The following is a 121,301-nucleotide window of genomic DNA, read 5'->3' as shown; positions in this document are numbered from 1 at the left end:
TCTTGAAAAGCTTGAGGAAATCCTTTGCTATTGTGTTAACTTCAGTTCATTACCCTTCTTTCAACATTTCAATTGTAGAGCTTTACTTAGAATAAGTTAATGTAGCTTTAAAACAATACATAAGTGATATTCAGCATCCTTTATAAGATTATTTGAGTCAAAAGAGAAACAGCTGATGAGTGTTGCACATGATGAGTGAATGGCTGAGATACAGTGGCATTTAGCCAGGGGCTTGCTACCACAGAGAGGAGACTGTTATTACAATAGTAGGGATCTCAAATCTGTTTGGATAAGAGAGGTTTCAAATAATCGGTGTCACTGTTAATGTACTTCAGTAGATGTTGGAGGATGTGATTCAGACTTCGGGGGAGAAAAGGGAATTTGGAACAGCTGATGCTCAGATAACTGAGACTGTACCGGAATACAGGATCCTGAGGTTTTCAGCTGCTTCATCCCAGATCATTAATCTTGTCCACTTTATGCTTGTGTTGCATCCCACAAAACTTCAGAATTTCCAGAAGATCTTGAGTGTGGGTGGCTTTTTCCTTTTTTTTTTTTTCTTTTTTTTTTTTTTCTTCTCTTGTGTATGGTGTGGAGAAGTCTTTTCTTTCCCAAACTGGCAGAAAGGCTTAATATCTGAAGTAGTTATTTGCTAACTTTTAATGAAAGGAATACTGAGTTTTAAACAGTAGGTAATAGTAATACTTTGTGTGTGCTAGGTGTGCTTACTCGTAGTAAATGCGGTATTGGAGATGCTACTGTTCTGAACATGAAGTCCTCTTGTGCATTTTGCCTGTTGATGTGCCTCCAAAAAGGGGTGGGGAGGGAGAACTCAGTGCAAGCATGGGTAATGTTTACTGGTAATGTTTACAAAGGAAGCTTTATGGAGATTAAAAATGCTAAGTAAACAGACAGCTTTATTTTGTATCTGCATTCTGTAATAAACTCTCTTTAGAGGGAAAAAGCTTGGAAAATGAGCGTGATATTCTAGAAATACTCATGACATGCTAGCCAGCACAGTTCGGTGTTACAGACTGCCTGTAAATTCAGCCTACAAGGTATTAGAACCTTAACTGCTATGTTATATTCTGAATCTGCAAAAAAATAAAAAACTGAAGGGAGGGGAAGGTGGCAAGGCAGCAGTGATAACATCTTTCCTGTCAGGATTGTTAAATCTTTCCTAAAGCAGTTCTGAGATGGAAGCAGCTCTCTGTCCTTCCTCAGCCTTCCTATTCCACCCCCTTACTGCTACTTAAGGAAAAAGTTACATGAAGGTTTTCAGGAATTCTCTCTCATCTGGAGAGGAATTAAAAATATGCTCATATCTCTGTATTGTACTGGTAAACCTGTAAATCCATGACAGAAGAGCAGAGAATACCTACACCAATAATTTACCAAAGTATCTGGTATGTGTCTAACTACAGTGAAAAATTGGATATAGCTAGCACCCTTTTAGAGCCATGCTACTTTTTTTTTTTTTTTAAATAGAATTTTTACAAGTATTTAATTTAGAGCTGTTAAGATATCAAGTGCTGCCTTACAAATATTGCAGCATTATTTTTATCTTGCTTTTCAGTGTAGATTCAAAAAAACATTAACTGTGATTCCCAGCTGTCATGCTGGTTCTTTTTTTTTTTAAATACAAATGGTTGCCTGCAAAAACAGGCCTTGTTTGCTTCTACTGAATAGTAATTTCTGGACTTCACCTTGGCAACGAATGTTAGGGAGATATCTTTTAAGCCACTGGATTTGAGGTTAGGACATTCATTTCAGTGTCAGCTGACAGCCTAGGCTGGATCATAAATGAAAAGCAGGGGTGTTCGATTGCACTGTATAACAATAAAGCAGGAAACATTAATTACCAGACTACCGGCAACTGAAAGTAGAATTTACAGTAATGCTAACCAAGCAGATCCAACTGATACAACACTGCAAATACCCATGGTTTCTTAAATGAAATAGAGGGGGGCTGATTTTTAGAAACCTACTGTGCACCAAGGCATAGAAGAGGCACAGTCAGCCACAACAGTGCAAACAGTTCTAGCTATCTACTCTCTTCAGTTCCTCCTCTGAAAGTATTTATGACTGTTCTGACCTGCAACTTCACTGCATGGATTAGAATATTTCCTATGTCTTAATCTTTATTAAAATAAAAGAAAAAAGTGTGTGCGTATATATATTAAACAAGTCATTACACAGTTAGTATTATCTGCTGCATACTGAAAGGGCAACTTCATCTACAAATACTCTCTCTCCCTTTCTTTATGAATGAAATTTGTACAAAATCTCTTGAAAATTGAACAGTTAAGTCTAAATTTAGTACTTGAACTCTGTTCTGGAAGACCACAGTGCTGCACAGTCGTGAATATCTGATCTGTGTTCTTGGAAAAACTCAGATGAAATCCTCTGGGTGGAATAGTGATGAGAATATAGTAATGCTGGAGTAGCGTCTGTGCTACCATTAATGAAGCATCAATTCATGGTAGTCTTGTGTAGCATGTATAATATCTTAATTGATGAAGTGTTTGATGAAGCTTGCTTGAAACAGCCAACATCACTTCCAGAGACCCCCTACTTTCTCCGTTTTTGTCTGTTGTTATTCTTTCCTCAAGTCTCTCTCTGATTAGATGGTAAATTTTAAACATCTCATTTAGCTTTATTCTTCAGGTATGAGCAAAGATAGCAAAAGGCATGTGTAAAACCGCTATCGACAAATAGATCTTTAGATACATGCATGGTTAAAGCCTATCAGCGACATAGCTAGATGTGGAATTGCTTATTTTTGTTACATGCGTATTTGTCTGACCCACTAACTGTAATATAGAGCATGCTAAACTCTTTCTGGAGTGGGGATGTAGAAAAAATAATAGAAGCTATTAAATGAGAAATTTTGCACTGTGCAGGATAGTCACTTGAGTTTAAACAAGCGTGTCAGCAGAGGCTCATCTTTGTGTAGCACGTGACACTTTCTCTTCGTTATCCATTACCATTGCAGCGTGAAACAGTAACACAGATGAAAAATGATGTCTGCAGCTATTGCAGGGGAAGCTACTGGTTTGCCTGTCCTTCACAAAGCTGCCTTCTGCAAGATGAACCAAAGTAATTCCTATCAACTTTAATAATACTGGTCGTAAGAGTATCGTTACGCTATAAGGAAGTATGGTGACAATAAAGCAAGTCACATTCAAGTTTCAGGAAGATCTAAATTCAAACAGCTGTATCTATCATTTACTGGGGCAATGTGCACGCAGCCTTGGCGGGGGCCAACGACGGGAGTATCAAAGAACAGAATGAGCCAAGGAGCTTCTTCAAAGACTTTACGTGGTACTCGCTCGTGCTCTGACACTGTGACCAGTCCTAGCGGTCTTCTAACTTTTAACTGTCAGGTCTAAAACAAAAATATAACTCAGTCTTGTTTAAAAATATGTTTTATTGAAAGGTCTTGCTTTCTGCTGTAGAACTTGTTCTGTCCCACAAGAGACACTCCCCAGTGCAATGCTCTGACAAATAAGCTCCACTGAAACGATCTTTGTTCATCCCGTGTAAGCTGTCCTTCTTTCACACAGCTTTATTAAGTGAATGGAAGACTGAGCTTGCTTAAACTATAATTAAAAAGTAATGTCCTAGGGAATGGATATCTTAAACACGACATTCAACAGCCAGCTTGTAATTACTTTCCTGAAATTCAGATTCATTTCAGGAAACTAGATGCAGATTAAATGGTGTATGTTCTATTCCTAGTGCTGATAAACATCTAATACATACTCCAACGATCAAAGCTCTTGCTTACATCGCAGCTGGTGATGTCCCTTTCTTTGACTGAAAGGAAAGACTTTACCTATGTGCAGACTAACAGCAAATACTTTACTGCTCTGCCCTGAGAGCAGTACTGCATTCAATTGTAGAAAATATTCATGAAGAAAACATTATTGCTTATCCTTGATATAATACCTTACATTTTTATCTAACATTGGCTATTTTATGTTTCTAATTTGCATAATACATTGTAAAGCAAAGGAAAATGGTGACTTTTTAAAGCTTCAATGTTTTTGAAATGTATGACCGAATAGTAGTCTGCCAGGCTTTAACAAAGTACAGCACTGAAGTGGCAGAAGTGACGTGAGAGCGCTGTCATTGCAGTCCTTGTGCATTTGTGTTCGTTCCCAGTGCTGCCGTTGGTGAGAGCAGAAGTTCCTTTAAAGCAGAGAGGAAAGCTGTGTCAGATCAGCAGCTTGTATCTGCACGCTGCTGTAACGCCCTATCCCCCTAAGCTGACTGCTGGTTTCAGATGCGATCAATACAGGGAAAGACAGCATAAACAGATGATTTGAGGGGGAATTTGAGGGGGAAGTACCGTGCAGATAATGCGTTTGAGCTACCATTACGGTATCTAGCACAGGTCTGTAGCCTTCATTTCCATCGTGAAGATGGAGGACATGCAGTCTTTAAAGAGAGATGTTGATGGTACAAGGTGTTTCTGCTATTTGCAAAGGACTTAAGTGTGGGGCAAACAGCTGTTAACTGGGTTGTGCCAGTTGGTGCTGAACCAAGCAGAGCTCTGTGTGCCCTGCGGCTCAGACACTCCTCCACGTAAGCGACCTATTTTCTCTATTGTCCCAAGAAAAAAAGGTTGCTTCGTGGATGCAGTCTGTGATACCACGATGGCTAAGGCACGCTGTTAAGCTTACTTGGGGCTGAAAGAAGGAAAAGATGGTCTCACAGGACTAAGCTAGGTTCGTTTATGCGCTGTGGCCCCTTGCACAGATGCAAGAGTATCTTTGGCTTTATAAACATGATTTGTAAACATCTCTGAATTGGTCTGTGTGCTGTTTGCATAGGTCAGTCTTTTGTTTCAAGCCACTACCTGGCTGTCATTGTTATGACAGTTTTCTTGCACTAAAAACAGGTGTGTATAGATTTGTGTGAGAACCACCTCAGAAGTTACCTTTGTGATTTTGACTTACTGTCCAAGAAATTTGTTTGTCCCCTGAAATCATTAATGTTTTGTAACACGCTACAGAGTGGCATAACCTTATTAAAATGGCTAGTGTGAAAGTTAAAAGCTATCTGCTTTATTGGCTGAAAGTAGATCAGCCTGTTTAGATTTCTTCTGGCATAACATAGAAATAATCTCTTAAGCTGTTTTTATCAAGCGTCAGTTCTCTTCCCATATCATTACTTTATTGCAGCCCAACTGGCGCTCCTCGTTTATTTTCCCTTCCTTCTTTTAAATAAAATTAACCAGCTTTTATTGTATATGCACTATGTGTTTTCCCTTAGAAGACAACCAGGTCAAAAGTGAAACAACTCTGAATATTTAATGCTTGTCAACTATTGCATATCTTGATAAAACAATCTGATAACTAAAACTCATTTTAAATTTGGCTTCCAGGCTAGGACTAAATGAAGGAATTTTTGGATGCCTTCTCTTCTCTTTTGAATCTTTGCCAGTTTTGATGATGGTATTTCAATAAAGTAATATTTATTTTCTTTGAAAAAAAGCACATATTTATTCCTTGTTTTTCTTTAAATCCATAAGATACTGTTTTCCTCTTTTGGACATGGAGAAAGAAGAGGTAATATATGACAGAGGCTTGGAGTGAAATTTATACAACACAAACTTGTTTGCTTCAATGTTAATATTTAAGGGAAAGAATGAGACACAGCAAAACGCGAGAAGCTAAACAGAAGGAATCTAGTCAGTGAGCTCTAAGTCTTTGGAGTAGATTGTCAGGATACTTTTTTGCGTTTCACTGCTGGGAGAAGGAAGAATGTAATTTTCCTTCAGAACAATGACAGTTTGGCTGTACCCACCTACTACAAACAAAAGATAAGAGCTAGTCAATAATAAAACGATAGTTGACTTCGGCTCCACTGCTTTTGGAGAGAACTAGCAGTTACTTGAGATAATCTTTTCAAGGAAAAGTCAGTCTGGTTGATAACAAAACTTCCTTGAACAGCGTTTAAGCCAGGAACTCCTTTCTGTACTCTGTATGGTTACAAATGCAGTCTTCTTGCTGAAGGCTTTGGTCAAAGTCAGCCTGTGATCCTTCATTGCTGAGCTCTCCTAAGCAGTTCTAGCTGCTTTAACTTTACACACTGCTGTCATTTCTAACCCAAGTTTTCGCTTACTAAGACTGATTATAAACTGCTGAAATGTAAATTTCCTTAACTCAAGTTGATGCCTGAGCCAGTAAGCAGTAAGGAAAACAGCTTCAAATACAAGGAAGTGGGGTATTGTCCCACTCTCTTATGGGCTCACACCCAAACTGATCATCCAGATTAAAAACCAGTTTGCATTCACTGCTTCGCCTCAGTTTGGTCAATCTGGGAAATTTCGTGAAGCACATGCTTCTCGGCGAACACAGGCAGAGATTCTTTTGGCCTTGCTCCCAAAGGTTGGGAGGGAAGTAAAGGGGAAAAAAGTCTTCCCAAGACCTTGAAGATGAAACTCTTCCACATCGGAAGACCTGGAGCAGCTTGGTTTTTCAGAGCAGTCTCTTGAAAAGAAATCAACTGCTACTTTCAGAGCACTTATATGTGGGGTTACAAGTCTAAACAGGCAAGTGATTTCCTTCAGCAGCAGTGGTTACTACGCAGGTGATAGATGGAAGAACATTCTTGGGACTCTCTGGTGTTCAGAGCCAAACTCGTAAAGTTTATGAACCCGTAGTTTGAAAGCACACCAAACCCCTAAATCCAGCCCTGGGCAGGGCCAGAAGGGGCAACAGAGCAGCCAGAGATGCTTTCACAAAGGTATAAATCCACAGCAGGGTGAAGGATGGGATATGTTCTGCTTTGCTCTGAACAGAAGCAGCACGTGAACTCCGTGCTGTCGGAGCCTTGCCTGTGTTTATGTGCTGGGCGGCCTGGGAGGTGGCCGTGCTGCCGGGCCAGCAAGCGATTCAGGCACGGATGCGGTGCATGAATGGGAGCATTCATTGCCTTTCTCTTCTCCTGCTTCTCTGAGCCTCAGGGTGTGATCCTGTGCTGCTGCCCCTAGCCAGGCGCGGAGGAAGAGGCTGCCTCTGTCCTCCTTCCCCTCTACTCCAGTTTCCTTCTAAAACTAAAAGCAAGGTTCAGCTCAGAGAGCACCGATCTAAAATAACGTGCCATTAGCCATAATAAAGTCCAGCCTATCTCCAATTTACTGAACTATCTGCAACTATGTAGAAAGTCCTGATAAGATAGTCCTCACACCAGTTGGAGGGAGGAAAAAAAAAAAAGAAAAAAAAAAAAGAAGATGTTAAGCAGATCAGAACTGCTTTACTCAGGCCATTTTCAAGGACCCGAGTATATTTTGTACAGATCCCTTCCCACGTATTCTTAACCTATTAGCTGCTCTTTAATGTCAGGCACAATCTGGGGTGAAAACCACAAAAAGTGTCTGTTCCAAACTCACATGTGACCACATCAAGGGACTCTAATTGTGTCTCTCCCACAGCTCAGGATTATTAAGCCTGTTGGACAGGTTATAACGGCTGGTTTCCCCACAGGGCCTCGCAGCAGCATGACAGTCATTTTCTACCTAATGTTTTACGAAAAGCAAAATACTCCTCTAACTCCTGTTTCCTAACAGCAGGACCCACAGTTTGTGTTCAGCTGAATGCCATCCCCCGTTTCCTACCTGAATAACTGCTGCAGCTTTTTTGACATCTGATGCTGAGGAAAAGGCTTTAGAGTGCGAGTCTCCTTCCGTGGCAGCACGAGGAGCTGCTGTTGGCTTCACCACAATGTCTGTAAAGTATTTCTACTTTTCTTTGAGCTTTTTGCTTTGTATATGTTTCTGTAGCCAGACACATAGCTCTGTGTGCGCGCAGATGACAGATGTGTTTATATTGCTTCGGAGGTGGAACAGTGTGTAGAGTTACATTTTGCCAGATGAATGTGAAATATTAAAGTAGGCTTCACATACTTAGCTCCAACAAAATAGATTTCAAAAGTGGTTCCTATGGATAGCATACTGTTTCCCACGACAAAATCTTAAGTGCGTATCATAATGCTGAAAGTAAGGTGCTCAAAATGAGAAGGTAGGATATACTGAAACTCAGTCCCTGTATTGGGAAAAGAGAAGGGAATCTCTGTTCCTTCCCCTACAACACATAGTAAGGCTTTTTTTCCCCCTCTATATATTAAAGCGTGAACCAGTTCAATTCTTCCGACTGACAGTTTGCTCTCTGTGATGTAACCCTGATGAGGGTAAGCATGTGAGCTTTGAAGGAAGTACTACTTGTGTCTATAAATACTGTGCCTGTGCATGACACTTGTCACCTTTTTATTTATCTGAAGAACTGAACAAAAAATTTCAAAACATGTACTACAGACTATAAGGACGGCGTTGACAAGCCCAGAGGAAAAATGATACTGCTTTAATGCTTTGGGGGGTTTGGAAGACTGCAGAGTACAAACTGTCATGAAGCCAACTTAATATAACTGTTTCTTTTATACTCTAAGGATTCACAAGGGACTTCACTGCTAGCATACAGGAAATAAAGTCTGTTGTGCTAGAACAAGACTTTGTTTCTTACAATTTAGAAAACTACACAAAGTTTCCTTACAGGAAATGTTACAATTCATACAAATTCCCATATTTATTTGTAGACAAAAATTGCTATTCACATAGCAGGAAAAGTAGATGAAAACAGATGGCATAGACTTAAGGCCATTATGGGTATTGGTGAACAGACCTAGATGATGCCAATAAATACAACTACACAAAAATGTACTTTAATGTAGAGAGATCTTTATTATTGTCTGCTTTTCCAGTAATGGCCGATTCTTTTTCTAACAGGAATCCTTGAAAATAAATTGTTACATGAATGAATTTCTTCAGTGAGGAACTTTCAGAGTTTATTTTAGGTGAAGCCTGTCTTCTCTTGTTACACTATTCGACCAAGATAGACTGACTTGGGATATTTTTCCTTTAGAGCAGGCCACTGAACAATGAAGTAATCTGAAAAGTAGTAAAGAATCTTTCCAGACAGGGATAAAGTTTCCACGCGGCAGATGCTTTCTACATACACAATGATTGCTCTTTTTATTCCTAGAAGCCCAAGAAGAAGAGCAGATATACAGACAGGAACACATGTTCCTGGTCCATTGCACAGTATCTAAAAGAGAAACATTTGATAGAAGTAAACCGTGAGTTTTTTTCATATAGTAAAGAATTAAAAATGCACATATTCTAGTAACATTAAATGTTACACACACACACACACACAAAAAAAGATTACAAAGATATTTTAAACAGAAGAGGCAATTGAATATGTAAAAAAAATATGGGGTGGGAAACCCAAGACATTATTTCAAAGTAGCTGCCAAAGGAGATCATCACTTCATTCTTCAAGGGGAAGAAGAGCTCTGAAATGGTACAGTCTGCCTAAGAAGGAAGCAGAAAGAACTCCCGGGCTCTTGGATTTATAACTAAAACAGCTTCCATTCTCAATCACAGCTTTGTGTTGTATCACTCATGAGATTTATGCACAGATTAAGCATAATAAGGCCAAAGAAGTTTAATTAGGATTACTAAACCTTGGATTCAGTTATAAACCTCTTGAACTTTGGCTTAAGTCAGCAAAACACTTGCCAGTTCAGCAAAAATGTGCTGATGAATTAGGACTTTCATCAAAACCTACTAGCTGATCTGCATGACCAGAGATCTTTTTTTATTTTAGTAAACACTAGTATTTAGCAAAATGCCTTCCTTAGGTAGGCTTATTTCTATGTATGTGTTGCATACGTGTAGTAGAGAGTCTCAAATTCACATGTAAATGTTAACAGCAAAAGAAAGTGGTCTTTCAAACTTAGACACTGATAAACTGACAAACAGCTTGCTTAAAACTAAAAGCTTTAAAGCAGGGTACGTATCAGGCGTACTACCTGAGTATCAAAATTGGTTTCGGGCAAGGAATTTCTTACTAAATTTAACTGCTACCATGTAATCAGCCCTTTTCTGCACAGCTGGGGGTCATGTGGAAATAAAGAGTTCTTTTACAAAACTGTGGTCCTGTATCCTATGAACTTACATTTTTGTTCCAAGTTCAACAGCTTGTGAAAAACGTTATATTGGTGGGGTGGAGAAAAAAAAGTTTCTGTTTCAGGGCTGTAACAAACATTTCAGAAAGCTTCCTTCCCTGCTTCTTGGCGAGATCCCACTGATAAGCTGGATGACAGCACCTTGCCTCGGTTAAAAGTAGACACTTTTGATGTTACTGACCTGCTCACATATATTGTCCTTTGCCTCTAAAATGGACCCAAAAATCTAGTTTGGGGATGTGAAGACCGTAATGTAATACTTTCTTATCAGAATCCACAGATCTTGATATTGTATGTAAAGTTATTCTGATTTTACTGTTTATCTTAATTTATCCAAAACTTGCTGGTGTTTTCTGGCAGACCCTTTGAACCAACATACCGTATACTGTTTGTGTCTCGAAATACTTGTATAAGAAAACTGCAAGAGCGTAATTCTTTTGTTAACAATTACATAGCAAAAAAGTGATCAAGCTGAACACGTCCACTTTGCATATGATGTTTCTGAAAGCAGTCATATTCTCCGGTTTCAAACCTCCTGTAGAACTTGCTTTCAAGTAAATCCGTGTTGAGGCTTAAAAACCTACTCTACAATCTGATGAGAATGAAAATCCATTTTTTTATATATTTGGCTTGGCAAACAAGGATGTAAACCAACCACACTTGGCCTTTTAGCATTTCAAAGAAACTTCCATACCTGTTAACTAAACCATGTGTTTTACCCTATTTCCTGACAAGCTTGATTAATTTGCACTGGTGGTGATCCTGCTATTGGTATATGGCTCCTGACACCTAAATTAAACCATGGTTGTGTATCTCTGTTTAGTAATAGCATTTGTTACTGTAGTCTAAACATAGGTGTATGAATCAACCTGGAGTGTTTTTCTGAGTTTTCAGGGGAAAAAACAAAACAAAACAAAACAAAAACAAAACAAAACAAAACAAAAAAAACATAACCAGGAAATCTGCTGCAGAACCTGCTGTGTTTCAGACAAACATATAAGAAGCACCAAAACAGTCCAATTATTTACTGTTTTTTCTTGTTAGTTGAATATTCAGACTACTGCTTTCAGCTTCAAAATTCAACTCTAACCAGACAGATAAAAATGTGTGCTGCCTAGATAGAAACGCTACTTATCCTTTCCTTGAGTAGAGCTACCTGGAGTACAAGTACTGCCTGTCTTGTCTTCATTGCTCTCCAGGATCTTTTTCTGTTTCATTCGAGTCCCATCCCCTCCCTTGTCCTTTCCTCATTGTCTTCCATTTCAGTGTTTCTCTGCACTCTGCTAGCCCTCTGAGATGTCTCCACCCATCCTCTCCTTCCTCATCTTTGTGGTCTCAGTACTCTCCTCTTTCTGCTACCCTATTCCCAGGCATACTTCCACCTCTCTTCCTTCTGGACTCGCGCTGGCTCTGCATTCTTCTTGCCTCCAGCCCCTGTGAAAGCTCAGCCCAGCTGGCTAAAGCAAGGGAAGAGTTTCACATCCTTCCCTTCCCTTCTACAGTCTGACACAAAAAATAACAATCACTGATGAGATCTATGTCGCATACAAATCCTAACAGTCTCCTCATCCCAGAAGCTGAGGATGATACAGTAGGTTTTATAAAAAGCTGAATTAACAATAAACATGATGTTTATCAAGCCACTGTGCCATATACTGTGTTCTGCTTCCCCCATTAAACTTGGCTAAAGCTCTAGTCTTTCCAGTACTTTGACTGGGTGCAACACACAGCTAGAATGAATTCCAAACTAAATGTACTCCCAAAAGTTCCTGTAATGAAATAATATTAAATTGATCTGTTTGTGAATATATACATAGACCTAAAGGCCACACTGACTTGGTGTTACTACTTTGCTGAGCTACAAGCCAGAAAAGCAATAATCAAAAATAAAATCCTAATAAAACATCTTTACTATATACAGATTTAGTTGTGACATACTCAATTTATACCTTCTACTAGCTGTTTATAACTTGTGATCTGCTTCTTAGATGCTCTTGGATTCATGGAAAACTCCTTGCATGGGGAAAAAGGATCAGGAAAATTATGGAATAAGCATCTCTAAAAAAAATTATCTGATCATAACTCATGCCCTTTCACACATACCCCTTCAAACTAGAGACAGCAGATGTGACTCCGCAGGATCTCTGTATTCAAAACGGCCATTAGGTACTCTGGCTATAGATGTTCATATTCTAAAATCCTCTGTTTTAGGAATTCTGCCCTGAAAAAGACTCTGGTATGAACTTACTGAACCCAACAGGCAAATAGATCCCTATCTGAATTTGGGGTTGTGATCTTCAAGTCAGAACTATTAATCAACCTTTCTGATAATTAAAAATTAACCTTCAGTTAACCTTCAGGACGTGTCAGGAGACATGTCATACCTGGAACTATTAGGGCAATTCCCCTACAAAAATCTTGTCTGACCAGCCCTACTTACTCCCTCTCCCGCTGTCACCAGGAAGAGACAGCAGTGCTCCCGCTGCGTGGAATGCAACACCAGACACTCATCAAGAGACACAAAGGAAACTTCTGAGGAAAGGAGAACGCATGCTCTAAGGACGAGGACCTGGTGCAGACCTGTCAGCTAGAAATGCTGCCATTCGCTTCTTCCCAGCCAGCAAACCTTTCGTGAAGATGGAAAGGAGCTGCATGGTCTGCAGCCTTCCCAGAGCTTGTAAGAGAAGATAAGCTCTCCTTCTAGGGAATTTCAAAACACTGTCCCAAAGCAACTTTTGGAGAATGAGTGATGTCTTCCATCTTGCAAAGATCAAGGCTTTTGTTTCCCCCCCCAGCAGAATCTGTTGGGGAATCTTGTGGGAATTATTAGTGCCCCATGCAGCAGACGCAGCCATCTATTGGGCAAGAAAGGACTAGGGCCTCTACAAGGTCCATCAGGCTATTTAGGGTAAGTGTTTCCCAATGTCTATTTACTTTAGCTACAAGGCTGCTTGTAGCATATTTGCCTTGCATGAGATATTTTTCTGATGATTTCTGGTTTATTTGCTCCAGCCTTCCTCAAAGAAGCAGCAGAAAGGGCGAAAAAAAAGTGTCAAAGACAATTTTTGTGTTGTTGCCTTCGTGACCTCTGCTGCAACTGCCCACGGACTTTCTTGGTCACTGGTCCATCTCACTTTGTTGCCAGCAAGCTGTAAGGGAGCATTCCAGAAGCCAGCACAGCAGGGCTCTTTACACCATTTGTGTTCAGCTTTAATGCAAAGAAATTTCCACAGAACTCTTAAAACTAGCTGCCTGTCTTCACAGCGAGGCCTGTAAGCTCAATCCTACATACTGAAATCCTCTAGCAAGTCAACAGAAGCTGTCTTTTAAAAAGTAAACTAATCAATCTGCTTATTGATGGAGGTTTGAAAGTAAAGCATCAGTATAAAACATTTGTGCTTAGTGATTCTGCAAATCTAATTTCATAACAATCACTTTCCCATAAAAATGGAATAGTTCCTGCCTTTGTGTTTCAGATATTTCCTACAGCTGTTGAAAGAAAACAAGCTAAGCCAGCAGTCTGGCACACAGGGAACTCTGGCACATGGCACCATTGCTGATAAAAACTGCTTCAGAGTTGGTGAATGCAGCACTGTAGCAGAGTGACATTTACCAGCTCAAACACTGAAACCATAGCTCGCAGATTCACTGGGACTAAATGTCAAGCCACTGGTTAGAACAAAAAGTGAGAAAAGCAGAAAACTTGTAGATTTTCCTATAAATATGTAAACATCTATTTGCTGTAAATCTTTAATGAACAAGTATTTGAGTACTGATTACATTTCTAAAATACAATAATCAAGTGAGGGCAACATCAGTCCCTCTAAACCTAGTCAGAAAGTAAACAAAAAATAAAAAAAATAAAATAAAATAAAAATTGTGAGACTTGATTTGCATAAGAAACTGTTACACCAGCTGTTTGTAATGATTGCCACAGAGATTGGCCTTTACCACCTGGACAAGAGTAGAGCAACTCCTCAAAGCCTGGGGCTGGGCAGCTCATAGTGTGGAAATGCTGGCTGTGTGGTGATGCACGCACCTGAGCTGAGCACCACACAGCTCAGCAGCCCTGCTGCTAGCTCCTGGCATGGGGTCAGGGCGCTGCTCGTGCCTCCCTGCTGCCCTGGTAGTGCCCCTTCCCCATGGGGCTAAACAGCCAAGGACATGAGTAAGGGAGAGGACGGTGGAGGCAGAGAACTGCTAAAAGAGGTCAAGGAAAACAGGATGATACAAAATTGGGTTTGACCCAAACTGGGTTAATTGTGTGACCTTTGTTTATCTATGCCAGTAAACAATGCTTTAAAAAATAAAAATAAGAAGCGATTAGGTATTTTCTGCTTCCTAGCCTAAAATGCTTGCTTATAAATCTTATTTTCTTCATATTTCTGCTGGACTGCTAAAACTCAGCTTTTGTTGATAAATACTTCATTTCAATGGCTAATTAACATTTGGGAACAAAAAAGGAACTGTTCGGCTTATGAAAGCCCACAAGATATCTCTGAGGCTTGTCAGGAAGGCCAAGGAAATCTGAATAGCTGTTTCTGATATTTTAAGGAAGGCAAAGGAAAAGGAGAGGACATTTAAAAATGACAGACCCAAATGTGCTGCTCTTGGTGGCTGGACTTGCATAACAACAACAAAAAAGAAATGCCTTAGCAAGTTATAATGTATGAAACATTACAAAAATAGCTTTAGAAAACTCTAGAAAAAAGGCAGGCAAAAAAAGTAAGCCTTGCACAAAAGCAGTCAAAATAACAGTAAACAAACACAATTCAATGACACGTAAACAAGAAACTAACAGGGAGCAGAACGCACTGCCTTGATACAAAGGAACCTCACTCCTGAAACCACAAAGCTGAGCACTGAATAACCTGAAGATCTTTCCGAAACAAGGGAAATGGAACCAAGAATGGTTACGGTGACAGGGAAACCAAACAGCTAGATTTAGTGAAAGCTCTGCAGAAGTCCTTGGACATGGAGAGGACAATTAAAAGAAAAAACATAATAACATACTCATTTTTACGCATGGGCTGGTTTTGGACTTCTGCTTTTGTTAAGTAAGAGCTAGGGTTTTTAATGTTTCAGGAGTTTATTGCCTTTTGTGATTTCAGTCCAATAATGAATTTGTGTGTTTTGTGGGTATTTTGCTGGGGGTGTTATTTCTTTCTGTGGCATGAGAAGTAAGAGAGAATCTGCAATGAATTCATTTGTATTCCACCATGCAAGTTACAGCGTCTCATGAGCTCATCTCCACTTGCTTGTTTTTAATATTATCTTACTCTATGAAAATTTCACATTAGTGCATTGTAAAGTGAAGCATTCAGTTGAACATTTGTTTTTTTTAACCAAAAAAGTACTGAGTGGCTACAAAGGTAGGTGTAATGGGCTTCTTGGTCTCAGCTGTTACCATGTCTTTTCCCACACTTCTCAGGGACCTGCTTCAGCTCAGGGGATCCTAAGCAGCACCTGCAGTCTGTGAGAAACACAACTGTGAACATTACAGCCCTGTAGTTGTGGTACCAGCTCTCTCAATATGGGAGGTTCTTCTAATGAAAAATTAAACAAACAAAGAAGTATTGATGAACAAATATCTCAAACTTGAATTGTAAATTTGTTTATATTATGAGCTCATGATCAAGATGCAAGTATGGAAAGCCAAGAAACCCAGGCTGTATTCATGACTCTGCTGTGATCTCAGCATGGGATTTGGGACCTGGTACTTACTTTTTCTCATATCAATATTTTCTACTTTAACACCAGGAAAACAGTAATTTACTGCTCAGAAGAGATGCATCAAGATTCCTGTATATCCTTCTCAGTGAAGATCTCCAGGTATGATGAGTATTGCTTTTATTAGCATGCATTTGCATTGATGGCAAACACAGAAAATTTGTGACTTTTTTCATAGCAACTAAATCTGAAAGGCTTCAAAAGGTAAATTGTTGGTGTACGTGGAGGTACTGCAGTTATGACAGATATCAGGAATTCTAGGGAATACATTACTACCATTTGGTAATAAGGAGAAAAAAGAGAACTGCCTTAATATTTTTGGTATTTTTCAAGGTTTAAAATAAGCAGGATCCTCCTCCAACAATTCCCTGTTATTGGTGGGGAGGAAGAAGAAAGTCAGGTTGAACAACATAAAGGTCACTAAACTACCTATTGGCCAATTCCTTTTGAAAAACTAAGTTCTCACCCAGTTCATTTCCCTCTAAAACTTGTGTGAAAGCAGCTAAAACTTCACACTATTTCCTGCAGGCTAGGACGAAACATCTAGCTATGTAGTCTGATGTAAATCAGGTAATTAAGGTAGAATTGAATCATACCTAGATACCCTTTTATCTTCTACTCTCCAAGCCCCAGAATGACCATGAGTACAAAACAAAAGTTCCAGTGTTCTGTAGCAGGAGCTTGTGTTCAAGCTAGTCACCAGTTACAGCTTGTAGAATTGCCATGAAACATTTGAGTCCACTCCTGGGCATTTTATTGCTACAGTTCCATTGTTATTATCACACAATACCCACAGTGGGTGAGGTGCTCTTCAAAACAAGCAGAGACTTGTGTGGTTTTAAGGCAGATTACCCAACAAGGGTAAATAAGAACAGTAAACGCCAGACTGGAAGAGAGATGTGGGAGAGCAATGACTTAAATTAGAAAACTGTGCAGTTGGCTTCCTAATGTGCACTGCTTTCTTCTGCTTTCGACAGGAGTATTATTTTCATTAAAGAATAAAAATGTATTAGGAAGCATCATCCAATCCCTCATTTTCCCATCTGTTAAAAAAAAAAAAAAAAAAAAAAGCTGGAGAGAGGGAGACAAAAATCCTACCTGGTGAGTTTTTCTAGAGGTGAAAAACCCTAGTTCCACAAAATTCTAGGGACCAGATACAACCGGATTTAATCATAACAGCAACAAGCATTGTCACTTCTGCCTCCTAGGCACTTAGTTGCCTGGCCCTGAGTTACTAGCCAACTGTCCTCAGAGGTAAGAGATAAGGCAAGGAGCAGCACTGACGTGCCATGCATCAGTCTCCATGAGCAAAGCAGTAGTAGAGAGACTCCCAGTTTCTGGACCTCAGCAGAGTTCAGGAATGTGGCTACTTGATGCTGTCAAGCCATAAACAGCTCAGGTCTGTTTCTGGGTATGCCTAAGGGCTTATATGTTGAAAGGAAGGATAACTGGGGTCATGAAAAGTCTCATGAGTTAGGCAACAGCATAGGAAGGTAAGTTTGAAAATCTAGATTTGGATGCATGCAGAAATGTGCAAGTTTGACTTTTTTTTGGGTTAAACTAACCTTAGTTACCCTACTTAACTGCCCCTGTAATCAGGCAAAAGGTGGCAGGTCTGTGACTGGAAAGAAAAGGTCTTCTTTGGAGTGATAGTTTCCATCCCCATACACGATGCCGCAGATACATGGAAGCAGAAGGGGATGTGAGCACAGCATTCTCCCCAGCCTAGCTACCAAACATAAAATGAGAATCATAGAACCAATCAGCCAAAAACAATGATGAAGGACAGGCAAGAAAGTTGTACTAATTCTCAAGTCTGGTGGAAGGTTGGTGCTGGTTATTAAAGCTTTAAATTAACACCCAGACTGTCAATGAGACCAGCCAAGCATCATCATCTCTGCCAGACGTCTGTGTGAGGAAATAGTGGCATGAGTGAGTTGTGTAAGAAACTGGAAGATGGATAAAAAGTTGCTTAAAAAAGAACAAGATCACCACGGCAGATGAAGGCTGGAGAATAAATACCTACCTACATTACCATGGAGTACCAACAGCCTGTTCTTTATTGCTGCTACTTCTAAATTTGTGGGAAGTAAAAGAAATTTGGCTTTGTGTAGATGAAAAAGTTGGTTAAAATGCAATTCAGCAAAGGGCCTGTGCCAAACACATGGAATGGCAGTTACCAAACCACACCTGCAGCTACAAACACTAGGTGCTGGATGTCTTTCAGCAAGCTGTTATTGCACTTACTGTCACCTTGCCTGAGTGTCAGCCTGACAATGGGCTTGGTCAGAGAGACACAAGAAATACTATCAAACCTTCTAGAGCCTGTTTAACTGTAAGAGAGCATCTCATCTTCTATGTCAAAAAGAAATGCTTATTATAGCCTGCTTTTACTTGGAAGGAAAGGAGAAATGAAATCCAAAGATTAAATTAAATCATACATACTAACAGTGACCTGAAATGAGCCTTTAATTGCAAATCTCAACGTGTCTCTCATTACTCAAGCATTCATTTAAGTAGAACTTTGAATAGGTACTTCAGGTTAGCTACAATTTATATTTTGTAGTACTACACTAACTGTAGTTGCTATAACAAGAATCTGCATCAAATACCTGCCTGAAACTTCTTCACAACACAAAACCCAGAGGTGTGAGCAGTCTGTGCTGGGTGGCAGGGCCTGGTTCAGCTGTCAGGTTTGGCAAGACTGCTCGCTTGAAACAGGGCTGTGTGATGTATGTGGAAGTAGCATGACCAGGATCTGCATTAGGTTCATGACAGAGCTAATGAGTTAAGACTGATCAACCTTTAGTTTAAATTGGACTTAAATCTAAGCTAAGATCTCAGTTAATCTTTACTGCTATTGCGATCCTCCTTCTGAAATATGCTATCTACAGGCATGGCTGACTGGTGGTAGCAGAAGACACAGCTACCAAGCTAGCTGTAAAGCAGCTAACCTGAATGGCTTGAGATGTTTATCTCTGCTCAGCAGAGGGTAATTCGACACAGTGGCTGCAGGGTAGCTGTGTGCAGCACACACAATACAAAGTAGAGGAGGGGCAAATGTGACTCATTTTCATTAACACTAGTAAGTTACAACACAAATTTGGATGTCTTCACTTTGTTTTCTTTTTAGACTATACAACTTAAATCACTGGTCTTAACCTGATGTTCTCACTCATCTCTTTTGACTGTTTTGATCTTAGAAGAACAACAGTTGATCAGACATTGTAAAATCAATTTGATCCAAAAGAATTATAAGCAGGGGAGAAGGATTCAGTAAACAAAAAAAAAAAGAACCAGCTAGTCTTAATACTGTATTATACAAAGTTCACTTGTTATGAAGTGAATAGAGGAAAAAATGTCACCACCCAGATTTTGTAGTTTTCCACCAAGTTCTAATAAGAACCGTGATATACGGGACAATAGCTTATTATTCATCACAGCCATTTATCATAAGTGCTATGAACTTCAGACATTTTAGGCAGGGTACAAAGAATGGAAAATCTTAGCTAAATGAAATAATGATTTCCTTTCATATAGTTTGCTGCAAATACTTCTGTAACAACTCCAGAAGCTTGCTGTAGTGAATTGAAGCAGCCTGGGGACCAGCGTGTGTAATGGGATGTGCAGGCCTGAGATGAATCATACAAGAATTGGTAGGCTGCTAGAAGCATAATCAGCTGTGCAGATTTCGGGCTTCTATAAAAGTTTGCAAAGGAGAGTCCTGTTCAGCTGACAGCTGGTGGGGAGGGAGGCAGCGCGGCTTGTTGTACTTGCTGTGCAAATGTAAACTTCTTACTGGAGACTTCCCACGGGAAGGAGGCTCGAAAGTGGAAGGACTGCCTTCTTTGCCTGATTTAACCCCGGCTTTTCCAAGCAGCAGTGGCCTGAAAACATCTGCTTATCTCAGGCTCTGTAGAGCACTGAAGCCTCAGACACTGCTGAGGAGTGTCCCCAGAGTTTAGGATGCACGATGCAGTAATGACTGGAGCTGCGGAGCTTTGAAGGAGAGTCCAGCACTGACCCAATTACACATCCCATCTGTGGCTGAAAATGAGGGCTGGATGCAATCTCTGTACGCTTTTCTATTGTGTGGTGCATGTGTATCCTTTGTTTTCAGCTTGACTTTGTGGTATGCCAGAATGCCTGGAGTAATTGTGATTCAGCCAAAGGGCTAGATCACCTGAAGACCTGGTTTCAGGGTTGGCAGATGGGCCCAGAGACTACGAAGACAACAGCTCCGTGAGGAGCAAGAAAACTGAGGACTAGGATCCTCTGAACTTGTAGCTACTGACTGTAAGCATGTTGTAGAAAGGCTGTAGCATTATGCCTCCTTGGACAACAAATAGTCTATAAAAGATTCAATAACTTTTCCCTATCTTTGGGAAAATCTCTGTGCAGCTCATCTATTTTTCTGTATCTGTCTAAGAAGGATTTGCATCTTTCCCTAGATAGCAGATCTTCTATCACCTTATTTTGCGTTTAAGTTTCTTCTCAACTTTTCTCTCAATGAAGGCAATAAAAATCTCTTTTCTCTGACCAGCTGCCTGTTTTCATAGTAGGATTTTGCAGTCTTTGAGGCTATAAGTGCATATTAAATCTGGCTGCAGCTGATGGTGTTAAACTTTCTTTTTTTTTTTTTTTTTTGGGGGGGGGGGTAGAAGGAAGGTGTAGACAGAGCATGCTGGCACGAGCCTTGCTTTCCTGGAATTTTAGGTCTCGGCATAGGAAGCCCAAATAAGGTTGACATGTTGTAAAAACTACCCAGCATAGATGTGCCTGCAAAACATTTTTGGTACCTATATTTCTAGAATTCTGTATTTGGCTATAAGAACACAAGACAATCATCACTTCTGACGTCTTAATTCTGTTACTTGGTTTAATACCTCTAAAGGGATTTAACTTTGCAGAGTGCAGATGCTCATAACTCAGAAATGGGCCTCTTGAATATGATCTCAAACTGAACAACTCAACTAACTTTTACATTTCTTAAACCCTCTGGGGGCCCATTTTAAGTGTGGGTCAAGTCCTGCAAGACCATAAAGGTCTCCTGGAAGTTGTTCAGTTCTTTCTGAACTCACTGTCTTGAAGAAGGGTTAGATGAAACTGCCTTCTCATGTAAAATAAGAAGCTTTGCCAGAAGATCGGTGTGAGATGTAAAAGGGACACAGTGCTCATGTAAATAAGTACATATAAATTAACTCCTGTGCTGCTAGGTTTGTTGCTTTCCCCCTCGTAGCTATTTTGGCTCAATAGTTTTGCTAGGTATGCCAGCCTAAGCCTATCTGCTCCAAACTTGCCTTTGTGCACCTAATGGTTTCTGTCTCCCTTTGCGCTACTTCTCTTGTCCCGTATTCCTTAAACTGAAACTACAACAAATCTGCTTTTCTCTAGCTTTTGGGTGTCTGGAAAAGACTTCAAAGGATAGAGCTAGTATTCCTTCAAACAACAAGTTTATGACAAGCCTAAAAGTAAGTGTAAAGATTTGAGGATCACATGTGTGTATAAATGACTTAGAAGCAATTCAAATGTGTGTTTCCTTCTTGCAGTTCAACAAAAACAATTGCCTAGACTGAAACTGTACTCTGCCCTTAAGCTCTACTGTTCAAAAATATGAAACTCTCAGCATGATGTAATAGTGTGCTTGCTTCTATATTCGGGTGTCCGTTTCCATGCCAAAAGTTATAGATTAATCCTGTAAACTCCAGCACTTTTTCCACCCTTTCTGGGTCCTTAAACTACTGATCATTTACGTTCTGCCAAGAATAGGGCAAGTTGCAATTCACTGAGAACATTTTCCTCTAAAGGCAATTAAATATGACCAGTTGCTTCATGTATCGCACAGGATCTTTTCACTGGCAATGCGACGCATTTTAATCCCCATATCGCTTTACTTTGATAAGTGCTTTAAAATCTTTACAGCTCTCTGACTTACTGTGTTTTGAAGAATTCCTAAGCTATGAGATACATATATACATGACTAGTAGTGTAGTATGCAAAGCTTCTTTGAAGTGGTATAAGATTTGGCATAAAGTCAGAAATATTCCTGCCAGTGGCAGTACCTGCTGCTGTTGTGGCCAGTGATAGTACCTGGCAAAAAACATTTGGGAACTCCCTCCCCTCAAGCCCTTTTCTAATCATGGATAAGGAATCTTTGGATGGAATTTTGAACTAGTGTTTCCCTTAAACTCTGCAAAGGTCTTACAGGCCTTGCTAAAATGTATTCCTAATTTTATGAGGACAAGTGTTTTTCAAAAGCATTAAGCTTTAGATATCTTATCAACTCCAACCACGTTTCTGGTAATTCTACATGTAAATCCCACTGTCACTTTAAATTTCTCTTGTAAACAGAGGAACCATGGAACTAGTAACTTCCTGCTCTTCTCCTAGGATGTGTCCTATTGACACTTTGTGTAATATATTAATCTACACAGTGGGTTTTGCAGTCAGTTTCTTTTGCAATATTTAGTTTAAAAATATATATACATTAAATGAAATCAGTGGTGTAGCAAGGTGATTCCTAAGTATCTGATACCTTTTCTGTAAGGTATCTGCTTCATGTAAACTACCCATTAATATTTCCCCCCCAAATGAAAATCACTGTAGAAAGAAAAGTATCCCCTCCCCCATCCCAACTTTATAGGCTTGAAAAAAAAAGGACTGAAAAGAAACTGTGTGTTGTTCTGCTCATTAAACTGTTCTGAAAACTTCAGCAAGCAAATAGCTTTTGATCTAATAGGAACTGAAAAGTACTACTGAAGCCCGTGAGATCATACAGTTCACAGCAGCTTCTCTCAATGTTCAAAATAACACAGTTATATTTGAGCCTCTTTGGAACGAGCCATACAGTTCACAGCGAGAGCTAAAAAAAAGTCCATTTACAAACATCCTCTGTGGGTATATATACATCGTTACTAAATTATGAAAAATAACTTGCAACTGCACAAGTTTATACAGGTCTCATTTAAATATTAAAAGTAATAATAATATGAAATTCTGCTAAAATGTCTTTTAAATCCCAAGTTTGGATATCTGATACCTTAATATGACAACTCTAGCAAAAGGTCAGATTTTATCAATTTTTTTCTTAAGGAATGGTAGGACTCAAACCATGGAGTCCAATGCACTACCTTCTGAGTCCTGCATTAACAAAAATCTTTATCGATCAGATATGTCTTACTATTTTGTTTATTTCTATAACCTGACAACCCTGAATGCTTCTGACTCTATAAAGTGTGTAGAATATTTTAAAATGTATGTTGTAATTAGCATGGGATTGCGGTTTTGTGAACAGCTAGAAAAAGCTACCAGAAGTGAGAGGCTCTAGTTGATGTTTTGGCAGGGATGCTTTTTGTCATCAATAATTGTTAGTCTGCCATAGACTAAATACCTATGTATCTAGCTGAAAAGCTAGACTTTATCCCCTTCTACAGTACGTAACAGGTTTGATTGGGCAGGTCCAGCTCGGTTGGTAGATCCCCTAGTATTGACTAACCAGGTGGCCTTTGCCAAGTAAGCACGAGAACTGAATTTGTATACATTTCTGCTGGTCTGAACCTGTCTGTTCCAGACTGGTCATACCATTTCTGGAGCAAGACCAGCCAACAGGATAACCGGGCTTTCAGGCATAGTTTGTGCTGTCGCAATCCTGAAGAGATATTATCAAGAACCTGCAAACCTGTTTGTGGTAGCTCTACTGGCATTCGCTCCCTAATGTTACCTGAAAACTTTGAGAAAGGATACTAGTTTTGCTGGACTAATTCATTTGCATGAAACCATTCTGTTTCTTGGTGTATTGCTACAATATCTCTTTCAGCTTTTAGTGTTCAAAAATGTATGTCCTGTGAACTGTAGAACTAAGCACACACATGTGATACAGTCTGCAATGTCTCGATATTCCAAATGCTTCTACAATGAAGATTAGCAAATTCTCAATACTTAAAAATTTACCTACCAAATCTGGTTTCAGTTTGTAGGTCAAAGGAAAGGAATAAAGTATGGAGTACAGGGTTGTTACCACGGAAGAGATCCAAGATTGTCTAACCTCGCGGCTTCTGGGAATGCGATCAAGGGTGAACTGTAAGAGAGCATGATAAAGCTGAATTGTTATTTTTTCTAAGAATGTTGTTGTTCCTTCTATAGAGTTATTAGACCTCTCTGTGCCAACATTTTTTTTTAATTTTTAAATCTAGGTTGGAAATATTTGGGTATGAAATCCTTTCTTAGATGCCTTATTCACTATCATGCTTAGCACTCTTTGGAATGAGGTTAAACAAAATACTAGAACTATATATCTATTTTTAAAATCGTTTCCTATGTTACTTTAAAACATTCCTAAATTTAAAAACAACTCAGCTGGAGCAACTTCGTCTGCTGTATGTTAACTTATTGCCCCTCCTAGTGGTCACCGAGACACATTTCCAGGTTTCATAAACTAGTCCAAACAAGGTGACTCTCTTTTTATTTCCTGCTTAAACTCATCGTGGATTTACATTGCAGAAAATGTAACAACTTTTCCCAATTAATGTCCAGTGCAGGCTACTAAAAATGTAATAGCAAATATCACTCTCCTTTAAGTGAGTACTCAAATATTCAGAAGAATATGCAAGACATAGTCAAAATGTAAAATATTTGCATTTTAAAACAGGAAAGAACATAAACTAATATTAAGTTTAAGAAATACTATTCATTGTTTTTTACTTAGGCAAAATTAGAGATCATCCCATGTGTGTAAAAGGTATCGAATTAACAAAATACGGATGTTTTCTGTTTGTCTCAGAACGCTGTATGCAGCCAATGGTATTCAGGCTTCATGCACTCTCCCCCGATGTCTTTGACATAGAGGAACTGTACCTAAGAATTATTGCTACAGCTGGGGGTAGTCCTGATGCCCATTCAATTTGTCATTGTTGAGATGAAAAACAAATACATTAAATACACTGTACTGCCCAGTGATGCTGACATATTGTTTAGATCTGGACAGCGGTCACTAACTTCACATGGGACACCAGATCACTAACGTTAGGAGTGAGGGACTCTAAATATCATTACACATATTGAAAACTCCCCATTTACTTCAATGACGCCATATCTGACTGATACAATTTAGCCCTGCTGACTTGTGACTAGGAAAGGTGATGTTACCAATAGTTGCACATTAAATACAAACTACAAATCCGTTTTGAATAGCTATAACTCAGGTCTTTTTTATGTGAAGTGGAAAGAAAATAAAGAAAGAACCCTTACAAATGCAGAATATTAAGTTAATTTTCTTGACTGAAATTATCTTGTTTCATTGCAATAAGGTTCTTTAATTGTTGTAATACTGGAAGGCGTTAACAGATGTTACAAACTGGCTGTTTTATATTTTATTTGAAGGTGTTGTAACTGATTGTATTAGTCTGATAAAATATGGAAAAACAAACGTGCCCTCTGTTCCCCATTTAACAGAATTCTGGTTATCACTATTTCTCAAAGCTTTGTAAGAGATCAGGTGATAAAAAGAAATGCTGTTAAGTGAAGTTTAGACTCTTTCACAGTATGCTGTCCTGTAAGAAATATGTATTGACAAGGTAGTTTTAGGCAGATCAAGTTTTAGTAGAAGCATTTGGATGTTCCCTTCACTGCAAGAATGGTATTAAATAATAAAGTTTTTGCCAAAGAACTGTATGTAATTTTCTCCATCATAAAAAAAAAAAAATCACCAAAATTTGGCAGGGACCCTAAATGGTATAGAAGTAGAAATTTAGTTGCAGAATTGGAGTAAAGATCAGACTGGTTTTATCTATATTCTTCACAATACATGCTTGAAACTTTGCACACTGACGTCTGTATTGCATATTAGAACTTCAGCCCATGCATCAATCGACTCTTGAATATTTAGCTGGGGAACAAAATAGAATTCTGTTTAAAAGCCACTGCCAGGTGTTTCTCCAGTGTCTCATCTAATGGAGTACTGCTAGTATTCTGGACAAAGGCACCTCCTGAATCTTTTGTTGGAAAACTGCATAATATGTCTGATATCAGAAACAAAAAAACTCTTCCCTAAGTTCTGTGGTCTCATACTGTTGCATTTATTTTTCTTACTGCTGTAGCAGAATCAGAAACCTTTTCATTATTTGCAGACAAATGTTCCAAACTGGCAATTCAATGATATTGACAGGGTATTGCAATTTTAAAACCAGCGATGTAGTCCTTACCTATTTAATAGCACAGTTTTGCAAGCATGCAGGGAAAAGTTGCATGCATGCATCATGGAAAACTGTCATTGCTGTGAATTGTTAAAATATCCTCAACTGAATATACTGCAATTTTTCCACAGAAACTGGGTTTATGTAGTCCTTTTTCATGCTGATGAACAGGATTTCCTAGCATGATAACTTTCATGAAACATAATGGAAAAGATCGTGGTCAAATAAGCATTATGTAAAGGCAAATTAATCTGGCTTGTCCTCTTACCCATGGTGAACAGGGGTACAAGATCCCTTGAAGAATGTGTGTTATTCAGTAAACATATGTAAATTGTCTTTCTTCTGCTAGACTAAGTCAGCAGGAGCTGAAGCAGGTTCTCTGTGCTGAGTGCAGAAGATAACCTGGCTATCAGCTGTGGGGGCAGCCAAGTAGAATTACTGTGGTTACAGGTTGGGAGCCAGAGAAAATAAAGTGATAGCAGGACCAGGGACTTCTCTTAGGAGGCTCTTTGGATTTTATTTTCCAGAAGACTTAGTGGGTAGGTGTGCAGCATTTCGTTTCTTGTTAGCAAGATGTTGCTTTTAGCTTCTTTTCCTTCTGCCTGAATACTGCTGCTTTTATATCTGGGCTAAACCACGTATCAGAAAGAAAAATTGGTTATATTTGTGGCTTTTACATAGTAATTTGCTACAGAAGTACACTGATTTTCTCTTAGATCATTATTCTAATCTGTCTTCTGTCCAGTCTTTAGTTCTGGTAAAATATACTTCCTTGATGAGAAGAGGAAGGGAATGATTGTGGATTGAAGCTTTCAGAGTTTTCCCCTTCATTTATTCAAAGCTGCAAGAAGCCACTAATGTGATTTTTAAATGGGTATGTACTCTAGCACCCTCAGTGCCAAAGCACACATTAGTTGAAAGCATACTCTGAAAGTTGGCAAATACATGCTATAGGCACGTGACCTACACTTTCCAAAATGTATCTTCTATTTCACTCTGAATATTTTTGCTCAGTGGAAAAAGAATGGCCAAAGTAAAGCGAGCATCTGTTATCCAGACAGCAAACTCAGATGCAGCCAAGTACGTTCCTCTGGCTTTCAGTGCTCAAGGAAAATATAACTACACGATGCGTTAGCAGTTGGCTGGGGGTAGGAAAGGGAAGTTGCTTAGCTAAGTGAACTAGTGAAAAATACATTATTTTTTTAATACTTGAAATATGTATTTTTTTAAGAAACTTAATAACTTAGGGTTGGACACTTTTCAGATAAATGAATATGGCTCTTGATGCAAATGGCCAATTACCAAACAAGATTTCTCTGAATTATGAAATACCTCCTGCCACTTAACTAAACTCATCCATGGTACACAACAAGAGAAGAGACAGCCACACTGAATTTTAAATGAAGCCATCCCCACTCGATACAGCCATCTGTGGAATGTAAGGAACCTTCACCTTTAGAGTTGAAAGTGGAGTAGACAAACCTATAAACTTCATTCCTGAGTGAGCTTGTTGCTCACCTTAGCAGCAGTTGCTTTACAAGGAAAGGGTCTGTTCTGAAAATCACTAGTACTGAGTTCTAGTTTTCAGTCCTATCAGTGTTGCTGAAAACAACAGAAATACTGTAAGTGCACCATTAGAAATCAATGCCGCATAAATAAGTTATTTATGACATGTGCAGCTTGCTCAAAAGGAATAAGATTTTTGTAATTGAAACATTAACTTCCATTGTACTTTTTCCATTTTCTAAATAAAAACGTAATCTTTCTACTAATTCTGCTGGACATCAGATTGTACTTTACATCAGCAGGGAGTCATACTGCTGGTCTGTTAATGATACAGTCAACTGGCTCAAAACAAGCAAACATTTGATAAAAAGATATTCAGAATATTTTCATGACTTTTCATTATTTTTAGGAATTCAGTGTTTGCTCAGGTCATCAATCAGGAAACTACTGACATTAAGATGCCTTAAATACTTTTAAGCACTTGTGTAAGTGATGCTCAGTTTTAAAAACAAAGTAAAACAGTCTAGAAACACAAAAGGAATACAACTTTAATCAAGGCTTTCTTAGATAAAACCTTAGATAATACTTCTTTCAAAAATATACTTATGTCACTGACGGAAATGCCAAAATAAAAAATAAAGTAACACCACCAAAAACAAACAAACAAAAAAAACAAACCATATTTCTATACAAAGATTTTTATAGCTACAAGTAATGCTTCTGTGACTAACTAGTTTACTGAAATAAGGGAGTTGTTCTTTTTTTTCCCAGTGTGCTTTTCATGAGCACTAGATAGCCTTCTTTCTACAGCAGTTACTTTCACTACACTTATGTTCCCCCATTGCTTTAAATGGATTAGCATGTTAACCAGTGGTAAAGACCATTTAAAAAGAAAGTAAGGAAGGTAGGAGTGAAAATTGGAAGCGACAATGGCATTTGCTATTTTTAAGTACTTTGCATTTTCAGGGTCTCTAGTACAACATCAATCAATTTAATTTATTTAGCTCACCTTTAGCAACATAAAATCCAGTATGTACAGAATGGCACTTTAGCTGAACTTTAGTGAAAGTGATTATCAATAGCTAGAAAATCAAAAACACAAGCTGATCTTAAAAATAACCTTTTAAAGAATCACTTCTAAATTGCCTTGAATTAGAATGTCATGTTGAGATCAATTTATCTTACAAGAGCATATTTAACAAGTTACCTGGGAATTGGAGAACCTTTGAGCCCTTTTTTGTTCAAAAGAACGTATTTTAGCTTCACTCATCTTATCTGAGTCTGCAAAAATATAATGTCTAGGCGAGTATGACTCTGACAAACAACTAAGTAACCTCAGGATTTCTGTTGTGTGCCCTCCTGTAAGAACAAAATAAACTGCTGTTAGTACATGAAATATTCTGTAACTTTCCATTTCTTCAGTTGGATTAGTTGCTTTTCCTTTTACAATTTTTTGGTACTAATAGTATCAGTCACAATCTTCTGAAAGGAGAAGATTTCGATTAAAGGATGATTGAGACTGTTTAAGTAACACGAGGACAACTCAGGTCCCACTGAAGCTATACGGATGGAAGTTTTTCAGTTAAATGAGATTGAAACAGGATCACGCAGAAGTGAGACATTTGTGTTTAACGTCCTGTACATCATGCAAAAATAACTGGGTAGAGTTACACTGCAGTCCCTATTCAGAGACCGTACCCAAGCCCAGCTGTCAAAATAAAACCAAATGGGAGCCCACCAGGAGCTGCACCTTGGACGTGTGAGCTGCCTGAGTGTTCAGCCTATGGCCTGGGAGACCAGAGCTGGGGACTGCGCTGTCCCAGCCTGTAATGCTGGAGGCGAGCAGGCAGCAAGGTCAGCGCAGCAGCTGAATGCCACGCAGCGGCCAGCCCAGCGCCAGCCAAATGCCTCACCTACTGCCCTCGCAGGGCTGCCCAGCTTTTAGCTGCAAGGTCACTTTGCTCGGGGCGCCGATCTGGCAGCGGGCTGCAGAGAAGGCAGAAGGTGTGGTGCTCTGGTTTTTTGGTCAGTTTAGCTTCCAGAGCCGGGGCTGGGTGCATCCCGGTGAGGCGGGGAGCGGGCAGGCGGCGTGGCTGCGTGGAGTCTGCCCGCGTGGGGCCGGAGCAGCCTAGCAGCAGGGTGCTGTGCCCCCAGGGACGCACAGACGCGTTGCAGCCCTGAGCTGATCCGTTATTTCACCCGGGAAAGCTTTTCACGTATTTATTTTTAATGCGCACACCAGATCTGGCGGGACCGAAGCCCACCCGGCCGCCAGGCAGCCCCGCGCTGCCGGTACCCTCTCGCCACTCAGCGCATCAGGCGCCCGGGGACACGGCTCCGCCGCGACTACAACTCCCGGCACGCACCGCGGCGCCCCGGGGAACCCCACCCTCGCACTCGCCGCGCGCTGCATGCCGGGAGCTGTAGTTCCCGCTGCCCTCCGCGGGCTCCGCGCCGCGCGCCGACCCCTACTCACCGGAGCCGGCCACCACCAGCAGGCTGAGGGGAGGCGCCCGCCGCCCGCGCCGCCTCCTCGCCAGGAGCGCCACCGGGACGAGCAGGAGGGGGAGGAGCAGCAGGACGGCGGCGGCGCCGCTCAGCGGGGGAAGCGGCGGCTCCATGGCGCCGCGGCGGGCGGTGCCTCCCGGCCTACGGCAGCCGGCGCGGCTCAAAACTCCGCGCTGGGCGGGCGCGGGCCCCGGCACGGCCCCCAACGGCCGGGCGAGGCCCCCGTCGTTAAATTACACCTTAAGTTACACCTTAAGTTACACGTTAAGAAACACCCGTGCTATTCCCATCCATCTCTTGCAGTTCTACACGTTACCCTTAGTCCTTTTCCTTCTGAAGTTAGTGAAGTATGTAAATTGGCAGTTGTCTGAGGCAGCGACTATTAGAGCGTTGCCACAGTAAGGTCTCCCACCCCAGTGAGTAACCTGCTTGTGGACAGCCTGACAGAAAATACCTCGCTACTAAATCATTACTGACATTTGGAAGCAGCAAGGCTTTTAATTAATAGTTATGTTGATGATGCATGAATCTCAAAAATTAGTTTTGCTTTCCACTTAATTAGCTACATAAAAGTAATGATTAGGGACAATAGAGATACATGCCCCTGAATTGCAGAAGAGGAAGAAAGCTCCACAGTCCTTTTTCAGAAAATAAACTACTGTGTTAAAAACAAGTTAGTAAGCTCTGTAGGCAATGTAAATACTGATTTTGTCTGCTTCTGCTGATTTTGTCCCTCTTAAACGTTCTTCAGTGAAGTACCTGTGCCTTGGACCACAACACTGACAATCTGACCCAACAAAGGCCCCGACTTCGAAGGCGTCTAGAAAGCTGTCCAGTGAGTTTGCCTCATAATCTCCTAGAACAAGTGCAGGAAGTCCTAATCATTGGGAATTTTGCTTGAATAAGGAATATAGCTTCCAAGGAGTATCCACAGCCAATTGCAAGGCGGGAGGAAAGAGTCAGAGGTTGGTGAGGCTGGTTAAAGGAATTTCTTAAAGACTGAAGTGACAATATGCAACCTGCAAACCTAAAGCTTTGCAGGTGTTTTCATTATTTCTTTTTGTTTTAAAGGTTGAGTAGAGTTAGTCCACAAAGATGTCGTGTGCTGCCAGTGAATGCAGAACCAACTTGTTTGAGAGGAAGCAGTACACTTGCCCTCAGAGTCACTTGACAGAAAGTGATGTCAGTGCAGTAATTACCAGGGCTGTCCCTGGTACCTCTGCTGCTCAGGCAGGAGGAACCTTTGAACTGCTTCACTGAAGGAGAAATAAACCACCCTCATTCCAAGCAACTGGTCACTGTTGTTCAAAAGAAAACTTTTAAACTATTGAATAGGTAAATATATAGTTTGTTTGTTTGTTTTTTTTTAATATAAAATGCTATAGTATTTTTTCCATTTACCATTTGTAAACAACACTCTGAAGAAAAACCTGCTGCTGTCCTTTTTATATGTGACTATTCTCCGTGGAAGCAAACTGGTACATCTGGTGCATGTCTCCTTTGAAAGTTACACTGGTGAGTATTAAACTGAATTGAAGAAAACTCTATCTAGTTTCATTTTTTTTTTTGTCTTCAGTAGGAAAGGCTGCAAATAGACTGTAAACAAAAGTATTTTTTTCTTGAAAAAAAAAAAATGTAGACAGCTTTGACTATCCAATAGTCACTAACTTTCTGACATTCAATTTTTAAGTGACCTAATTTTAACTGTTAAAAAAGAAACGCTTTCCATGTAACTAAACTATACCTTATATTCACAATTTCTTAACTGGAACTTCGAATAATTACTTTTTTCTTCTAATTATGAATTCTACAAGTAGACATAAAGCTATTGATATGAAAGTTTAAAAAACAATAGGAAAATTAAGTACTTGTGCTGTTCAATAATGTTTTGCTTTTGTTGGCTTTCCGGATGATAATCAATTTTTAAATTCTAGATCCATTGGATGAGGTTTGTTCATGTTTGTCAGTCTAGGATTTTTACTCCAAAATAACTTAAGGTTTAAGTTTACGTAAAGCTATCTATTCTGGACGAAGCCTCCATGCGAGCATTCTTAGAGTTTAATTACATTACATTACAAATTCTCAGACTAGAGAGCTTGTTTAAGAGATTCCTGCTAACCCCAAGACACTTGCACCCCATACCTTTTTAACTTGTTATTTTCTTAAGTGAGGTCATTTTGTGCAAATCCAAACAAGGCAAACAGCTGCATCAGCACAACCGTGGGGTGAACTACCAAAATGATAGGAGAAGGGGCGAGGAAAAGGGTAGGAACCTCTTAGCCAGTCTTTGCTTCTGGAAAAATTGTACTGTGGAACTGTTTACAATGTTAAACCGCCAGTTATATATTAAATGCATTTAACTATTTTTCTTAGCTTCTGCAAGACATTTTTATAAGAGAAGTGATTTGAAAAACAAAATGTTACATAAGTACATGTGATTTCTGCAGAAAACACTTTTTATGTGCTTCCAATTGTTCTTCAAAACATAAAGAGAAGTGATATTGTGTTCTCTGATTAGAGGAAACCTCTAATTAGAAGGCTTCTGACTGGGCTTCTAATGCTTATTCTTTAATAATAGAAATTCAAGTTGCATCTGGAAGACTTTAGAACAATAACATCATCACAGATATTGTAAAAAGCTCTGCTGTTGGAAAAGGGCTTTTAAATGGAAGCAGTGGACTAGAGCATTGAGGACCAGCTGGGGACAAGATGGAGCAGGCAGCTGATCAGCGTACTGGCTGTTGGCTGATCTCAATTGATGGCAGAATTGGGATATGTCAGAGCCAGTCTCTGGCAAAATTTGTCCTTTTTAGCAGCAGTTACTTTCAATTGTTTTGTTTGGGCTAAGTGCAGTTTTACTTCTTCATGAGTCAGGAACTTACAAAAGATGCTGTCACTGCAATTACAGAAATGCAGTCTTAGAAGCCCTGATTTGTATCTGTAATCAATAGCATCTGTAATATTTATGTTAACATTACAGTTAGTGCCATGTTTCCTAGCATAACGGCACTTCTCATATATATTTAAGATGGCTCTTGTTTGTTTAAACACAAAGATACAACATTTGCAAACACTTGAACAGTGCTTGTCCTAAATAACTGTAAAGCTGGAACCAATTCCCCAAATAATGGGATTTGTTCTCTGTTAAGATTGTATTAATTCTCCTAATTACACTTGCTATTCTTTCCACGTTAATTTTCACTGGTGTGCTTTGGTGTCTAACTCTGCCCTAAGTGACAGAGAGCAAAGTGGTCGTTAGTTTACACCAACCAAAGAAATAAGGTAGCCTTCCCTCCAACTGCCTGAAGATTTCTGTCTTTCTGGCTGTGATAAATTCTCTGTATTGAGTCTGAGGAAGTGGGGGAGGAGGGAAGAGGTTGTTTTTAGAAATCCATCTTGGTCTAAGTGCAGTGTATGAATTTACAATCAGTAGCGATTTGTAGGGAAGACACTTTTCTCTCATAGGCATGAGCTACACTGAGCAGATGTTGATTCAACCTGCTACATCAGAGCGCCAGCCTCCTTGCACTGATGACACAACGCTTGGTAACAGTTTGGACGCATTCTGATTGCAATTTTATGAAGCAAGAACATTTATAGTAGGCAACACCAAAATTACATGTTGCAATTTGCTCTAATTACCAGGTAGTATGCTTGGGGAGCAGTCCCTGTAACATAATGTAAACTCATGTTCTTTTGTCTATTCCAAAAGCCAGGAGAAGGAGACTTGTTTCATAACTTAAAAGTAGTGAGCAACCCGGAGGTCACCGGGTGCCTCTGGCTACTCAGCCTGTAAAAATACGGCCCTTCTTTTTAGCTTTGGAGTCTGATATTATCTACCTGAAAATGTATCTTCAAATCTGCTTATAGTGCAAGATGAAATTTTGTGTTCTGTACACATTCACTGCTTCACTAAGACGGGGCTTTCCTGAGCTTTCCCTGGATCTGGAAGGAGACTGTGGCGACATGCAGCATTTGCTTGGCCTTCCCTGATCCATGCTGCCGGGAGAAGACTGGCCAGTGCAAATGCTCCCTGTGAAGGGAGGTAGCCTTGTCTCATCTATCAGCACATTACTACTCCCTCAGACTGGAAATCAGGCACTTGGGGTGATGCTGCTGGCATCACAGGTCTTTTTCTAGGTTTCAGTACTCCACCCTTAGCGTTTTTAGGCTTAAGAAAAATGCCTCACCCTTTTTTGCTCTCTCCATTTCCTCCTTGTGAGGATACAACGTGTGATATCTTCTCCAGTAAAGATGGGCTCCTGAGTTGGAAGTGAGGACAGTTTCCTGAGGTGTTCAGGTTTCTGAAGGTCTAGCACTGAGTTAGTGAAATGCTGGAGTTGATGATATACTCTGGTTTTGCTCTACACTGTCTTTCTTTTACTTTTCCCTTCCTCCCTTTTTCCTTGTGTCTTTTGCAGTAATATTTTAAAATGCCATTTATTGACTATTGTTTTGGGGATACTGCCAGGTCTGGGGATTTATCCAAATCCTATTAAAGGCAGCTGAATATTACAGCTCCACTAACTCTCAATGGAGACAAATTGAATCATCTGTAGAGTTTGCAAGGACTGGTCAAGTTATGGCAGTATTTTAATTTGTGTAAATTTGCGCATAACCCTTGCAAGACAATACATTAAAAAACTGAAATCTGACATTCCTTCTATTGCTTTTATCTGGTTTGTTACAAATATGTGTAATGTGAAATGCAGCAAACTGGTAATAAAAAGGTCTCCCAGCTAACAGTCCAGATAGAACACGATGGCTCACCTTCTGCACTACATTTTAAAAGTCCTCAATTGCATGATCACGTACAATTTAAAGGCAGATACCCCCTCACTTGCCTTTTTTTCATCAGCTTCATGTAATGTGCAACACTGTTCTCTCTCTGATAAAATGAACATTAGGAAAAAATACATGATTTGCATTAGCTGGTGTGAGTTTAATGCATTGTTAAATGATATCATTGCTCTCTACAGATACCTTAAAGGAGGCTGTAGCGAGGTGGGGGTTGGCCTGTTCTCCCACGTGCCTGGTGACAGGACGAGGGGGAATGGGCTAAAGTTGTGCCAGGGGAGTTTTAGGTTAGATGTTAGGAAGAACTTCTTTACTGAAAGGGTTGTGAGGCATTGGAACAGGCTGCCCAGGGAAGTGGTGGAGTCACCATCCCTGGAAGTCTTCAAAAGACGTTTAGATGTAGAGCTTAGGGATATGGTTTAGTGGGGACTGTTAGCGTTAGGTAGAGGTTGGACTCGATGATCTTGAGGTCTCTTCCAACCTAGAAATTCTGTGATTCTGTTAAGGTGTCATGAGGAGTGGGTCAGTCCCTGTTGTGAATTAAACGATGATGAGATAATTACTTAGAGTTAAGTTATGGTATAAATATTTTTCTGACTGATGATGGATGTATTACTGAAAAGAATAAAAATTTATGAATGTGAAAACATGAGATTTCATGGTAGCTTCTGATTTACTAATGCTGGACCAAAGACAAATAAGAAATAGAATTTCCAAATAGAGATCTTAAAAGTGATTTCCTGTTTTTTTTTTTTTTTTCTTTGTTTTGTTTTGTTTTTAGAATACTTTGAAGACATGTTCTCTTTTTGACTGGACCTTTGTATCAGGAGGGCTGGTATGATTGTAGGTACAAGCAGTTTTTAAGCAGGAAATAGTCACACCAAGAGTGCATATATGTGCATATAAAGAAAAAATAGTTTGTTCAAAATGACACAAAAAGTTACTGGCCCTGTTTCCTTCTCCCTGTGTTGTTTATTTTGGTAGTTAAGAATCAGATCATGAGAAGCTTGTATTCCTGCAGTTTCCCCAGTGCTTACAAGGGATGAAGTACTGTGTTCTTCTCTGGGTTGTTTTTTATCATTATGGGACGCGGGAATCCTTTGGAACAGGCACAACATAAAAGAAAGGTGAAAAGACTGTCCCATTTTAAGGGGATGTATTTTTTTTTTTTTAGATTAATTATGCAAGGTGCAGAACATTGCCTGCCCTGGAACCTGGTTTCGTGTGTTTACCCTAGGATAACCTGACAAGTAATTTTGTTCAGCACCCAGAAGGCCTGTATACGTGAGCATTGAATTTGCTGAATTGTGAAACTTGTGGACTTGCTGCATGGTAAGTCTGGCACATCCAGTGAGTCAGAGATGTCCAGCCCAACACTCCGTGCACGCACGTGGAGCACGGTATGGCCGGAACGTTCCTAACTTGTGCATAGCAGAGCACAGTACACGGACCACAGGACTGGGTCTGCCCCAAATACCTTGAATCTGAAGGTTCCTGCTTTCAGTGGGGAAGCTCTTGTTTCTGCTGAGGTGTAATTTCCACTTAGAAAAAGAGGACATCTCCACAGGAACTCCAGATGTGTAATATCCATAATTCAGCAAATGAACAAATGCTGAATTTCTTTGAGAAGTGCTTTAAGAAGTTCCAATAGAATTATTATAGCAAAATGTGCATGAACAACAAAATAAACATGCAATGCTGGAAAGAAATCAAGCTGTTGTAATTAGTGAATATCCAATTCCAGAAAAAAATGCATTTATACGGTGTATTTGTTGCAATTCACAAAGAGACTTTTCAAACTCATTTATAATGTTTGCATGATATATTTTTATGGTGAAACTTCCACCTTCACATATATTAGATAGACTATTAGATTTATTTTTGCATTTTTTTTCTGAACTTATTTTTAATTATCTGTGGGTTTTATATTTTTTCCCTAATATTTGTAGACATTTGAGTAAGTCGATCAGAGCAAGTGTTGCATGTCTGTAAAAATATATCTGGTGTTGACTAGTGTTGGTGTGAAAAAGATACCTAAAAAAATTCTCCACGTGATCTGAAAGACAAGCTTTGGTTCTGTGTTTTAGCCCCAATGGATGTAAAAATAGTTTTTCTTCTCTTTTAAATCTTTCTTACCAGGACTGCTGTTTAGATAATAGGTTTGCAAGTTGCAGGGCAGAATGTGATCTCCTTCAAATGACTAGAATTGTGTGGAGGCTTGCATGAAATAATGTGCAGATCAAGGCTTTAGAGAGGGGCAAAATCACTAGACCTGCTGATATCAACAGAAACTAAGAATTAAACTCTAGGTAAGAAGTTAGTAATTGGTAAGAGTGCCAATAAAAAAAAAAATTAAATAAATTACAGTATTAACAATTAGCACTTCTAAAAGCAGGGTCTTTATTTTACTGATAATATCTTTTAGCAAGGGAGAATAGTTCATTCTGAGGCTCCTGAGCAGACAAATTATACTACTTTAATATCTACTCCAAAATATGAAATTTTGAAGTTTTGGTATTTAAGAGAGAACAATGTAAAAATCATGTTGTGCTCTGAAAAATAGGTAGTTGTTGCAAATATTAATGAGTACTGTATTTGGGAACTGTGTGGGAAACGATTTTATTTTCTTACTCAAGATTTTTCAAATGGCTTTCAACAGTATTTAGACATATATGATGTGAGTGTGCAGGAGGTTTCATTGTTTCTTTGTGCCACTAAGTAATTTTCCTTCCTTGTTTCCTCAAGACTTTCACAGAGCAGCAAAGGAGGGAAAAATCACTAAAAGTGATAGATAATTTTTTGTAAAATCTTGAAAATTGACAGAGACATTCATAGCAAACTATATTGTCTGAGGAAACTACATAACCTTTGCAAATTAACATATCTGACATTAAAATATCTTAATAAACCATTCTTTCTGCACCGTGGTGCATTCTGAAGGAGGCATAGTTGAATGCTGTGCAGCTGCTGTGGTGTGTGCCAAAGTTTAGACTGATCTAAGCAAGGCTTGGAAGCTGTCTGTAGCATACAGATGAGTGATACACTCCCGAGTGTGCATTCTGTCGTGTTACCTGATGTGCTGCTTCTGAAAATCTGATACTGACGCGTAAACCAAAAAAAAACTAGAGTCAACGTACGCTATTTTGTTCACTATTTAAATTATGCTAATTTTTAATTGACAGTCTGAATAAAAAGACATTGCTTTCTGGCCCTTCACACAGTGAATATTTGGGAAATTTGTTTGGTTTTAGTACAGTTTGGCACCAATATAATGCTTTTCAATTGTATGCCTTTACAAAGGACATCTTTCATTTTCTGCTGCTCTGACATTCCCAAATTCTAGTCACTACCCAATTCTACAGGGCGCTTGCTGCTAAGAGTCTCAACTGCCACAATGCAAAAGGAAATATGTGCATGTGAATAAAAAAGTCTTGTATTATTCCAAGCTTCCTCCTGCTGTTTTTGGTGTGCTCCATCTCATGCATTAGGGAACTGAGAAGACGTGTTACTCTTGGAGCTGTCTGGTTTAAGCCTTTGGGAATGGAATGGTTGCTAGACCCTCAGTTTACAGACCCCAAGGATGCGCCCAGGTGCAGCACCATTTATGAAAGAGCAAAGGACACATTTAACAAAGCTGCAGTACTGCCTTTATTACAACCCTTTGTATGGGCGCATCAGAGGAAAGAAAATGCATGCAGGAGTGTGAGGTGGCCGGTGAAGGAAGCTGGGAAGGATGACTGTGAGGAGGAAGAAAATGTGACATAAAAGGGAAAGGTGCTAAGAAAATAGAGAATAAAGTAGGAAAGGCAAAAAGAGGCAAAAAAAAGAGTGACCTGGAAAAGGAAAACAAACAAACAAAAAGAAATGGTGTTCTTGAAAGTTCTGTGGATCACATTCAGCACATTTGTCTTAATGCAGTTTGATGTTTTGTCATAATGCTGACAAAGTGCATCAGTGCAACGGTTTGTAATGCAGAATAATAAACTCACAATGTGCTGTTTTACGGGTCCTCAATAGCTTCTGGATGGTTATAATCAGGACAGTAACACCAATAGAGAGGGTAATGCTGCAGGTGAGGTGTAACTAGATGAAAGAGCATGTGATGAGAGAGAAATGGAGAAGAGAGGACAGAAAAGCTGGAAGAAAACTGAAGAAGGGAGGCTGAGATATGGGAAGAGGTTAGTGACCAGACAGCTTTCCAGAACAAGCCTTTGTTTGATCACTGAGAGTAAGTACTGCTGTCAGAAATGTTGTTTCAGATGGGGAGGTGACAGGAGCTGAGAAAGCTCAACTGACTGATCTGACATGAAAAAAAGGGGGTATGTTTGGAGGAAGTAAACTAACACAGGGAGAAATTAAGATATTTAGTGCACTGTTACCTGAAAATGTGACAAGGTATGATATAGTGACCTGTGCTGAAAAGGTAAGATTCACATTCTATAGCACTCAGTCTGAGTGGGTATAACAAAGTATGTACCAACATACAAAACGTGGGAAAGTGAGGATTACACTTCCTTCAGGCAAGCATACAACTCAACAGCTATTAACTGTGAGCATGCAGAGTGTTAAAAAACAAAACAAAACAAAAAAACATACAAACAAAAAGCATGCAGAAACACTCAGTTTTTCTATGCTTTTTTTTTTTTTTTTGTGGGGGAAGGGATTTTTTTTAAATGCAGTGTTTTTTGTTGTTGTTGTTTGTTTTGTTTTTTGTTTTTGTTTTTTTTTTCATCTTTTTTTTTTTTTTCCATTCAGTACTTCCCTACAATTTTCCAGCTATTTTGGCTAACACCAAATTCAGATCCTTTCTTTTCAGTGTCTTTTCAGTCATGGGTTGTCTGAATTAAATGCTGTAATATTAGCTGCCTACAGTTCCTGTGATTGGACTCCAGGGGTGGCATGAGCAATTTTCAGACAATGGAGCTGGCTCTTTTCTCACTCACACCAGTGTAACTGTTGGCTTCAGTGGAGTTGCTCTTGATTCACAATGTTGTGAAAGGAGAATTGTGCTTTCTCTTTCATACATTCCTTCCTCTCCATGATATTTTTGCCTACATTTATAATTGATTTTCTGGGAATATCTCCTGCTGCTGACAGGTAGACATAGGAACTTTCTAAGGTGGAAATAAATTTGAGCACTTTTTAGGTCACTGAGTTCAGTCCACTGCTGCTGCAGCACAATGTTATATAATTTGTGTCATAAACTGATCAGGTTGTTCTTTAAACATTAGGATTCTGTTCTTTCTACAGTTGGTAAATTCAGACAGAAAGGTTAGTTATGTTTTAAGTTCAAAGCTGCAACCAAAATATTTTTGACTGCTCTAGAAGTATTTTGCTTTCTCACATATGCCTCACTTTTCAGTACAGCAACCATCATAAAAGCTTGATTCTTGGCAGAGGTAAGTTCAGTTCTGAGAAAGCACAGTTCTGAAATAACAGGCATACTTAGAAAAGGGTGCCATGTAGTTTTCTATTCGTGGTCACCTCTCTCACAGATTTTAGTAGGAGTTACAAGCAGTCATCTGACAAGAAATTTTTACCATGTCTGAAATGCTACCCTGAAAGTCAGTTACAGAAGGAGAAGGATATTGAACAGGTGTGTACAACTTGGCTGAGGATGGGTTACTACAGACTTTAACTTATGTTGGACTGCCTTCTCTTTACCACCCCATCTTAGCAGACCCACTCCATTTCAGCCAGCTTTGTTCCTCATTTATGGAATATTTGGGCCTACTTGGCATGAAGCTTAAAATTCTCAATATAGCCAAGAAGTTTCGTTGTAATTAAAGTGTAGATGAAAGGCAGAGCCCAGCTTTCTTTGACATGATGTAAATAAGATGATCCAACTGAAGCCACCAGAATTATGCTGTTATCTGCAAATGTACTGTAGTACCTCTATGTCCCCCCTGTGTGCTCTCAGTGTATCTGCCCTTTTATCAGCATGGAATATATATAGATAAATATATTTCCCCTGTGTTCCTGTGTCTTTGTTTTACACCTCACACCATAGCAACCCTATTGCCCTTACTTCCCTTCTGAAGCTTGTCTCCAGAAGCTGTATTTATTACTGGAGAACTTCTTGACAGTTACCATTTATTGGTGGCAACCCTTCTTTACAACGGCTTGAGAATGGTGGCTGCACATCACAAGGGAGTGAGGAAAAGGTGCATAAGCTGTGAAAGATGAACCGTGGTTGATGTATAGCAACCCACTGGCTGTGTTGCTACTCTGGTTATTGCTTACCCCACCCTTGGGCTACTGTATTTTCAATGCAAAAGTTAGGTGCACAAGACACATCAATAAGCCTCATACTTTTAGGACTTACTGTAAATGCTGAACGTAATTGTATGGTAAGTTCATAAATGACTTGGATGCAGGGCTCAATGGTACACTAAGAAGTAAGTTTGTGGGTGATGCTGAATTGTGAGGAGCTGTTGACTCCCTTAATGGTAGAGAGGCCTTGCAGAGAAATCTTGCCAAGTTAGAGGACTGGGTAATCACCAGCTGCATGAATTTCAACAAGAAAAAGTGCCAGATTCCATACCTAGGACAGGGCAACGCTGACTATATGTACAGAGGCTGTAGGGCAGCCCTGTGGAAAGGGAGGCGGGGGCTCTGTTTGATGGCAAGTAAAATATGAGTAACAGTGTGCCCCAGCAGCCAAAAAAAGCCCAATACCCTGGGGTGCATCACGCACGGCATTGCTAGCTGGCTGAGGGAAGGGATTGTCCCATTCTGCACAGTGCTAGCATGCTACCTCAAGTACTGCGTGCAGCCTTGGGTACCACCAGTATGAAAATGACATAAAACTATTAGGGAGCCTTGAAAGGAGGGCCACAAAGGTGATGAAGGGTATGGAGGGGATTTATGAGGAGCAGCTGAGGTCCCTTGGTTTGTTCAGCCCAGAGCACAACAGGCCGAGGGGAGGCCTCATGGCGGCCTGCAGCTCCCTCACAAGGGGAGCGGAGGGGCAGGCGCTGAGCTCTGCTTTCTGGGGACAGCAACAGGACCCGAGGGGACAGCATGGAGCTGGGACAGGGGAGCGTCAGGCTGGGGGTTAGGGAAAGGTTCTTCATCGAGGGGGTGGTCAGGCACTAGAACAGACTCCCCCGGGAAGTGATCACAGCACCGGGCCTGCCGGAGTCCAAGAGGCATTGGGACAACACTGAGAGATGTGGTTTGATTTTGGGATGGTCCTGTGTGGAGCCAGGAATTGGACTTGGTGATCCTTCTGGGTCCCTTCCAACTCAGGATATTCTGTGATTCATGCAACACCATATAAGAGTATGAGAACACTCTTGATTTCATTGGAATTTCTTTGGCCATGCAACATTGGCATAGTGTGTTTGAGACTTCTTTGGCTTTGCTGGACATAAGACATCCGAGTTGAAGCTGCTGCACATACACAGTACCATCCAGCCTGGTAGGATTACTAGATACAAACAATCCCAGATATACAGGCAGTGCTCAAAATCTTGCTGGAGAACATTTCTGGCTGGAAGAGAGGACAGACAAACAAAGATAATGTGGGCTTAAGGTAGCTGTATTTAAACATGTCCACAGCCTTCTGCTGTAATGCCTTTGTACTTGCTTAGCCAGTTCTCTTTTATCTGCAAGTTCTTCCTTTATCAAAAAGCTGAGAGAGACCCCCACTATATGCACATGGAGAGCAGCTACCAGCCAGGAATTCTCAGCACATCACCATCTCTCAGCTTTCCTTAGCTTTGCTCAACTGAGCACATGTTGTTGGGCTGTTGAGAGACAGTATTGCCTCTGGTCATCATCTGCTGCGTGTTCGACAACGTGCTTATCAAGGGCCAAGTTGAGAGTAGTGAGGCAGGTCAAACTAGTTTCTCTCACCCACGCAGCACGCTGGGCCAGAGGAATTATTTGGTAAGAAGCATGCTATGCTGGCCTGATGCAGAGGTGTGGGGAGAATCTGTTTTGTCCTCTGGATGCTTCCTAGCCTTGTAACTGCATAATGGTGATGGGTTATCCTGAGGCTTAGAGCTCTGACAGTTATCTGTTCAGTTTAAGACATTACCACTCTTAGCTGCCTGTTTTATCGTGCTGCTAGGTACAACCATGCTTTTAAGGTAGAAGCTCCAGGTCATAAATAGGCGTATTAAAAAATTGCCTACTTAATTGTGCTCTGCTGGAACGATCATGACCTCAGGCAGCTGGGAGAAAGAACATCCTAAAACAAGGTTGCTGAATGTGCCAGAGCTTGTTGGTCAGAGCCTCTGGCTCTGAACTGTGAGCAGAAAGTCATTGCCGGTCCTTGCTGGTGCCTGCCTGTCCCGGTGTACCCGCAGGACTGAGAACAGCCATTGCAGCCTTCCCTGGCACTACAGGCCCTCTGTCATCCGCAGGGGCTCCTGCTTGTTCACATGGAATATGGTTCTTACAGTTACTACGGCTTGAGAGAGCAAGAAGTACGTACAAAGACATTTTAAATTTGGTGATATTAGACTAAACAAAAAGTGAGGCCTGCTCTTTGGATAGTGAATTGCTGAAGAAAACACTCTCTTAAAACATTCTAGTTTGTCATCTTGTAAGTGGTTTATGATTCCACCATGCTGTTCTTAGCTTGTAATGACCGTTCTGTTTTGCTAGAAACTGCAGACATGTATGAAAGAAAGTAGGTTGAAATCTTTCATTATATGAAGAGTGACATGATAGGACATCAGAGTAAAAGCCGAGGATTTTATCCTAATTTCATTAAGAAGTTGTGTTTATATTCTATTGCTGTCTTTATCCATCTGTTTCTGGAATGGAAGAATTTGGGAGCAGGATCAGGATCTCAGCTTTACTCAGCTGAGCATGCCTTGTAGTTCAGAAAAGTCAGTCGGCCATAAGACACAAGTCCATTGGAAGTCAAACTTCAGTAGTTCTCATCTTTACACAAATATGTTTCTGGCAGATGATTTATAAGTTTAGCAACGGATTAAGCTGAAGTAGCCTGAAACAATGGCAGATGCTGGTGGTGTGCCCTGCCCACCTCCTACAGGTTGCCGTTTCCAGAGGGATGACTCAATGGCCCAATATCCATACCTGCATTCTGGCTGGCGGCGGTAAGGCAACGTGGGATTTAAGCCCTTGCATTCCTGCCGTGGGGGACATCTTGCAAGAGGGATCAGTGTATGCAGTTGGGGCAGATGGTTTCTGGGGCGTGTGCAGCTTATTTCATCGCAAGGTGTATCTGAATGCCTTTAATGTTAATCGTTTTAGAGAAGAGAACTTGGCCATTCTTGATCTTGAAGATCAGGCATCCTTAACGGCAAAGGGAAGCTTGAAGTGGTTTGGGAGGCATATGAAAATAAAAGTATACAGAAAGAAATGGAATGATGAGCGTTACGCTTTCCAGTCCATAACATTTGCCATTTCCTGGGAAAAGTTAAATAAGCCCGTTGATCATCACGGTATCTCCTTGCGTTAGCAGGATTTGGCTTGGTTTTCTCCATACGTGACAATTCAAAGATGCGAAACAAAAACTAATTGGCCAAAACCATCCCAGCCTTTGGGTTCAGCAATAGCTGGTGTCAGCAGCGCCGGAGGAGAAGCACCCCCCCCCCCGCCCCCCACTCCCTGAGACCTTACCGGGAGCCGCTGCCGGCGGCGTTTGGGGCCGGGGGGCAGGTTTGGGGCGCCGGGCGGGGAGCGGGCTCCCGGGGGGCAGCGGCAGCCGCTGGCGGCGGCGGCTCGGCCGCTTTAAGGCCCCGCCTGCCGTAACCCGAGCCCCGCCGCCGCCGGCGGAGCATCCAGCGGGGAGGCACGGCGGGGGCGGCCCCGGCGGCCCCCGCCTCTCCTCTGCCCTCCTCTCCCCTCCCCTCCCTCGGCCCGGCCCCGGTGCCCCGGTGCGCGGAGCTGTGCGGCGGCCCCAGCCCGCGGGGCTGCCCCGGGAGCAGGTAACGGGCCCGGCCCCTCCGCGCCCCACGGGACCCACCCGGCCTCTCCGGGGGCCGGCGGCAGCGCCTCGGGGCTGGGGATCCCGCGGGGCTCGGGGCGCCGGTGTCGCTGCGGAGGAGGGGAGGGGATGGCGCAGGCTGTGTCGCCCGTGCCGTGCCGCGGTGCCCCCGCGGTGCTGCCGCAGCGAGCCCGGAGCCGTCCCGCAGGGCAGCAGCGACGTGGCAGCGCTGGAGCAGCGCAGGTGGTGCGGGGTGAGGCTGGCTATAAAGCGAGCCCGCAGCCTCTAGTAGCAACTTATCGTGGCGGGTTTTTCTATGAGGATTGGGTTTAGCTTTCGGTTTTCAGCAGGTCAGGGGAACTTAGGGCTGGGTGGGTGTCCTGGGACCGGTAGCGGCTTCGCCACCTGATCTCGGCTGGGCATTGGGCACTCTAGTCCTAAAGGCAGCGGGCTGTGGGCCATGCACCTTGCTCTGCACCTCCACACTATGGCTTGTGGTTATGCGATAGCATGTCTTATGTTTGTGTTGTGGAAGATTGGTATCAGCAGGGAAAGCATAAACACCAAATGCCATTGATGGTAGAAGCGCTTGGTAACTCTTCTGCTCCTTTGTACTCTCACCAAGTGCTGACTTGCTCCTGTTAGGAGTTTGTAATGGTTTCACATTGGGGTGAATGAATTTTGAGTTGTCATATATGTATGTGTAATTCTAGTGCTCTTATTTATCCTAAAGGAGAAACAGAATCACAGGAAAACCACAGAATGTTAATACCGGATGAAAAGATTGCATTTTCATTGCTTTCTGAATGCTATTGAAAAGCTCTGTTATTAGCTTCTTCAAAATTAGTGGGGTCAACACAGCAATCTGATACTGTGCTAGACACATGTAACTAATACCTTGCTGGAATTTATTAGTTTCAAGCTTTTGATGACATTTATTTACATGAAGACTATGTTGAGAAGATGCAAGAGCGAAGTTTGGACCACCTGTACTTACTGTCTAGCTGAATGGTTAAGACAGCAAATTTTGGGTTAACAAGGGAAAGACTGCTGTTAAATACCTCATGGTGAAGAACCAACCCTGGTACATTACTTGTTTGCTGAATTACAAAGTAGTTACACTAACACCCGCTGCCCCACCTTCCAGTAGCTCAAAAACTGTATCTGCTGACTGAATGGTAATCAATGACTATGCAGTTTGTGGGATAATGTGTCAGCTCATATATAATCCATGAAGTGCTGTATCTAGACTGGACTTTGCTGGACAGCCATGAGAAGATAGTGGGGCAGAAAAAAATAGCATAGTTGAAACCCACTTTTGACTTACATTAGTGATTTTTTTTTCCTCAGGACAAAGAAATCATGTAATCGGAAGCGTATTATGGTACTTTTAAATGATAAAGTTTAGTTCAACAAAGAGAATGATTTTGCTTATTTAAAGTGAAATCTGGTAAGCAGCGGTTAATTTAATTTAATTAAACAGGATATAGCTGAAAACAACTTAGAAGATGTTTGTAGCTGAACTGTTCTTCCATTTCATATAAAACATTGTGTCCTAAAACCTGGTTCTTGAATTGGATTAAAATCTAGTACTCTTAATTTGCCAAAGTAAAATATGAAATTATTCCTGGACTTTGGCACTTTATGTGCATGAACAGTGTGTTGATAAAGCACGTATGAAATCGCCTTCTGAAATCAGTATTGCAAAACTCTTCCTAGTACCTGTCAGACCAACCGTAGGGGCCGGGTGACTACTTTCTTTGCTGCCATGATACCTTCCTCCCTTGCTGGCATTGTGGTTCTTTCTGTGCTTGCTACTAAAAGTGCTGAGAGGTGAACGCACATAATACTTCTGAAAGCCAGATCATGTACTTCCCACACAAGTGCTTTTTCTTAAAACAAAATCCACGTACAATCTCCATAGAAGAAAAAGCAACTCCTTTAGTTCATTTCTTGCAAGGGATAGTTGGGAGTGTTTGTTGTTGTTTTTTTTTTGGTGTAACTCCCTAATCTCCTGTACTGAAATGAGCATCTGCCATGCACTGAAATATTACGTACTTAACAAAATCTTCTGGTGCTAAGGGAACAAAAGAAAACATGGATTTCTTCTGTCCAAGAAATTGTTAGTGTCTTTCAAAGTCAGGGGTACTAGTGTAGTCATGGCAGATGAATAAAATTGGTGGCATGAGAATTGTTAATATTCTGGTCAAAAGGATAAGGTAGGTGTGTTTTGTGTTCACTGCCTTTGATATTTTTCTGAGGAAATTTAGCTTCAACATGCATTTTGGCTTCTTTCACACACATTGGAAATCAGGCAGACTGACTTTTTCTTTAAGTGGTCCAGGAGAGGACTTTATTACTACAAATTAAAGATGTAATAACAAAGTTCTGGCCCCGGGCGCAGCGTCTGGAATGGGCACCATGCGATGTTTTTCAATGGGCTTAAATTGGAGGTTATAAAACTTCACTGATGGTTTTATTCCTTCAAATTGAAAAGTTTTTTAGAAAATGAGACTTTGAACCCATTGTCTCCAGTACTAAAAACTGCATTGCAGTGTACTTTGTGTCCTCTTGGCCAGTGGAGGCAAATGGAGAAGTATGGGGAGAACTCCATAAACATAATTGCGAGAATGCAGAACTTCCAGGATAGTATTTGAAATATATTTGAATACTTTCAGATAGTAGTATTTGAAATTGAAAGTTTCAGGTAGACTAGCGTTAAAAAGTACAAAAGGCTGGTATGCTGCTGAGCTAGAACGGGACATCAGATAAACAACTGGAATGAACCAAACTTCGTTGCAGTGCATTGCAGCGTGTGTACTTTCAAATCTTAACGTGGAGTAAAAGTGCACTTCACAAACCGCATCTTTGCATCGTGCCCACTTACTGCCTTTTGGTTTGTGTTGCATAGTAGTCCCGGAGCTTGTAGGCAGGTGTCCTTCTGCATTGCTCTAAGCAGGGAGATGCACCCAGAGAGCACCTCAAATGCAATCTAACAAGTGTGGGGTCCCTAGGACTGGATTAAAGCTGGGCTGAGGTACGCTCTTGAAATCCATATGATATGGGTGTGGGTTTCATTCGAGAGATCTACTTGTGTCTGAGCTGCACTCTGCTCACACACCTGTAGCTTTTATGGTAGGTGTTGCTCTGAGAATGTTTTAGGTAATTCACTTTTTTTTTTTTTTTTTTAAAAAAAAAAAGAAAAAGAAAAGGGGGGGGAGATTTTGAGACAATTCAACCTTCTGCTTCTAAAACTTTGAAGACAAAAGTGCATTCTTCCTTATTGTTTAGCTCCTATTTATAGATAGCACACATTTGTTAAAGTTTTCAGTTTAAATGCAAAGCATTTCCATACGCTCACTCACCAGCTACCCCGCATGCCTACACTATTGCACTTCATTTTTTTTGGAAGCTATTATTGTAAATAATGGACTTTTATTTCTTTTTGTCTCTCCCTGAAGCTCAAGTTTCTTTCTATCTGCAATGCAGATACAGTTTTAAAACTCTAATACACATTCCCTCATTGTATAATGCATGTGAACTGAATGTGGACATAAGTGTACTATATTATTATATCAGTTTTTGCTATCACTAGTTGTTGTAATAACATCAAATTATGCTAGCCTCTAAGTCTGCATTTTACTTTTAGATGTTTTCTTCAGAAAAAAAAAATCAAAGGAGTGACAGTAGTTATACTGTTACTTAATTAAAAATATTATTTTTGAGCAAGCCATTTGTTTGTGGCTTTCTTCCACTTTTCTGTTCAACTTAATAGAAATTGACTTTTTATGAGTTTGTGACCTTTGTCAGTCACGGAATATAAAACACTTCTCCACACCATCAAACCAGAGATATATGTCAGAAGTTTGTGACTTCTGGGAAAATACCGTTTTGCCTTGCAAAGTACTGGAGGCTTCTGAGAAATGACTTCAAGTATTTACAGACTGTTATTTGTGTTTGGAATTGTTCAGCTATTGATTTAGGCCTCATAAAGTAGCTAAACAACACAGTGTCTGAAAAATGCATTAGCCCTGATGATAGGAAGTTTTTCAGTGTGCTCAGAAATTGCACAAAGTTTAGCTTTCCATGTAAAGAAAAAAGCTCAAATCTCATAGCTTGCATGGTATGGCAAGGAGGAGCCCTCAGCTGTGAACAGAAGTGTGGACTGAGAGCTCCTGTCCCTATGAAGTACAAAAACAAAGCTGCAGTGAGGTTAGTACTTCCTGAAGCCTTCTCAGCTGACCTGGAAATCTCTCTATATGCTTACGTGATTTTGCTGTTGCTTTCAAAATCCTGTTGGTAGCCGTCAATCTGTTAAGGGTGAGATGGGTTTTAACTTCGGAGCTTCTTGGGACAGGAGCAGAGGCTACTGAGCCAGCACTTCCATTGTTCAGGGCAGGGGGGATCCAGTAGCAGAAACTGGGAAGCTCAAGTTGGATGCATACCATGCAAAGATAAACAAAAATCCACAACACTACAACTTTACAGTAAAAAAAAAAAAAAAAAAAAGTTTGGGGATACTTTTTATATTCTTATTGAATAGTATTTCTGTTGATAAGTTAGCTGTCAATAACACACTGTGCCTGATTAAAACAGTTAAACGGATGATGGACTGAAATTACCTGATGCTTCTCTTTGCAGGCTGAAGAACAATGGCTTCCTTCAGCAACCTGACTATTGGTATTGCTCTTGCCAGTTTTACCACGTTTCAGCTCCTGTTCCATGTTTTAAGTTCTTGGTTATCAACACGGATAACACCTGGTTTTAACAATCTCAGCCAGAAAAGGAAGATCGAATGGAATTCAAGGTAAAGTGTTGAAAACAAACTACAGCTAATGAACTATCTGCTCTTTTCAACACTTGAACCACCTGCATGTGTATATGTCTAAAACTGCTCATAACATCATTTAGTTAAACGCGCTCGGTGATCAGCAGGACAGTTCTGCTGGTAAAATGCTGAGGCCCCTGCGTAGGCACGGAGCATTAACACTTGTATGATAAACACTTCTTTAGACAGTGATATGCAAATGACAAGGTAAGTTTAAAAAAGAAAACAGTGACCGCTGACAGGGACTAAGCTCATGTGGATTAATTTTAAATGGTTTCTCTCTGATGCTTCTAGTTGGAGAAGTACAGAATTCCTTTTCCCCAAACATAAATGAAAATTATCTATGTTCCAATTTATTCTGTGATCTAAATGCAAGTTGCTCTCTTCTCCCATTCTACTGCTACAACCTGCTTTGGGTAAGTTTGGGTTTTCAAAGAAATTTGCTGAATCATCAGTGTAGCACTGCGGTGAGGCAGCGTTATGCTATAGTTACAGGACAGCTACGTGGGTATTTTGGTGGGGAAGGGGACTGCAAGAAGAGGAGGAGGACATTACGAGACACCAGGTAAGTGTTTGGAAAGGAGTTGTCGAAACTTGCTCTAAAACCCTTCCCCATTCCCTTTGTGTTTCTTCAGTCCTGTCGCTGGGATATATCCAGGTGTATTACACTTGTCCTTCAGGCAGAGCGCTGGTAGCAGCTTGTTCAGTCCAGGGAGTCTTTTCGGGATGAATGCTTTCCTCACTTTTAAGCCACAGAGGAAGTATAGGGTAGTAATTGCAAACAGGTCACCGAGGTTTTGTTTGCAATACAATACTCTGAAAGGTTATACATATACAGTACACAAGTTTCTACAGTTGAAAGGAATTGATATAGTACAACTTCATGCTTGAGTAGCCTATTATAATGTTCAGATGTTTTTCAGGTGTTTCTCAAATCCTGAGTTCAAAATTTTGTATTGCACTGCTGTAACTGCATTCCGAATGCATTAGTCTTATACTTTTCCTCCCCTGTGCCATTCAGAGGCATTATCAGGTAGATACTTTTAAAGTTATTTCCACTGATCTATGAAGCATTAGTAACTCAAATAGTCTTGTCCTTCCATTTGGCAAATGTCCACTTGCAGTGCTTTTAGAGGCACCATCTTAATTTCGGTTCGATCTTTGAATAATTGTTTATCTGCTAGAACATCTCTTTAGGTTGCCGGTTCATCATATCAGTGTAAGCTGAGGTTTATCTCTGTGTTCAAAATCAATAATAAAGGTTGACAAGGAAACTAAACTAAACTTTTATCATGTTGGAGCTGAACCTTTGTCTCAAAGCCACATCAAGTGACCCTTGAATTGCATAATAGGGTTTCTGAGGACATATCCCATGCCCGGTAGCACGATGCTAAGTTGCAGTGCTTTGCATAACAACATACAAATTGTTTCACAGATCACAAGTCTGCTGGAAATAAGCTGTTCTGTAATCTCTGGGCTACTTTGCAGTAAGGTGTTTAACTACTCAAGTTGGTAAAGCACCTTGGGTGTACCCTTTTTTACTTCTTTCTGCAATTTTGCTTGGAGTTTTTAGCAGGATGTAGATGTTAGCACGGAGATGAGTCATGGTCCAGTGCGATGCTGAGTTCTGGAGTTAGAAGGCATGAAACTCAGGGCATGGTTCATCAGCAGCTTGTTGATTTTATACCTGAGGAGGGTATGAAGTGAAAGAACAGCTGGCTAATGGTGCTTGTGTTTCTATAAGAGATGGACTGTTAACTCTGCTAACCAAATGCGGTGTTTTGTCAAACTGCTACATCACTCCAGTGTTTCACTTAAATCAGAAGATGCCCCTAGGGGTATTCTGTGCATTCACAGAATATAGATGGATGTGTATGTATTCTGCATATAGCTATGCAGGTGGAGAAAGTTACTATTGCCTGTTAAAATCAGTTTGGTTAGCATAAGTGATTTAAAAGTAGGTGTTTGCTCTTTTGTCTTACACTGAACTGATGTAGGGAGTGCTCACACAAATGGTTCTGTTGGCAGTCCTGAAGGAAACTGGCACAGAGGATGGTTCTGCATTTTTATCAGCTCAGCTGGGTCTGGAGCAGGGCATCTGTCTGAAATGAGCTGTAGCATTGAAAGTATATTGTTAGTTTGGAGGGTTTTTTGAATTAAGCATTTGAACTGCAGCTCTGGTTTGTGTTTTCCATGCTGTGGATTTGTTCATTCTGCTCTTCCAAGAATAAAGAGCCAATAAGTAACTGAGTGTGGGATCTTAACTATGCAGATTCTCAAACTGAGTTAGAAGCTATACTTTGACACGGATGTAGTATAACTTTCTTGTTTGTTGGGCATAAATTCCTGTCACTCCTTCTACAATACTTATTTGTATTGCTATTATGCAGTTGTAAAAATATGTATATTAGGTAGTAAAGGAATAAGCATGCAACTTACCAGGGCAACTTTTTTTTTTTTTTTTTCTTTTCAGTTTAATGAGGAGTTAAAGGATGCAAGCTTTGACAGTAATTTCAAGGAAACGTACTGAGCTTGATAGCTTGACCTAGATTCCATGTTAAAATGGAGTGTTGCACTGTTTCCCTTCTGTCTCCTCTTCTGTGGAGAAACTTCAAAGTGCAAAGTTAAGGAGGAAGTCTGCTTTCTTCTTTCTTCCTGCCTTCCTTTCTTTCTTTCTTTCTTTCTTTATTCCTCTCTCTCTCTCTCTCTTTTTTTTTTTTTTTCCCTCTTTAAATGCTGTGTTTGTGTATAGGTTGTAAGCTTATCCAAACTAAGGTTTGAATAAGCAGCCACTCCTAAGACAAACTGCAACTGCAAACTAATGAACTATATGCTAGGGCAAATTTCACTTCTTCCAGCATTTCCTCTCCTAAAGTTCAAAAACCTTGGGTATTTCTTAAATGCTAATCTTATATGCCATGCTTTGTTAAAGCAAAGAATATGTTAAGCAAGGACACAAAGTTCCTAGCCTTCTGTAATTCTGTGTTGAAAGAGTTGATGCTTTAATTAAACAATTAATTATCATTAAGGTTCTGACAACATAATTTTCTTTCTTTGGGGGAAAAGAAAAGAAAAAACCCCGTGCTATAATGGTTAGTACATGTTTTTATCCAGCATGCTACACGTGAATATTCATATTGTATTAATCTCCATTCAGTTTTTGGAACACTTCTGAAAAAGCTGCTGAAAATAGCATCATACACTTTTTAAGCAAATTGTAAATGCAGACTTCCTTCATGAAAAGTGATAGAACCTTCTAATGCCAGGAGAAGATAATACATCCCCTGGAAATAGACTAAGGGTTATAAACCCTTCTTACTTTGGAAAGTATTCTACAGGAATTAAGGTGTTTTTTATATCTTGCGTGGTAGAGTCGAGACTCTGGAGAGTGATATGTGCACATTTAAACTATGAATAACTTCAAAATACATTTATTCAATACGTACAAAGACAAGACTAGTAACTAACAGCAGCTGTACGCTTGTGTGTAAGTATTGCTGTGGATGTGGTGCGAAGGAGTTTCTGATCGCTCAGCCCTAACTCAGAGTTCTCATCTTTCAAATACCATCCATCATTCAGTAAAAATACTGCTGCACTTCAGTTTTTCGTCCTAGTCATGCTTAGGAGGTGGGAAAGCAGTCAGCAGCTGCACACGTAGGTGCAGCTTATAGCAGTGTTCAACCCCTGGCCAGAGGAACGAGGCTCCCGAGCTGGACCTGCGCCCACCGCATTGTTCTGCCTTCCAAGAATACTTTGGGGCTGCACAGGGGCAGTGTGGCCCTGGCCACGTGCTGGCAGGAGCCCTCCTGTGCCCTAGGGCAGGCAGCTCTCCAGGCGTGTTGGCCTTCGGTGTTTATCTGCGTTACACCTGCAGCCTGTATGCTCAGTGCTGACATCTTTGGACATGGGTATTTAGTACTAGAGCATGGGCAAGGCAACCCTGACTGCTGCAATTCTGTGTAAGAGGAGTATAAAACTGCGCAAGGAAGGCTGCGAGCTGCTGGCTGTAAGAACCTGCAGCTGTTACACGTTACATGTGCAGCTATAGCTTGTGAGTTTTCTCTTGGAGGGACAGAATCTACTTCAAGTGCTCTGGCAATTCTTTCTGAAACGTTCATTGATAGGACTTTTAATTTAATGCCCCACGTTTTGGAAAGAGGTCTCAGGAGATGTGTGTTGGGCCACCTGTTAACTTGGTGCCAGGACGGAGAAGCTGGCTGCTGTGGCACTCGGCCAATCTGAATATAAAATGCAAGGTGCTTTCCTCTAGTTTTTCCAGCACATGGTGCAGTGCAGTAAGTATTTGTTGAGAACTGGATGTCATATTGTCTGTAAGGACCCATTAATATATGGGATAATCGGGGGAAAAAATGTAGATCTTAGTTACTGTACTTTAAGATCCCACTTTCTGTGCAATGCATCCCTTCCTTTGTCACCAACCCTCCCCTCCCCCTTTATTTAATAGGTATTTTCTACTTTTTGACTCTTTCCCACCTGACATCAAATGAGTCGTTGGTAGTAGCATAACGAAGAGATGCAACTGAGCATGACTTTAGATGTATCCTACATGACAGAGGTTATGAATGGCAGTATCTCCTTGTGACTGTGATCTCTCTTTCAGGACAGTGTCCACATTCCATGCCTTGGTGGTCGGTGGGTTTTGTCTGTATATTTTGTTGTACGATGACGCTGTTAACGCTGACCATCTCTGGTAAGACATTTTGCGTGTATGTTGCACTTATGCAATAAAATAGCATAACTAAGAATGGAAAACAGTTTTGCTGTTTATTAATTACTGAAATAATTGTTTTATTTTCTGTTAAAATACGCAGTTGTGATGTGTCCGTTTTTGTCTGTACTACGTGATAGTTCCGAATTATTTGTCAGTGCTAATCCCTTAGCTTATTGTCTTTATTCGCTTCACAGAGAGGCAATTGATTTGGAATAGCAAATTACATTACTAATCCATAAAACTGAGCATGTAAGTGTAAGCTGACAAGACTGAAACTATGCTATTTAGTATAATCATTTTAAATCAAAATTGAAATGCTGTTGATAGCCTTGGGGAAAAAAAAAAGGAAAAAGCTGGTGGGGCCTACTACATACTTAAAAATACATGTAGAAAGTGATGAGTTAAAATGTTTGTATTTCAGCCTCTCAAAAAGCTTCTACCAATATTTGTTTAAGAAAAATAAGATGAAAATAATGCTATTTTCATAAGGAATTGGATTGTTTAATAAATTTATAATATTTTCTGTAGTTATCAAATACTCTATTTTCAGGTTAATCTTTTAGTGATTTCTAGTTATAATGAGTTACATTGTGTTGTTTTTTTTTTTATGCTTATTTTTGGGGGGGGGATATAAGATGACTCTTGTGTTAATTAATTATAGAGTGCAGTTGGTGTTTTTGACATCTCACTCATTACCCTCTGAAAACTCTTTCCCCCCTGAAGGAAGAGGCAGTATTTTTCTGGCAAAGTGATTACCTCCTATAAGTTTAATTTTATACGTCTTGTCAGAGGCTGCTGTTTTTAACCTTGTCAAAGGACTGTATTATGAGTCAGTTTAAACTTAGATAAATGTAACAGCTGATGCTTGTTCTGCTCTTTTGATATTGTAAAGTAATGGAAGTGCAGTGTGGACTAGACAGAATTGGGTGCTTGAAGCTACGAATTCTGATCATATCTCTGCCACTGACTTGTTATGTGGCTTTCATAAATGCAACACTAATTCATAACACAAATTTAACAACATTGGCCTCTCATGGATGTAGTGAAACAGGATTAAATTGCTAGCTGTCTTGGATTTTTTTCTGTATATACTAGTATCTTTAGAGAAACCAAATACACTGAATATGTTATGAGATCTGTTAACCATGATGAAAAGGAGGCTGTTATAACTTGCTCAGTGTATGTGTTGTGGTAAGCTTTATCTGATACAAGCTTTTATCATGGTTTGTTTGAGTAGGCTTTGTTCTAAGCAGTACAAAAGAAATCACGAATGGCAGAAATGAAAACCACTTTGTGATGATAGTCTTCTTTTTTACAAAATTATGCTTGTATAAATCCAGTAAAAAAAAATAAAAATAAATAGAAAACAACTTTTCTCAAACTTTATAAGAATGAAAAAAAAAGTTAATGTTAGATATTTCTGTATTCTGATCATTGTTTATGGAGTAAAGTCTATTTTTTGAGTAAATGCCCAGGAATCCTTGATGCAGCTCTCTTGCACTCACGTAGCCTGAGAACATTACTCAGGTGCTCCAATGTTAGACTGCTGGGAAGGTTTTGATATGGGCACTCTTTCCCCATAGCTATTGCCACCATCTTTGTGCAGTTGTTGACTGTATGACCATGTCCAGTTATTCTCTGCAGGGCTTACATCTATCTCTACCTCTAATGGAAAATCACAGGTTCTGAGTCTCAACCTGTCAGCCCAATTTCAGAGCTCATATGAAGCTTAAATGCATGCTGCTGCTGGTACCTGTAGGTCTGGAAGAGGATCAGGACTCCTGCTAAGGCTTTAGGTGCAATGGAGAGAGCACGTGGTATTGCTCTGAGGTAATGCCTGAAACTAGATCCTGCAGATCCTAACAAAGGATAATAAAGGCTAGAGCATCCATAAATTAGAGACGTGTTAGCCTTGTGTATGCACACCTTTTTTGATGGTCTAGGACTTCCTGTAACACTTTGCCTTGTTTTCTGTATGTAATACAGAGTTGGTAACATAGGTGATGTGGAAATTGTTTTTGAGGTGATGAGAATAACATTGTAGAAAATGTGGAGGTGGCAGAGATTAGATAAGGAGAGGGAGGCAGTGTAAATAAATGAAATGAGTTGCAGCTTCACGAAAGGGCAGGCTTTTTCATGCAACTGTCCACTTGAAAATCATTAAACTTTGTGAAGTCTGATGTTCAGTTAGCGTTTTGTTTTTATCTAGCATGATTGTATCTGCAGAAAAGTTTGAAGAAAGTTGGTCATGTGGACTTTTGTTCATTATATCTGCCTGTGCATGTTCCTGTGTACTCATTTGCCATGCACACCTCCTTAGCAATCACAAACGAGAGAGCTCTTCTCTTCTTTTTTAGGTCACTTCCTGCTTCTCATTCCTGGTACTGGCTTGCATCAAAACTTGGCTGCAAACATCAAAGCTCACAAGTTCTGTTGCACTTCCCATTCAAACAGACCAGGAATCCAGAAAATTTTAGGCTAAATTCTGCATTTTCCATTAATTGAGATTAACTGGCAATCTGACATGGACTGACTCTTCTTGAAGGTATTGGGAGGTGACAAATGGATAGTGCAGTGGTGTACGTTGTTGAGATGGTTTAGCAAGCCTAGAGAGGGCTTGCTGCAAGGCTGAAGGGAGGTGTCTCTTCCAGTTAAGTCTTGTTTACCAGTATCGGAGAAACAATTTCATACGCTCAGACCTTTGTGTCCTCTCTGGATAAGAAAATGAAGGATACTGAGTGCAGGCTCAACCTGGGTGGTTGTGCTGAATTGATCTGGGTGTGCTCGCAAGTTATAGCTTGGTGCAGCCACTGCTGCAGCTTGGAGCCCTAACAAAGGACTGGAACTATTCACACACTGCCTGAGGTTGTGAGAACACATCTATCTCTGCTCCGCATCTAGCTGTGACTTTCTGAGGAGTTACATCTGAAGGAGCACTTAGCCCACAGCCTACATGAAACCAGGTTTTGAAGCCTGTGAAAAATGCTCCTGTCTCAGATTGTAGCTGAGAGCCTGTTGCATGGCCTCTGTTAAGAGCTGGACACAGCTCCAGGCTCTCCTGGTAATGTTTCTCCTCAGGTCACGGCAAAATTCTGTTGTTGTGAGTCCTTCCATTTTCTTGTAAGCTATCCTCTCGCTCAAGCAACCAATTAGTTTTAGACACCAAGAAAGACTTAAGATTTAGAGAAGAGATTGTAATAATACAGGAAATCTCTCCCATTGTTTCATTCCAGTAGGATTAAGAAGTAATAGCTAAGTAATAGCATTTTACTGCTTTCTAGCTAGGGTGGACTTTGTATTGAAGGTTGATTTAAACACACGTTCTTTTTTTTTTTTTTTTTTTTTTTTTCTTAAAAGTTTTGCAACAAAGACTGCTTTCATAGCCTGTCCTGGGCAGCCCACTTTCTATAAATCTGTAGGTCTGTACCTTGAAGCTCAATTCATACGTACACCAAACACATCTAGACTAGATACACAACTTAGTTTAATATATGTATGTGTGTATATATACATATCTTTATGGAGAGAAAGAGAGAATTGCTTACCAAACTCCTCAAGGTAGGTATGCACAGAGAACAACCGAAGAAAGAACAAAAAAGTTATTTACTGTGATGTGAATGCTTCCTCCCCTTGAGCAGTGTTCACGAGTTTGGGTGTGTTGAACATCCCAGAGGAACTGAAGTTGTATGTTTGCTACTAAGAGCTTTGCCTGCTGAATGTTTGGCACCAAAAGGGAAGGTACAGGAGGTGGGAAACTATGCCAGAAACATTTCTGCTGGAAGGTTCCTTGGCTTCAAAGAGCAGGCACATAATTCCTTTCATGTCTCTTTCTATTCTGTTTATTTCTATAAGCATCCATCCTCTTACAAATGTGAAAAGCATCAGCTGAGCGAGTTATTTTTGTCATCCGCAACAAAGTTTTAATACTGGCAGAAGAACAAAAATGGGGATGTAGAGTGTCAGCTGAAGTGCTAAGAGACACCGCCTGGGCTGTGTGCTTTTATTCACTTAGGCCAGAGAAGCCAGCTCAGGAGACTTGCTGGGTTTCAGTTCGAGACTCCAGCAAGGCTATTGGGGTCTCTGCCCCAAGGCCAGGGATAGTCCTGGTTAGGGTAGCTAGTAGACAGATGTCTTCTATCTGGGTGAAAAAGGAATCCATTTTTGTGACGAGGATCATCTTCAGCCAAAAGTCATAATGTCTTACTGTTGGGCCAAATATTATGTGACCCGTTGGACGTAATGATGCTTGATATCCGTACGGTCTCTGCAAATTACCTTGTTATAAAGGTTATAACTGCGTTTTTGGTGTGTTTACAGGGGTGACCCTTCAATGGTGCAACTGAATATTGCTATTACCACAGGCTACCTCATTTCTGGTAATTATGCAATGTCTATATAATGCACTTAACCTATATATTTATATTAAGTCACTACGCTGGAGATGTGATATGTGTACAGCAATTTTAAAAGCCGCAGCAGAAACGGTATTGTAATGGAGTTCTGGGCTGTGGTGAAATCACAGGATCTTGCCTGCAGATGTGAAAGATGGGAATGTCGTCTCCCCAAGCCCTAAGGAAGTGCCATAGCGTGGCTTTGTGATAGTTAGATAAATAGCCACCAACTCCAGCTAATTTTTTGTACTTCAGCCAGTTCAGAAGGTGTTAAAGGGGTTGCTCTTCACTCACTCAGAGTGCCTAGACCTTGGAGCACTTTTATTGCATGTTTCTTCTTATGGCCTGAAAATACTGGCAGGGGAATTTTAATAACCCTTAATACAAGCTGAGGCAAATGATGCCGTAGGATCTCACCTGCCCACCTTCTCATCTCATTTTAAGACAAAATTTAATCGTGTATAAAACTTCAAATTTTTAATTATTTCTTAATACTGCATTAACCCTTAGATATGTTAGAGTTCTTAATTGTTTACTGTCAACTAAAATTGTCACGGGAATTTTGTTACAAAATTATTTGGAACTTGTATTGTGTCTGAGGAATACTGACTTACCAAACTTCGTAACTTGGACTATTTTCAGGGAAAACTGCGTATTTGGATGAAGTCTTTGATCAGACTGGCCTATATACTTGATTATCGTACACACTAGGTTTCTCACTGTAATGGAATTGATAACTTGGTAATCAGTACACCCTGTTAAAGTGTGGCTTTTTTTAAGTCTCTGGTTTGTCTGTGAGAGGAACTTCATCTTCTGTGTTTAAATTCATTGGTGTCTATTTCTGAATAATTACACACCAGAGTTTCATTATGAATTAATGAATGCCTTTGAACAGAGACCTGAACCTGGCCGCTGATTCTCTTTTACTTCCTTACATAGTTAAATTATTAATAGGAAATGGAGCAGCTGTATCAGATAATATAGAGTCCTGCCTGAGGACAGCCAATCTAAAAGAGATCAAGGCATTCACTGGAGTTAAGAAAAGCATAGGGGTAAGGTCTTTGATTTTGAACCTTGATCATTAGTATTCCATTCAAAGTACCAAGTGTTTGTTTATTTGGAGAAAGTAGAGGCAGAAATGGCTTATTCCAGTTTAGAACAGAAAATCTTCTGAATTATCCCCAGGGCAAGAAAACCTTGGTTGTCAAAGCTTTCTTTACACCATTAGCTCATGTCCACAGTATCACTTTGGCAGTAATTGGGAAAGTCTGATTAAGATGAACATGCTTCTCGTTCCAAGTGTCTCTTGCAAAATATTTTGGTTAATGGTTCCCTGTTTGCTAATACAATTTTTTTGATACACAAATTCCCTTGCATTTATTGTATGCATTTGTACATCGGCTATGCCCCTTCCTTCCCCATCCCCCTTATTTTTTGGGGGTCACTTCTTCCAGATTTGTGGATTTATAAGTGTGGAGTCTTGCTATGAGATCTTGGATCCACTTTTTCCTTCCAGAATATTTCAGCTAAAGGTATTGCTCCTGTACTTCCACTGATACGAAAAATAATTCATGGCAACTGTTGGAAGAACATCGTTGCTTATGCTTTGTCAGAGCTTTTCCTACATAAAGGAAAGCCTTTGGGATAAAGGTGTTCTCTTCAGAGATAACTAATTAATTGCATTTCTACTGGTACCATATATTTGCATTCATACCTCCTAGAAACTTAAAGAAACACTGTTCTCAGTTAAATGATAGTGCACTAACTTGTTCTTTAACATGATTACTTTTTTCTTGTAGATCTGTTGCTTATTATTTACTACTGGAAGGCAATTGGTGACAAATTTTTTGTAATACATCACTTGGCGGCTCTGTATGCTTACTATTTTGTACTGGTGAGTACTGTATTTTCTAGCAACATAACAAGCAGATGAGATTGAAGACAATGCTTTTATGAATCTCATTTGCTTAATATTTAAAAAAGTTATTCACTGGTTGGTATATTACCTCTGAAAGACATGTTTATATTTCCAATCAGCACTACTTTATAAATGGTTTTATCAGTCATTTGGAAGCTCTTCTCAGTTTCTGCTGTAAAGAAACTTTGAGGGGCTTTTACATGGTTACGGAAAGGGATCTCAAATAAAACCACAAATCTGAATATTTATTTAGAAAATCAGAAGAAGCTGATTTCAGTGGGTTATGTTCTGCTTGTTTCCATATTTGTAAGGTCAGTGAGCTCTAACTCTGGTCAGCTGGATGTGTTTTTTTTCAGTGGGTTTTTCTTTTTATTTAAAAAGAAAAATAAAAAAAATTGTTATTACACACAGTTTTGTCACCCAGACACAAACACTTTACTGTTATGGTAGGTAGGGTTCTGAAATGTATTCCACTTTGAGTTACTGAACAGCTGACATGCTAATGTGTAATATTAGTACACTGACCTGAAAAATGTGCTATTATATGAAGTTCATGAGTATCTAATAAAGGGACCATATCCATTGTTTAGTATAGGCTAATTTTAAATTTTGTTATAACTGTCTGAGATTTCTCATTGAGTATTTTTTATAAAGATTGCTGTTGACTTTCTGGGACTTCTTTTTTAAACTTGTTTTGTTGGGGAAGCAGTGGATGATTATTAACTCTTTATATCTCTAAATATCTGTGGCGTACATTAACGAGAAGAGGGAAGGAGAAGGGTGCTGCTCTAGGCTGAAGACTAACTTAGTTACTCTTTCCTACTTTGCTGCTGGTGTTTCTCAAAGATGCGTATGTGATTTGGTAGAAATCCCACTGAACTCCAGATTAAGACTGCTGAATTTCTTCTGAAAAGCTCATTCAATAAATAAAGAAATGCTATAAAATACCATTTGCATCACTTACAACACTTCTTTCCCTACCTACTTCATGAATCCTACACTTACAGTATTAAAAATGTGTCAAGACATCAGAGTACAGAATCACAGAATTTCTAGGTTGGAAGAGACCTCAAGATCACCGAGTCCAACCTCTGACCTAACACTAACAGTCCCCACTAAACCATATCCCTAAGCTCTACATCTAAACGTCTTTTGAAGACTTCCAGGGATGGTGACTCCACCACTTCCCTGGGCAGCCTGTTCCAGTGCCTCACAACCCTTTCAGTGAAGAAGTTCTTCCTAACATCTAACCTAAAACTCCCCTGGATCAACTTAAGCCCATTCCCCCTCGTCCTGTCACCAGGCACGTGGGAGAACAGACCAACCCCCACCTCGCTACAGCCTCCCTTGAGGTACCTATAGAGAGCGAACAGTACAGTCAGATTTTCCATGTAGTGGTTTAAAGGGAATGAAGTACACTGACAAGTAAATACTCTGCTTCTAGTTAAAAAATAATATCTACTGCTGTTATCGTGGATGAAACTGAATTAGAGCTGAATATTAGAGAAACGAAAATATCACTACTAGGGGTAATCCCTAATGCAGAAAATTCAGTAGTTGTTTCTGCGCTCGGATGTCTATGCCTTACTCTAATTCTGTTACTCACATGCATCTTATTTAGAAAATTGCTCTCGCAGTTAGGACAGAATTTGATAATGAACACAGTTTTTCTGTTTGCTGTGGTACTAACTTATGAGAAATGCCTGAAATAGTGGGGGGTAACCCCTTCAATGGGGGGAAAAAGCAATGATGGCATATGCCGTGGGTTGTTAGTGGTGTGCCTGAGGGTTTTTGTTTGTGTTTGTTTTTTAAATGATTTTATCTCTCTACCTGCCAAGTGCTGCTTACCCAGTCATTATGCAATGAGATACTATTTCCAGCACATAGCCCAACCAGAAGATAAGACAGAGGATTCTGTACTTTGTCATTTGGAGGGTAGTGTTCAGTTGCAACGTGTATCGGTGTAAAAGTACCATGCTCTTATCTGGATACCGGCATAAAAAAAAAAAAAAAAAGACATGCTATTGCATATCTTGGAGGACATGGCAGGGGCTACAACAGAAACAGTGGAATAGGTTTTCTCTGAGGTGGGGGGAGAGAAGAATTAAGAGCTTTGTGTGCCCTTTCTGCTGCGAAATAAGAGCCAGCAATTCATCTTCATGTTGGCAAATCGCAGTTCTAAAACAATGCAGGGATGTTCTTCTTCCATGTAGTGTTTCTGTTTGGGTTTGTTTAAACATGAGAAATCCAAAATATTTATAATCCTCTTGGGCAGTGCCATTATAGTTATACATATATATAGTTATGACAATTTGTGCCAGTCTTCTCTAGGTAGCCTTCTCTAGATTTCCTTTACCATTTACCTGTAAATCTTTTAAAGAATTATTTAAAATAAAAAACTACTCTTTAAGATACCTGAAGGACAGTTGCATCTTCTGTAGAAAACTTAATTTTGAAATTTTAAGGAAGTTTGCCACAGCTATCAAACTTGATTACTGTCAGTTTTAATAAAAACAGTTGAGACATTTTATCACTGTGTATACTTGGAGGCTTTAATCAAGGTTTATCTGCTAGATTGTTGATTTTTCTATGTCTGTTCTGTCTTTGTCTAACTAGAGCAAAGGTCTGTTGGCCTATTTTGGAAACTTCCGTCTGCTTGCAGAGTTCTCCACTCCTTTTGTCAATCAGCGGTAAGCAGTTGTGGATTTTTTTACACCGTTCTTAAAATTTTGTTCAGTATGGTGATTCCTCTCACTTAGATTTTTGTCATTGAACATCTGCTAAAAGGGAACTTGCACAACTAAGGACTACTACCTGGAAGACTGGTTTGCTATGAAAACTTTTAGCTGCTATAGCTGCAAACAGCATAACTGGTGGATTTGCTCTTGAGCTCCCTTTTGGAGTAGACCATCCTTCATATCAAATGCTAAATTTTTGTGAAACTACAGAATGACAAAAATTCATAAATTGTTTATTAGCATGGGTGTTTAGTCAGTTATTATAGTAGAAGCCAGTGATTTCAGTAGGGATTTCTTCAATATTGTGGGTCGGGAAAAGAAGAGACATGGCTTCTTTTAAGCTTATTTTAGTGATACAATGAAGAGGAGAGTAAGAAAATGGGGGTGGTGGGAAGGTGGCCTTGTAATCTGAAGGTGGTATTATCCTATAGATTTCTATATTGACAGTCGCGTCCCAGTCAGTGTTCTCCCAACTGTCTTATTAAGACAGATTTAATCTTGGAAATGTTGAAGTGGTACCTATACAGCTGCTAACCTTTCAGATTAATTAAAAGCAATATGTTATAAAATGCCTGTGGTGAGACTGTGTCCTTGAAAACCCACATTTCCTGCTTTCTGAGAAAAATGGAAATCTCTGTAGAAGATGATAAAGTCCATTGCGCTAAGGGATGTCATCTCATTAGTGCATGATTTTTTTTTTCCTTGAATTTGAAGAGAACCAGATCCATAAGACAGCAAGCTGTGGATAATGATTTACATTATGGTTTTTGTTTGCATTCTTAGTGTTACCAAAAAAAGACCCAATATCAACATATCAAATGATATTCTGATCCCAGAACTGAAGTATTCTCCTTGTATTTCCTGTCTGTGTTGTTAGGGTTATCTAATTGGAGGTTGTTTCCATGCCAAACATTCAGATCTCTTTATGTTAGTGTCAGCATTTATGTAATTAATTGTCAACAGTGATGGGTAAAATGTTCATGATCAATGTAATTTACTGACTTTTATCTTTTTGAATGTGCTGGGAGGAGGAAATCACTAAGCAGATGTCCAGTTACCCTTTTCTCCTACAGTTACCTATATTGGCACATCACTGTAGATTTTAAAAACCTTTTAAAATATCACTAGTTGCCTATTGGTGCAATTTATAGTAACAAGTAATACGTTTTTATTTATCATTTTAAAAATAAATTTGAATTACAGTGTAATAACATGGTAGTTGTTGAAATGCAGACTGCTTGTGAACTGGTTTGAATCAGGATTTTGTACGTGTTATTGCTGTAATGTTCTCAGTATCATGCAGCTCTCAACTAGGTGATTTTTTCAGCCAAGCAGAAGAATTTCATAGAATCATTCATGTTGGAAGAGGCCTCTAAGGTCATCTAGTCTAACCTTTAACCTAGTACTGACAAGTCCACCACTAAACCACGCTTCTAAATTTTGCACTTACACGTTTCTTGAAGACGAGGGATGGCAACTCAACCACTTCCCTGGGCAGCCTGTCCTAATGCCACACAACCATTTCAGTAAAAAAATTTCTCCTAATATCCAGTCTAAGCCTCCCCTGGCACAACTTCAGGCCATTTCCCCTCATCTTATCATTAGGTGCGTGGGAGAAGAGCCTGATCCCCACGTTGCTACAGGTGCAATTTGCAAACAATAACTTAGAAATACAAGCTAGAAGCAATTAAAAATACAGGATTAATTAAATAAATAAAAATCAATCTTACTGAAATGGCTTTAAGTCTGCCTGGCATCTGTGTGTACGCTTCTTTTGCAGGTGGTTTTTTGAAGTACTGGGATATCCCAAATCTTCCAAGGCCAACATCATCAATGGTGTGCTGATGACAGTTGTGTTCTTCGTGGTGAGGATTGGCGTCATACCGATGTATTACAGCCGGGTAATTTCTTCGTTTGGAACTGAGGGTTTCCAGAGATTAGGGTTTGCAGCCCAGAGCGCCTGGATTATCTCAAGTGTTGTCTTGGATATTATGAACTTGATGTGGATGGTCAAAATTACAAAAGGATGCTACAAAGTTATTTGTCTTGTTGGACAGGAGGAAGCTAAAACTCACAAAAATGGAAAATCTGACTAGAGATCATATGCATAAAATGAAATTCCTGCTATGAAAATAATCTGGGTTCACTGAACCAGTGCACATTTCTGCCATGAAAAGCTCCTGTTAAGGAAACAAGGTATTACCTCTGTACTGATCTTATCTTTCCCTAGCCACACTGCCTGTGCACCCAAGGCCACGCTTTAAGGATCTTATCCAGTGAGGAATAGAAGCAGAAGTTCACAGAAATGAATGCTACGTGTGTGTTCTGAGCACTTAACAAACTACTGACATGAGGAAGGAGCAAACTGGTTACTTGGTTGTTGTCCACCAGTGTGTTTGAAGTGTTTCACTCAGGTTTCTCAGATCAATGTTTTATAAAACTAGTGAATATTGACGTCTCTCTTTTTTTTTTAAAAAAAAAAAAAAAAAAAAAAAAAAATGAAACTCCCCAAACTCTGATATGGTGCAATTTTCCTGGCACGTTTCTATGTTTTCTTCTAGGAATAACAATCAAGATTTCATTCTTGAAAACTTTTTAATTTTTGCAAGGAAAACAAAATCTAGCTTTGATTCTGTGAAGTCTTTTACTGCTTTTTGTTCTGCCTTGTATGAATGCAAACCATTTTGGGAAATTTATGAAATAACTTTATCTAAAATGCTGTATTATAAGACTATACAAGATACCTTAACAATGGTTAAAATTCTCTGATTTTTATGGAAAGGATTCACTTTTGCTGTTCTAGACTACATCTACTAAATCAGTCAAGGAAATTATTTCGTAAGTTAATATAGAAAACGTTGTTTGGAAACAGCATAATTCTTACTGGAGTGCTTTTTCCTTTGCTGCTGCTGCCTTTGAGAAACACTGCAACTCTGCTGAGAGTATTTTTAACCATTGATTTTTGGGATGTGAAGTTTAATTGTAAAAAGGTAAAATTCTTCTGTGTATGTGCCATGTAATGTACAGTATGACTTATATCACAGAAGTGACCCATCTGATGTGATTGCTGATTTTTTTGGTCATACTTTCCTTGCTAATCACATCTGAGCTGTTAACTAAAAAATATTCTTGAATTAACTGTGCCAAACTTCTTTAAAGCTGTAACATAATTCTGTGCAATGGTAGTTCACATTTGTAGGCACGTTTTTCAGAACTATGTATTTGTCATAGGTACTCACGCTGTTCTCCTGCAAACCTAAAGGCTTGGAGGACATTGGAGAAAAATCTTACCATCTAGGAATGCTCCAGAATCTAAATTATAATATTAGAGGATTTAAAAAAAAAAATGATTTAGAACCGTATTTACGTATAGTTTTGGTTTTGTTTTGCTTATTTGAATCATATCTGAATTGTGACTGATTAACTTAGGTTTTTACTTTTTTTTAAATTATGATTACTGCTTTGGAACATCACTTTATTTGTTATATCATCTGGTAAGGTGTGCCAGAAGTATGCATTTTCACTCAGTACTTTAGTGCGCATACCAACTATTGTAGCAGACCGTGTAAGCAATTTATGTTTAAACAAAGATGGAAGGTATTTACCCTGCATAGGATATTTTGTTTTCCTTTGCTCCTGTTCCCTTTAACAAAGCTGTGTGAAATAGTTACCGCTCACCTCTGCTGACCAAGGTGTCAGTGTCCCAATGCTATGATGCTTTTTGGGTGAGAAGCAGAGTTGTGGTACCCGCCCCCCCCAGGAATCTGTGGGATGTCGTGCCTTATAACCAAGGCAGCTGCGCCGAGTTTAGTTCCCAGTAACAATGATGTCAGGGAGTATTGTTTGGGGTAGCATAATACTTGCTTTTTTCTGCCTGTTTCCCCCACACACACTGGGCGTTTACCCATACTGTTTCCAATACTGTTGTCTTGAGGAAGATGTCAAGGATCACCAATAACTCTATTTTGGGGGTTCTGTTTTTAATAATACTTCACAAACCCGTCAACAAAAATCTGCTTATGCCTTGGGAAAACTATCAATTAATTTATGAAGCTGCCTTTTTTTTAATTTTTATTTTTAAATGAATGAATGCAACCTTATCTGGGTACCAATAAATTCGTAGTCTTTGTGAACTGATTCTGTGACCCATTTCGCTGAAAGAAGTGGACTCCCTTTACGTTCATTTGCAGAACCTGGTATCTTTTAAAATAGTGGTTTTGGTGTACCTAATGCAAAGCCTAGGATACGTGCAAGCGTTCTGTTTGTATTACCTTTATGATTTAAAGGCATAAATGGAATACCTTTTTCATGTGCTGTTAGGGTCACTAGATCAGGGCATTGGTTTTAATAGTTTGTTCCTTTCTAAAATAAATTTCAAATTAATAAAGTTCAAACATCTTGGAGAATATGTTCAAAGGTAGAAGCATCTGTATTTTATTCTGGAGGTAGGATGAAAAACATTGATAATGAAGATGAGCTGAAGCAGCTCTTAAGATGATAGCTCATGAAAACTTCAAATTTGTCTTTTCTTTGCATTCATCTTTAATATTTCAGTATCTTATTTTTTTGTTTTTGGTGTAGAACATTCATTAAAATGGTCGGTTTTCTTCAATTCTAGTTAGATTTGTGTATCATAGGAAAAAGTCAAGCTATAAGAAGATTGTGCTAAAACTAGATTGGGAAACAAACAAACAACAACAAAAAGCAACAGCCCTGCATAATGCACATTAGGCAACAATACAGAATGGAAGGGCAGTGGGATAATTATTTTAGAACATGCAATGTTTTGAAATGCTGCACAAAATTAGTGTAATTAAAACAATACTCTGCAGTGCATTTGGTTTTGATTTTCTATTTTGATATTTTAATGAATTACGGTTACGTTCTGATGCATCTACTGTGTGTCAGAAGGCACCTTTCTAATGGCAAACAATATTAAATACTATTGTTTTTATTGTGGGGACTGTAGTAAACAGTTTGCAGAGTTGTGCTGTAATGAATACATTAGCATAGGGCACTGCTGCCTGCTGTTAAAAGCTTATAATACAGCAAATTAGATAGCCTTGGCACCCATTTTTCAATTGCACTTTCTTAGTTAAAAACTGTTAAAATATTGACAACGCTTAATGTTGCAAACTTGTCTCTTTTCTTTTTTATGCAAAAAAGTAAGTGCATGATTAGTAGCATTGTAATAAACACTATCTTTAGAATGTAATATTACTTTATTAGTGGCTTAAAACTTCTATTTTAACATTTACGTTGCAAAGCAGACCCTTAGTATGTCACCAGGGTTCTTTGCCATGGACATATTGAATGGAAGGAATTAATCTTGTAAAATATTCAAAAATCCTGTTTTTTTTTTTAATCTTCTTCAATACCAGGTGACATTAAATGAGCGCAGTGACCATGGAAGAGTCTGTTTGTACCAGTAAGGCTACGTGCAGGAATACGTTCCCCCTTTTTATGGCTTTACTTTTCATCAGAAGATGAATAAATACCATTTTCAGAACTAGTACAGGGGAATGGTGGGTCAGGTTTTGCTTCTATAATTGATTTGTGGAAGCAGAACTTGCAGAGAGGAAATGTACTACAAGTACTCATCTTCGTGGTGAGTGTTCTAGTGGATTTCAATGAAGTTGAGAGCCTTACACTACAGGGATGCTTAATGGGTATCTGTATGCATACTTCAGTGATGCGAATTCCATCTCTGAAGCCTACTCTACCTCTATAAATACATGCTATTTTGGGTGAGCTCAATGCTTTCATAACCTAATTGCTTAAAAAATAGAATCTATTGAATAATGAAAAATATTCTATGAGCAGGAAAAATGAGAGGAGCTGACTTTTATATAAATTCTTAACAATTCCAAATTTTGTATTAAAATTTATTAAAAATCAAATTAATTAGTGTCTGGAAGACAATTACTTCCATCTTTACATTAAAAATTATGGCAGAGGATTAGTCATACTGTAAAATTAATGTGAACCTATAAGTAAAGCTCACACAAGTGAGCAAATATGCTCAAGCAAGTTCAGAGAGGAGAGGCAGAGGAGACTGAGAATGCACAGTGCAGGAGTCCAGATGTCTTCCTGCTGCTGTTGCTGGGACAATGGTAGGACGATAAGTAGCAGAAAGGGTTAGGTGTTTTTATATCTCTGTACGCAGAGCAAAATGAAACTTTAAAATTTATTTTTGAGCTGTATAAAATAGCTTATAAATTATTGATTGCTGTATGAAGAGGACTTCATGGACTCGTGTGTGTATATGTACATACAAGCTTTCTGTGAAAGAGCATTTAATAGAGAAGTTTGTTAAATTGTTTTGTAATGCTTCTGCTGAGCCATTCAGAGGAAAATAAAGGGCTGCTTGAATATTACTCCAGCTTAGGATCTGTTGCAGTGTTCGCTGCTGGGGAAAGCCATCAACAAAGCATGTAGAGAGTGACTAGAATTGTCAGATGATGAATGCAAATGTAGAAGACTTCAAAAAGTGTGTGCAGCCCTCTTTCTTATTTTTAATAGCCTCCTGTACAATTTCACTAACCGGTTACAAGGAACTTCACAAGGCAGAGTTTCTGTAAGGTGTCTCTATATACGGAATGTATCTGACATCTGGAGAAAAAACAGTTCTTCATTGCTGAGATCTGGCACCAGTCAAATGGAAATAACGATCAATATTTAGGAACCTTAACATTCATCCAAACCCAGGTGAAATCTCTGTTGGACAGGTGAAGGTTCTACGATTTTCTGAAAGCAACTTGATGAAAGGTCTTTTTATGGGAGAGAAAAAGAAAGACGGAAAGACGTGCTGCTTGGGATGTTTAGAGCTCTGGGATTAAGCATCAAATCATACCTTTAGATGGTTAACACTTGATAAGTTTTCTTATCCATTACAAATCTCTACTAGCTACCTCCTTTGGCATTCTTACTCTATTTATAATAACCAAGCACTTTATAGCTCAGTAAAGAATGGAAGGTAGCTACAAAGAATGACTTGTATTGTTTTGGTATAAGAAATATTTTGTCAAAACTAGTTCTGAGATCAGTTTCATCGTGTAGTGTCCTGCACTGAGAGGGCATCTGATGATAACAATGTACATAAATTTTTAATCTAGTTGTAAGGTAATGGAAATGTCTTTAAGGGAGTGATTTATGAAGAGTTCAGCATGCCTTGGCATCAACCATATAATGATTCAGTGTGCTATTTATAACTCCTTAGTCATTGAAAATATAAAAGCAAATAAAATATTCTGTAGTGTATCTTTATTTTTAATCTATGTGTGGGATGTCAAAAATTGTCTTGTGGACGGGACATGCTTTTATGAGCCTATAAATATTTAAGTATATGAGAATCTGCACCCAAGTGGAACATGTTGCATGTAAATTGTCTTCTAAGTTCTTAAATTTGGGTATTTAAAAATTTTTTGCTGGGTTGAAAGCAACACATTAATATTACGCTCTAATACAGAGCATAACATTTTGAATGCAATGTGAAATGTGTTGGTTTAGTTTATTGTAACGCAATTCCGAATTCACAGGAGAAATCCATCATATGGTAGGGGGAAGGAGGACAAGGGCTAATCATGAGCTCTGGTATATATTTTATACACATAATATGCATACATCCAAATATTCTGGGTTGGTTTCTAGCATGCTTGTACCAAACAGTGTTTTCTTTAATATCAATGGATACCTATATATGGAGAATAATTTAACATGTAAGCACAGTTAAGCTGATACAAAAACAAATTACAATCTGTTGAGAACAAATGAGTTATGATTTAATCATGAGTAATAGAGTCTGTAATTCAAAAAACGTATATATAATCTTGTGTCTAAAAAGAAATTTGATAAACATGGTATAGCTAAGTTATACACAGCAAGGATGAAGAGTGAAAATTCTGCTGGACTCATTTCTGGAAGGTCATGACAATCTGGTTTGCAGTAAAGACTAATACTGTCACAAAATATTAGGATCACATTATTAAATTAAAATAGTAATGTGGCCTGATTGTAGTAGCAATCCTTATCACTGCACAAAAACTTAAAAAAAATGCAATATAATAATTCTGAAGGTTGATTATAAATGTAATCAGTTGTAGTAAAGTGAATGATGAAATATTAAGGGTTTAAATTTACTTCTTACTATAAAAGTTCTGAATTTTTGTTTGCATTTCAGTGATATTGTAGAGCACTTCTTTATTTTGTTTGAACAATTTAGGAGCTCGCATGAGGTTAAATTGGCTGTTTTTTTTTTTTTCCTTTGATATATGCAATAATGTCAATGAGCAATAAATTGCATGTTGTATGCAAGGTATTGGTACTTCATAATAAATGAAAAAAACAGTTTCTTATTTTGTGATTTTTTTCTTTCTTAATATGGTAGTAGCTTATGTACCTATAATAATAAACGCATTATAAAAGGACAATTTACGTTGGGTTCAGAAGCAGCTGGCTCATCAGAGTATCATGAAACTGTGTGCTGCATCTTCATTTCTCTAGAAGAATGTGGGGAGTGAGTATGAGCTCTGAGCCAGGCTGGCTGGACTTCTGAAGGGTGAAATTCTGTGTAGGACCTCACTGGGGCCAGGAACGTAACTTGAAATTATGTTGTGTATTGAGGAAAAAGTTATGTTTATATCAGGTAGTATAGTTGTATTGTACTGTACTGTAGTACCACGTTTCAGGATGTAAACCACTTTTCCGCAGGCTGTTGGGATAAAGGGCTACCGTCATGTGCGTATTATAGATGTGATGCATTGCACAGTCCTTTCCTGAATACTAATACAGGCACTTAAGCTCCTTAGTATGGCAGTTCTAGATTCTATACGTGTGCCTACGAACCATTAATTGCATAGTAAAGCTTGGAGCTTTCTCTTAGCATGTTCGGAGGAAGTTGCTGATTTATATCTTAGCCATTGACTTCCAAACACAAGAATTGCTTGTGTTTCTCTAAGCTTTCAGGTGTATTATGCAGCGGTTAAGTTACTAGAAGAAGATACAAAGCAGTGCAGTGATTTTTAATTATTTTTTTTTTCCCCTCTCGTATTCTAAGGGGGATTTTGTGCCATTTGTAAATTATATTTTTCAGAGTACTAATCTTGCACTGTTACTGTAGAAAATTACTCATTAACCAGTCGATCTGTCTGGAAGTGACTCAGGCTGGGAATATCTGGAAACCTTATTTGGGGTCAGATGCTATATAGGTCAGATTTCCAACTGCTTGAGAACAGACAATGGGGGCTTGGTGGGAGGCCTGAGTTTGGCACCGGATGGCTTTTACCACTGAATGGTAGAAAGGAAGGACTAAACGTGGCTGGGAACAAGGAATGCCTTTTTCTGAGCCATTCTTAACTTGAAAAATTCAACAAATCTAGCTTGAAGTCTGAGAAACCTCTCCTAAGATACAGAAAGTGTATTGTGTATCCACTTCTGTGTAATGTTTTGGGGCATAGTTGCTCTTCATTTTCTCCCTCATGTTTTTTTTTTTTCTTTTTTTTTTTTTTTTCACTCTTTTGTGTTCTTGCTGAAAGCTTTCTTTTGTTTTCAGTACTTATATTCTGAATTAGTTTATTATTATTATTATTTTATTTTCTTAAATCTTCACTGTGGATATCTAATTTTGTAGATGGTGGACTTCTGTTGTATTTTCTGGTTTTGCTCTGCTTTTCTGAAGTTGAGTCCGCAGTGTAATATACTTGAAGAGAGTGTGTGCCTCATGGAGGTTGTGATCCTGGTTGAGTGTGATGCTGGAAACTGGGGAGACAGCGACCTACTGCTGTCAACGGCACACTGTACTTCGAGAGAAGTGGAAGTCTGTAGAGAAATGTGCTCTATGGCAGAGTCCTTCTGCCCCTAACCTGCAATGTTTGGGATCAAAGATGTCACTTAGCCTACAAGAGGCTCTTATTCAGCTGCCTCGTGAAGTGCAGCACGGGAAGACCGAAATCTAGTTCAGTGCTGTTTGCACAGCTGTTACGGAGAGGCTTCAGCAAAGCCAAAACTCATAGAGAATAATGTTTTTGAAGCCATGTAGCAACTCCGTGACAGACACGGTGCCAGGCTCTCGCTATGCTTTGGTAGTGAATTCCGGGGTGCAGAAAGGCAGCCTGGAAACAGCTTCCTCTGACAGAGTAGGCCACAAAAGCGCAAGAAGGAGTGAAAGGGCGGGTATCTGACGGAGCTTTTCACCCGCGCGGTGTGGCCACGACCCGTTTCTGTGCTAATTGCGGCGCTTGGAACACCGGGCGCGGCCGTAGCAACGGCTCGCGAAGCCCTCAGGCGCGGGGTGGCCTCGGCTCCGCCTGTCCGGGCTCCGGCGGCGCTGCGGGTGCGAGGCGCCTCCCGCCCCGTGCCGCTGCCCGCCGCCGGGGTGTGCGTGGGGCCGGGGAGCGGCGCGGGCAGGGAGCGGCCCCGCTCAGGCGGCCCGGCCCGGCCCGGCCCGGTCCGCGGGGCCTCGCGGCGGGCGGGCGGCGGCGGCGGCCCTCAGCTGGGCGCAGGCGCGGAGCGGGCCCGCGGCAGGCCCCGGTGTCGGGGCCGTGAGGGGAGCGCTGCGGCGGGGCCGGGCCGGGCCGGGCCGGGCCGGGCTGAGGCAAGGCGGCGGCGGCGGCGGCTCTCGGGGCCGTGAGGCGGCGGCGGGAGCGGAGCGGAGCGGGGGGCGGCCGGGCGGCGGGGGCTGGGGCTGGGGCTGGGGCTGGGGCTGGGCCGGGCCTGACCTTGCCCGCGGGCACGGCGGGGCGCGGGGCTTTGTGGCCGCGCTGTGTTCGCTGTACGGGTGTTTGGTTTTTGTCTGCCTCAGGAGCTCGCTGCAGGGGCCATGGGTCTGTCCGCCTCCTCCCCGGCTGCTGCAGGCCAGCCGCCCGCTGAGCCGGCCAAGCTGCGCCAGGCGGCGTCGCCACCTGCGGAGTGCCCCATGCACCAGGAGACAAAGAGCGGTAATTGCGCTTGGAGCTGAAACAAAACTAACTTCTCACACTGAGCGCTGACAAATGTTTCTCTCAATATTTCTTCTACGACAAAAACTTGAGTCGTTCCCCTCCCTTGCAAGTAGTTTGCAAGTAGCCATTCATAAAAAGAAGCCAGGTGACCATAGAAAGAAGTCAGAGAACCTGTGGGTTGCGCCTGTTTGCCGTGCTGCAGACCCCCAGGACAATGCGCAGGTCACTGTGGATGGTTGCTGGGAGCAGGTGGTTGTCGCTGGAGAACATGCATCTGGGAAAGGGCAGCAGGAGGGTGAGATAAGATAAATGTCAGTATAAGGAGAAATCAGCGCTTTGTTGACAAAATGAACACACGGTGTATTAATGTTGCTGTGGAAATTCTGGCCACAGACAGCTCAGTGTAGGGTCCAGCACAGAGCAGGATATAAGCATTCAAGGGCTGTGTAAGGAGCTTGGATCTTAACATGGTGTTGGGTTCTAAAATAGAAGAAGTTGGAAACTGTAATAAAGTTCAAAAAGAAAAAGTGAAATACCAGCTTAATATTTACATTAGCATTCAATGAACTGTTTCCCGTGTCCTGTCACATCTTGGAGGCTTCATTTTGTAGCAAAACACAAACTGTTTTTTTCCTGTCTTTCAGGTTGTCCAATGCACATGAAGACTCCTGAGCATAGGACTGAGAGCACAGATGATGTTCCTGCACATCAAGAAAGAGCGTATGAATACGTAGCATGCCCGGTGAAGTCTGGTGCATCTCAAGGGAATGATGACATAGATCCTAGCAATATGGTAACTTTCACTTAGTTCACATGTTTTCTTCAGTCTTGTTTCTCCTGAAATGTTATCCCCAAAATGTAAAAAGTGTTGCTGTGAAGATGGAAACTGGTAATTAATGTTATTTTTTCATTTTTAATTTGCTTTTTCTGACTGTATATCCAAATATTTGTATAAAAACATGTTAGATTTTATTTAACATTCTCTTCTTCAAAGTTACGTTGGTTTGATAAAAGGTGTTTTTCCAGTTTGTAGGTATTTCGTGTCACATATTTCTATCTGTTAGTTGGATGCATGGTTTTTATGTTACGTTAGTGGTTTCCAGGTTCTGTGTAACAGCGGTATGCGTAAGTTCTGATGTAGGTCTCTCCGAGATTTCCTCTGATTTACAAAAAAGCACTGCTGATTTGAAAGGTGAAGTTTAGACAAATGGTGTCCTTTAGTCTTCAGTTGACAAAATTGTGGAAAGAGTTTTACAAAAAAAAAAGAGAGGTAACTTTAGTGGACTTACAAAGGCTGAACTTCTTGATCTTTGTAGCAGCTGATTAATTATGCTTAAATTTTTTTCAAACACTAAAATAAACACCCTTTTTCTAGTTCATTGTTCATGTTCATATGATTTTCCTTGTTTTCTAGATGCCTCCTCCTAATCAGCTGCCATCCCCAGGTCAGCCATTTCCATTGTCAACTGTTAGAGAAGAATCTTCCATTCCTAGAGCACATTCTGACAAGAAATGGGTCTATCCTTCAGAGCAAATGTTTTGGAATGCCATGCTAAGAAAAGGGTAAATACACAGAATTACCAAATGAAATCTGCGTGAGCCTGTAATGTGAGATTTATGAAACAGTATCATTAGTTGTTATTCATCAGTAATATTTAAGAGTTTGTGGCAGCATACTCCAAGCAGCAAACAATTAACTTGAGTTTCTAAAAATAACCATTTTTATAAACAGCTTTAAAATAAAGGGTGAGCGGGTCTCAAAGGCCACAATCTCTTTGGTGATCTGCAAGATGGTAGAGAATGTCAGGCAACTGCCACTAGCTCAGAAATTGTTCAATGCATAGGTTTGGAAAAACTTTGTATGACCGCCTGCTTTCAAATGCATTTGGTTTCAGGCTAATCCTATAAACTGTCAGTTCTATGAATCCAAGAACTTTTATTTTGACTATGTAAAATTGCTAAAAAAAATTGAAAATAAAAATTGACTACTAGATATTTTCTGTCTATACAAAACTTAAGTGTAGGCAAGATCTAACTGGTCATTGCATTGTTTGTACATTCTGATAACTTTCTGATCCAGAAGAGCTGTTGACTTTGACTTTTTGTTAATCTATTGACTACAATTTGTGTATCTCTGTGATGATAACGTTGACAACTATGCATTTACACAGAAAATGAACTGGTTCTCAAGATGCTTCAGCGATGAGCCAGCAGTTAGCGTTCTAGCTCTGTCTTTGCATAAACCCTTAAATCTCTTGGTTCAAAAGCCCATCAGATAAAATGAGGAAAGTGGAGGAATTACTCAGTTGTAAATTGTTTTCAAATTCTTATTTTTAGGTGGAGGTGGAAAGATGATGACATAACAAGTGAAGACATGACTAACATCATTAAGATTCACAATCAAAATAACGAGCAAGCTTGGAAAGAGATTTTGAAGTGGGAAGCTCTTCATGCAGTGTACGTACATATGAAATGAAAAGCGAGTCCTTTGGTTTAGCTTTTGCTTTTGTACTCCTTGGAATTAGGATGCCTTTCTAGTTTTTGTGAATATATTCTGGTGCTGATAAATCTTAAAAATCATGATCTTGTAGGATCCCCCATTTTTATTGCCAGGTAGGAAGGTTATTCAGAAGAGCTTGACTAGAACTAAATAATTATGGTGACAAAACTGATCAGCCTTTCGATGGTGTGTATGTAATGTGGATTTGGAGAAGTAAAGCTTCTTACTGCATATGGTTATTTGGGGACTACTTAATTTCCCTCTTTGTTATGAAAAAGGTGAGGGATGTAAATGTTTTATACTGGTGATTCTTAAACTGCATCAGTTTCTAGGTCAGTATAGTCCCTGTTCCTAGAAGATGCAGACTAGTTAAACGTGATGTATGTATAAATTGTTTTCTGAAATTCTATGACCTTCGTTGCAGAGTGGTTTGGATTATGGTTTTTTTTTTTGTTCTTTAATCGTTTTCTATTCTCTAATCCATTAAATTTGTGGATTAGATTTGTGGATAACTACTCTGTTGATGAGTTAGAACAGTGGTGTGGAGCATGTCAAAAGTACTTTATCACTAAATGCTGTCAAAAACTGGGGACTTTTCAAACCATAAAAAATAGCTGGCTTAGATCACTGTAACCAATTTTTTACTGTTGCTATTTCTCCTATTCCATTTTTCTTTTACTAAAATAAATTATTGTCATGGTTTAAACACTTAAAATAAGACCTTGTTTTTTAAAGGTAAAAACCATTTTCTCTGTTCTAATTGGGTTTGTAGGGAATGTCCATGTGGACCATCACTGATGCGGTTCGGAGGCAAAGCAAAGGAGTACTCACCAAGAGCCAGAATACGTTCGTGGATGGGGTATGTGGGCATGAAAGTAGGACTTCTGGTGAGGTGGGAGAGTAGGGAGACATGTCTGAAAACATAGTGTAGAAGTAATTTAAAGATATTATGTGAATGAAATTGCAAGTTATAATTACCAGAAGATTAATGTAGTAGTGAGGGATCTTATACCAGGATCTGGATAAATAAATTCTCTTAAATACAACTTCCACTCCCTCTCCCAGTTTCATACCATCTACACATTAAACTGTCTGCACTGTCTATTATCTGTCTTCCAGATATGAACTTCCCTTCGACAGACATGATTGGATTGTTGACCGATGTGGAAAAGAAGTGCGATACGTTATTGATTACTATGATGGCGGAGCAGTAGATAAAAACTACCAGTTCACTATCCTGGATGTTCGGCCTGCATTTGATTCTCTCTCAGCTGTATGGGACAGAATGAAGGTAGCTTGGTGGCGGTGGACGTCATAACTACTACGCTGCTCCTGCTGTGTGTAATCAGAAAGGAAACCACTGTCTTCTGAGAATGCGAATAAGTGGACAGTAGGACTTGAAATAGAAGTTGACTCCAACTGTGATTTTCATCATCACCACTGTTCTTTGGGGGGGATGTTATGGGTGACGGGGGTATGGGGAAATGCCTTGTAAAGCACACCAGTACTCTATGATATATTTTGAATTAAATAATAAAGTTACAGTAGTAAAAAGATGTATCTTAATTTTCTTAAGAGTTGGGATTTTTTTTTTTTGTCACAGATACTGTGTAAACTTTCTTTAATTTCATGCCTCCAGTGCTGTGCCAAACACATGAGGTTTCTGGTTCTGACTGGAGTTTTGAGTATTACTTGAAAAATAGTGAAAACTGGAAATTTCATGAATGGTTTCACGTAGTTACACTATTTATGTACTCAGATGATAAAGCATAAAAGATTTGGTGTTACAAACTGCATAGTTTAACTATAGAAGACTACATAATGGTTTTTACATGAGCGCTTTGCCTGTTCAAACATGTTTTCTCAGAAAATTTCAGTCAGATCTAGTCTGTTAAAAGAAATACAGTATGAGTATTTTTAAAGGTGTGTTGAAAACGTGGAGAATATACTCATGCTTTAATTTGCAATTTATCTTGAACAGGTGATTTAGAGGCAGGAAAGTAGTGTATCAGTTGGTTTTTCAACAATCTGAAAGGGGATAAGGTTGATCTTTACTGGATATTTATTTGAGTATTTAAAGGGTTTGTTTTATGATGTAAGAAAATTTTAGTGTGCTTAAGTATTTTTGTCTTTATTATGTCAAGACAGAAGCTATATTTAAAGAATGTTTCATGTATTGCATCTGGATTTTGTATCTTAGTTTCATCAACTATAGAGTAGTGGTTTTTATATATATAATGCAGAGTCGCACAACCGTGTATGACTGTGTAGTCATGTTTCTGCATGGTGATTATAGTGAGGCATATTACAGATGTATAGATAATTTGGCTAAAAGGATATCTGAAGTGCGAGAAAATAAGAATGATTTGAGTGTTTTCTAAGACTTATGCATGTTAATGCTGTGAAGCTTAAATATGATTGATGTTTGTGCTTAATAAGGGAAACTAACTTTTTTTTTTTTTAAGTCTTCCAGTGTAATAGCTTTATTCCTCCCTTTCATCATACGCTACTGTTGAGAATGAGACCTCCCTGCAAAACACTTGGGAATAGAAGGAATAACCAAGTATTATGTTGTAGCTTCTCAAGTCAGAGTTTCTTCATGAAACTTCAAAACTTTTAATTGGGAGGAACCAGCTGTACAATAATTTTCTGAAAGTAGCTATTTTTAACTGAAAATAGAAGCCTTTTTATTTTATTTTATTTTATTTTTAGTATTTCAGTAAAGTAGCTCTTCCCATTTAGGAAAACTATTCAGGGAAGCCACCATACTTTGTAGTACCAACAAAGACAAATGGCTCCTACTTCAGAGGCCACAGTCCTTCAAGGTAGAAATAAATCTTAACCAGAAGTCAAAAATGCTAAAAAAACGTAACCCTCATTCTTACCCATTTCCACTTTTCCACATTCCTTTTCCCTCTTTTTCAGTGAACCATATATATATAAATCAAAAATAGCTTGGAGAAAAAAAGTAACCTTTAATCTGAGGAGGCAATATATATACTAGATACGAGGAGTGTGTGAGCTTGTATGAAGCATTGTATCTGATAAAAGAGATGTTCCTCTCAGTTCTAACAGCAAAGACTGAGGGCCACAGCTTTTTGATTTTTTTTTTGATTATTTGTTGTTTCTGTGTATGCATTTGGTAACAATATATGTGGAATTCTGATTCTGTATTTCTCACAAATAAGTATGGAGAAGGTACAACAATGGAGGGAGTGCTTTAGAAGCTTCAAACTAACTAGCCTGTACTGTTGATTTCGGAAGCTTGACATTAAGTGTGTTACGAAGACTTTAATTGCTAAATCTGATAAAACATGTCTTATGCCACTTCATGAGTTTACTATCTTTGGTTATGTTCCCAGTTTCCTAGATTCAAAATTGTTCTGTTTTAATTCATTCTACTGTTCTGGAATTCATTCAACTATTAATAAAATGCAGTTCTTTGTCATTCAAACAAAAAGGAGAATCAAATAAATATACTTTTCTTAACGTTGGTATTTGGTATATATTTCTAGCTTTAAGAATTATTAATATAAGCTCTTGTATGTATTACATAAGAATTCTTACAGTCTGTTACAACACATCTTTGAATATGTACTGCTCATACACTTAGAAGACAGAAAAAAAGAAAAAAGGACTAATTCAAGTAATACCCAACCAAACCAGCAGATTTCAGAATAAGAGCATATGACAATTATTTTCATCCTGAGTCTAGCTAACTTGAGAAGAGAGGAATTCAATTTTTTTTTTTTTTTTTTTAGTAATCATTGGAATATAAATTAAATACTTTCTACAAGACTTTTCTAAGACTTAATGAAATAAACATGCAATTTTTCCTTTTTAGGTTTGGGTTACCTTCTGCATGATGTTGGCAATTCACTATTTCTAAGATAGGTGTCAGTGTGATTAGAATTCAAATATAAAACTTAGAAAACAGTGATTTAAATTGTAAGTTTTACCCTTTGGGGGATGGTTTCACTGTAAAACTATTATCTAGGGTTGCTAAAAGGTAATTGTGTGTGTGCAAGTAAAAATACATATATCTATATCCCTCCTATGTAAGTATAGAAAGGTATGTAGCATTGATAAGAAAAAAATAAATGAAAAATGATGAAAAAAAGTGAAGTGTCCTGATCAGGCCCTCACATGGCATATTTGAGCACTGTCAAGCTCCCAGTCACAGTTAGGCTGAAAGAAGTTCAGAACCTGACTACTTTTAAACAAACTTAGTAGGCAACTTCAGCATGCATTTTTACTCTCAGTGAAAGAAAACGCATTCCATTTATTACACTGTCTTAACTTTGTTCAAGGTAAATTGCAGGCAAAGATCTATATGCAGTGAGTCAAGTAAGCATTGATTCTTTTGGCATTGTTAGTAAGAATCTATGGTCACACTAGATACGTCATTTTGTAAAAAGCATCCTTTCCTATTTGTGTTAGATGATGAATCACTTTTATGTGCATCTTCAAGAAAAAATGGCTTGTCAAGCTCCTAGAGAAAGAACCTGAAATTCTTTCATGAATGTGACAGATGCTTCTATTTAGTCTTAATACTTGTATGTCAAACTGTGCAGAAACTTGTGGGTAGAGTACTAGTCCTGACTCCAAATCTAGTTGTGTGGCCTTGAACACATACATGTATGAAAGGATATGACATTTACCCTCCTGAACAGTCCCACTCATGCTGTTGAGGGCTACTCACAAGACATGACTGCATCTTTGCAGCATGCATGCATGTTTATGACTGGACTCTGAATTAATTCAATTTTCAAAGGATAATATCTAAGTATTGGAAGCATTGGTACTGTTTTTAGGCCTCATTGAAAAAAATAAAATAATACACTGTTTCCTCTGTTGACATTGCAGCTTGGACCATAATCTGTCTTAGAAAATAGAAACCATCACATTTCTTTTCAGTGTAGCTAGTAAAAAGAAAATCAAGGACTAAGTCATGATTTTTGTTTTCTAATATTTTGCCAATTCTGTGGTAACTACAACAAATTTTAGCAGTTTTTCTAACATGCTGCTGCTCTCGCCTTCAGCTTCTGAAGACCACAACCCCATAAACCTTCTGTCTACAGAGATAGCTAAAGCTTTAATTGATCATTAGTAGACTTTCAAAATGAGTTTCTATCTGCCAAAAGATTAAGTGTCTTAGGGAATTGACTTGAAGCGGTGTGATTAATAGAGGATAAATGCAAGGGCCTTCAAAAACACTGCTAGACCACAAATCCTTGAAAAATTTCCTTCTAAAATATTAAATGGAAAAGCAATATATATATATTTGTCTCTCAAATTGGAGAAGCCTTTTTAAAGATATCAATGAGAATTTATTAACTCTAATTTTCAAAAAGTAAAGAGCAAAATGTCATGAAAATGCTGAATTTTACTTCAGAAGAAATGATTCATTTTTTGGCAGTTTTATTTGGAAAGTAAATTTTAAGTTAAATGAATTTATTTCAACAACGACAATAAAACACAAAACAAAACAAAAAAAAACTGCTTTGGGCCAAAAAACAAACAAACAAAAACTTTTCTACTCATCATAATTGAGAATACTGAGGAACAACATCACTTCATGTTTTATCACAACTAGAGGGGTTGCTTCTCCTTCTGCCTTCTTTCAGCTTTCACCTTTTAGGTCATTTTGAGTGATTTTTGCAAGTTTTTATGTTGCTTTCTATTGGCAATTTTTGTACAAGCCACTTTTGGGAAAACTGACACCACTGAGATAACACTTACTGATGTTACTAGAGAAATAATGGCTTGGTTTCTTAGGTATCTGAAATATTAGTGCTATTTAACTTAGTTAAGAACATGGTAAAGGTAACATTGTCTGCATTAGAACTGTTAACATCGGTGTAGCAGAGGACAGTAGCTGCAGCTGTCCTACAGCAACACTGAAAGATGGATGTGATTTGTATTGCACTTAGAGATGAATTAATACATACAGAAATTGTGAAGGAGAAATTCAATGTTCCCTTAAAAAGTTTGAGAATTAAATTTTGCGGCTAAACGATTTTCCCTAATCAAAATGTTCACATCACCTAATGTCTCTGAGATAGGTATTAAGTGGTGTTTAAATTGAAATAGTATTTTCATTACACTCTGTAATAAACATTTTCATTTAGGTATCATTGTTGTAGTGCTTTTTGTTACGATGCTTACTTTCAAACTGTTAAATAGAATCTTCCAAACTGCTAATTTCTGAGCATAAATTGTAAATGATATATTAGTAGGCTGGGTGAATTAAGGTAATTTGTGATTTCTCTTTTTATCCAAAGGTTCTTACCTTTGGATAAAAGGTTTGGATTATAGCATATGTTAAGCATATATTATTTGACTCTGTCCTGATAACCACCACAAACCGTTATCATAGAGTAATCGAAAGATGATGTTAGTCACTTGAGTATTATTCTTGAATTCTTGAAATTTCATTTGATAGGGCTATAGAATGCTGTCATATAGAAGATGAAACTCTCCAAATTAGTTATGTTTCTAATTTAGAAAAATGCCTATGTATGTGTGTACCTGTGGAGGCAGGTTAGCCCTGAGCTTATTCATTAGATGTTCTCACCTGTGTAAGCATATTCAGGTAAAATCTTTGCAAGTTCCTGGACCCAGCACCAAATCCTGGAGGTACATCAGTTTCCAAAGTATCCGTGTCTTGGAAGCAGCAGCATCTATTCTAGGTGAAACTACTGGCTGTTCTGTAAAGAATCAGCACAAAACTTAGGGGTAAGCAGGCAAATTTGATCTTAATGGATGGATTTTTAATGAGCTTTGCAGAAACACTGTCCCCCAGCTCTCCCTTTCCCAGCAGTATCATCAGTTTAGCCATCACACTCATGCCGTGGTTATGGGATCCTCAATACTGTTTGCTCTCTGACCCTTGAATAGGCAACTGAAGTGATTTTAGACTCTTTTTAGTGGTCCTTTAATGCCTTCTATAGTACATACTTTTAGGACCGCATATAGTTGTGGTAGCTGGGACAGGAGGTTGGCTGGCATGGAAATGATGGCAAAAGTATATATAGATGCATGGTCCAAATCAATATTTTTTTTCAAATGTCTGTCTACTCTGTTATTCACCACTCAGTTTAGGGGAGAACAGGTCTAAATGCACACTTTTATATCTAATCACTTCTGGCTGTCGATGCAACATGTGATTGATTGGGGGGTCATAATTATTGTAATCGGAAAGGAAAAGATACCACTTCTGCAAATAACACTGGGGAGAATAATCTTATTGATCTATGAAAGGTTGCATTCTGTTTGCTTTGTCAGACAAAGTGGAAAATACTGGTATCAGCGGTATTTATGTCAGGATGCTGGAGGTATTTTAATATAGGTTAACTCTAAAAAGTGAGATTTTTTTTGAACTTTATTTGCCATGTGTTGATGGGAAAGCAGCCATTTAGAGACATGAATATAGCTGATGTTTTTCTATCAAACACTACAATGTTTCAATGTTTGAAGAAAAAAAAAAAAGTGAGAAAATAGATCTTGACTTCCAATTTAATAATAATGGAATATGAAGGCCAGATTGTAACTGTAGAAGTTCATTTCAAATTTAAATATTTAGCATTTTCACTAGTCTGCGAATACAAGAAAATTTATTACATTAAGATGGAATTTAGATCTTTGACATGAAGCTGATATTTTCATAGTGTGAAAAATATCAAGCTGACATTATACTGTCTCATTTGATGACTTCCAAATGTCAGAGTGCAGTAACTTATTCATAGGGACCTCTATGTCTTGTGATAGTGTCAATTTAAAAGACATTTACACTGACTTTTTTTTATTTAAACATGTAAAATGGAATATGCAAAGTGAATGAGGAGAAGGGGGAAAGACCAGGGGCAAGAAAGTTCTCAATAATAGAATAAGGCACTTTTAAGGCTAATTTCCACGAAGCCTTCTGACAGCTGCATGGACTGCTGCCTCACAGGACTTCTGACAGCTCCGGTCTTATTCCTGTTCGCATTATTTCACTTGTTCCCAGCTCAGCACTCCGGTATTTCTTGGTATTTCAACAGAACATATGGCATTAAAAATAGAATGATATACTTTCCTGAAAAAAATAAGCCCCTCCTCATCCCTTGATTTTAAAAGTGATTTGTAATAAATAAACTTCAGTGATGTATGCCCACTGCTGTCTAATCTTTCAGCCTCCTGTTGCTTTTCTAGTTGGGGAGTCTTACAATATGGAAAACGTTGAATAATACCTCTTTGAGGTGATTAGACCTGTGCATTATAAAATTGCCTGTAGAAGACCTCAGTCAAGAGACCACTGGAAGGACCATAAAGCCACCATAGTTGACTCCAAGAAGCACAAATTTAACATTCTTTGTATACAGACAGAGCTGATGTGCTCATATTTGTACATGCATGTCAGTATCCATCAGTTTGGTTTGCGCAGCTACGTGTGGCTGCAGCATGGTTCTGAGGATGTAAATTGTATCACAACTGTGTGCTGCGTTGAAGAAACGTGGCTGTGGAGGCCAGCTCCGTGCTGCTGCATGGCCTCAGCAGAAGGGTCGGGCCGCTGCTCTGCCGCACGGCTTGCGACTTGACCATCGCCTCTGTTACAAGCACGGTGCGTTCACGCAGCACGGCTCCATTTAACGCATCCAGCACGGGCCAGGAATCGTCGTGCCAATTTCTACACCCAGGCACCGTGCTTTTAACAAAACACCGCTGAGAATCGCGCTGGGGCGTTTCGTGCTCCGCGCAGGTCCCGTTTCACACCGCGCTGGGCTGCGCTTGCCGCCAGCCGCAGCCCGTCCTCGATACCCCCGAGGCAGCCCCGGGCGGCCATTTTGTGGCGGCGCTGCCCGCCGGGCGCCCCTTCCTCCTTCCCCTCGGCCCCCGCCTCGCCCCGGAGCCGAGGGCACCGGCCCGGCCCCGCTCCCCCCGCCCCGCGGGACAACCGCAGGCCAGGCCGGGCCGCGGCGCTGCCCCCTGCCGGCGGCGGGGCCGCCTCCCTGCGGGCGGGCGCGGCCATGTCGGGGCAGGCGCTGGAGGAGCTCTCGGCGCTCGCCGCCATCTACTGCGAGCCGGACGCCTGCGAGGTGCTGGCGGTCTCAGGTGACGGCGGCGGCGCCGGCTGCGGTCCCGCTCGGGGCGCTTCCCCCGGCCCGGCCCCGGGAGGAGGCGCTGCGGGGCCGCTGCCCACCCCCTGCCCACCCCCGGCGTGCCTGCAGGGGCGATGCCCGCCGCGCAGCGCCCCGGCGCTCTGGGTGCGGGCTGTGCAGGGGCGCTGCGGGTGTGCCCTGGGTGGGAAGGAGACAGCGGCGCCCTGCTTGCTGCCGCCCGCTCCTGGCTGCGGGGCGGGGCGGGGCGCTGGGAGCGCAGCGGCTGCAGGATCCGTGGCTCCGCGTTGTCTGCGCCAGCCTTGGCTTGGCGGCCATTGCGCAGAGCACGGATTGTAGAGGTGAATTGTGGCAGTCGGTGCTGCTGCAGTGCCGAGGTGCCCCGTCAGCAAGGGGCAGGACAGCTCAGTCGGTCCGATGTGCTCCCACAGCTACTGCCGGGGTCAGGCAGGCAGTGCCAAGCAGGATGTGCGGGCAGTGCGTGTCTGTGCAGACCCAGAGCGCGGGTAGGTTTTGCTCAGTTCCTACCAGAGATGTGACACCTCTCCCGTACACTTTTGGTGATTCTGTATAATATGCAGCTTCCCTGGTGTCACGGGTGCTGCTGTAGCATGCTGCCCAGCTCCACAACCCGGCAGGGGCTCCCTGCCGGGTGCACTGCAAAGAGGTTACCAGGGGAAGGCTGGTAAAACCTGATTGAATGTCCTGCCTTGACATCTTGTCTGCCTATGTACTCAGCCCCAAAGTACTGAGATTGACAAAGACACACTTTTTGTTTCTTCTTCTGTGAGAATGGCTGAGCACTGGCAGGGGTTGTGGCATTTCCCTCTTGGAGCTCTGCCTGTGGCCCCTGGCCCTGCCTGAGCAGGCACTTGGGCAGGGTGACCTCCAGAGGGCCCTGCCGCCTCGGCCCGTCTGTAAAAACTGCTTTGGGGTGAGATTGCACGTGGCTCTCTTTAAGTGACTCACCTGAAATGGTTACTAAGAAATTCATTGAATAAACCCCAAACTTTCCTTTTAAAATAGTTGTAGAAATAGATTCTCAGAAAACAACAGGTAGCTATTTGAAAAGAGAACATGTAGACAGCCTCAGAGGGCTGAAGACATCAGCGTCTGCATGGAGAACAATTAACTGGGGTAATCTAAAAGTAGAATTGTTTTGTGTCTAGATCTGCGACACACCTCTTGCTCTAGCGTAGGCAGGTAGTTCTGATATTTTTTCAAGTGGTATTTAAAATATGATTGATGAAATGTTTCAATTGAGTTTTATTTTCTTAAAAGTCATAAAGTTCAGCAATGTTTTTTTCAGGCATCATTTGAAAATACAGTATCCAGGCTTAACAGATGTTCATTAAAAAAAAAAAAAAAAAGTAATCATATCTCAGCATTGCATATGCATGTCTGTTTCTCCGAGTCTTTTAGAAAAATATATGCACATCTTTCTCTGTGCTTCATATATAGCAAAATGTTTTTGTGTTAAGTTACCAGGACATAAAAGGCTTAGAAGCCTTCCTGGGACATGAAGCGATGTGCTATGAGTGCACATGGGAACAGGTTGTATTTATATTGGCCACATTCTCATGATGTTTTAGAATCATGTATATCTGGCTTATTGCCATTGTTTTCTGCTGGAATTGAGAGTATCATTTACAGTATTGATTGTTGGCAATTTTCTTACTTTGGGAATTTACTTCTCTTTTAATTTGCTACAAAATCCCTAAGTTAGTATAAAATGAAGTTTTGCTATATTCACTAGCTTGTTTGCTTTGTCTCTTCAAACTGTGTAAATTGTCATTGACAAACAGTGCACAGAGGTAACTTCCAGTAAGACTGTTATGTTCTGCTAACCCTAATATATAAAGAATAATTTGCATGTAGATCCACAGGATCAAAAAGGAGGCCACTGGGGATTTATGGTTTTGAGGAATGTAAGAAAATGCTTTTGCAGATCTCTGGGTATGCTAAAAATTTCAGCTTCCCAGAATTTAATGGTGAACTATTCAGAACGTAAAATATGTTTTTATCCAAACCAATGTGTTGATGAATTTAAGTAAACTAATTACAGAGTATCTTTCTTACCTTACGTATCTATTTAGAAAGATTAGTGTTACAGATAGAAATTCATAATTTATTTGTTAATCCGTTCTCTTCTGGTTTGCTCACCCAGTTTGCTATAAAAATATATTTATATATTCTGAGCTTGTACTTTAATAGGTGCCATTTTCTGAATTTAAAAATAGACCGCATGTGTTGCATAAAATGCCTTTGGGCAGGAGAGGAGGGGGATATCTGTCTGGTTGACATGGAACATAAGAAAAAATCTGAAGTATGCTAGAGCTAAATATACTGATAAGCGTGCCGCTATGGGGGAAAATAGGTTAAAATGTATTGAGTTTAGTCTTATTAGCACATTAAATGCCAACAGAATGGTCATACCCAACCCTTTATTTTAGGAATAATCACCATTTTGTTGTGAAGGCAACTCAGACCTTGTAGCATGTGCAAACAAAGGAAATATTTCTTTAGAGCCTAGCTACGAAGGACGGCGAGCACTCGCTCTTTGTTCTGCCAGCAGTCTGCAGTGCTGGCGCAGAACATGGATGCTGCGATGCTGAAATAAACTTTACACATTGTAGCCCCACGAACTTTTTGAACCAGTTCTCCTTTTTAAAAGTAAGTCTGCAGCAGATGTAAATGAGAGTGGCTGGGATTTTCGCGACGGCTCAGAGTGATACACCTTGGGATGTGAGGCTGTATGGCTGCCTTCAGATTAGTTCATCATCACCGGGAAAGGTGTGAGATTGTTGCAGGCTTACAAATGCGATCAGGGCGGCAGGAGGCCCTTGCCGAAGGGGCAGGTTGGCCTGTCTGGCTATCCCTCAGTTAATCTGAGCTGGTGAGACCTGTTGTGACAAGTCAGTGAAAAAATCCTAGCAGGATTGTCAGAAAGGTAACTTGGTTTTCTGTCGCTGTAATTAAGCTGGCACTGGCGTATTGTTCTTCAGCTCGTCTATGGGCTGTGCATTTCAAAATTTATTGGCAACCCAGCTTAAAACAAGGCGTCTCTTGGGCAGGAACCTGAGGATGTTGGTGGTGTTCAGCCAAACACTGCTTGCTGTCAGCCAGCAGCGTGCGGCTGGACGGAGCGCTCTGCTCTGTCAGGCATGGCGCTCGGCCTGGGGACTGCCCTGGCTCCTGGGCTGCACGGCAGGCTCCTCTTCTTGGGTGTGTGCTTAGGATAACGGCAGAGCAGCTATAATTGCTGGTGCCCAGCAAGGAGTGTTTGACAGGGCTGTTTCAGCTGAAGGTGGAGGCTGGAGCGGGAAGGCTCGAGGTCCCGGCCTAGCTGCTGCCTGTCAGCAAGGGCTGTGAGCGGTGCCTGCTGCCAGGCCGGTGCCCCAGAGACTTGAATCTTTTCCAGGGCTGGTGTGCTTCTCTGGAATAAACTTGCCTTAAAAGCAGCCTGGAATCTTTAGCAGGGTCTTAGAAGGCTGGAGAGCAGCTTCTGCTGGCAAGGAATGAGGCTTTGACCCTGGAGGTATGGGCATGGGTGGGCGTAATCTCATTTAATTTGCTGGATTTGCATCTTCTACTTTCAGCACCAGATCTGACTCCACTTACGTAGTGAGGGTCTGTAGTTGTTTGAGGCTTCACTATTGTAATACTAGAGTTTACTTTTTGTTTTTGATGGGTTTGCTTATTTTGTGATGGCTCTGACCTAGAGTGTTCTTCATGTGAACCAAGAAGGAATTTTGGAGACAGACCCTTGGCTAAGCAATCTAAAATACTTTTGTCTGTCCAAGTCACTTTTAGTTTCTTTCACTTATTTAATATGGTTTAAATATAAAATCACAGAGAGTACTGAGGTTGGCTAGCAGTGTCAGCAATGCTAATCAAACATAATTCAACTGACTGTCGTGCAAAGGAAGACAAGGTAGGGGGAGAGGAAGGCAAGTCACTTCAAAAGAGCTCCTCGGAAACTCAGCTCTGCTCTAATCTGCTTTTCAAATCTGGCTTCTCCTGCCCTCATAGAATGAATCAACCTGACATTAGCAACCTGACATTAGCCTTTTTCTTTTTTTTTTTTTTTTTTTTTTTTTTTTAATAAGAAATGGGGTGGAGTGTTTGGGATGCATCAAAAGGGTGAAGCAAGAACATCTGAAGAAGTTCACCTTTTGTCTATTACCCCCCCCTCCCTTTTTTTTTTCTTTGTTGTAGGTCTTTGTCCCCTCTTTTCACGTTATGAAGTTTTGTATTGTTTTTCTGTGAAACATGTTTTAGTCAAGAAGGACTTTATTGCAGGAATTACTGTACAGAACTTTCATATTGTGTCTTGGAGTATGTGATTTGTCAGGAGAGTGTGGTCTTTTGTCCTTCATGCTACATGCCGTATGTATACTTTTCACACTGAAAATGATTGTATTCTGAAATACACCAAGAACATATTTTCAGTATGTATCTGTATATATATACACATTTTATATATGAATACGCGTATACGTGTATGTGGATGTTTCTAGTATTTCATAGAATCATAGAATATCCCAGGTTGGAAGGGACCCATAATTTAAGGTCATTTAAGGACCCATATTTAAGATCAAATGTACAATAGCAAAGTTTTAATTTTCTCAATCCAAATGTTGTAGATGCAGAGAAGTTGACAGAAAAGAAATAAATAGAGTTTATCTGAAAGTTGTAAGGGACAAAGAATCTATGACTTTTTTCTTTCTATGTCTGTTTTCAGTGTTGAACTGCTTTTGAGTGGTCATGTCTTCAAAAATACTCAGTATAAGTCTGTTTGCCTTGTGCTGGTGTTGGTGGTAAAAGCCCTACAGATTTTTCTGGGAGCAAAGTTAGGGCACTGCTGAGTCCCTCTATTTTCAGTTGTCCTTGCTACTGCTATTGACCTGCAGAAGCTGACTTAAGTGTTTCTAGGACGATTCTTTATTACTGGCTTGTCTAGACTTTAAAAGAGCCAAGAGGTGTGAATGCTTTATAGAATGTGTTAAATAACTTTCCCTCTAATATGATATGGAAGTGTTTCATTTCAGGATTCCCTGCAAGTACAGCTTGAGGCATTGTTTGCAACCCATCCCCTGTTGTGTCCCCCTTCCCCCCTGAAAACACAATTTTTAATATAGAATGGCAGTCATTGGAGTTGAACTGATAAAGAAAATAGTTGAAAAACGTATGTTATTAAGTTCAATTTTAAGCAAACTATTAATATTTATTTTTTATACTTTCCAGAAACGCATGGAATCACATTTAGAATTCAAATCAACGTGAAAGAACTACTGGATACAGATATACTTTTAAAGCTGTTATTTCATTTGCCAGTTAATTATCCATCAACTCTACCAGAAATTTCTGTTAACTCAGACCAGCTTACAAGGGCCCAGTGTACAGATGTGAAAGATAAATTACTTGAACAAGCAAAGAAACATCTTTCTGAACCCATGGTGCATGAGCTGGTTCTTTGGATACAGGAGAATCTTAAATATGTCATTAAGCAACCAGCAACAGTTTACAATGAAAAAACTACTTTGTCAAAAGCAGAAAGTACAGAGGACGCTATCTGGATGCTCCTTTTGCATTTAGATCACATGAGAGCAAAGGCAAAATACGTCAAAACTGTGGAAAAATGGGCTTCAGATCTAAGGCTGACTGGAAGACTGATGTTCATGGGCAAGATAATATTGATTCTTCTTCAGGGTGACAGGAGCAACATTAAGGTGCAGGAACAATGAATGTTGACTAGTTCTATCGATTTAGTACTGAAACCTGTGTCTGAATATTTTGTGTGTGTTTTTCTAAGATTAACAATTTTGGAAGCAGATTGATCATTAGGAGAGTAGGAAGGCCCTACAACTTTATTCTGTATATAAGAAACAGAAGTTATGTGAGAAAGAAACCAGTGAAGCATGTGGCTTGTATTCCTTTGCTTCCCACTGGAATTATACTCCTCTATTCCCTGTGTTTCCTGAGTGTAACATGCCCAGATTCGTTCTCCTCTATTTCTGAAGCACTCCAGAAAATATTCCAGAAAACAGAAAAGTTGTAATGAGAAATTAATAATAGACTATTTGTAGCTCATTCCTAACTGTCTACTTCCGTGATATTTAAGCCACCAGGTGTTCCTACTGCACATTTGAACTTGTCTGTCCTTACATTTTCTTGCTGCATCAGGCAGGCCTTTGTGGTGATACTGGAGTAGAATGTTCTTATTTTTCAGACTCAAGTTCTCTGGGTCATTTAAGAATGTGCTCAGCTTCAAGCTGATGAATTGAAACAGGCGTACACTTTTTGGAGTTGGCGCTTTCAAAATTTGATTTCTGTGTTCTGAAGAAAGATCTTTGTTTCATATAGATTTTTGAATTTTACTAAACTTCAAAGGTACTAGGTGACATTTAATATTTTGTTCTTTTTGTCACTTAGGAGTACTTGATTCTTCAGAAAACTTCTAAGGTAGATGTGGACTCAAGCGGAAAGAAATGCAAAGAGAAAATGATTAGTGTACTGTGTGAGACAAAAGTACAACCACAGCATAAAAGGTATAATTTAATACTGTTGTGGACAGAAAAGTAACTGAATTGATAATTACATTCTGACAAATCAAGGCATATTCATGAATTTCTCTTGTACAATGTAGGTTTCAGATGTTTGAAGTCAAAGAATATTCAACGCTGGATGAGCTACAAAAGGAATTTGAAGCTGCAGGACTTGCGACTCTCTTCTCTGAGTTTGTGCCTCCTCTCTTAAAGTAAAAATAAAACACTGGACTCTGACCAAAGCAGCAGTCGATTGCAGATGCTGCTGTAAGATGCAAAGACTATTTCGACAAACATTTTCTGGAGAAAAAAAAGAAAGTCTGAAGTATGTATCCTTTTGCAGTAAGGAGAAAGCAACTCATACATTATGAATTGATGATCTTTTGACTTCTATGCATTATAACTTTTTCAAAGGAATGTGGAGTTAATTGTGATATTTGCATGGCAAACATGAAAGACAAGGAGGAAGTCATGTTAAAATAAGTCTTTCAATTAAACTGTTTTTCAGTCCCTGTTTTCAGTGTTGTTTTTTTTTTTTTTCTTTTTTTTTTTTTCTTTTGTGATAGTGGTCTTTCATAATGGCCTGCTAGAAAGTATGACTAATTTCACTATGAAAGCTTATATTTTTTTTAAAAGCATAGCAAAACAGATTTGAAGACAAGAGGACAGCATATACTTAATAACCATCAGGTGTTCATCTGCGAACTTTTCCTTCTCTATGTACTTGAATCTATAAATATTGGAGTGTTGATTTCAAGAAAAAGTTCGTGTGATTTTGGGATCTAAACAAAAACTGGAAGTGTCTTTCTGAATGTTACTCTAAAATGTATAAAGCAACTCAAGTGGAGAACTTAAATTGATTAAAATTATGTATATCATCTGAGGTAAAGCCAATTGTATTTTCTTTCATAGTTTACAGATTTCTTTTTGCACTTTGGTTTTACTGACTGCTTATTTAGATATCTTGACTCAATTAAACTGTTAGAGCAGTATATATAGAGAGTTCAGCCTTCTATCTCAAGACTTACGTTAAGTCTTCTGTCATTTAAAAGCTGGTAGGATATAAGTCCCTGTTGAAACTTACCCACCTGTAGCATTTTTTTTGAGGTCAGTAGCCTCGGCCAGCTTATACATTTTTTTGTCACTAGTCTATATTTTACTTCAATGCAGTGTTAAAAATTACATACAGCATTTTTACAAAACATTTTGTGCAAGTTCTGTTTGCTTAGGGAGAGTTGACTGCTGATTTGTTATAATTATTAGTGTCCTCTGGTTTCTGTTTTACCTTATGTCATCCTCTAGCAAGGCTAAATAGATTGTCCAGGAGTAAAAAGTTTGAAGTCATGAGTTTTTCAATAACTAGCAATGGCATTTAATTGGTTTTAGCATATAGCTATACATGTGTTTTACTGCTTTCAAAAACTCACTCCCAGCAGCCAAATGCCTCACATGTTCTGTGTTTACAGAACAGATCTGATCAATTCAGTGTAAATTATGTTCTCTCCATTGTACTAGGGGAAGACCAGTCCTATTTGGTTAGTTCCCAAAGCGTGGTGTGTTATGTACATAATGTAAGATGTTTTTACTTCCAGTTTCATACTCAGACCAAGAGATCATGCCTCTTTCTTTGTGTATACTAGCAAACCAACTAAAGAAAACAAATACGATTTTTTGTTTGTTTTTATTCTTTGAGATATCACATACATAAAGGGGTGTGGCTAGACTGTTTCAAAATTTAAGTTTTTAGAGCTGGGTAGTTTTCCCAATATGGAGTGTGTCAAACATGTATGTTGCATGTTTATGCACTGAGGCTTATTTAATGAGACAGTAGCAAAATCTCTTCTTAATGAGCCTTTCATGTGTAGTACATACAACATTTCAGGCACAGCAGAAAACAGCGTGGGTTAAAGAGGTTTTGCAAATCTGTTCTGTATTATTTTGAAATAGTTCCCTGAGAGAAAGGAAGCACAACTTGTATCACTTTAAGAGTATGTGGAAATGAGTTTTTACATTTATAAAGCTGAATAAAACACAAGCATCTTTAAAATATTAAAATAACAAAGATTTTAAATTACAGTTCCCGGAATTCTGTTACTCTGAGTTAAAATATCTGTGTCGAAAAATTGTGTACTAGTGGAGTAGAAGGCCATGGTAAGATGCAGAGGCTCTCTCCTTACACTATGTGATACATCTGGCAAGGATCAAAACAACAAAAGGCTTAAGCATATACATCAGAAGAAAAAGTAGTTGGTACCTCTCTGCATATCTATATGTTTTAAGCTTTTGCCAGCTGGATTATATGTCCTCAGCCAGATCTTTAAAATCCTCTGGTGTTCTGGAAGGAGAACTGCAAGGTACTTTGGCACAACCTGTATCAACATCTTGGCTGTATAAGTCTAGCTGGGGCTTTATCCAACTTGCATTTAAATCAGTTGAATATTTTTTCTGTTAATTTTGGGAATTGGATGGAATAGTGAACCTAGTCATGTGATCTCAAGTTGTCTTTGCAAAAGTGACTGAGGCATGCAGTTGTTGTGTAGTCCCAAGGTCTGCAGAGTTAGATAATTAATTATTTAATTAAAGACCTTTGTGTGGAGTCTGACTCTGTGTGCTTATTGGCGGGGTGCGCTGGGCACAAACCTACAGATACGTTTCAGCCGTCTTTCTTGCAAGTTTAGGCTCACTCTCCAACTTTTTCCTCATTATTGTGAATGCTCCTATAATTAGCTGCCTTAGAAAAGCTGTTTGCAGGGTAAGTGGCTGCCAGTCACACTTGGTTATAAGCTCATATATTTTCTTGAATGTTGTTACCTGATACCTTCTTGGTTAACTGTTTGGACAGAGCTAGCGTTCTGCAACAGCCAATTTGAAACAAAACAAAAATACAAGTGACAAATGGGTAAGTTGTAGCTCTCTTCTGATCCATGCACCTCATCTTGCCAAATGGAGTTGTTCTAAGGAGCCAGATGATTTCTCTATTTCAGGAGCCATAAAAAGCAATACACACAATGGAATCATAGTTTCATTATCACAGCTGACTTTGTTACTCACTAACTTTCTTTGGACAAACCAACAAGTCCAGTGCGGAAGAGGCATGCAGTTTTTATGCTTGGTTTGATGTGCTTTAGAAGAATTACAAATCTGATCAGTGTGATACTGTTCAGACAGCAAAGGAGAACATGAAAACTGATGTCAGTCTGATTCTGTCAAAGCAAATGCTTTTGCCTACCCGTCAATCAGTCACTTATTTTGAAGGGTAGGAGATATCTTGTGTTCAGACAAGTAAACAATATTTTTGAAGGTTGTTCTTTTGGAAGGATGTTGCAGCTGTCTGTTAACAGATGGTTTGTTTGCATTTACTGTTAAAAGAGATGGGCAAGCCTGTGAGCCCCTGGGGCACAAAAGTCATCGAAATGCATACGGTAGTGCATGTTCCTCCCTCCAAAGGAAGTGAAGCAGACACAGAAGTACAAAATGCGGGGAAACGAAGCCAAAGCTCCTGAGAATTGTTAGGAGGGCATGTATCAGTGTCTGAAAAGTAAGTGGAGTGTATACAGCTATTGGAGTCAGACAAGGAAAAAGAAAACCACAAACAAACAAAAAATGGTTTAACAAATAAGAAGCTGGCCTTCTTGTGGATATTATATTATAAACAATTCTTTGAACAACATGTTTAGTGAAGCCTTGTCTCCTGTGGACTTGCTTGTGTCTAAACAATAGCACTCGTGAAGCCTTTCTCATTGGCAAGTCTGTCAGGATGGTGCTTTCCCAGGTGGGTTTCCCAGTGTCTGATGTTGGTAGCGATCTCTGCATAAATGATTGAAGTATCAGTTGCTTTTTGTTTGCCTGCTCCCTGTTTCCATCAAAGCTGTTGGAACTTCGTTTCATTTGGGTTGTTAACTTCATTTTAGTTGGCATGAGTTGAATTGAAAACTTAAAAAATTTGTAGTATAAATATTCCTGCTTCCTTACGGGCAGCACAGCCACGTAACCATACTTCACTTTGAAAATCAGGCCCCAGTGAAAGCTATTGCAGTAGGACTAACTTCTTGAAGATAACTACATTTGTGCAGCGCTTGTAAACTAAGAAACCAAAAGGGCAGCATGAAACCCGGGTGACTTTTACTATTGCATGTAATATATCAGGTTACATGTAGTACATACATGTATATAAGCTAGTAATGTGGCAGAGTAGTGATGTCTGTGGAAACAAGGACATCTGAGTGCTAGCAGCTTAAATTACTCAGTTCTACCTGAAGTCAGTCTTTCCACAGGCTTTCTAGTCTGTTTTTTTTTTTTGTAAGAGTCATTACTGACAGCCATTTCTCCCTTGTGACTGAGATCTGGAGATAAAAACCTTTATGTCTTTGTAGAGGGAGGAGCAGGAATAAAACTCTGTATTAATTTCTGTATTAATCATTGATATTAATCATTATTTATAGTATTAATACATGCTATTTATAGTTAAAGGTTTTTATTATCTTGAAAAGAAACCCACATGAGCAGCATGTGCTGTGCAGTAGCCTACCGTTCAGGAGAACTGCGTGACTTCAGTGGAAGTCATGCAAAGTTCCAGATGGGGGAAACACAAACACTTTTAATGGGGGGCATCATCAGTATAGGGAATTTGACAGCTTTTTTTTTTTTTTTTTTTTTTTAATTTTCTTAACCTATTTAGTCTCATTTAAGGTTACGATTCCCTCTCCCTGCCCTGCTCCCCATTTGTTTTTTTATTGTTATGGGGAAGATGGGACACTGTTGAAACTCTTAGGTGAAAATCTTTGAAATAATTGATTAAAAAAACTAGTCAGAAGTAAGTTTAATTATTTTGTAAATAAGGCTAGTTTTTCTGTTTCTGCAGCTTTATCTCATTTTACAATAGTAAGACTGATTGTCTCTTCTTTCTGTGAATGACCCACAAAACCCACCACAATTAGAATAAATTATGCACAGAAGAGCCGTAATAAGCATCAAATAAAATATTTTTCACAATGAAATTTCTTTGTTTGCATTGTTTCTTTTAGAAATAGTTTAATAAAACCTGCATATGGATGATTTAAAACTTAGTGTCCCTTGATTTGTTCAGCATGTCTGTGAAAATAGAAACATAATAATGTTATAGTTCGTTGAAGTGAGATGATGAAACGTTGCACATACTGTATTTCTGCCATAGTTTGAAACTGAAATGGCTTATATTATGAAATAGTGCAATTGTTGGGATCAACTTCCATATATCTTATAGTATTATTAAGCATTATTGTCCTGTTTCTTTGTCCATAACACATACAATGCTGCCTGTACTCTGTTCTGTTTCTATATTTTGTAGATACACTTAATGTTATGTTATCTTATGCAAGAATTATAGTTCTTTATATCCTTAATTATAGACATAAAGGCAGCTCAAAATGTAAATATGCTAATAGCATTTTGCAGTTACTGTTCCAAGCTATTTTCACATATTGGCTTTTATATCAAGATTAGTTCACATTTTCTAGCCCCACAATGTTAACCTGCAGCAAAGAGAACTCTTCAGAGTGACAGAAAATATTGCCTAAAAGACAGATTTTTCACATTAATTTAAGGATTTTTTTTTACTCTAAAAATGAATACCTTAATATTTTCAATCAATTATGTATTCAGGTGCTTTAATTTTGTCCTAGTAAGGTAACAGCCATTACACTTTTGATTTTCTTTGCATTCCTTAAGCCATTGAATGCAAGTAATCAGTTTCTATCCTGCATTAGAAAATGGCTGATCATGGAGTTGAGGTAAGCGTTTTATCAGTATTTCCCATTATATATATATTATTCATTATATATACACATTATTTATCACAACTTGAATGCAAAGAGCCATTTTAGGATGAAACCAGAGACAAGAGATCTCTGCATGAGAACGGTGGCTTCTTATCATCAACTTCTTTGTTTCTGAGGATAAGAAAGGAGGACTGATTTATAAGGGAAATAGTGAAATGATCACAATTTCCTTGAGTGGAATTTTGCAGCCTGACTCACTGTGTTGTTGTAGACCTGGGTAACTGCTGCCTGGAGGTGGGATGCCCTCTAGGCCTTTATGGGGCCACTCCTGGCAACATCTGCGTCCTCTACTAATGCTGCTATCAGAGATCTCTTGAACTTTGTGTGGAAAATTGAGGGAACTAATTTTAGTTATGCAGAAAACATAGGCTGGTTGACTGCTGAGCTTTACATCAGGAGAGCAGTGTGGTACTCCTCTTGTGCTAGTGTTGTGGCAGCTCATGGCCTACACCCACGCTAGTCACAATGCTGCAGTGCAAAGTCAGGGCCGTGATGTTAAGACTGAAGGTGCTAAAATCATTGTACCTTTAATATCCTTGGGATGCACTTAAAAAAAAAAACAACACACAAAACAAAACTCAAAATAATTTTGTTGGTCTCTGCTTGATCACTAAATGGGAGGAGGAGGAGGATACATTTTTATGGGAGTCTGTGCTATGTGTACCTTTCAGTCACAATAATATAAAAAGCAGTTCTTTTTTAAAGTAAACTGAGTTAGTTGTGAGAACACTGTCCTTGTGAGATGCTGAACAGAAGCTGAGCTGTATGGATAGAGCTGTGCCAGAGGCTGATTTTTGTTTGGTAGAAGTGGAGGTGTTAGAAAGGAACAGACGGCAATAAAAGCGCTGGTGATGTGGCTCTCAGAGAATTTTTGGATTGATTGCTCCCTGGAAAGAGGTTTGGGAATATAAGGAAAGACATTGCTACTGTATTTAAGCTTCAAGTGGAAGTGCCTGAAATAAATGTGTAGCTTCATTGTCATTTTCTCTTTTTAGCAGAAACGACGTGTACAACTGAGAACAAATAATGGAAGGCTTCATGAGTATAGAGATGACTAACCTAGCTCAAGAGCTGTAGGCTTTGCAAAGGAATTGGAGCAGTTCTTAGAAATTTTCCTCAAGTGACTGAGGGATAATAGAGGCTTTGTTGAGGCAACAACCCGAAAAAGTCTTACAAGACTGGGAAAACAGGCTTTCTGGTTGGTTGGAAAGATGGCAGAGGTGACCAGCAGCTTTCAGGAGCAGATTCCCTGCAAACCATGGGCGTTCTGGAAAGAAAAGACTAAGAGGGTTGGCAAATCACTTCCAGAAAAAAAAAATTGCCTGCTTGTGTGTGGGATCAGAGAACATAGGTAAGTGTTTAATTTTTATGAGACTTTTTCTGCATTGATATTATAGAAACCTGGAGTGGGAATGTTGGATTGTTCTTGCTAAAGCAGTGTGCAATGTCTCAGGAGGCTCAGGTGTTTCAGTTCCACATCCATTGCAATGGCAGTCTTGGATGAAAACAGGGTGGTCACTGGTGTTACAAGGTTTAGCTGCTGCAAACATATTATGGGTCAGGAATTTTCTATGGGGGTAAGAGCCACCCTCTTAGGCACAGCACGTTTAATAAGAGCAAAAATGGGAGGGAAATAAAAGATTCCACTGGAATGGGCACAAGAGTTCTAGAAAATGGTATTTCTGAGGTATCAGTATAGTAAAGAAAGACTTGAAGGTTGCATTTGCATTGATAAGATGCCAAGCGCTAGAAACTCAGCTGGGTGTGAGCATGTCAATCCAAATTTCTAGGCTGCATGGTACCTGGGGAGTGAGGAGCTTGGCACAGAGTGGGCATCTGCCTGGCAGCTGTGCACCACATTTCTCTCTTTCTCTCTTTCTTTTCTTGTTAAGGCAGCTGCAGAGAGGAAGTTGGGAGCAGCTTGCTATCAACTCTGTCATTTGCTTCCTGTGCTGGCAATTATTAAGATGATACAGGTTTTATTCAGACCAATTGTGAGGGATCAGATGAAAGCTTTTCAAAGCAAAGAAAGCAACAGTGATAACAGTGACAAAACCTTGAGAAAAGCTGTTCATCTACATATTGGTGATGTGAAAAAAATTACTATTGCAGGAAAAGTCATAAAGCAGAGTAGGTGTGAAGATCAGTTCCCAGCCAGTCTAGACTGCCATCTCTCTGAGCTCCTGGCCAAAGCTGATGCTGTCACTGGGCAGTGAGGACGGGTGCCTGTGGCTGGCACTGCTTCCCTGTGTCCTGTCCCCTGCAGCTTTGCAGGGGGAATCGTGTCACCTATGTCTGCCGAGGAGCTCTCTGTAAGGTGGCTGGGGACAGCTGGGGGCAGAGGCAAAGCTTGGAAGTACCTGTAGTGTGCTGGTGGTTTTAAGGTCTCAGCTTTTAAACAGTAATGGAAGTTAGGTTACTTGATGTGTAACAGGGTTTGTAATACCCATGGGAGCACGGATACTGGCCCAGGAATATTTATTAAACAGCCCAAATACATTGGGAAAGCCAACTAAACAAGAACCATGTCATCAGCTCCAAGCAGAGAGTCACTGTAAAAGGAAACCTGCTCAGTGATGCAGAAGGCTGCTTTGCAAGTTGGATGTTGGGAGTTCTCTCAGTCATTGGGACAATGACAAATCTAATAATTGAGATTTTTGCATAGCTATTAGTACTAGCTTTGTAAAAAAGGGAAATACATTTCTTACTCATGTAGTTTATAGAATTTTCCTATAAATTCATTGTTGAACTCAAACGAGTTGTGGATAATTGTTTAGTGGCAAAAAAGTTTTCTTGCCTTTAGGCAGAAAGTGAGATTTAAAGTCCTAAGAGGAAAGTAGCTGTTATGTTTCTTGTGGATCTGAAGTAGGAATGTGTTACAGCTCACAGAAAATTTCTTGCTAACAGCAAATCATTAAAAGTAGAACAACAAATGTTACTAAATTTCAGCTGCTGTGCTATAAACTACCACAGAGTATGCAAGTGTACCTAATTCCTGTTGCTCAGAATTTTGCAGGGACTTTTTAGGAGTAGTAACAAGGGGGGGGTTCATGTTTTTTTCTGGATAGAAATGAGGAGTGCTTTTTTCTTGAGCCAGCAGCAAGAGATTACATATATGCCACTTAATTGCCACTTCATTATTTTCTAACAGTAAAACAAAACAAAAAGGTTTGGGATGGACTCTTGGAAGCACATCATGAGGGTGTAACACAATTTTTAACAAATCTGTAGGTCTCAATCATAAATTAAAAACAAAACAAACAAACAAAAAAGTCGTTTCTGAAGGATTCTGATTCTTTATCCTGAAGGGAAGGTTTGTTATTTCTTGTGTAACAGAGTTGGCTTTTTGCTGTCCAGTTGCAAGCAGAAGAGGAACCAGAGGCCTGGGAAAAGCTTAATTTCATGGCAAAATATAGCTTGTGGCAATCTCAAGTGCCAACTCTTAGGTTGTGCAAGGCTATATTTGAAAGACTACTTCAAGGGTAAAGTTTTTTGTTTGTTTGTTTGTTTGTTTGTTTTGCCTATTAAAGCTAGGGAGATGCTGGGAACATGCTAAACCTTTGAACAAGAGCTAGTATGTGAACAAATAACCTGCAGTAAAGCTCAGGTTGTTGCTCAAGGTCGAACATGATGTGAGTCATTCCAAAATGCAGTAATTTACCTTTGGGTACAAAGTAAAAAGGGTGAGCTTTCCACTGCAAAACTGAAACCTGTGGCTCCTTAGAAATATGAAGCTTTAGCAGTACTGGAAACTTGTTGCACAGTGTGGTAAAACCCAGCCATGTGTGCTGTAACAGTGGTTAGCAGACCCAGCTGTAGCATTTTCATGCCTTTTGTGTCTGTTCTTTATGTGATACAATTTGTTTTGTGGTCTCTTTGGTATCGCATGTAGACAGGAGGGCAATGAGAAAGGCTTGCATTGGTGATTGCCTTGCAGCAGCAAAATCCTGTGGTGAAGTATCTTTTCCCTGGAGAACAATAGCTGGCAGTGGTAAAAGTAGTCCGTGGCACCTTCTGCCCGGAGAGTTTCCGAAGAAGAGGGAGGAGATTTGCACACAGACTGAAGGATGGAGAAGCCTTGTGATCTGAACTGAAGTCAGGGGGAAAAAAAAATGTGGCTAGCTCCTGAGAGTGAGAACAGCCTACGACAGCCTGTTGGGATGTAAAAGAGCCTGAACTCTGCTGGGACTGAACCCCAGCTGCTCCACAGATGCTGTCTGAAGGAGCACCAGACAGACGTGGTTTCAGCCTGGCTGCTCCAGGGATGGAGAAAGCTGCTCTGGCAGCCAGGGGCTGGAAGAGATGGGGTACTGAAATGCTTTCCATCTGTACAGAGGGGGCACAAGCTGTCCCCGGCAGTGGCTGTCCCTGGCCACCCAACAGGAACAGGGGTTAGGTGTGCATCAGAGCTGTCTTTAGGCTACATGAAAAGTGATTTTGGCAGTGTCTCTGGGAGCACCTGACCAACACCCACATAAGTGGGTCACCCACAGGTGATCTTACCCCTTTAACTGTCCTGCCTGTTGCAGGGGTCGTTTCTGAATGAGGGCAGTTCCAGCACTGACACTAAGAGCCACCTTGCTGCTGCAAGGCCAGGAAGGCCTTCTGAGCTCCATGCTACACAATGCAGCCCTTCTGCATTTTTACTCCGAAATAGCTGTTTCCCTAGTATAAGAAAATGATCAAACATTAGGAGTGAACTACACAGCCAAATACAAACGGTATGGGACACCGACTGTCAATATGTGAGAAACCATATGCTGTCACTTATATAAACGGAACAATAATTGTTTGCTCCCCTTCAGAATGCAGTTTATGCAGTCTATGTAAAGGCAAATTATTTAGTACGGTGCAAGGAAAATTCTTTTTTTTTTTTTTTTTTTCCTATCTAAATGCAATTTAACATTATCTGATGAAACCATTAGAAGATACTGAGCCCAATATGAATCCCTTTGGTGGAATACATGATGTGGAGGAGTGGCTTATCTCACAAAAGCCTGCCTCCATTTTAGTGGTAATGGGTTTTTTATTTTTTATTTATTTATTTTTTGCTTTCTTAATAATAGAGAAAGAGAGAGGGGCAGATCTGCTGGAATACTCTCCTTATCATCTTTCCAGCCTATGCTCTTATGAAGAGGAGTAGCTGAGAGTTGAAAGGGGAAAAATCCTGACTATTGTGCTTTCCCTGAGATAAGGGATATTTTAGAGTCCCTTGTCTCATGCATGAAACCTGGTAAAAGGGAGTTATATTAACATATGGAAGAGTTTTGGGGAAAAACAGATCTTAGCCTCAGGAGTCCTCTTTTGACTCTTGGTTTGTCTGTGCGCTTTATGTGTCTTTGAAAATGGTACTGAAAGGGGGACTATGAGCCACACAGGCTCACGTTGCTGCAGTGACCTGAAGAGGTGAAAGCAGAAGTGAAAAGGTCTACTTTAAATGTTTAAAGAATTAATAATTGCTGAAAAGTGCAGGTTACTAGAAGAACAAGCATCTTCTGTGCTGTGTTACAGACAGATCCAGCACTCACGGGAGACATTTGTGACAACAGTCTTTCAGTGGGTGACATTTATGTACATGATAAAGCGACAAGACCTCTTTATGTAAAATTTACAATGAGCTTTCTAATGTCATCAGTTTTCTTAGGCTTAAAAAATTCCTTGTCTAATAAAGTTAACTCCTTGCATGCAGTGATCAGCTTTGGGGGCTGAGGAGGGAAGCCCAGAGGTGCGTACAAGGCAGGTTGCTGCTGCCCTGGCTGCGGGCAGCCGCTGCCCTGGGCAGGTGGGAGCCGAAGTGGCGTTTGCAATGACTGCACCGTGTCCCTCCTGCTCCAGGGCAGCAGCCCCCCGGGCTGGCCAGTCCCCATGGCCGTGTGGTGCTGCCCTTAACCGAGCAGGCACAGAGCTGAAGTGTGAGCGTGCTGTTTGTTGCTGCGTCTCGTGTTTCCAGACAGTCATCTTCTGCACAGGGAGCGTTCCTTGGTGCTGCACATGTCCTTATCCTGGCCTCTGCTGGGAGTGATGTTGGGTTGCCTGAGCTTGCCACTTGGTCTCCCAGCCTCTATAAACCCAGCTGTGGCCACGAACATCTCTGATCCCTCCTGTGAGCAGGTGGCTTCTACCTGATGGAGATCAAGAGGAAGCAGTGTGTACTGGCTGTAATTCAGCCAGGAATTTCCACTTGTGGGGAGCACCCTCATGAGAGATTTGTGGCATCAGTCACACACAATACTTTTAGGCTGTCAGGTTTACAATGTAGGAGTTGATAAGAACTTTTAGTAGAAGGCCATAAACCTTGTGTCACTTGAAAGCAGCAAGTTTTTTTTTTTGTTTGTTTTGTTTTTTTTTTCCTTGTCACTGGAAGCCTTTTATTAAACTAAATCCAGCAAGAACTAGAGATGACTAATCTGAATTAAATCTAGTAAGAGAAACTATATACTAGTGTTTTTGCTGTATAATGAATGGGCAAGACTTTGGATTCAGCCATCATCTTACATTATTTACGTCAAGAATAAATACTTGGTTTTAGGATACTGTAAGTGGCACCTGTGTGGGTGTTTGAAGGACAGATCCTGGAATGCTGTCTTTATAGGATGCACATTTTTAGCCCACATTCTGCATGGAGAAGATGGCACATACAAGGAGGCTGCATTTTTCCCCATTTGCCCCACATAACCCTGCAGTGGTAAGCCCAGGGGAAGCTTTGTGGTGGGCAGTTATGCTCCCCCTGCTCTCCCAAAACATTGTCTTCTCACTGAGCTTACAACATCCCTGATTTAATCCAGAATAAACTGCACGTTGCTAAGAAGTGCACCATCCTATTCAGATACTGTCTTAGATCTGGCAGGCTGCAGCGCATCAGAGTATTTTGATAAGCATCGTGTCTCCTTGGAAACTACTACTTAGCCGTAACTTGACGCTCCGTTTGGAGTGTTATGATTAATTTAAGTCTTGCTTCTGCCAAGACACATGGTATGGGCCACCTCCCACAGAAATGAGTAGTCTTGTCGAGTTTATCAGGACAGCTCGCTTGTTTGAAAATGTCCCTGTGGGGTTTAGGAGTTCTTTGCCAGATCTCTTCAGGCTGTATTTTAAGCTCATTGGTTATAAATCTCCTCTGTTATCTTTAGGTGTACTTTTAGGAATCTGTTGTCTAATTTGATATTTTTAAAACATTTCCACAAAGTCTACCTCTACAGTTATGAATAAATATAAAGCTCCTTCTGAGGCCATTAAATAGTATTTTAATTAGGCTGGCAAAATTGCGTTCGGCTTGTCTTTAAAGTCTTTAGCATCTTATTTCTATTAACAAAATGGTAATCAACATTAAATTCTAAAATGTAACCAAAGTAGGTCATATTTTTATTAACTGGAGATAGATAATGAATGTGCCCTATGTAAAGATTTGGATTAAATCTTTCGAGATGCTGAGGATAGTATTTTAATTAAAGTAATCCTTATTTGCATCTAACAAACACTATTGCTACTTAGGAATTTAAGACCTTAGTGATGCATATTAGTGCATTACCTCAACGAATCTAATAGAGATTTAATACTCATATTTGAAGTAGCAATCTGTCATAAATTAAGAGCATTTGCATAATAAATTTAAAGCATGCTATTCTTTGCAGAGTTTATGTAATTAAGGAACACATACAACATGGAATTTGAAAAATTTCGTGATGCTAGGAAAGTGTACTTTTTTGTTCAATTAGTCCTCATAATATGATATGCATATCTATATAATGCATACAATAAATATTTTATGGTATCTTACAAAATAAAAACTGCTTGTACTATAGAAAAGTCCAGCTATTATCACAGTGTTAGGTCTGTGTACTAAGTTTCTCCCCTAACCCCCAGGTGTTTCAGGACATTTGGGAAAAAGGCGAGGAGCAGGAGTCACTGTACTAGGCCTTCATACCTGTGGAGAAGTGGGACTGTGCAGTGTATCTCACTGAGCTCTAGAGAGAGGTTTCCAAATAATGTTGTAAGAACTTGATGGAAGAGTTACTAAATTGCATCATCAGATGTCACAAGTCCTACGTCTGAAGTCTTGGGATACCGGCAAAAGGACTGTGCTTGATATGGTACTTCATAGCCTAGTGACATGGACGTGTACACAGGGTGGTGCTCAGAGGATTTTAATGAGAATTACCTTAGAAATGTAAGTCATTTTCATGTATTAAATAACATAACCAGAGGCTCTTAAATTAAATAAATACCACACATACTTTGACCCTAAAGACCTCATCTTTCCTTTGGTTTCTAGGTTGCCTTGCCCAATTTTTGAGCCCACAGGAGTGACAACTGCAAGGAGAAGATGACAGACACCTTCCTGCCCACTGCTTTGCTCTCACTGCTTGCTGTGGCTCAGATGTGCTGTGACACCAGAGCTAGCTGGAGTTTGAACAAGAGTTTTTGTAGTACCCTTCACTGAGTTGTGAGAAATGCTAAGTTTTGAACTTGGCAAAAGCTTAGCCTGAGAAATACCATTCAGGGGCCACTGGGATCCTGCCTGCCTTAGCACTTTTTCCCTGAGAGCAGCTGACTAGACGCAGCTGACAAGATGCTGCTATGAGGAGCGGGCAATGTCTGCAGTGAGGCCCTTCCCTGCTGCCTCCTTTTGGTGTGCACTTGCACTGTCTTCTCCTGAGGACACCGCATACATCGCTTGGGTGACATACAGGGACTTTCTGGTCGGGCTAGCTGAACGTCATCAGCAGTGCCCCACAGGGAAGGAAGGATCTGACTTCTTCCATGAAAAGCACTCACTGTGCCAGTGTTACTCTTATTGTACTAGATCTTCTTCCTTCCATTTCACATCATGGGATGTACAGAAGACACTCATAGTAGCTTTGGGTGTGCTTTGTTGGGTTCGTGTATGGGTAGGGGTTTCCGTATCTCTTTTAATTCTGCTCTTTCCCTTGGAAAAAACTGTACCAATACTTAAACTTTAGTTTTTGTTTGCATGGGTTAACCCTGCTGCTCTACTGGGAACCGTGCTGCACAATTCTTTTCTCGTGGATATTTATGACCATCAGAAGCAGTATCTTTCTTGCTCACAAACAAAAAGCGAATCAATGGAAAGATCATAAAGACTTTCTTTATTTGCTTCTCCCCAGAATAACTTCCAAACCATAAAACAACAGCGTCCTATAAATTATCATAAAAGAATGCTTCTGTTAGGAGTTTCTTGTTATATGTAAAATAAAATTTAATATTTTATTTATGTCAAAGTGACTGAATATAACATTCTTGTAAGTAGATGATGATGAGAGTAGTCACAGATGAATCTCTCTTTAGGGATGAATGACATTGCTATACCATCTCAGTTTGATATCCCATTTGGTGAAATAAAAAGGGAAACCAGGTAACCAACGGGACAGTCTTATTCAGGCTGTTTACTAATTATTTATTACAAATGTCCTTTACACTGATAATTGAGATATAAAATTTATACTTATTTACACTGTTTACATTTGGTAGCATTAGTTGTCAAATTACAATCTTTCCTGTATTTGTTATACTATGGATGCTGGCTGCAGCAATTCTGCCTTTCTGTTTATTTTAACATTCCTTGGACTGATGCTGAAAATTACATGTTATTTTTTCTTCCTTCATAAACCTGTGTCGCAGATGTAGAAAGACCTCAACTATTGAGATCAAAGGTTGGTAAACTTTGCTAGATAGCATAGCATAGAGTTCAGCTGTGATGAATAGTGCTGGGACTTGAAATAAGACTAGCAAGTCTAAGAGCATGAGTCACTGTACTAGGTCTTCGTGTCTGCAGAAAATTTGTGTGAACTGCTGGCTGAAAGCATTGACAATTTTCCATTAGTAATGAATTACAGTAGTAATTTCATTAATTTCTTCACCTCAGTCAGGATATGTTAGTGTAAGTTGCTTAACCAAGCATCAGAGGAGCCATTGCAGTTAACCTTTAGTCCTTCGCTGTGTAACCAGGACCAGTTAAGAAGTAAATTAGCGTAACATCCCTTTTAAAAAAATTACTTTAGATAAGCAGCAGACATAATTTTTGCCTGTTTTTAATTTAATAGCAGGTTTATGGTTTTATGCAAAACCATTCACATTACATCTGACCCTCTGGGAGCTGGGTTTTTTCGTCTGTGTAATTTGGTGTCTTTAATAATCTGCTGTCTGTTAAATCCAACACAGGCTTGATTAATGAATTGTGATGAACCAATGCATTAATTTGCAGGTTCAGTCTAATACCCTAAAAGGCTACATCAGTGCTTCTATAGTTATTAATGCTAATAAACTTGAGAGAAAAAGCAAAGTGAGGAGGGGTAAGGGAAGGTAATATGTGACAAGTCTTGTCTTTATTCAAGCATGTGTCTGCAGCTACTTTTCTTTCAAGAGGACTGCAAAAGCCCTTTGCAACACAAAATATCAAATCAAGGACTGCTTAGTAGTGTTTAAAAATATTATAAAATTTCTGAAGCTATGTCTGTTCCATAGCCAAATCTTTTATTGACTACTTAAAGTCTTTATTCAATAGCTTTTCATGCTGTATTTTTAAACATTGTGTAACAGTTTTGAACTCATTTGTTGTTAAATCCATAGCTGAAACACAATCACGAATATAATTTTTTTCTAAAAAGTCACAGCAGAACCCTGCTAGATCATAGGTACATATGCACAAAGGTAGGCATATATATGAGAATGGTGGGTACTTGACATTGATAAATAAAATTTACTATGACAAGTAACTCATTCCTAAGACTTTCAAGGCTTTTGAGATGATCCTTTTTGAACTGGAAACTTTAAATAAATCTATGAGCAAAATTGTATATATAATACACATATTTCAAAACCTTAATGTGTCTGTTGCATGTAAGGATTCAAAAGAGTAGAGTGTATTTTGCAAAGTGGGTTTCAAAAGGTCTGGTACGTTGAGAAAAAGGAACTGTAATTGATTTATTTATTTTTTATTGAGAAAGTAGGGTTTAGGACTAGGATAGTAATATGGTATAAAGATTTTAGGTTGGTGTAAAAATGTATGAAATTTTGTCTTTGATGTTGAGCCTTTAGATCCTGAAAACATCTTAAAACAGCATAGAAGTTCAAAGAAAGGGTTTTGTGTCTTCTCTCCTTGGGTATTAGCTCACAATACTGGAGCTTTGGCTCCTTCAAATTACAATTCCAGCCTTGCCTTGTTCTGATAAATATAATCTAAGAATTATTATTTTAGACATTGATGTATCCATCTTTCTGTCTATTAAAATATAGCATGACGTTTAAAGCCCATTTTAGCAATCATGCCTCGGGCATTTTCTTTCTAGTGGGGCGCAGGAATTTTCACTTGTCCTTGAGATAAATGACACTGGTATGGAATTGGCATCTCTAAGTCTTGCTTCAGCATCTATGGCACCAAAGTATTGCTGGAAATCTTGGAACGATACAGAGAAATTGACACTGTTTAGGCTGAGCCAAATCTTTTCTCCCTATTGCTATTGCTTCTTACACTTCCTCACTGTTAGGGAGAGAATAATCTCTGCTACATCTCAGCTATTTTAATAGGATTCAGAACACATGATCACATTAGATACTGTACCTGAGGCAATCTGTGTTTAGACTGGTGATAATTACATGCAAAAGTCATTCAACAATGAGGCAATTAATGCTGATGAACTTTAATAAAGTCAGCTGTCAGCAATAGATATTGCTGGCAAGTTTCCTAATCCTATATTTATAATGCTTTGAAATTCCCTTATGTTCTACTCTATAATACATTTCTGTTTAATAGGATAAAAAAACAAGTAGTTTGCCACCAGAAAATATTGCCAGCAACATATTTATATATGACACAAATATGAACAAAGAGGTCAGAAGTCATTCTAGTTATCAGATTTAGTCCAGTGATTGGTGTTTACCAAAGAAGATGATAGACAGAACAAGACAAATCCTCTAACTCTCTCAGCAGAGGAGAGAAAAAGCATTAGATAAAGAAAGCAGGGCTTACACTTTGTTTCATTGTTGATTAACAAGCATTAAATTACGCTTAATGTCAGATGTAGACAGGTCATTGTAATGTGATGTCAGTGTAAATTAGAGGATCAAGAGAGTTATTGTCTGGGATTTACAAAATTCCTGAATCTGCACACTTTGCTACAGATACATACTTTTGTGAATTTCTTAATTATCTTTTTTATTTTATTATTATTTTATGGATTTCTTAATTATCGTAATTGGCTTTATAGCCATATTTCCTGGCATTATAAATGCAGCAAAATGCATTATAAAGCCATTATTCTTTAGAATAGAAAATGGATGTTGACTCCCAAGGTTCTTTGACTTTCCATAGGCAACTATGAAGTCTCAGTATTTGGCAAGGGGTGATGTGATGGGGAGGAATAAAGTATCCTCCTTTTTTAAACTTTGTTGAACATTACAAAGGCTGCGCAGATCTGTGGACATTTCCTTTAGATCAATTGCTGTCACTCTGTGGACTGCAGCTTAGGAACCACTGCTCTAACACAAGGAATCTGAAAAATACAAAACAAAATTAATACAGGACATAAAGTGATAGCTCAGGAAAGAGTACATATAATTATGTGAAATGATATATCAACACTGTTCAATGTGGGAATAGTTTTAAAGTGGCAGAAATAACATTTGTCTTACTGCTAATCAATTATAATACATACAAATTATGTATCTTTATAGAGGTGTTACATGTTAGCTTTAGGGCAGAAGCTTGCCCTGGATCCCCTGGAAGAGCTGTGCCAGCAGGAGCACCAAACACTGTCAGTTTGGAGAAGGACTCCTCTCATCAGATGCTTTTCCGTTTATTTAAGAATGCAATGAGAAGCACCAGTGAAGTATTTTTTCTGCTGTGTGTGTTTTCTTATTTAATACAAAGGCTTTATCTTTAAGGCCAGAGATGTCCAGAGGGAATATCCCAGTAAATTTATATTTTCTTCTTTTCCCTGTTGGCTGTGGTTAGATCCCTTTCCTGGGTGCATTGGTTGTCAAAGACTACGTGACTTCTGATGATTTTCTTTTACCTATCTGTGACAAAAGCAATGCTGGCAGTCTTGCAAGGAGGTGAGTAGCCACTAAACGCATGTTCAGTAGCTGAAACTACATGGTATTTTCTTTTTAAGCTGTTGCACTATGTTAATCGCTAAAAAACATGCATAACCGAGGAAAATCTGGTTATGTTTGTTGCAATCGTGTTGTGGTAAATGTTAAGGTTACAAATTATGGTTCATGTGTACAAAGCTTTGGTTTCAGATAGAAAAACTCAGGTATTCAGAATGAGGTTAAGTTTCTAGGGTGAAGTTGGAGATGAATCACAGCTGGATTTTGGCTTTTGGCTTTAACGTCTACTAATCTTTTTCTAGCAGCTGACAGAAAGATCATATTGAACTAGATAAGCTGTACAAAATTCCTGCTGTTTTAACCTGAAATCATATGATAGAAAGGTTGAGAGTTGGAAATGAAAAATGTAATGGAAAATGTTCCTCATGAAGTGTTGGAGGCAACCTGCAGCAGAAGCCCAGCAGGACACAGGTGAGAGTCAGGCCAGGCTCACCTGGAGCTCTCTGACTGTGGAAAAAAACTGTTTCGGCTTGTCTGGGTTTGGCTGCTTGTGTCCTTTAGAACTGAAAAGAGGGGGAAGAAGGGAAATGGAAATAGGAACTGGGGAGATGGGGCCCTTGACTTGGCAAGACAGAGAGCTGACAGCAGTGGGGACTCAGGAAATCATCAGAGATGGGGTTAGAAAGGCCGCAGAAGACAAAGGTCTGTGTGGGAGATGGCTGTTCCTGTGCTGAGGAAAGCAGGGATAGCCCGTAGACCAGCAGCGTGGGCTCAGATCTGTGCTATGATTTCAAGTGACAGTCCCTCACCAAATGGGAAGGGCTGCCAGGGAATCTGCACAGGTCTGCTCCGCACAGTCAGAGCCATTCTACTCCCCAGGAAAGAAGGAAATAAATATTGTGAGAGAAAAATGCATATGTGTGGTGGGCTCACCTATATCCCTGTCTTTATTGAAGCAGGTGATTGAAATGAGGTATGGCTTTCATTTGCTAGTGAGATCTGTAAAGTATTTAAACATCTGGTACACAGTATAATAACTCCTTAAATTGCTGAGACACTCATGGTATAAGGCAATGCTGCAAACTATGTAAACAGGCTTGTCACTAAAGTCAAATGTAGGACATTCGTGTGGTTTTCTTACTTCTCTACTCTTTCCTGTGAGAAAAAGTATTCTACTTAAGATCGGTGATTGGGGGTGTTTATTCTGCATTTTAAGCAGGTTCTTACATTGGCATTATTTTCTATGTGACATCAGTACAGGAGAAAAAGGTTTGAAAAAGATGGAGGGTATCAAGTATCCAAGGTAGTACATTAAGTTCTGGATGGGTGGATGATTTGATAGATACAAACCTGGTTGGGTGATGGGTCTTGAAGGGTTGTGCTTGATGGGTTGCACTCTGCCTGCCACATGTGAGAAGCAGGGGTCTGTCCTAGGACCTGGCCCATTTGACGTCCCTATCAGTGGATGGACCTGGTGGAGTGCATGCTTAGCAAGTTAACAGGTGTCACAAATCTAGGGGAGGGAGGCCAATTGACGTGCTTGAATGCTGGGCTGCTCTTCAGAGAGATGTAGCCAGGATAGAGAAGGGTACTGCCAGAGACCTCATGAAATTTGGTAAGGACAAATGCTAAGCCCTGCCCTGAGGAAGGGGGAATCCCTGGGGTTCTCTTGGACTGGCTGTAAGAAGCTCTGTGAAAAATTGCCTCGGGTCTGTCAAACAGCATGCTGAATGCGAGACAGCAGTGTGCCCCAGCAGTAGTTAAGGTATCATTAAAGATGTCCTTAGGTGGAGGGAGATCAGTGGAGGGCCACCCAGATGATCAGGGGCTGGACAGATTGGGCTCCCATGGTTCCTTCTAAACTGAATTATCCAAGGAGCTAATGAAGTATGTGTGTGTGGGGGGAAAGAAGAGTTGATCAAACCGTATTGCTGAAAAATTCAGAGATGAATACCCTCCCTAATGCTGAGACTGTAACATTTAGCTTTCAGATTTTCTATGAACTCCCTAGACCAGGAAGCTGTTTGCCCAGTGCAATCTTTTTAGATTATATTTAACCATTTGTATTTGTTCTGGTGAGCTAATTCCTCAAAATAACACTGTGGGATTTTTTAGGAGGTTTTATTTGGGAGAACCCAGTCCTGCTTACTTCTAGTACTGGAGAGATTTGTAGCTTCAGATGGGGATTTCAAAGGTTAGTCCCTTTCTCATTGTTTGTTTTCTAGGGTTTATGTATATATATGTATAGTTTTTAAATGAAAAATTGATTTTGCCCATTTATTTTTGAAAAATGGTTTATCTAAGCTGGGATTCATCTTAAACACGATGCAGCTGTACTGAAATATTGGACTTCCAAGAATACTCTGTGAAATGCCAGGGCATGCTTTTTGTATGGGAAGAACAAACAAAACTGAGAAGATGGCTGTAAAATTCAGTTGCAGGTGCCATCTGAGTTCCATGAATGAGCAAAAGCAAGTCTTTTCTGAGGTGTGGGTATGAGTTGTGCTGGAGTTTGTGATTTGGGCTGACGTGTTTGCCTCATGTTTCTAGCCGGTAAAGCAGCTCACACAGCTGGTTACCATGTCCCTGATGTCCTGACCCAGGGATGTGTCTAATTAGCAACTGCATCTGTCTCTGCCAGCAGAGAAGAGGCAGGTCGGGAGAGGACAGTGTTGGTTCTCCCTTGTCAGGAGGCTGCTATAGGATAGGAGGCCCAGGGGGCCACAACAGCTGCCCTGAGGTGGCCCAAGCTACTGAGTGAGGCTGGGGTCACAGTTGGGGCCACAGCCCCATGTTTTGGGATTATGAGGATGTAGGAGGGTGCGTATGGAGACACCAGGTGCTGGGGCTTAGCAGCAGCCTCCCGCCCCCTGGTTGCTGCTTGGCAGTGCCATGCCTGTGAAGACTGTCCCCGCACCTTGGAATGGTTTTGTTCAAATAAAGTAGCATCTAGTAGGAACTTCCAGAGGAGCTTTTCATCCCTGTTCTAGTGGTTTGATTGATTTTGCTCTCTCTCTCTAAATCATAATCAAACTGACTTTTGTAACCAGATAGTGTGCCACTGGTCAACGGGTGCAGGAGTCAGGCTGCCTGGGCCCCACAGCGGCTTTGCCCTCGCGTCCCTGTGATTCCCCGGAACCTGGCAAGCTGCAGCTCTGGTGGTGCCTTTGTTAGGGAAGGGGGTCACTGCCTGCGAAATGCCCCACTGCACCCCAAAGGGGACAGATGCCTTTGTGACCAGGATTCAAGGAAATTTTTGTTAGGATTTCCATTCATGTGCACCACAGTTATCTTAAAACGTTCTATTTAGATGAACTGGCATTTTTGAGCACGACTGGCTTATTGTTTTCTCTCAGAATGCCCAAAGTGGAATTAAAATCGGGTAGGCGTCGTCGGGGAGGGCAGCCCCAGCACGGGCAGCGGCCGTGGAGCCGGGCCGCTACCACCACCCCCCTGGCGGGGCCGTTGCCGCCGGGCTGCCCGCCGGCCCGAAGCGGGGACTCGGCAAAACCTTCCCCGGGCTCCGCTAGGGGCTGCTCGTGGACCGTGCCGGGCCCTGCCCGGGCCGGGCGGCGGCAGCTGCTCCCCGCACGGAGCCTGCGGCCTGGGCCCTGCGGCCGCGCCGTGCCCCATCGCCGGGCTCGGCCCGCGGGGCTCCGCTGGGCCCCCGCCAGCGAGTGTCGTGCGGGCGTCACGGCACTCCCTCCCCCCCACCCCGGGGCATTTTATTTATTTATTTATTAAATTTTTATTTTCTCGAATGCGTTAATGCGATGGTTTAAACTTGCAGTCCAAACCTGCTTATTGGAAGGGCTTGACTGTAACTCAGCCATAATCTAATGTTAACGTGTTTACAGCGGATAACTCGGGTGCATCCCCTTCCTAAGGCAGCGTTGGTGAGGTTTTTATCGTGAATATACATTAAAGGAAGTGTTGTAATTGCTGGCTTCTTTCTGCTTGTTTCCTGTGAAATACGGACTTGAAAAGTTATTTCTTCAACCATGAAAATCTTCTAAAATGCCCTAAAAATATCTTTAGCAATGCGACCGTTCAAATCGCTGATCCATGACAGACAGTAGGCTTTGATTCAGACATTTGTGAGATAATATGTCATTGAGTGATGCCATCTCTGTTTTCACAAGGTTAACATCCCACTGCTGATAGTTAATGAGTTAACACCAGAGAGATAGAGAAGATCAGAAAAAGCAAAAGGCAAGGCTATACAGATTTTAGTGTAATATTATAAAGAAAATCGGGTGTCACGCAGAAGTGCCATTTTGTATTTCTTGAAGGCGAAGTCATGGTAATTACAATGTTTTGATCAAATGTTTCATCAACATATTTGGTGTCACTGTAGGTTTCTTCTGTTTCTCCTCAGGTCTTTATTTTCCACAAACTTTTATAATAGTTGCAGTGGGAAGAGCACATTCCAAGATTTTTATTTATTTATTTATTTTTGGGGAGGGGAAAATGAATTAGTTTACTTGTCCTAGTTTTGTTTTAATTCTGAGTAGGCTTAAGGAATGCTAGTAACCAGGCTGGAAGCATGTTGGTAACTGTGCAATAATTGTGCACTCTGTTGTCAAAAAGCCTTAACAAACCCTCAAGTGAGCCTAATTAAAACAGGCTTTGATAATAGCAATAATAAAGGATTACTTTAATTTATACTGTAATGAAAGGATCTTGCCATTAAATAATACAGGAAACAGAGGAACAACTTTTTTTCAGAGCAGACAGAAATTGCATGCGGTGTTTTTACGATCTTAGTGAAGTCCAAGTGATTACCTTCCATGCAAATGGCAAGAACTTAAGAAATGAAGTAGTTCCTCCTTCTTGTGAGGAAGAAAAGGTGGTGGTCCAATTATCCTTAATTGTTTCTAATGTGTGTTTCTTCTGTAAACCTTGCATGTGTGCACCAAAACCAACCATTTTAATGCAGATTGCGCCTGACAGGTTTTGTGTTGTCTGTACACCAAGCTTTGGGCTGGAAACATTTCTTCTTTTCTCTTCTCTTCTCTTCTCTCTCTCTCTCTCTCTCTTTTTTTTTTTTTTTTTTTTTTTTTTCCCCTTGGAATTTCTTTTGCTGTACTTTGTTTCTTGGCATCTTGTACATTAAGTCAGGATTGTTTCAGAGACATGAAATGACAGCTTCTTTTTCAGACCATGATGCTAGATACCAATAGGATTGCCCTTCTCAAGTAAACAGGTTGCCAGCCTGTGAAGGATCGTGTGGTACGATAGACATGTCAGCAGGACATATGGCTTTAAACTGCAGGTTAATCACTAGGGAGCCTCATGTCAGTTCTCCACTTTTCTGCTGCAGATTCTATTTTTATTTTTATAATTTACTGAATTTTGTATTTCTTTTCAAGGGACACTGGATAAGGTTTGAGTTGTATATTTCTGAGAGGGGAAACCGGGGAAAAAAAAACACCTTAAGCAGTGTACCCATTTTATTTCATAAGGTAAATTAGAGCCTTGAAGTCAAGTTTCATTTCATTTTCTGATCTTCTAGTGTTCCAATGAATGAACATATGAGGTGACTGGAATATGACGTTCACACATGGTAATAATCTGCTTAAATGATAGCTGGTAGAAGGGCTAAAAAACTATATGTTTAAATATTGAGAAGCAAGAATAATAAAGAATCGGCAACCTCAGAACAGAATATAACAGGCTGCTACTTCTGGGCCTTATGTTGCTTCTGTGTATTATAAAAAAGCAAAAAACAAAAAAAAAACCACCAATAATAATAATAAAGGATAAGCAACTAAACTGTGGATTCAGGGTTCACTTTTCAGTTCTACCTAACTCTTTGTAACTTTACAATGAAAGATTCAGAAATTGGAGCCAATTACCATAATATGTGGTGGTTTGGTGGGAGCATGTTCTACATCAGACAGTTAAAAGGTTTTATTGCTATTAGGAGCTTGTTAATGCCCTTGATAATGTCTCTAGTTGCTTTGTAATGTCTCTTGTTGAAGTATAGAATTCTTTTATCTTCTTATTACATTATGCAGAAACTTGAATTGAAACGATATTTGCAGGAACATTTAAAGTAGTGCATCAATCAGTTTCAAAGAAGAGAAAATGTTCTCAGAATAGCTTATAAAAAGATAACTGTCAGTTTTATTTTGGATGAACAAAGAAACCAACGTAAAAAGCACTTTATTGTAAAAGCACACTGTGCAATTCAATAAATATTCCATATAAATATAAAGGAAAAGAAAGTTCATAATTATCTGATGACTTAAATGTAATTTAAGTAATACTTTCAGAATATAGCAAGCAGTGAAGCACCTTCATTCCTGTGTATTTCTTTTCCCAGATCAAGTCCTCAATAGGAGATAACTTAAATCATCTTGTTAATGAGTTCAATGGATAAAGTATGGTTATAATTTAACATTATCTTCCAGGAATGTGAAAATCTTCACAAACCACCTCACTGCATTAGGAAAACAGCAGCAGCAGCATCTTTCACTCTTTTTTTTTTTTTTTTTTTTTTCCCCACCCAAACACAATTTCTTGTTTATTTTCTTTCTAGCTTTTCTTACCTGCTTTAGCACAAGGTTACTTGAGTATTTATACATTTGGATTATAAACCTTCTATATGACTTGGTTATAAAAGACTTTCACATGGTGTTATTATCCAGGAAAACAGTTGCAAATAGTATGCTCCCTGAACCTGTAGTATCTTGCTAGACCACACAAAATATGGCATGTTTCAAATTCTGTCTTGTAGCCTGTAAACCAGAAGCAGCTCTCCCCCCCCCCCTTTATTTTCTAAAAAAAGGAAAAAGCAGGGAAAAAAAAAAAATGCTGAAGATGACATATACAGAGTTGTAAACACTCTGCTTGTACAGCAAACACTTTCCAGAGAAATTTGTGTTTTCTCCCTCGGATCTGTAGTCTTCTCAGAATCCACTGTGCACCCCTGCACTTCAACACAGCATGAGATTTCTAGTGTAATAATCCAGTGGTTATTTCTGGAGGGTTTAGTAAAGCAAAGAAGTAATTGATTGTAAACACACTGATTAATTTTTTTAGTAACTACATTTTGTGCACCTATGATTTGTAACTTCTTTTTATTACTATTATGAAAGGGTATACAGCTTACACCTGCATTATTAAAGTGTTTATTTTTCAGTTCTAAAACTTTGTAAAGAGCATTTATTTTTATTTGTTTATCATTATCACTTTGTTCATTCTCTGTTCTCACTTCACAGCTTCAAACTAGGAACATTTTACATGTAGAACTTGCAGGTGTTTTTAAAAATTACACTCTATTGAGAAAGCTTATGGCTTTTAAGCACTTACACTAGTGGCTCCAGTGAAACCTGCTGTAATTGATCGATCAGTTGCACATTCACAGCTTGTTTAAGCTCAAATTCTATTTCCACAATACATTTTTCTGCACTGGGCTTTCTGCAAAATCCCTTCTGGAGTTGTTTTCCTTTACTCCTGTGGGACATGCTGCAGTGCCAGAGGAAGGAGTGCCTTGCCTATCCCTGCACGATCCCCACCTCTTCTCTTTCGTTCTCTGATGCTGCCTTCCAAGCCTTTCTTGGCCTGGCTGTCATTACAGCACCCCAAAAAGGGCGTGTGTTTAATAACACTTCCAACAACTTCTGGAAAGGAGCCTCCACGAGTTATTGAACCCGTGAGAAGGCAATAATCGGCAATGAACAAGTTGGAGGGCTGTACACATCTGTGTACTCTGCCTTGGAAAATGAAGGCTGTTGCCGTAGCAACTGCCACAAGCTGGGCCCGTGCATTAGTTATGGCGAGACTGGGGCGTCGAGCGCAGGCCCCGGCCCGCGCTGTGCCCAGGGGCCAGGCCTGAGCACTGGTGCTGTGCGGCCACAGAGGCCTTGTCTCGCCTGGGGAGCAAATAAAAAAAAAAGCGTGAGAGTACCCCCGTCAAAGAGCAGCCCAGCTGCAAAACGGGCTGAGCAGAATTTGCAACCGAACTGATGATGATCTTGGGATCTTCTTACCAGAAGGCGCTGTTCTTCCAGACTGTAATCACTTTCCTTGTTTAGGAAAGTGTGTTTGTTTGTCCCAGATTTACTTATCTTTTTTTTTTTTCCACCTTAGTCATTAATGAGCAGGTCACATTGGCCTGAGAGGCGATGCTGGTGGGGGAGCGTGAGGAACTGCAGGGCTCTTTCCAGGGGCACACACCAAAACCCCTACTAGAGGAACAGAAGAATACATTAAAATCACACAGTACAGGCAGCTTATACTTTAGCATGACCCTCTCAAACACGCAGGCTGCTGTGATGCACGCTGTGAGCAGCTCTCGTTTGGCAGGGGTGGCAGTGGGGCTGGCTGGGTGCTGCCCCGGAGCTGGGATTTGGGGTGCTGTGCTGCCAGCAGCCATGTGGAGCAGCCCTCTCGGGAGCTGCAGGAGGGGCGAACGCATCGGTATGTGGGAAGGTGGTGGCCAGGGGTTTCTAATCCACTGTGGTTTGAACAGAAGAGACCTGGAGCTTGTAAGGAATTATACAAACACAGAGCGGCATAAAATTGTTACTGGCTGAGCTTGAATGTGTCTTGTAATACGTAAGGCTTTAAATATCTCGGTAAATAAGAAAGGAGCAGGTATTTGACTTTCCTAGTTAGCAGCATTTTCAGATATACGCTGGGAGGAGTAAAGGAAGTTATGCATGAATGTGGCAAATGCAATAACAAAATCATAGAATGGTTTGGGTTAGAAGGGACATTAAAGATGATCTAATTCCCCCCCCTACTCCACCTTGGGCAGGGATGCCTCCCACTAGATAGATATTGCATGCTGCAAAGAGTGAGCAGATCAATAGGAGGAAACGCCATGGCTTGGGTACCTACCCTGTGAGCCATGCAGAACCTCAAAATGGAGGGCCATTTCTTCCATTATTATAACAAGAAAAATGTTATGTATATAGCAGTAGCACCTGCAACACCAAGCTGAGAAAAATAGAGACATGAGAGTCTCTTACCCAAATAGCAACTGTTAAATCAAAATGAAGGGAAGCCTTAGGAAGGGAAACAGACTGAGTGGTCCTGTACTGCTTATGTGGGCTGCTGGCAATTCTCCTGCAGGTGTGACCTGGCCTCAGCTACAAACCCTCCGGCACAGGTGCTGAGCATTGCACCACTGTGACAGAACTGGGCTCACTTAAATTGCAGGAGAGGAGAAGTGATGTTTAGCAGAAGAATTGAGTGGGAAGAGACAGATCTTGCTGTAAAGAAAGTGGAGAGTGTATGAGTTAAAATAGATTCCTCTCTGAAATGCCCATGTAGCTTCAATAGCTCCACGGGAGTTTTAGGATTACAAATGACAGCAAAATTTGTGCCATTCTGCATAATTGTATTCTCTACAAAGAAAGTTTCCTACATCTTTTAGCAAGGATATTACTTTCCTTAGAATGAAAATAATTTCCAGGCGACATCTTTTTGTGCCAAAGATTAAAAAGGTCTAACAAGGAGTTCTAAAAAATAATGAAGTGTTTACTTTGAATCCGTTAGTTTTACAGGTAGAATAATGGCACAAAAATAAGAGAAACGTTTGGTTGGTGAAGGGAAGGCGAAACGTCTTGGTTCCTGACTTGTCGCTATGTTCATCCTCTCTCTTAGCTCCCACTATTTTCACTGGCAATATACAGAGCTATATTTGTCTTTACTGAGGTTCAGTTCTATTAAAAAAAGTCTAGTTTTATCTCTCTGCTAGTGTTTGATTTCAAGCCTTGCTTAAGGTGGATCTCTGACAGATGAGGACAAACTTGGAATATCTTGTTTTGGCAACGGTTCAATCCCTAGTAATTTTATTAATTTAAATTTAGTTGCAGTTGACACACTCAGGAAATGCTGTCTCTTTTGCCCCATTGCAGCCCAGAAACTCTCAGTGATTGCTTGGTTGTCATAGCTGGCGAGCACGAACCCTCCGTGCTGAGCATACAGTTCTGCCTGCCATCTATGGACATTCCTAATTACTTTGGAGGCACTCCATTTTGTAGTGCATGCATAATTAGTTAGTTATTTACATTTTATTTTAGCATCTTTTCTAGCCGGT

General features: G+C 39.9%; 4 protein-coding genes across 4 annotated transcripts; 3 read left to right on the top strand and 1 right to left on the bottom strand.

Moving 5' to 3' along the window:
• Positions 1–8,745: 8,745 nt before the first annotated feature.
• Positions 8,746–30,095, bottom strand: ALG14 (ALG14 UDP-N-acetylglucosaminyltransferase subunit). The gene is made up of 4 exons (XM_084291393.1): positions 29,938–30,095; positions 28,669–28,820; positions 23,720–23,842; positions 8,746–9,110 (listed from the first exon to the last, which is right to left on the bottom strand). Exons 1-4 carry the CDS (start codon positions 30,080–30,082, stop codon positions 8,880–8,882), a joined length of 651 nt encoding a protein of 216 aa, XP_084147519.1. The 5' UTR covers positions 30,083–30,095; the 3' UTR covers positions 8,746–8,879.
• Positions 30,096–44,612: 14,517 nt separating this feature from the next.
• Positions 44,613–65,551, top strand: TLCD4 (TLC domain containing 4). Its single transcript, XM_084290750.1, has 7 exons — positions 44,613–44,674; positions 49,315–49,480; positions 54,123–54,212; positions 58,551–58,609; positions 60,424–60,518; positions 63,159–63,232; positions 65,061–65,551. The coding sequence occupies exons 2-7, from the start codon at positions 49,326–49,328 to the stop codon at positions 65,374–65,376; spliced, it is 789 nt and encodes a 262-aa protein (XP_084146876.1). The 5' UTR covers positions 44,613–44,674; positions 49,315–49,325; the 3' UTR covers positions 65,377–65,551.
• An 8,212-nt stretch (positions 65,552–73,763) lies between these two features.
• Positions 73,764–80,226, top strand: HCCS (holocytochrome c synthase). Its single transcript, XM_084290704.1, has 7 exons — positions 73,764–73,871; positions 74,079–74,214; positions 74,862–75,010; positions 75,632–75,780; positions 76,555–76,674; positions 77,490–77,576; positions 77,837–80,226. Exons 2-7 carry the CDS (start codon positions 74,097–74,099, stop codon positions 78,033–78,035), a joined length of 822 nt encoding a protein of 273 aa, XP_084146830.1. The 5' UTR covers positions 73,764–73,871; positions 74,079–74,096; the 3' UTR covers positions 78,036–80,226.
• Positions 80,227–85,699: 5,473 nt separating this feature from the next.
• Positions 85,700–93,129, top strand: RWDD3 (RWD domain containing 3). The gene is made up of 4 exons (XM_084290959.1): positions 85,700–85,810; positions 91,063–91,547; positions 92,251–92,366; positions 92,465–93,129. Exons 1-4 carry the CDS (start codon positions 85,726–85,728, stop codon positions 92,577–92,579), a joined length of 801 nt encoding a protein of 266 aa, XP_084147085.1. The 5' UTR covers positions 85,700–85,725; the 3' UTR covers positions 92,580–93,129.
• The last annotated feature ends 28,172 nt before the right edge of the window (positions 93,130–121,301 follow it).

Source organism: Netta rufina, assembly GCF_964035555.1.
Source record: "Netta rufina genome assembly, chromosome: 8".
NCBI lineage: Eukaryota > Metazoa > Chordata > Aves > Anseriformes > Anatidae > Netta > Netta rufina.
The sequence above is the reverse complement of the archived record's forward strand: the minus strand, read 5'-3'. Positions and strand labels throughout refer to the sequence as shown.

What these genes read in the sequence shown, in the direction of transcription:
- ALG14 (XM_084291393.1), bottom strand. Translation starts at nt 30,082, where the DNA reads ATGGAGCCGCCGCTTCCCCCGCTGAGCGGCGCCGCCGCCGTCCTGCTG. An exon ending in GCTGGTGGTGGCCGGCTCCG is followed by an intron (nt 28,821 to 29,937) that starts GTGAGTAGGGGT and finishes TTGTTCTTACAG; the next exon opens with GAGGGCACACAACAGAAATC. An exon ending in AAAGGTTCTCCAATTCCCAG is followed by an intron (nt 23,843 to 28,668) that starts GTAACTTGTTAA and finishes GCTCTCTTACAG; the next exon opens with TTCACCCTTGATCGCATTCC.
- TLCD4 (XM_084290750.1), top strand. Translation starts at nt 49,326, where the DNA reads ATGGCTTCCTTCAGCAACCTGACTATTGGTATTGCTCTTGCCAGTTTT. An exon ending in GTTAACGCTGACCATCTCTG is followed by an intron (nt 54,213 to 58,550) that starts GTAAGACATTTT and finishes GTGTGTTTACAG; the next exon opens with GGGTGACCCTTCAATGGTGC. An exon ending in ATGCTTACTATTTTGTACTG is followed by an intron (nt 60,519 to 63,158) that starts GTGAGTACTGTA and finishes TTGTCTAACTAG; the next exon opens with AGCAAAGGTCTGTTGGCCTA.
- HCCS (XM_084290704.1), top strand. Translation starts at nt 74,097, where the DNA reads ATGGGTCTGTCCGCCTCCTCCCCGGCTGCTGCAGGCCAGCCGCCCGCT. An exon ending in ACATAGATCCTAGCAATATG is followed by an intron (nt 75,011 to 75,631) that starts GTAACTTTCACT and finishes CTTGTTTTCTAG; the next exon opens with ATGCCTCCTCCTAATCAGCT. An exon ending in AGAATACGTTCGTGGATGGG is followed by an intron (nt 77,577 to 77,836) that starts GTATGTGGGCAT and finishes TCTGTCTTCCAG; the next exon opens with ATATGAACTTCCCTTCGACA.
- RWDD3 (XM_084290959.1), top strand. Translation starts at nt 85,726, where the DNA reads ATGTCGGGGCAGGCGCTGGAGGAGCTCTCGGCGCTCGCCGCCATCTAC. An exon ending in CGAGGTGCTGGCGGTCTCAG is followed by an intron (nt 85,811 to 91,062) that starts GTGACGGCGGCG and finishes TATACTTTCCAG; the next exon opens with AAACGCATGGAATCACATTT. An exon ending in GTACAACCACAGCATAAAAG is followed by an intron (nt 92,367 to 92,464) that starts GTATAATTTAAT and finishes TGTACAATGTAG; the next exon opens with GTTTCAGATGTTTGAAGTCA.